The 144179-nt window shown below is 36.7% G+C and overlaps 1 long non-coding RNA gene across 1 annotated transcript; it reads left to right on the forward strand.

Moving 5' to 3' along the window:
• The first annotated feature begins 6075 nt into the window (after positions 1-6075).
• LOC143694162 (uncharacterized) lies at positions 6076-56675 on the forward strand. The gene is made up of 3 exons (XR_013182460.1): positions 6076-6578; positions 54963-55087; positions 55550-56675. It is a non-coding gene; the product is annotated as an uncharacterized LOC143694162 (long non-coding RNA).
• Positions 56676-144179: the final 87504 nt, after the last annotated feature.

Raw genomic sequence — 144179 nt, forward strand, 5'->3', positions numbered from 1 at the left:
GAGTGCAACTCTGCATACACCAAGGTCAGTGGAGAAGGAGGGGCAGGAGGTGCTCCAGGCACTGGAGTTGAGATTCCCCTGCAGCCCTTGGTGCAGACCGCGGTGGAGCAGCTGTGCCCCTGCAGCCCATGGGGGACGCAGAGATCAGCCTGCAGCTCCAAACCGTAGTGGGTGGAGACTGTGATCCAGCGGGAGATCCATGGAGAGAAGTGCCCTGCTCCCAGACTGGAGCAGCCTGTCTGTGCACCCATGGAAGAGTGACCCATGCCGCAGCAGTTGGAGGGGGTGCTGTTGCCTGTGGGATGGACTCACCTCGCAGCAGTTTGCAGAGAGGTATTGCACATGAGATGGACTCATGTTGGAGAAGTTCATGGAAAACTCTCTCCCATGGGAGGGACCCCATTGTGCAGCAGGAGAAACAGAGTGATGAACTGACTTCAACCCCCATGCCCATCTCCCTGTGCTGCTGGGGTAGGCAGTAGAGCTGGGAAGGAGGGAAGGGTGGGGGAAAGGTGTTTTTAAGTGCTTGTTTTACTTCTCATTAACCTGCTCTGATTTTTTTAGTAATAAATACCTTTTGTATCTCTAAGTTGAGCCTGGTTTGCCCTTGATGGTAATTGATGAGTGTTTTCACCCCAGTCTTTAGCTCAGGAACCCTTTGTTTAATGTTCTCTCCTCTGTCCAGCTGCAGCAGGGGAGTGAGTGAGGGGCTTTTGTGGGTACCTGGTGTCCAGTCAGTGTCAACTCATGACAAGAAGGTTTCATTTTAAATAAAAGAACCAGGCCTTACCCATTACAACCTGGGAATGAGATAGGCTGGCATAATTAGTCATCCTATGCAGTTTACCCCAGCAGAAGCCTAATCCTTGAGCACAAAAGCTAGTAAAATAACTCCAAATAAAAATATATATTGCAGCAATGGAAGCAGGAGGCAGGAACTCCACAGTGAATTCTGACCATAACTCCCTCTGTAATGTTGCATGAAAAATTATATTTGTCTGGACAGAATAGAAAAAAATGTCTGATACACAAAGATAAAGATTATTTTCACACAGGTAAAGATTATTAAGGAATGTTTTTCAGACCTGTAAAGATTTACAAAATTAGTAAAGGGAACTTTCATGGGCTTTCCATTATTCTAATTCTTCATTTTTTGATTAATATTCCTTATGAATGATAGAGTTAAGGATTTTGAGCTTGATTTTATGACTATTTAGCCACAGGTATGCCTGTTTAAAATGCAAATACAATTGCATGCATATTTTCTACATGTAGGCAATTATCTTAACAGATATAGAGACAGCATAATTGTATCTGCAAGTGTGCATAATTCACTGTGTCTATGTATATAGTTATCTGATTTGTTCATATAACTGCAATAATTGCATATGCATACACTGTAACGCCTGAATTACCTGAGAAATTTTGCCTGATGTGGTTTTTTTGACTTCCTTTGATTTTATTATCTAATGAAAACAAGTAGTGTATAAAACAATGAATATGTGATAAAAGTAACTTACAATGTTAAATACTAATTCTTTCCATATGATTGTATTTTCTATGTTCTAAACATAATACTAAACTTGAGATCATTGTTAAAATCTTAGGTATAAAAAATTGCAGACTTTGCTTTTTCTTTAAACCGGACAATCTATTGGGCAAAGCAATCTATTATCCTGGGCAATTGTTTGCTAAGGCTCTCCCGCACAATATGTAGGTTTATAAACTATGAAAACTGAATTTCCTAAACCTTGTTTCCCTACTAAAGAAACTGCAATTACAGTTTTTACCAATATCTTTTTGTTATTGATTTTAATTCAGAGGAAGAAGGCGTAAGCAATGATTTTCAATTGATTTTGGTGGTATCATGTCAGGTAGAAGCTTTTTGAGATTACTTTTTTTTTCTCCTGTGTGCATCCCATGATTATAAATAAGAATCTGGTGAATCTTTCATTCTGGTAGACAGAAAAATTGAAATCATATCTATCATATCTATGAGGCTCATTGTTTCTTTGCACATTTGCAGAGACATTAAATGCATTTCTAGTGCAATACATTTTGCTAAAATTGTACTTTTTTCTAGCAGTTCCTCTTCTTTTAGATAAATCTGATGTATACCTTAAACACTGTAAACTCATTCAAGTGTAAACTGGATCAAGTATATTACTCTGTAAAACTTTGCATGTTTCATATGGCTTAGAAAGTGTGGTTAAAGGATTGCTAGATACTTTGCTAAGTAGTTAACCCACTGGTTTGTGTTCAGGAAATATAATTATTCTTACCTTTATTCCTGTATGTATTACTCATAAATAATTTTTAAAGTAAAATTCCCAGTATTGGGTGTGAGAAAGCACTTGTCTACCAAGTCCTGATACATTAATTTTAAATTCTTACCACGTGTCCTCCTTATTTTGATATTACTGGTAATATAGGAGCACAAACAGAAAAAACTTTCTGGAAAATAGCTTTTTAATGAAACCTCAGAACATCCTTAATGTGGGAAAAACCTAAGTGAATGGAAAGTTAATAGTAAAGATAGAGAAAACACAGCTATATTTGACTCTGCTGGTATATTAACATATGGGAGAAATTATTTAATAGTTCTTTTCAGAGTCTAATTTCATCTGTCATGCAAAAGATAAAAATCTACTATTGGGCAGAGATTAGTTAAATATATTGGTGGGTTGTGACTATGCATTTTTCTTGGTAAGTATTTTTCCATTTTTTCATTCCATTGAACGCTAGAAGGGCAGCACAGAAATTCCTTGCATTACATATCCCGGATGAATTCCATGAAGTATTTAAGTCATATGAAAGCAGCTATTGTAAACCTTTCCTTTATTGTCACATTTAAAGCCATCCATTAAGACCAGTAAGGAAGTTATCCGAAACATTTCTGGAATTATTAGCATTCCTTTATTGCATTAAACCTAACCTACAGACAAAGATATATGAATTACATTATCACATCAATTAAGCATTTGAGTATGTCATGAGATGGATATTAGAGGAAAAAATAAAGATAATCTCAAAATTGTGCTTGAGTATTTTAACTGCTAAAAAATCTTTAGCTACATCTAGTCTAACTGCAGGTCTGTAGCAGTTTCATTATAGTTTTCTTCAAGATCCATATTCAGTTCACAAGTTTAGTTTAGTTGCTATTCAGTTGCATCTTTGTTTCATATGCATAAAGTTTTGTGCCTATTTGGCAAAAACAAGCATATGCTTGACTAATTTCCCTTGTAAAGATGAAAATTTGAAAGAAACAAACCAAGTGTCTGCATGTGCAGCTGTAAAACTCTTTATGCAGCTAAGGGATTGAGTTTGTAGTGTCACCTTAGACTAATTTAAGGCATCACCAAGGAAGGCATGTGTTAGATTTTGGTGTTTACCTACAACTGGGAATCTGAAGTGCTATGCAATTTTGTACACCCATAAGGTGAAGGTGGTCTGTCTGAAAACCTAGTTCATCAGTTATCTGTCTTCATTTTAAAATATCTATAACAAAGTGAATCCAACTCCCCAAGTTTGACTAGATGTGCAAATGGTTTTAATTCAAGTATAGTCTCCATATATATTTACTGAGTTTCTGCTTTGCAAAAATGTCATTGAAATGACATTTTTATCTGGCTAACATTTTCATAACCACTAACCCTTCAGATTTTAAAAATTAGTTACTTTTTCAGTAACTATTTAACCTGTACAGTTTGTTTTCAAGTATTTTAAATATTCCAAATATCCATAAAAAATACTGGTTTCAAGGTAAGAAGTTGGTCGCAAGTATTTCAAAGCAAATTGGAAAACAGAAAAGAAATGAAATAACATCCCTAGTTCTTCTGCTCAAGACTTGACACCTCTTTGAAAGATAAGAGTTAGGCAGAACAGAAATTGTTAAAAACAGTACAAGAATAAGGAGTTGTAATTCAAAGATGTGTGTCATCCAAGGCTTCTAATGGGGCCTTCTGGCCTTGAAAATATGAATCCATGAGTATAAATCTCTGAAACATAAAATGAAATGTTATCAAGATTTTTTCAGGCAAAATATTTTGTCACTTTTCACAATGTCAGCTGCAGCATTTTCCTAGAATATAATTCTCAAGAAGATGCCACTTTATTTGCAGAAAGAAGTTTTCATTTTAGCTGGTTAATGAAGCATTGTGTTTAGAAGTGCTTCTTTTTCAGTAAGCTGTCAATCTGCTTTGCTTAAAGGGTTATAAAAGCACTTATTCATTGTGTGAATTCACGCTTCCAGGTGTTTTCAAAATCTGTTTTCCTCATCACCATCTAGGAGAAAAAAGAGGAAGGGAAGGGAAGGCCTTAGGGACATTGCAGATGCTCTGTGATATGCTCATTCGAAGTGTGAATGGACCTTGGCATGCCCTGGACCTTCTCCTGTATCTTATTTGCCTTTTTGACAGTATGAGGGAGACAAGAATGCCAGAAATCTTGTCTGTCAGTGCAAATTACCCAGTCTGAATTCTTACTGGAACAATGTGGGTGTCACTAGATTTTGGAAAGAGCCCAGGCTTATACTACAGCTGAAACTAAGTAGTACACCTAAAAAAGAGAATGTGGTGAGTTGGGACACAACTGTAATAACAATTCATAAATGCAAGATGCATGAGGTCTCAAATTTAACACCATAAGGGCTTTGAAGTCTAAGAATCATCAAGTAAGAGTTTGCTGTACTGCCTGTCCAAAATATCTTATACTTCATGCCAAGATTTATATTTCTAGACATATGTTCCTCTAGTTCAGCCCTCTTGATCAAGGTCTTTTCCCATCTGGTGGAATCTGCATTAGGAGGTGTCAGTCATCTCCTTTTGTGCTCCTGAATCCTATCTGAAATCTTGCATTTTTTCCTGCAGTGTAATCAGTGGTGGGTGGCATTGAACCTTTTAATTCAAGAGGGAAGCAGAGACACTTCCCCCAGCTCCTCCTTGGACACCCGATGGAGAGAAGGGTGCTGGTCATCCCTGCCAGAGGAAGGGCTTGGAAACTCATGTTCAAAAAAGGCTATCAGACAGACAGCCCAGTCTAGTATGTGAGAAAAACTGCAGGAATTTCATTGTTCATACTCTTTAATAATTGTTCTGACCAATTTGACCCTCTGCTCTTTGTGTTAGCTGTGATGGTCCCATTCCCATGTCCCACCCCAGCCTTCATGGTCTGTGTTGTACAGTCTCTTCTGGGTGGATTCCAGGACCAGAGCCACAAACCCAAATCCAAACACGGCAAGACTTCATGCCTTGAGTCATTGTGCAGCCTAAAATCTTTCTGAGGCTAATTTAAGCACCATTTGACTGGTATTTTAGTGACAGGTGGTTTCTAGAGCACAAGTGTTAAAGGCCTTGGCTGTACAATATAGGTGTTTTAAAACACAAATTTGTCTATTTGTACTGTATAAAGTATACCATGCTTAAATTGTTAAATATAACACACATGTTGCTTTCTAGAACTACTGTCCTTTTAAGAAAATCTTAAACATTAGGAAAAAAATAGAATTGGGAATGGCATGACAGAGTAGAGATAGATATATATGTGTGCAAATTCCCCTCCCACTAAGGCAAGAGGAGTCTGTTCCAGAAAACTACATGGGAAATCCATGCTAATATTGGAATCTCTAGAGTTTTATTAATGAAAAAGGAGGTTATAATGTCATTCCTTTCAAGAATAATATGTCAAGGTCTTCTAAATCAGAGAATGTAGTGAAAATATAAGCCTGATAACAAACCTTTCTTTTGTCTACCGACAACCTCTGATCTCCAGTGTAAGAGGCTACAGATGTTTCTTTTTACTGAAAGTTATCTAAGACCTGTACCTTGTTAAGAATAATACTGAAAACAATGTTAAATATAGCAGTTCAGTTAACACAGGACAATAGGTTTTTTGTGGTTGGGTGATGGCACGTAAAAGCCCCCAGGCACTGAGAGCAGGCATTTTAACAGCTTAAAGCAAAAAGGAAACACTAGATCATGCATTTTACCTTGATATGTCAGATGGAGGGATTTCACCCAGTAGGGCGTGCTCTGGGCTTAATCAGGGATAAAGCTGATCTATAACTTGGTTTTTTTGAGTTGAACTTTCCATCCCGACATATCAACAGTTATGAAACAAACCTTTTCTCTCGATAGTTTTCTTTAACTTATTCCTGCCAATGTTAGAAGAGTGCTTATAATTTCTCATTTAAATTTTTCTGGTTTCAGTTTTTTGCCACTGGATTGGACACTCTTCAAAGAATTTCTCCACAAGAAGGTTTTATACAATGCATTCAAATTCCCTTTCTGTCTGCATTTTTATAAAGCAAACAGAAGGACGTCTTACAGTCTCTCACAGAAAGACATTTTCTCCACCTTTAAATATGTTTATAGCTTATTTTCTGAACAATTTGATAATGTCATTTTTAAAAAATAGCTAGCTAGAAAATGCTAGCCTTAACTGATTCTGCAGTGTTAAAGTATGCTTTTTTTTTGCCATTGCAGAAGACTGTTATGCAAACCACTGAAAATGAATGTCAAATTGCTCATCCAGCACTTCCCAGCTGAATCTCAGCTTTCCAGGATATAGTCCATCATTCTGTAAGTAGTCACATCTTTGTAGATTTTTTACTTTGTATTTAGTGGTGTTTTACTTTGTATTTAGTGGTAAATTAATTCTGTGAATTTATTAAGCAATGCAGAAATGCTTTCTGTGGTTGTCTTGGTCCACTAATTATCCATTCTTACTGAATGACTTTGCAAAATAGACTAGAATCAATACTGTGTTTAATTCTTGATCAATGACAGAGGTGCCAAATAACATAGAGTACTGATCACCATTAAACAGAATTCCCTCACTGAAATATACCTATAGCCAATTCATAATCTGTTCAATGTATTTCTTGCTTATTTTGTACAGAGCTTTAAAAAAAAAATGTGTCATGCAGTAGAAAGTTAAACTCCATTGCTCCTGACAGCTTATGTTATGCAATTCAGAGGCAGATGGAAATAAAAAGACTGAATGGGAAAAATCTTTGTCAGGCACTTTGCTTCACAATGAACAGCTGAGAAATCATGCTGGTTTGACAAGATATACTTTTGAAATAAGCATTCTGACTGGCCTTAAGTAAATCCTTATTTTTCCTGACTTTTTAGATGATTCCCAGGCCAGATTTTTCCATTAGCCTTTTGGAATATAATAAAATACCTTAAATTAGAATTAGGTACCCTAAATTAGGATTAGATTAATGTTTACTTTCTGGAATGCTTGGTACACTTTTTGATCTCCACCAGTATAAAGAAATGTAGAATAATTGACATATTTCAATTTTCAGTCATATGCCAATGATTTGAAATAGGAGTTTTTAAAAGAAATCCTGGAAAAACATTTATTAATTTAATTTTTTTAATATTAAACATTTTATTTTCCTTGTAAGAAAGGATTTTCAATGTATTTCACTTAACTTTTTTAAATTAGGGGTTTTTTGTTGTTTTGCAGATTATTACCATTAGCAGATGTTTGCTATGGGCAGTGAAAATCTGGTTCCCATTGACTACAGTGGTCAAAAATGTAGTTTTGTTGGAGATACAGAATATTTAATGTGGTATGATATCAGTTTCATATGGGAAAACACTATATAGTGCTCCCCTCAAATTGTAGTCACATGGTATGTCAGCTTCCATGATGACAGCAGTGACAACCTCTTGATCTCCTCTGCTGTGCTAACATAAGCTTTCATGAGGTTGGACTCTTGGCTGAAACAGTGAACCAATGCAGGCCAAAAACACCCCGAGGGAAAACCCTTTTACTTTCAGGCCAGGTGAGTTCAGTGATCTTGGTGGCAGTGCCGCCCCGCAGTGCCAGCTCAGCCGTGCCGGGGCGTGGGGACACACACAAAGGCACCTGGGACAGAGATGCACACGGGGAACTTCTTGCTCTTCCAATCAGTTACACAAAACTGGCAGTGTTAAAGCAGTGTGAGTTTTAGTTAAAGTTAGGTGTCAGCCAGCAGCATGCCCAATGCCAAGTGCAAACATTTCAGATCAAGATTTGCCTCAGTTTCTGGGAGGGGAATTTGTCTTTAAATTGCTGTCTTAGATGAGCTGGCATGCCTGAATGCAAAACATAGAGATTTTTGTTCAGTTGCCACAAAGAAAAGTAGCAGGACAAGTCTTCCATTCGTGTGTTTAAATCATTCAGGTCATATAAAGGATCCTGAGATCTGTTCTGCTAATGTAAAGGGAACTTCCCTGCCCCACCATCTACTCTGGTGGTTACCCTTGCACCACCTCCGGGCAGTGATTTCGGATTGAACTCCTTTTACACCGGCACACCTCACACTCGGTCAGACCTGGTCTCCTTACTGACTCCACCCCTGGTTTCCCAGAGCATAGTCTTAGATGTTCAGATACTTAATTTAGTCATGGTGCAATAACTAAATAACAAAATAAGAGCTTCAGCTGAGTGACTTTGACAAGGGGCCCTGAACAAAGGAATCCCCATGGATTTTTATACCCTTACAGGGCAAGGGTGACAAAGTCTGGGCTCAGGCTTAGGCTCCTGTCCCCAAAGCTCAGCCTGCAGCTCTCTCTGCAGCTGCACACAGAAGTTCCTGCTCTGAGTGTATTCCTCCACACTAAACAGCATCATGCAGTGTTAATTCTAAGTGAAGTAAATATGGCAGCATTGAATAAATGTGGCTTAAAATGCTTACATAAAAAACTCAAGATCTGATTTCATCTTTCTAAATTTCTGTATAGCTGTAAAAAGAAAAAATTCTTAGTTTAACTAAAGTTATTAGTGTTTGTCTAACTTGTATGGCCAGTGGATATATACATGTATTATTTCTGCTGTTTTCTGTCTATTATTGCTAGCTCAAAATGTAAAACCCCAGAACCAGATTTTTTTTTGTCATATCCAAGTTATCCATCCTGATTTCAAAGTGCCCAAATTTTATATAACACACTGTCCAATTAGACAGCTTATTGAATTTTTTTTTCAGATTTCAGTAATGTAATCTTGTCCAGAGGATGCCATCCTAATTACATGTAATCAGATTACACATGTATGTATGGCAAAATAGGTTCTTATTCCCTTCTGTTACCTAACCAAAGAGATAAGGAGTTCATCTAGCAGGTGGCTGAACTTAAAACCCCATTTTCTTGCCACCAGTTTATAATACTCTAATTACCCTGTTAATTGCTGGGAATTTTTTACTTTTCATTTGCTCAAAACACTTTTGTGTGAATGAACATAAATATATATTTTCCTTTATTTTGCCAGACTTAATCACATAATTCTTCAGAGTAATATTAACTAATGTCAGAATGATTTATTACAACTATTCGTCCACCTCTCTGTCTTGATTTTTATGTATTACTATTATGACACCCTTTTCCATAATGAAATAGCTTTATCTCACCTTACATGAATTTAGCCACCCATCCTTCTCTCAGTCTCTCTGTTAATATTGAAAATAAAACTGGATGTTTGAAACAATTTTAAACTATGCATATTGCATATATTTATGCAGAAAATAGAGTGACTTCAGTAATAACTGGCAGAGACACCTGTATCATGAGCAAATTTTAGTGGCATAATTTTCCACTTCATTATATGTTTGTTTTTTCTCTTCAGTTGAGGTAATTTAATGTCCTTTTTCTTCCTATTGTTTGTCAATCTGTTTGTTTATGTGAAGCACTATAAATACTGTCTCAGCATGTTGCCATAACAATTGTTTTATTTTCATGCATGTAGTAGAAGCCTGATGAGATTGTGAAACTACCATATAAACAGTTTGAAGGACAAGTGTCTGAGATGATCACAAATAAGTAAGGGTCCATGCTTTCTATATTTTCTATCCTGTTTTATTACCAGACTGAGCCTAATTTGAATGATCTTTAAGCTTACTAATAACTTCACTATAATGCTGTTCATTTGAAGAAACAGAAAGCAGACTAAATTTCATAGTGGGTCCTATGGAGACACAGGATTGTTTAATTTCTCTCCCCACCCCTCTTCAAACCTCTGATGATAGTATGACATCTGTGGGTTCAAAAGTGCCATATGTAAATGACCAAATTCTTCTGCAGAAGTAGCTAGATGTGGTGGTTGCTGTTTAAAGGTCTGGCTGACACTGTGATGACTTATGTATGTGACAGCTCCATTGATTTCAAGGCCATTTGAAGTCAATGGGAATACTCACAATGTGTAAAGACAAAATGCAAATTCTTCCTCCATCACAAAGTAGTTTCACATGAAGAAAGAGCTGCACTGTCAAATGGCAAACACAACCTCTAAAATGGTAGTGTTCTAGAAAGAGAGTATCTGAAATCAGAAATTATTCATTCAGCGCAACTGATCATTGTTTGAATATTTTTTCTAAGTGAAAAGAATTTCTGCCAATGGTCAGTATGGAAATCTCAAGCAGAAATGTTAAACAGTATGCATATTTATCATGTGAATTATGTGAATGAATTTATTTTTCTGCTTTTATGCATTTTCTACTTAGATATCTGTAAGGCAATATGATACTCTTCCTAGCCAAAGTGAGACATTGGGTCAGTTTTGGCTATTGACCTAGGAAAGGTCTGCAGTTACCTAGAGAAACAGTGCTGCAGGCTGTCCCTGTGCCTGAACTGAGCTCAATTAGGCATTAATATATTTTGAGACAATATTAAAAACAAAAGCACCTGCTGGAAAGTCACACTTGCTGAAAGAGAGTGATAACAGTAAACATTAATCCAGCAGTTTACCAGCCACTTGAGCATGAATTTTTGGTGCTGTGGATTGGAGAAGGGATTGGCAGATTTTGCCATTCACACAATGATAATCACTTTCTTGGACTTTAACATCAGAAGAGACCAATTCATGTAGTCAGTGTTGCCCACACATGACCATAGTATTTCCTCTGAATCTGCCTTCAAGAATAATAGCGATGCATTATCTAGCAAACACCTTTTGGAATCACAGGCAATACAGACTCTTAAAATTCTAGTAGAAAAAAATGCACACAACTACTGGTGAATTCTTAATTTCAAGTATTTTTATCTTCTTTCTTACATTTTACCTAAGCTTACCTTCACCAAGATCTTGTTCTGTTGCTATTGAGTCCTACAGTGGACTTCACTAAGACTAGAGGCTCCTGCACCTCCATACCAGGTTGCTGTATCTCATATTTTTGTGTCACTATTTTATTTCTTCCTCTTGATCAGCAATGCTTCAGGCAGCAAATCTGCTATATCTGTCTAACAATGAAATTCCTTAAAACAATGTGTATATGTGTTTTTTTTTTTTCATTTTACATGCACTTCATACAAGCATCTACAGATGTAGTAATCCTGATTTCTTGTGTAAATGAACAGACAAAATCAGCACTAAATCTGAGCGTATTTAAGATTGTATCTATTTGAACATAATCTGTAAGCACTGCTTATGAGTTGTTGGTGACAACTAATACCTCTTCATTTTCCTTCCTCCTTTTGTTATCTGATCCCTTCTAAATGGTTGAAGCCATGGTTTCTAAATATTTAATCATACAAAACTTCCCAGAAGGATTAAGTAGAATTTACAGCAATGAGTGAGCAATTCTGCTTTCTATCCTGTTTATTGTATTGGTGGATAGGAGCTAGAACTGCTGGGGGATTTTTTTGTTTGCTTTTGTGTTTTTGGGGTTCCTCTCAATGAAATCAACACTTGGGGAACATAATTAATGGTTTCTTAATCTAAGAAACTGACTGTGCAGCCAAGTGGAGACCTGACAGCCAACAGTGAGAGCACAGCAACTTAGATGCTATGTGTTGGTCACTAATCTTCCAGGGAGGCTGGACATATGCAGGGATGCTACTGGAGTGGTTACTGAAACTCAATAATGCATGCCATTAAACACCCAGTATCACCTGTTTCAGTTCTTTGCCTTGCAGACACATCTAAAGTCAGCCATGGGAGGGACAAGTTATTTCAATATACAGAATTTGGGTCAATCCATTGAAATGTAATAGCTGTGAAATTGGGAAATATGAAAACCAAGAGCAAATGGATGAACAGCAGCATAGGAGCATAGATGCCTAATTAACTGCAGGCATTTTGGTGATCATGTTCAGGACAAATTTCAGGAACTGTCCCTCAGCAGTAAAAGAAGTCTTGAAGAAATAGTTCTCAAATGGTAGTTTCATAATGGTAAGGTGTTTTACAGCAGGAGAACTTTCTGAATGTAGGAATCCTGCTGAAAAATACATCATTGTGAATTGGAAAAGGATGCTTAGGACTTTTTATTGTCTTTCATTCACTAATATGACATACCTGTGTAAGACATTTACAAAATAAAATATATTAAAAATCAGAAAATAAGAAATTATCCTCATTCTGCCATTACTTTAAACTGTTCTAAATCAAGAAAAAAACCTGGAAAGAAAAAAATTGTTCTGCTTAAAACTGTTCACCTTTTTAATCTCCAACCTCACTTAGAGGTCAACATTTATAAATGTTTAAGAAGTCAGGTTAAATACCTGTTTAATGAAAAAATAAAATTTATTTCAAGATCATGCAACAAGAGATGGTTTCAACTGTTACTCATCTCAGCTGTTTACACAGTTATTGAAAGGGTTAAGTAATATACTATCAGTCATGCATATGAAATTTGGAGTGAGAGGAGGAAAGTGGATTTGAGGTTGTTCTCCTTCAGTTCGTTCAAGGTTCACTGAATAGGAAAGTGAATTTTTATTATCACTTCCTGTGAATGAGCAGTTGACAGGACCCATCAGGGAACTGCCAGAAACCTCAAGAGTTTCAAGTATGAAGCCCAGAGTCCACTGCAAAGTTTCCATGACAACACACTCATTAAAATAAAAGGAAATTGTGCCTGATATTTACAGCTTTCAGCATACAGTTGAAAGCCTTGTATCTCAGATTTCCAAAGTATTTACACCTGGGACCCAAGAATGCAGGCTGTCAAGAAATAAAGGGGAGTTGTAACACTTAGCTGTGAAAGTGGAAAGGTTGTTTGCAGGTTAGATTTCAGCATTCTTCAATTTCTTGAATTGTAGTAAACATCTCTTCTGTCTCTTTCTGTGGTTTGCTAAAGGGTGAAATGGACTTAATATTAGCTTGAAAACAGACTTGAGGGAAGGTTTTAGTGAGAGCAGTTTTACTGAAGATAGGGATATTCTTCCAAGACAAGGGACTTAACTCTGAAAATAATCGAATTAAATTTATTTAGCTACAGATATATAAATTGTGAAAGATAAATCATCACTGATACTTCCTCAGGCTTGGTAGCAATCACTTACATTATAGTAAAGAACCACAGGGATGAAGGGCAACAATAATAACATAGGTTTTTTATTTGAGGTACTAAAGTCCTACTGAGTTCTTTTCTTTAGTATCCCCACTCCTTACACTGCCCTTTTCCACTCTCTCCCTTAACAATCATTTTGGGTCTCTTTTTGTGGCTTTATGCAAAGTTATTTTATTTTTGCACAGGTGAGAAAACTCACAATGGGGATAAAATAATTAAGTGAAAAGATCAGGGATGTCAAGACAGTAACAGAACTAGAAAGTATTGTCTGACTTGGGCCAAGCATAGGTCTTGCTGTCCCTGATTCTTCGATTTCTGCAATCATACAAGAAGTCAGGCTATAAAATTGTTGTTGCTTATTTTGACCTTTGGATGAATCTCACACTTATCAGTTAACAGTAATCCAGTACATTACTCTTAAAAGATATCATAACAGAGTTAAAGAAAAGTAAAAAAACCTTACAAATAGACACAGACACATGTAAATTTACATAAAATTGCATAATTGCCCAGCATACACCTTGATCATACATTACAGTGAGTCTTCTTCCCTGACTGTACAAGTACCTTTATGCTGGCTGCTTGCCCAAGCAGGTATCAAATTGTAGTGTGTGAATAATGTCTTAGGTGAACAAAAACATCACTGAGGGATGTGTGTCAGCTGCTTGGGAGGATATGTTTATGCATGTGATTATATCAGAATTAGCCTATTTATAGATTCTGATTTGGTAAATGGCCTGCAAGGTCAGACAGTTGGACTCCTCTCTTTCCCTTGGTCCCAGTGTTTGGGCTTTGATGTCCTTTGGGACTTATTCAGTGCAGTTGCTTTCTGTTCTGCATCTGGTCAGGTGGAGTAGAGACAGATTTTCAGCAAGAAATTTCTGTCCCTGACTGTGAAGTGTCAACAATTCTGTGCCTTCAAAGGAATGGAACACATTTTTCTGTCTCCCCAGTTCATCAAATTTAGCCATTTTCCCAAGCAAATTTTGAATGAGTCTTGCAGTTTCTCTCTTTTCTATCCTAAGTTTGTAGTCTCCTCTTGTTACTGATAGCTGCATTTGTTCATTTATAGCTGGCTGCTTTAGTTTCTATGGTTTTCATATTTAGCTGTCTTTCCCTTGCACACTAAGACAACACTCTCTCCCCTCTGGCTTCCTAGAAATCCTTACTCCAGTACTCTGGTCATTAGTTGGTTGCAGATAGAGTAGGAGCACTGGTTTGCCTACTGGAGGAAGGTAAAAGTCCTTCTAGTGTCAGGGTGGTCTTTTTCTCACCTGAAAGCTCTCTCTGAATGAGATCCCCCTGCCAGGACCCCATTAGAGGTACAGACCCTGCTAATAAGCCCATGAAATTTTCAACTCTCTTTGTCAAAGTGCACTCCAGCACCATCTACTAATTTTCCTAATTTTACCACCTTCATACTGTTAGACCACAAACCATAGCCAGTGCATCAGCCAGACATCTAGCATGAATGTGTAATTGTTTCTTCCAGACACATAACTGTGACCCTCTGGTTCCTCAGACAGGAAATATGAGACAAGAATACACTAAACTAGTTGGTTGTGTATTAGAAGAGTCAGCCAGTTCATAAAACCCAAGTGTAATCGCAAAGTGAGCACAAATCAATTCTCAAAAATAAGTGAATAACTTTTTCTCAGTGGCAATGTCCTTCCATTTCTAGGCCCTGCCCAGAATAGGTTGTATCTCAAGGCTTTCTGCTTCATTTCAAGGCTTGTCTGATCTCTAACAGAGCTTCTGACAATAAATCTTATAGGAGCTTAATGACCTGTGGCCCTTTTCATAGTGCTGGCTTTTTCCACCCTGTACATGAAAAGTGGTATCAATCTTTCCATCCTTCAATCATAAGGAATATATCCTTGAGATAGTCTAGAAAGGAACATGAATGAGCTTGGAAAGACAAAAGAAGTGATGAAAGTTATAGTGGGAAATGTGCTTGGAGGGTCATATGGAGAGCAAGGGGATCTCGATAATAAATACCCTTTTTATGATTCTGATTTTTTAGGACTCAGAGGGATACTTAGAATAAATTAGCTGAAATATTTGGAAGGTTGATTCAAGTGTTGTAATGGCTTTGAAAATATCAGAAATGCTGATAGTGTTTCTTTAAATGTTCTTTACATGCTTTTCAACACAGAAGCCACTGACTGTGTGGAGGTAGGTGTAAAACAAGAGGAATCTTAGTGAGAGAAAGAAAACTTTGGTATATGAGGTCTTTTAATACTATTCAGGATTTTTTAAAATTTCTGTTGTCAGATGAAGCCATTAGAAAATATTTTTACAAGTAACGTCCAGAAGAGCTAGTACTAAAAAAACAGTACTCTGTTTTCACAGTGGTTTCATTGTCTTGATGGTGTAAATCAGTGCAGATTGAGTTTCTGTTTTCCCAAGATCATACATCAGTTTTGTGGAAGCACTTCACAGACTGGAAAAAAAAATTAGAAAGCTTTAAAATATGACACCACAGTGAAGGGATTCACTAACAGTTCCACTATATTACAGATGTCAATAGCTCCTTGAGCTCTAATGTCATGCTGACTGCTTGCTGTGTACTGTAGACTAGCATCACCCACTCCATGGTGCTAGGGGAAAATTCAGGGATGTACACAGAGTGGCTCAATAAGTTTTCTTATGGACTTGAAAGACTAAGAGATTGTGAAGATCCTGGATAAATTCTATTCCAAGGACTCTCATGGCACTGGGGGAAGGTCAATATATGTTGGAAATATTAGCAAATTTGTGGTGATGGACTTGCTATATTTGCTGCAAGCAGACTTACAGGATGAATGTAGGTGCCTGCAAGGTTAGGTGCCCCTTAGCCAGCATCTTAGGAAAATTCCCCATTTTCTGAACTAAGAGTCATCTCACTTCTCTGGCATTTGAGCTTTCTTTTCATCACAAGCATCATCTGACAACACTCAGCAGTTAGCAGCTTGTAATTGGCCTCTTCCCATACTAAAGGCACCCAGATCTCAGAGAGCAACCACAGGCATCACAGATACTGTTTTTCTGTCTGTGTATAGCAGATTCTAATAAAAAACATCTGCTCTTATTCCTTTTCCCCTTCTCTGTCAGGAAGCTGTCCACAGAAGTTAGTGAAGTGATTTGTTCATGAACTTAACATCTAACTAGAACTTTATTCACAGATGGGGACTTGTGTATGTCATTTTCAACACATATCATTGTGCAGGTGCTGTAAAGAAAAGTAATCCCTCTCCTTACATTATTTATGGCTTTTTCATGCAGAGAGGTGAGACACATTAAATGGTTCAATAACTGTCTTCTATTTAATTGTGTCAGCAAGAAGAGTCTATTCTTTCCTGTACTTTCCATTCCCCAGTACTCTGTTTTGGTTGTTTTTTTTTTTTCTGGCTGTCTTTGATCTGTAAAGACACAGTCCTGTCTTCCTGAAATTGTATCTTCAGCAGGGATAGTAGGTGAATTGGATCAGATAAAATAAAACCTGATCTGAACACAACCCTAAAACTCAAGCTGAATCAGAATAGCTCCAACTGGCATCAGTGTCTCTTTGACCTTCAAAATCAATGCAGCAAAGAAGTTACTACATTTCTAAATTACGTGGGTGTCATTGTTAGTTAGGCACATTTCAAAATATAAACATACACAAAGCACTTTATTAAATTTCCTGCAGACCTGGAAGCTCAGAGTAAAACCAGCCATGAAAAAATACTGCAGATGTATCAGAATTCTCATGGCTTGGGGGAAGATGAACAGACACAGAAAAAGCATTAAAAATATTCTGTGGTGCTTTTGCTACTAGGGCCACAGTCCTTAGAATGCTTACACAAAAGAAATTTTTCTTTATTTTCTTACAAATGAAAGAATCTGTTGCCTGGTCAGTGTCATGCTACAGTAAGTAAACTACTCTTAACCCTTACCCTCACCTATAAAGATAGTGCTGCAATCACTAATTAGTGTCTTTCCTTTGGGATAAAATTATATTTTCCTAAGTCCAGTGCTCTATCAGATGAGAAAACCAGCAGTGAGAAGTGTGTAACTGCACCCATTCTTCCTTCATCATGAGAAAGCCTCTGGAGGTGAGTCTGACCCCAGCAATGGGATTTCTTCAGCATCACAGATATCCTCATAAGTCATCAGTGTGCAGGATCCTTTTATATGCCTTTTTTTTAAAATGAAATAAACTGATGAGAGTACATCTAATAAAACATAAGGATAGTTTGAATAGAAAATATGTGATTTTGTGTTGCCTCATTGGAAAAAAAAAATAAATTGTGTTTATAGAACCTGTTAACCAATTTGATGCTCACAACAATAATTGTAGGAGTGATAATAACTGTAATCATTGTACTATGAAATGAACATTGGGGAAAAAGGCTGTGCTAACAATAATCACTGGAATAGACAGCCACTGGAGCACGTAATCAAACAAATCACTGAAGAAATCACCGTAACATTTCTTGGATCAATAATACAAATTGTTTGGGACTTACATAAGTGAAAAGAATGAGAGCAATTAATTCCATTGTTGCAAATCATTGATCAGCTGCCTTAAAAAAAGTGTGACTTTTAAAACCTAAAATATTCCTTTGTGTCATGAGTCCTTGCAATGAGCCATTGAAATTGGAAGTATATCTTCAGCTGGTGCAAATAAATTTAACTTCATTGAAGTCAATGGTATCAAGGTATTTTAGATCAAGGACTAAATACCTTCATTTTTGATAGAGAAGCCTAGAAGAACACTACTAAGTGGGTACTTCACTTCATCTTTGATGGCAATGACTGTCTGGATACTGTTTGGCTCCTTAGGTAACTGGATGAGTTGGAAGATTCAGAAAGGCCTCAGAAATGAGGGAAATAAAATTGACAAATGGCCGCAACACAGGGGAAAAAAGTAGAAAAGAATTATATAATAACTGAGAGAACAAGAGGGAGAGGAGGGGGAGAGAGAGTGAACTCATAGGACAGGATTTTCAAAGGCACCTTTGTATCTTAGGATACTTAGGTACTTACCATAAAGAGCATTGTGATTTTCAAAAATTTACATATTTTGGGGTGGTCACATTAACCAGAACCCCTCAGTGTCTAAACTCCATGCTTGGGCATGATGTAACAGAGGTTAAGGCTGTGTGAACTCTTGTCAGTTTGGAAACTCAGTTTGGAAAGATGCTAGTTCTCTTTTCTCACTTTTCTGTTTGGACAGAAAAAAGTTTGGTAGAAATTGGCCTGTGTCTAGGCCCAGGCAGAATGGGAATGAGACAGCACCTGGCATTTAAACAGCTTTGAAAATTAAATGCCTTCCAAATTTAACAGCACCTGTGATTAACCACCAGTGATTTGTGGATTTTAAATCTTGGGTTAGGCTCTAAGTTCTAGCAGGATGTACAATGTTCCTTGGTGGATCATATCTCAAAGCAAAAGTGTCCAACTCATGTCAGCAACATTTTACTTAAGTTTAGTTTGGATCTTTGAAACCCACATAATAAAACAAGCAAACAAACAAACAAACAAGCAAAAACATTTATAGAAGATTATTTACTAACCTGTTCAATATACTTATCTACATTCTTTGCGCAACAGTGATATTAATCCAAAATTATGAACTGTTTTGTTTTAAAGGAACATTCATGTTTAAATGTCTTAGCTTCAATATATTCAGCTACTGAGCATAACTTTATGTTTAATAAAATTATTGATTGGGCCAAATTGGTAAAAAAGTTACAATTAAATGGCAAGGGGTTCAAGACCAGTGATTAGGACAAGTGAGTTTTAACAAATTTTTACAATGAATTGTTTTGAAATTCAAAACAAAATATAGTTAATAACTAAATACAATTAGTTATATCAGCTAAAAATCAAAACTTACATGTTTCTATAGTCTGTATGATTTTTAGAGTTACTTAGATCCTATATAATATAGGATATTCAATCTTGGATGGCTTTGTCAAGAAGAGCAAGTTTCCCCTGCTATAAAAAAATCTAGAATGAAAGGGTCTTTCATGTATATAAAAAACCACCAAACTTTGTCACTGTCTTTCTGTAATATGAAAGATGGTAGAGGTAGAAGTCAATGGTAATTTTTCATCAGAAGGGTTTTACCTGTGTACACGTTACCAAGGTAGCAAAATAGAGATGTGGGATATTCTTTTCAGTAATTGCATTAGTTGTGTAATAATAGCAACAAAGATACGATAAACAGCATTATAACACAAGCAAAAGCCTTTTTCTTTCAGTTATATTGGATCCAAATGTTTAGTGGAACATTTCTGTTTTTAGCAGCTTTCATAAGGAAATGAGATTGATGAGGACTAGAGTGGGAAACAAAGGTAAAACAAGTTGTTCATGATTGCAAAACAAATCAGTGTCATAAGCCAGGAATAAGATAGCCAGTCTTCTTTCTTACAGACTTGTCTTCATATTGTCCATCATAAGAATTGCATAAAATGATTAAAATTAACTAGAAGAACGAAAAGTAAATTAACATCTGTAGGATTACCGTTCGCAAGTCATGCATGAATTTTTGCTACTTATTCTAAATGTAAAAAAGAACTACTCATCTGCTTAATGTTCAAACCTTGATGCTTTATTATTTGAAGCACTGAAAATAAAAACTAAACCTATACTAAGGGCAGTTATCAGCTGGCTATATCAAAGATCACATTTGTAGAGATTTTAGGTATTTATTAGGTAGTTTTCTGGACCCTGATGTCCACCTCTCACTGCTTTATTAGTGGAATGCGCTGGGAATGAAAGAGAAAAGAAGCAGAAGCAACACATGATTTACTTGCTGATTTAGGGAAAAATAAATTTTTCTGTAAGAAGTCAACCTAAAGAACTGTGGTTTCCTACTGATCTGTGTGCTCTAAATTACTGTACTGGTACTGAACTACTCAAAATCCTATTATGTTCCTATATTGTCCTCTCTTAGCTCCTCTTCTGTCCAGGCTCATCTAAGCTGTGCATTAGCTGATTAAACAGTTGGTTGTTGACAAACAAAATGTGTGATAGCAAGCTTATTTTACCTTTCTTCACTAAGGGCTGAAATTGGCCTTTATTTCTCACACTTAGTTAATTTCCACAAAATTTGTTGAAGTATGACTTTGTTATCTTTATCCCTCTGTAGGTTGGACTAAAATTGTCCAGTGGGTTCAAAAGTCACTGCAGACAATTGGACAGATATCTGCACAAAGAACACAAATCACATCAAGTTTGTTTCTTTAGGAAAAAAAAATAGCAGAAAATAGATGTAGCAGATCTTGCTTTATTTCTGCATTCTCACAATTTACTTTTTAGTTTCATTTTGCAAACGTGAATCATAAATGGGTGGTGATTATTGTTCTCAAGGAAGACTTTAGTTTCATCTTGTTTATGAACTGGGAGATCAATGTGGCTTTGGTTTTTCAAACAAATATCCAGGGTAATTCAAATACAACTCCTAGATTATACAAAACACTGAAGTCTAATTAATTCATGATTATTGAAAAAAAAGAGAACTAAATAATATTATTTTTTAGAGCCAATGTCCTAACTGCATCATGAACATTAAGTAACCAAGACCTATCATCTCAGTTTTCTGATTATTAATTTAAAAATAAATGTGAAGTTTTGCCAAAATATGGATCAAATATTTTCTTCAGTTCTTTTATTTTCATTCTTTCTTGAGTGTCTGTAATTTATCTCAGGACCAAATGTGCTGAAATAATGAGGGATGATATTTGACATAATGAGGGGATGGTATTCAAACCTGAACCTTTACAAGAACATTGCATGACAATTGCAGCCCAAATTTGTGAAACAGACAGGTATTTGTCTCAAGTTCTAAAAACAAATTTGTGAAACAGACAGGTATTTGTCTCAAGTTCTAAAAAACATGCAAAATGCTGATGGTTTCCTGAGGAGGAAGGAACATTTAATGATGGTGGCATTGAGAAATATAAATGCTTTTGAACAAAAATGGGATTCCGCAGAACACAAGGAAATGTGGACTAAGTGCTGCATTTATTAGCAATAGTCCTATTTGATAATGAAATATTCTGTCCAGAAGAGTAGCAAAATTAGACTGGGTGAAACACTGAGGAAAATTTCAGAGCAAACAATAATGTATTAGCAAAAAGGACAAGATGATCTACCCAGTGGACACTTGTAATTGTTGCAATTCAAATCAGAATCTGCTGTAACTGAGAATGTCTGGAGTCATTGTGTTCCTTTAAAAGAGGCAGAGATGCTGCCAATTATGACAATTGTCATGAAATACTACATTCACTGAAAATCTTGGACTTTTAATGTTTCTGGAGGGTAATGCAGATGTTTCTCTATTCAAGGCTGCATTTATTTTCATGTAAAAGGAAGGAAAGAAGATTGGAAGAGAGACATTTCTGTTCATGTGCACCATATTCTCCAAAGGTGGAGACAGGGCAGGAAGACACAAAAGAATAAATTCAGGAATAAGTAGTGGAATCTGAAATGTATAATCAGCAGCTCATCCTGAACCAGAGGAGGAGAATTTCATTATTGACAAATTTGTCTTTATAATCTAAATGGTTTCACCATTGAAGACCTGAGCTGCCCAGGCTCTCTAATGGGAAGTGTTTTATGGTGATATAACAGCTCTATGCCATCTAAAGCCATGTTCAGCTGTTTGTTTATCCTCTGTAATGCAACAAACCTGCTAGAATGTTCCTGCCCCAGCTCCCTAAGGCTCCTGTCCTTATGTCCTCACCTGCAGAGCAGGTCCTGGCAGGGACTGCAAAGCCCACACAGGTGATGGGCTCACAAAAGCTGCTTTTCTGCACAACAGGAAATTAACTCCAGTATCTGTGCTCTGTAACAACTGTTCACATCCAGGATCTTGTGATACCTGTCACCCAACTTTCTCTGTCCCTATATTAGACAGCTAAAGCAAATAATTCTGTCTGACACTATGATCCCTGAAGATACAGATGCCAGCAGAGGATCATTCATCACATTTGAAAGGAGATGTTTGAATACAGTGAAATGTTCTCAGGATGTGAACAACTCTGCTCCACTGACTGTAGAAGATCCATATCTCTACAGGTATCTGTCTATATCTATCTCTATTCATCTACATCTCTCTCTCCCTCCCTCCATCCCAATCCTCCACCTTGTATCTTCATCATCTCTATAGATGAATTAGATGATGCAGAAAGTTTTCCAGAAGTTAAAGATGCCTGAGGTAAATTTGAGCTTCATTACCATTTTCTGCTTTCCACCTAGGATAATTTGAGATCACTCTAACAACAAATGGGCCAAAATGGTAATTCAGAAATTCTGGTACAGCAGTTTGGAAGCCTTGGTTTACCTTTTCTCTCTGACATCCTGGGAAATGGGTCACATATTCCTTCAGGCATACAATAGCACAGGGAGTGGCATACTGAATAAACTGGACCATTTCCACTGCTTTATGCAACACTTGGTTTCTAGGAACTGCATTGAAAGTACTTTCTAACAGGCAAAATGGTGGTGAAAAGCAGGTTTGCTTTCCTAAAATATTATATGCCCTAGCTTCTCTCCAAGAATATCTGTGCAGGAGGACATGGAGCAGTCAACTGGGAAATGAAAAATGGGAGTACAGAATTAGATTAGTAAGGTAAAGATATTCTGATCACAAAGGGATCTTTTACTTATAAAGTAAGGGCACTGCTGAGACCTGAATCAAGGCTAAAGTAAATTTGGCCAGTCTTTTGGCCACAGACATCCTAATAAAAACCTGAAAGTCTCATGTTAGCAATCAAGAGACTGTAATTTGCAGTACAAAATAAATTCATGAAATCATTATGAAACTTCAAAACAAGATCTCATTCAGAGTCTCCAAACTGCCTTCAGTAACTTTATTTCCTTTACAAGGGATAGAAAACTGTAAGGCATTGAAGCAGAATAAAAATGATGAAGGTTTTTCAATGGGCTCATTGTAGGAATAAAGAAAATAAACTATCAAACTGGCCTTTATTGTCAAGGTAAAGAGACATTTTTGTGCTGAACGTTTCTACACTGATTTGTGAGACACACTGTCTCCATGTAAAGTTTACATCTATATCCTATTCACATTTTGGTCCTGAATACAGCAAGAAAAAATAGGTTAAAATAACTGGGAATTATTCTCCAAAAAATTATGTCACCATTACCTCAGAGTAAATGTGTCTTTAGTTTTTTGTTGCTCCTTAAATAGCTTTTTTGTGCTGCTAGAGTTTAAGCACTGCTGGAACTCTGTCAATTCTTGACCTTATTTTTTTTCTTGCCTAAGTAAGGAAAACTCCCAGCTGATTGTAAGAGTGCTCTGTTGCCATCACAAAAGACCCTCTTCTTTGGGAAAAAAAAAAGCTGAATTTCCGGTGTGAGATCATCAGGTTCAAGAAAAGGAGAAAAAATGCTCTTAAAAAAATAACTGAAGCAGACAGCAGAGCAGGAATTGGTGATTATCTGGCAGACAGTCAGATCAACACTCATGGCAAGGAACGAGGAACACTGGCTCTGCAGCTGCAGGCTAAAAAAAATTGGTGAGTCTAAACAGTGAGCATTTATCAACAACTGGAAGCATTTAGACAAAGCAACTAATTTTTCATTGTTCTCCTTTATAATCATTTTTTGCTGCATTCTTCTCCAGTCAGAAAGGCAATTAGCATACAGAGTTCTCATCAGTCCTTCTGGGAGCTTTCTCTCCTTTCCAGGACTGACACAGTAGAGCTGGTTGCACACAAGCAGCTTTTGGCATGACTAAAAGATCTGGGGGCAAGGCAGATAGTCTGCATAATTTATTTATTTTTAAAGGGATGACAGAGGCACTGTTCCAAACAAGCTGAATTCTGGTGGGAAAGTGCTTTTTCTTCCCCAGTTCTTCTCTGTGTTCGAAGTATTCTTTAGAAGTTTAGGGCCTTGGCCAAATAACACTTGGTCCCTTTCAGATGCCTTGGGCTATACTGCTGAGACAGAGAGAAGCAGAATTCATAGACTGATCTCTTCTGACAGAATTTCAGTTTGGAGACCTCACAAAGTTGAGAGAGGCACCACAGGCTTGCTCACTTCTCTTACTGCTGCAGCTTCTCAGAAGGAGGTGTGCACTGGAATTGTTAAAAATGGGGGTAGAAAGAAACAACTGAGTATCAAAAGTAAGTTATGAATGGTGGGATGAGTTTTGCTTCTACTCTAATCAAGAGGATATAGTCACAGAGCAATGACACTCTTATAATGAGATATCCTTGTCTTACCCCTTGTGATTCCCTTTGGCATGTGGACCATGAAGGTACAATCTATCCTCAGCATTTAACAGAGGGCTTTTTCCTTCCTTCTCTTCATGAATTCAGAGACTGTACTCATAACATGGAGGCAAAATACTTTGGAAAGTGCCATATTACAGAGGGAAAGCTCAGCATACATGTGAGTATATCCCAGGCACTGGGGCCTGTAAAAGCAGATTAGATAAGCACAAAAAAAAATATATGTCAGAAAGCAATTTTTTCCTATGGGAAAAGTGACTGAATGTTTTTACCATTTTTTATTATTTCCTGTCAGATACATCAGCTGAGAGCTTGGTCCTTCATTTATACTAATTGTATGTAATTCATTGCATTGAGAATTAACTAGGTGGCAGTAATCACTCAATGATCTCAGATGCATATCATAAAACTTATGATGTTTCTTGTCAGATTAAAACTGGGGGAGGGGGAGGATGGACAAGTTTCAGGTCTTAAAAGAATATTTTGTCTTAATTGAGCTTTGCAGCAGCTTATGTAGCAGATTTATTACTAGCACAAAGAAAGCATTCATGGGTCCTAGTTCATCAGTGACATTGCAGATGCACAGAGCCTTTAACTCTATGTGTTAAAAAGAGTTGCTGCATTTAGAGAACTTTATGTTTACTTCTCAAACTGTTAACAAAAAATACATAAATACATACTTTGCAGAATATTATCCACTGTTGCTTCATCCTCACAGGTACATCACTGTTCCACAATTCTTTACACTAAATGTGTGCCTCATAGGAATGCATAGGGAGAGAAAAACAGGAAGAAAGGTGCAGTTCTAATGGAACTGACAAAATAGTTAAAAAAAGAAATATAAAATATGGTGTAAACTTTGATACAAGCCTTTGTCTCCTAAAAATCATTTATTATGAAATTGTTATAGACAAAAATTCTTTTCTTCAGTCTGTGTCAGTAGCAGCAACTGGAAGGACAAGAAAAAAAGTAAATTGTAAGCTATAAGAGCCTCATCATTGTACAGCTTTCAGGATAGAGGCTCCACTAGAAATACAACTCTCTGAAGACCTTACTTCAAAATCTTGGTGGGAAGGTAGTCAGCTTCTGCTTGTGAAAACTCTAGGGTTTGTTTGTCCTGCAGTCCATAGTTTCCCCCTGAATGTTAGGAGATTGGCTGATTTGTAGATGGATTTGAGAAGGTTGCTTGATTTTACTTGTAAGGGTTTTTTTAGGTTTTCTGAGTTTTGAACTAATGTGATTCAGTCAATATCTGTGTAGTCTGGGACTAGATGTTTTCAAATGGTGTCTGTGAGTTCATGTTACAAAGCTCTTATTAGTTCTGTGGTGACACTTTAGAATATGCTACTTGACAGGTATGAGAAAAGAAAATAGAAATACAGTACACCAGACAGAAATTCTTCTGAAGGAATGTGGAGAAACAACAATATTGCACTGATATAGGCAATGCCTGTTATTCATGACAACATGTATGAGTGGAAGGAAGCACAACACGTGCATCTCAGTAGGTCATTAAGCATAAAAGTTATGATCCTATTTTGGAACTGACTGTACTCCTCCTGTAATATAAATCCTTCAAATTCATTATTATTTTTGAAATAAGTGTACATTTGCTCCAAGTAAAATGGTAAAATTAATGATTGGTTGCATCTGTACTAATGAGTAGGAAGTTGTGCCCAGTCTTGTTGGAAGTGATTTGACAAACAACTGTGAATAACCTTACTCTGAATTTTGAATCAGAAATGGGAAAACAAGATGAGAGAATATGTGTTCACTCTTTGAGCAGGGGAATAAACCACTGGCATGCATTTTTGTGGATGAGGTATTATAACAACAAGCAGTAGCAAAATATTCATACAAGTTGCAGCATGGAAGTGTTTTGGACTGATGCTCTTAAAGAATCAAACATAATATTTTAGTAAATATTTTTTTAAATAATTTATTAATTTAAATTATTTAATATATTACAATAATGATTATTTCTGACTCAGGATTCCCTGTGAAATTTACAATAAAACTTCAGAGTAAAAAGAAAAATAATCAGAAGACATTTATGAAACTTCTGAAAACTGAAGAGAAATGATACTGTTAATGTAGCAGATTCTTAAAATAGTGTGTGACTGAGTAGAAATACTTCTATACAATGACTGCAATGTAGTAGACACCCACATCACTGTAGTGCAACTTTCCCCCTCTCACATTTTCCTTGGTTGAGTTCAATTATTTTTCTTTTTATCATAATAAGATCATCAATAATAAGCGAGTTTTTTTCTTCTTTATTCATACACATTAGTCACCTTTTTTTCACTGACTATAAGTGAAACATCATTTGTGTTTCACTGATTCTGCATGGTGATTGAAAGGAGGTTATTTATATAATTACCAGTAAACAAACAAACAAACAAACAAACAAATATAACTGTATGCCAAAGGCTGTTCCACATATTTATTCAAGACTCCAAATTATGAGAGAATTTACAAGGATCAGTAGAGCACCCAATGGCTGTGCAGAACTGACAGGGAAGAAGTGAGTCTCAATGTTAAAGGGAAAGGGAAGCAGGAAATGAGGGAAACACAAGCTCTGCACTGTTTTTTGGCATTGTTTTCCACTTAGTACACACTAGTTTATTTACTCCACTGAATATCTGAAAAGTGCTGGGTACATTTGTTTGTATCCACAGTGGATATCACTGTAATTTACTGCAAACTGTGTGAAGCATAGGAGAAGATTGCAATAGTCTTTTATCATATCCCAAATACATGTTGATGTGCTACAAGATGACATTTTAGTCATTAGTTTTACAACAATGAAGATAAAACATATATTTGGAGGAACATGCATAACCATATATGTATGTATATAGACATATTTGTGGGACTTCGATTTTTTCAGGCATGAGAAAGTGTTGAAGTTTAAAAATATGTTTTTCTCATTTTATCTTTGACATTTGTGGTTCTCTCTTTACAGCACTAGATTCAGTGTTTATATTTTGAGTTTTCTACTCTTCTTAAATTTTGCTGTTTAAATAATATATTCAACCACCAGATTAGTATATTTTCACCACACAAAACTTTTATTCAAAAGAGAAGCATTTTCTAAACTTGTTGCTGAATAAAAGCTGACATGTTGCCTCCAACATTAGGAAAAAAAAGCCCCCCCTTTTTGTTTTTACTTTTTGTCCTAAGTCTGCTATGAATATCATGTATGACTTTTAGTATTGATTTCATCTTCCTTTATTTCTCAAAGTATCTCTAACAACCTTTTCTCTTGTTTTAGAATTTACCAAGATAACAGAAACCAACTGGGTCATTTCTTGAAGGGTTTCTTAATCAATCCATCCTATCTTTCTCATTTATGAAAGAGAGAGATACATTTCTTTACTCATGGGATGCTGTATTGCTTAATTATATTTGAAGTATTTTTAAATTCAACATTTGTCCATGCTGGGGAATAATTAAGAATGTTAAACTTGATAAAAATATTAGAGAGCTTTCTTAATGATTATCTAGTGAAAGCAAAAGATCTGTGTTGCTTTGCTAAAACTTTGGGAACATATTTTGAGTACCCCAAAAAGAACCAATTCCTGTTTAGATGAGAGCAGGTATGTAATAGTTATAATATTATACATCATTTTATGTTAGCATTATTAGTCTGATAATGTCTCTTTGAGAAATCCAGTGATGAGGATTGTTAAAAGCTTATTGTAACTAGTCCCTTACTGGAGAGGGAATTCAAATAGTCCAACTGATCAGCATAAGAATAGAAATATATGAAGGTACCTTATGATTTGCTTTCTCTATTTTTCACCGTGGATCATGGATTAATTAACCTCTGATCATGTTTGGTTCCCTCACTCAGTTCTCTCCAACTAGTTGTCATCTTTGTAAGAGGAGCCAAGCAGATGCTAATATAGAAGAAATTTCTCCTCTAGATAAAATCACAATATATATTTCAACTGGCTAATTATATTCAGTTTCTCACTGGCCAGTGAGTCTGTGAGACTGTTTCTGAACACATCCTTCTGTTTCTATGAGCATCTCAAGGACTATTCAAATTATATGGTCCCTTTCATTATGAAAGAACAATTTTTATAACACAGACAAAAGAAATAAATTAAGCCACATGATAGTGCTTCTGCAAGATATATTATTGCAAACAAAAACTTTAATATAATGATAGGATTATCATATTAATGTGTTATGCTTTAATTATTCAAAAATGTGTCTCACGTTACTCTATTATAGTGATGACACAAAAGTATTGCAAAAAAAATCTTAATTATAGTCTCTTAAGCATAGTCCTTCTACTAATTGCTATAATATATTTTAAGAGCATTAGTCAGTTTAGGTTTTTTTCCTTTTTTTAATTCATGAGACTACCAGCAAAAAAGGGGAGAAAATTGAACTACATTCTAAAGTAATTTCTATTAGACCCTATTGTTTTTGGGATCTACTTCTTATTGTTTTGTTGCTACATCATTCAGAGATCACTAGAGGATCATCCATTTTATATAAAATCTTCAGAACATCTGCAGGATTTTGAAGTCAATTTTATTATCAGGAAATCCTTCCAGGAGAGAGAAACATAACTAATGGAAACATAACTTTTATTCTTGCTCTTTTCTTAATCTAAGTTAGATACTTTCTGACTGAATGCTGAATATCTCTTGCTCTAAAAAAATTTGTTAAGAGCTGAGGATTGTTCTCTAGACTCTATGGCTTGCTGCAAGGGTGCAGTACTATGTGAGAAGGGGAATTTGCTGAGTCTTGAAGTCATGCTTGCAACTGATTTTATGCCTGCATTTCTCTTCATAAAAGTCATTGCTTGTTCAACCCTTAAGCGAAGTTTCCAAGTTGAAAAAGGCAAACTGATGGAAACCAAGATATCACTCAAATATTCCAACCTTAAACATAAAGTCTTACATTCTATGTTTATATCAGGTTTTTTTTGGGTTGTTTTATATATTAATTCCTTAATTTTTGGGGACCTTATTATATGATCCTTCATCTTGGAAATAAAATCTCTTTGCTGTATCTTTGGACATCTTTAGACCTGCACAGAATAAAATGTACCAGGAAGACACTAGGATATACTGGATTGTTTTTTTGGTAATATTTCCAGATGAATTTTCCAGGTTCATGTACTGTTACTAAAAATTATTAAGATATATAATAGATTATTTGAAGTTACAGCTTATCATGAATATATCTGAAAATCCAGAACTGTTAAACTCAGCTGTCTAAGATCCAGATTCATACTCTGTTAAAATTTCACCTGACTGATTAACAACTACAGATATATTTACATAAAATTTTAAAGCATTTAATAACTGCATATTGCCATTTTCAAGGCAAAGAACAGTAGGGTCATAAAGCACTCATTCTATTAGAGATAGCCAAGTCATTCTCTGAGAGAAAAAGATGAATATGTTAGAATATGTAATTTTTATGTGAGAAGTGATGTTTGAGGAGGGATTTGGAAAAAAAAATGGATGAATGCCAGTGGCACTAGTTTGGAAATTATTTTGATTTTATTATTCTGATCTCTCTGCACCAAGATTATAAATTTATAAGTTACTGAGATTCATATAAATTATATACAAAATCTCCAAAGAAATCCTGCCACATTAAAAAAACATGAAAATTAAAAAATGTAATTCCTGAAACAGAAGAATGTCACTACTTGAATTCTATCTTGTTACATTTGTGTGTTACAAAGGAGCCTTAAATTTGCATGACCATTCACTAGTATAGTCACAATATTTTGTGATTCTTCCATCCACTGGGTTAGACTGCTAATTTCTACTCTTTATTTTCTCTCTATGCTGTCTGCTCCAGATTTTACTCCATCTACTTTACTTACCTGGCTCCCTACCATGCTCATCCTCTGATTAACTGATTGCTTTCACATCTCAAGTCACCATCAGTTTGGTTCGATTCCCTTTTGTGTTTACGATTCTGACTTTAGAACCATCTGCAGAAGTATTGACTATTTACTCTACAAGTGTGTATGAACAAATCAGCTCTTGAGGTGATGGTGGGTAAGGAGCTAATCTTATCTTATTGAGTGAACAAAAGCTAATTTTGTTCCTCCCTCTGTCTAAAATGTAGGCAGTAAATTTTTTTCTGTCTTATTATTAATAGATATTTCATCTCTGTGACCAGAGCCAGTCTGGGAAGCAGAAGAGACAACATGAATGCACTGGAATTGGAACATCATTATCTGGAACTCTTTGCACCAAAAAGTCCCAATCCTGTGCTGAACTGATCCTTTACTGAGGAAAAGTCAGGAGCCAGCATACTCCTTTCCCTAAGCAGCAGGGCACTGTGTTCAGAAGAGTGCTTGCAAGAGTGATCTTTTATTGCAGACATCCACACACCGTAGGTGCAGGTCTCTGCTGCCTGTCCTTGAGCAGTGTAGCTGCTCTCCAGCTGGTTAGCATTTATGCAGCAATCAGCAGGAAGAACTAAGTGGAGCTGCAGTGTTCCTGTGTAGCTCAGCAGAAAAATGTTGTGTGCTCTGCATTGCTCTGGACTGCTCAGATAAATTCTAATCGACAGGCTTCAGCAGCACAGCCATTACACGAGTGCTCACCATTGCATCGACAGGGAAGGACTGAGCTGCATGGAGTGCTAACAGTGAGCAGGCCAAAAGTATCCTGTGGAGGTGCAATAGGGAGATTTTAGGATTATACACTTTCATGGATTTCCACAAAGTATTTAAATGTTTGGTTTTTTTTCTTTTTTTTAATAACCAGGAATGATCATAAAGTGGGATTTTCTTTTTGTTGGTTGGCTTATTTGGAGGGGGGAAAAGCATAAATGGTATGGAAGCAGGTCTATTAACTATTAAATATAACATTACTGAATTCATAAAGGACAAGATAACTTTTTTTTTCCCTTGAAATAATTTAGGGCAACTACACTTCATCCTCTGCAATGGCAGATGGAAGTGGGAGGCAGTTCATGCTCTCTGACCCTGCTCTGAGAGATGGCTGCATGAACCTTACCTGCCTGCCCTTCAACAGAAAGGAACAAATTTGTAACAGTATGAGGGATCCACCCAAGAAGAATCCTTTGAGTCATTAGCTGCGCTGCATTGCCTTGTTACTTCAACTTGTTCATTATGAGACCTTTTGCCCAGTTCTTCCAGAATGCAAAAGCGTTTCTGTCTGGCCTACTTGTAACTCCTTAAAATAAATTCTTCAATGAGCATCAAATTATCCATGGTATTTTCTATCCAGTGCAATGAATGCATTTACTTAACCTGGATAACATGTGGTTTCATGTAATCCCCAGATGATAATGTGACTGAAATATTCTAGGGAGTCATTATGAGTGTCTTATGCAGAGAATCAGAGAGGGAAATAATTGTATGCACTTGACAGAATGAAATGCTTGTAAAAACCAGTGATTTTATCAGGTACCCTTGAATACAAGACAGATCCTATTTACTTCTTCTAAATGGAAAAGAAATCTCAATGAAAAATCTTGTCTTGGTGTTAATTTGGTTTAGTTGCTTAAAGGCTGGATACCTACCCTGCCCACTTAATATCTTCTCTGCCAAAATACTGTAAATTCTGCAGAAACAGCTAGTATCCTGGCACAATGCCCTAAAAAATGCTTGTCTCCCAGTTTCTCTTGGTTAATATATTTTTTTTGCCTAAGCACCTAGACAATAACAGTCTTACTCTCAACTTCACCTATATAATTCATGCTGACAATTCTCCTTTCTTTCACTTATATATTGGTTTCGTTTATTCTTTCTGTCAATCTTTATTAACTACAGGAAGAAGCACTTATTATTATTGGCATTTAAGCCATTAGAGTTTACTGGGTGAAATTTTATCACTTGCTCTTTTAGAATTTGCAAATATTGGATGCCCTGTTCTCTACAAACATTTCATATTTTCTGTCTCTCATAACATATAATTATGTATAAAGTGGGTTTTGTAGTGGCACAAAGAAGCTTTGTGGATATACTTACCATCACCATAAGACAGTTTCTTTGTAGATTAACAATGGTAAGAGTGCACAGGAGTTCAGAGTTCATAGATCTAATGCCTATAAGTGGCTTTCAGTTAGAAGTGCTAGCTACTGACATTTTTATAATGAGTCTGCAGCTCTGAAAAGGAAAGTAAATAATGATTAACCACACTGTATCAGAGAAGAAAGAGAATTCCCTCTGTGGGAAGAATGTTATTGTGGAAGTGAAAAAGAAAAAAAATTAAATGTTTAATAATATTCCTTGTTGAATGACTGTTTCTGGAGGCCTGCAATCTGGAGTGTAAAAAAAGGCTGCAATAAATATTACAGTCTATAATCTCAAAAAATGTGTAGAAGGGAAGCACTTTTATCCTGTTGTGTGGCAATTAGACACACCTCTCCAATGCAGTCAGAAATTGTTCTTCACTACTTTCTCTGCTTATTCTTATTTTTTGGTATCCTGGCAATGCTTTGGAGTTTTCCCCTTTAATCTTTCAAGAACACATAGAAACTTATGTTTGTAAACAATCCAAAACAAATAACTCTCACAGTCCTTTTTATGATATGAAAATATTGTATTGTATTGTATTGTATTGTATTGTATTGGTATTTTGTCTGAGAGGCAAAATTTTGCTAGATAGACAAAATTCCCCTAGATTTTTAGGAAAACAAAATCAGAAGGGATAGATTAGGGACTCTTTTCCTATCCCCTGATTTGTTTCTTTTTAGATTTAAAGCTACCTAAACTGAAATTGCTTTGCATTTGATTCCTAATAGTGTTGGTGGCTATAATTTTTATAATCATGACACTGTTCAGAACCCCAGGCACATTATGACCCTATGGTGTTTGTCAGTGCAGAAATAAAGAGCAGATAAGTGTTCTCTATAGCACTTTCAGAGTCCCTACCTTTACAGCCTATTACCTATAACAGAAAAATGGAAATATAGGTTGACAGAGAAGCAGAAAAAACAGTGATCTGGTCTTGTCCTTGGCACACTTGGAGTTTAGCAGCTATTGGTTTTTTTATATATATTGCAGTTACAGAGAGTATGAAAGATAGAAAACAAAACAGAATTGTTTTGGAGGCTTACAGGGATTATGGAAGAAAGCTCAAACAAAAAAAAATTATTGTGGATCCCACAAAATAAATGAGTAGTAGCAACAAGAGGTGACGTTACAAAAAGTGGAAATAAGTACCGTTTCTTCAATGCAGCAGAGAAGTTGTGAAGAATTTGCATCAGATGTGCAGTTTAAACAGATAGCTGTAAGAATGTTTTTGATAGCTGCTTCATGGATGGCTGTGCCCATGGTAAGATTGCATGCATCAGTGACAGAGAAATCAAGTCAAAAATATGGAACAGAGTTTGACATGTTTAGTTGCCCAAAATGATAGGAAAGAGCCTCCAGAGTTTAGCTGTAATGAGGACATGAGGACTACAAAAAAGTCTTAATGTAAATTTTTGTTTAGCTTATGATCTTCCATGACAGTCTCTAAAATGACATTATTGCCACTGATTAATAATATTATAATAATTAGGTCTGTAGAAATTTTTTTTTCCATATTTTGTAACATATTCTGATGTAAAAATATTGGAAATTTGTGCTGTTTCCTTCTGGTTGAATTACCAAGTTAATGAGCACAAGAGGTAGCTATGGCCTCCAAAACTACTTTTCTGAGTATGTTTCGCTGCATGCACAAATGTTGTCATTAAAAAAATGGTAACTCAAATAGGAATGCTGTGAGATATTAAAAAGGGTTGATATGAAGTTCATATGGCTCCCTCAAGACTTCATGTGGTATAATCTCTAATGGTAATAGACTCTCTTCCACTGTGCTTTTGGTGTCACAGCTGAAGCATTTTGTTCTCATAGTCAGAAAAATATGCATGTCCAAGTTGAGCCTTGCCAGTTCAGTAGGAAGAAATAACCCAGAAAGTACTGAAGATTAGATTTGTGTCATTTTTCTGTTATATATTGAGATTCTCCTTGAAGAAAAGTGGTTATTCTGGGGCAGCATTGATAAAGAGAGATAAACAGCTTTCTCATTGCAAGATGTGCCTCAGATATATTCCCCATGGCTACTACCAGTGCCTGGCAATTGCTTTGTGCTGGCAGGTTCTTCATTCTCGATTTCCACTCCGTTAGACAGATGTGCAACATACGTCTACTCAAATGTTTTATCAAAAGCTCTATGCAATATAACATATTCAATCTACAAAGTAGTATTCAAATAGATATTAGGTCTGGTATGCTAATGTTTTGTTATTGTGCCCCTGTACACTGAAAGAATTGGCCTACATGTACAGAAGTTATGTTTATGTATCTTTAGTTTTGTTCATGGAAAGGTAATAGACTTAATTCTGTAAGGTAACACTAGCTTTACTTCTGGCTGAAACCAAAATCAAACCAACATACAAATGAAACACTCTGAAAAAATTTGGAAATCCTAGGAGAAACCATCAAGAGAGGATAAGTTTTAAGCAAAGTTCAAGATGTAAACAAAAATCTCAGCAGTTTCCAACAGTTTCCACAGAAGGTTGTGAGTTCAGAAATCAATGTATAGATTACACTGATCTTTATATGACAGTAATATTGATACCATTCTCCCTGTTACATAAACATTGCAGAAGATTTTAATGAAGTCAGCAACTTTTTTCTACTGCGTTTCTTAGCTGGTAAATCCTTTTTAACAAAATAAGCAATTAATCTAAACAAGTGTCATCTAGGAGACCTCAAGAAGGACAAGAATTTATTTTGATCAAAGAATTGCTAACAAGGATATTTATAAAAATTAATAATGAAACAGAGTATCTTAATTACTCTGTGGAAACTTCAGATGAACATACCATATGCACTAGGGAAAAAGAGTGTGTTGGTAACTTGTCATTATAGCAGGCAGATAAATATAGAACAGTTATGAATATGGTTCACTTTATTTGTATCCCCACTTCTGCATCTTAACTGTTACAACCAATTTATAAAATTTCAAGCTTTAAATTTTGTTTATTCCAATTAACAACCATTTTATAAAATTTCAAAGTTTAAATTCTATTTATTGCAATTAAATTATTGCTCTCTACCATGGCTTGGGCCTTTTATACGCATAATGTGCACATCTAGATCATGAGCAAGGGATAGACTGTTGGGATCATCTATCAGGAATATCTGGGTTATAGAAGAAATGGGAAAGTAGATTAATCTGTCCTAATTCAGGCATTTAAAGAATTCACTTTCTGGTTCATGGAGAAAAATAAGGGTAGAGAGCCAATGATTAATTTCTTCCTAAGTCTGAAACAGATCAAACTTACCATTCTCTAGTGAAACGTATTTCATTCTATTGATTATCACAGGAGTCCGGGATGCCTGGCTGCTCCTTAAACACCCAGTATGAGGTGAGAGAAGCTCATACCTTGGGACTCTTTCTTACTCAAGCAAATTACCATAGCAGTAAAGTTATCTTTCCACTTCAGCTCTGAAATTGGAATTAGCTCTAATCCCTAGACTCATCATTATTTAAAGTATTTCTTAGAAATCTCAAGAAGCTACAAATTATCAGAGTGGAACAAGAGAATTGAAATGAGGACTAGGAAGGGAAAGCCATAAAACAAGTCAGGACATTATACTGAGTTCAGTTAAAGTGTTGATGTGCGGACAACCATATGTGTAAAAAACTCTTTTCATGATTAGGTTCATGGGACAGTGGTTAATGGTTAGTGGTAACAAGTGGGGGATCTCAAGAGTCCACTGTAGTCTTTATCAATGACCTGGAAGAAGCATCAATGTGCACTTTTATTAAGTCTGTAGATGACACCAAACTCTGGAGGATCAACCAAGATGCTCCAGTGCAGAGGCACTCTCCAAGGGACCTAGATAGGCTGGAGAAATGGACTAACAGGAATCTTATGAAATTCATAGAGGACACATTCAAATTCCTGCCCCCGGGGAGAAAGATGATACAGGCTAAGGACAGAGAGCTGGGGAGCAGCTCTGTGGAAAGGGAACTCAGGGTCTGCTGGACATCGAGGCTAGCATGAGCCAGCAGTGCCCTGGTGTGGTGGTTTGATAGGAAATATGTTTTCTGGGATGCTGTGGTCAAGCCAATGGATGCTCAGATTTTAATATTGGCACTGAATGTGGCCATTGGGACATTGGATCCGCCTCTGGGAGCACGGGGTTAAAGCAGGGCTCTGCCCTGGGAGGCTCTCTTGGGTTCCGGTCAGGGAAAGGTTCAGAGCTCCCCTGCCCGGCTGCGGGCTGGGCGGGCAGGGGCAGCCATGGGGCCGGGTGAGGTAGGCCCAGGGGCAGCCATGGGGCCGGGTGAGGTAGGCCCAGGGGCAGTCATGCGGCCGGGTGAGGTAGGCCCAGGGGCAGCCATGGGCCGGGTGAGGTAGGCCCAGGGGCAGCCATGGGGCCGGGTGAGGTAGGCCCAGGGGCAGCCATGCGGCCGGGTGAGGTAGGCCCAGGGGCAGCCATGCGGCCGGGTGAGGTAGGCCCAGGGGCAGCCATGCGGCCGGGTGAGGTAGGCCTGGCCCTGGACAGAAGGGAGGGGAAAGCCCCTGCAGGATGGAAGGGTGGAGGAGCACTGAGAGGCATCGGGCAGCCACCCCCCACCCCCCCAGGAGAGACAGAGAGAGAGCCTGTGCCTGTGCTTGTGCACCCTTGAAATTTAATAGTGGCCGGCCGAGAAGGAGAAGGGGGGGTGCGAGAAGGTGCCCGGCAGGGCAGCCATGGGAGTTCTGGACAGACAGAGCCTCAGATTTTTAACCCTTTTCTTGGATGATGGAAACCTTACAAAAGCTAATCCTCCTGGAGCTGAATGAGAAGAGAGATAGAGATGAGATAAGAGGAAATGGGCCACGAGAGAAATAGAGAAGAGCTCAAGGTGGAAGAGATGATGGAATAGCTTATGCTGGACTCTTTTTGTGTAACCATAGACAGAGCCATGTTTCCTTGTGATACAGGGACTGCATTCTAGGGGGAGGCAATGCCTCAGGACCAAGAAAGTTCAGTGTAGGTACCCTTTGGCCCCAGAGGGTGAAAAATATGGGGGGGACAGATGTCCCAAAGTTGAGACTGTGCCTTTTTGGAGTGGGATGAAGAATCCTTAAAAGTCGACCCTAGAAGCAGCTCTGGTCCATGTTCAGTGGTGAGAGCACTGGACATGAAAGGAAGAGGTCACCATTGGCACAAGAAGGACTCCTTCTCCTCTTGATGAACTGAGGATTGAGTATTCTGAAGGGTGGTGCTGGACCGAGAGCTGATGATTTAGAGGATGTAGTATTGGGAATTTGGTGGGGAGGAGGAGGAGATGTATTTGTGAAGTTTTTATTTTCCTTGTGTTTTTTTTTTTTTCCTTGTAGTTTAGTTAATAAATTCTTTATTTCTAAGTAAGAGCCTGCTTTGCTTATTCCTGGTCACATCTCACAGCAGAAACCAGAAAGAAGGTATTCTCATGGAAGCACTGGCATTGTGCCAGTGTCAAACCATGAGAGCTGGCACTACAGCCTCTTGAACTGCATTAAGGAGATCAAAAACAGTACATAAAAAGGAGGGTTTAGCTCCTCTGCTTAGCTCTCATCAGTTTTAGTCCCCCCAGCACAGGTTGTCAATATCTGGCGTCAATACAGCTCATGGCCACTCTGATGGCTCAGGGCTAGAGCACTTGACCTGTGAAGAGAGGCTAAGGGAGAGGTGTTGTCTACCCTGAAAAACAGATGACTTTGAGGGAATTGGACCACATCACTAGATACCATGGGGAGGCCATTAAAAAGGTGGAGCCAAGCTTTTCCAGAACTGTATAGAATCAGACTCTGAAAAATCATTAAAATTGGAAGAGACGCACATCAATTATATACTCCAACTTCTCTGCTGAAGCAGAGTCAGCTAATGAAGCATGCCCAAAATTATATAGTGAGAGGATGACACATAAATTGAAATAAGGGAGATCCAGGTGGATGTAAGGAGAAACGTTTTTCTCAAGAGTATGGTCAAACATTGGAAGTATGGTCAAACACTGGAAGAAGTTACTCAGAGAGATGATGCAGTCTCTTTTCCTCTTTAAGGGTCTTCAAGATGCAGCTAGGTGTTGGATCTCCTGAGGTTCTTTATAATCTGAATAATCCCATAATTATCCTTTTCTGAGGATGGTCAGAAAAAGAGCTATAGCTAGTCGTCAAATTTTTGGTTCATTAATCCCTACTTGGGTACATCATGAATTTGTTAGGGTATGTAAGTTTATCAGGTTCTACTTGAAAAGATGATAAAGCTCTTATTAAAAGACTGTTAATGCTGAGCATCTGTACTTTAATTGTTAGAAATCTCTAATTCGTAGCGTAAATTTATTAATGGTTTTTGTGTTCTGTTTTTGTGCCGATTTAGTTCTTAAACTTAAGTGATTTTTGTTCCTCCCAGGCATTTACCTGCTTGGTGCATTTATAGATAGTAGTGATGTTACTTTAGTTTTCGCTTTGTTAGACTGGATAAAGCAGACTCTTAGATGCCTGTCTCAGGGGAAATGTTCTCCATTCCCTTCTTCATGCCAGCTGCTTATTTCAGTACCTGCCCCATTCATTTTTCCTGAACAGGTGGCCAGGATTTGGTGCTGGTCTGTGCTCCCTGAAAGATTCTAGTAGTACAGCATGACACATGCTACCTTCTCAGACAATCTCTTCCTCCTTGAACAGTGCCTTACAGTTTCATACAGACATTGCATAATACTAGGTGAAACTAATCAGATTTTGGCTCCCCTGTCCTGCCTTCTTACTTAGCCTTGTGTGCTGCATTAACAAGGGAGTGCTTGAGTATGTGGAGCCTTAGGGCCTGTCCCAAACTGTGAATTTGGATGCACCAATATTTACATGTTCAGTATATGAGCTCACAAAAGAAATAAGACATTTTTTAAATGTGTCATCTCACAACAGAGCAGTCAATGTTTGGAGCATTTTCATCTGTATTGAAATGTTAGACTTTCTCCAAAGCCAGCAGTAGCTGGGAAAGAAAATTACTGGAGGCACTCACAAATCAACAGGCATCCAGGTTTTCTGGCCTCCTCAGTGAATTTTGACAATCTGGAATACTTTGAATAATGAAGCACCTATTGTGCAAGCATGACAAACCCAGTGACCAAAAGATTATGACACATGTCCCAGTTAGCAATGTTTTCTATTGCATTGGCAAAATGCTAACATATAGAGTCCCTTCTTCTCTTAAAATTGTGTAAGAACTAGATAAATTATTTATGTTGAACTTTTGTGAATTGCTTCTGATTCAGTTCTTTAAAGTCTGAAAAGCACATCTGGACATGCATCAGTAAATAAACAGGCTAGGCTTCCCTTGAAACAGCTTGTGCTTTGGAAATAACCACATAATTTGAGATCAGGATGACCCTGGTGTTTAGTTGAATAGCTTTAAAGCATTCCATCAACAGGAATTAAAAGACCCAAGCCAAGATCAATTTGCTGACCTGATGAAAACTGAGATTTGCAATGCTGATTTGCTGTGATGGCAACAGCCTTATCCAGTTAATTGCATAAATAAAATTATCGGTTTTCTCCTTCAATATTACAGTTGTCCTTAAAAATTCTCAAAATAGGGGCATTTGCAAGCTATTCTGGAGAAAATAATATCTTACTGTATGCAAGTGTGTCAGCACATCTAGACTCATATTAGTTTGTCCAAAAATGAAGGATAAAAATGGAAACTGTAATCATTACAATCCTACAGCAGTCACATTAGATATGCTTCCTATATGTAAAGTTTAAATTTTTTTGAACAATTTTATATTTTATTAAGATGAAATAGAACGTAGGTTTAAGAAGGAAAAAAATAACCTGAGATGACACTAAAAATAATAGGGACTTGCAACTGCTTATATATTTATTGAAATTTTCACCACTAACTCACCTATATTCGTTTTTATATGCAAAAGGAGGAAATTAAGAAGTCACTTAAGAATGATGTTGTAGGACATACAAAACACACGTGTATAATAATGTGCAGATGCTGCATTTTGTTCAGACCTTATGGGTGATTTGCAGCCTCTGAATCATTGGATGAAAGCCAGATGGGAGACCTCACACTAACATGGAGCTGGAACCTTATGTTTAAACAAATGAATACTATCTTGATTTCCTAAAAGACGGGCATCTAATGCTATTTACTCTGCCATGGGATGTTCTACCACATCTCTATCTACCACCTGAGTAGGGCATGGGTTTTTCCTGAGTCCCACATCACAGTGTCAGAGCAATGAGGCTGTCTTGGACAGCCTTTATCTCAAATGGCATTGGCTGCTTATCTTCAGGTAGCTAGGTCAAGCCCAAAATGAGAATACCCTGGTTAGTGTGCAGGCTAACACTGAACTGCATGCATCTGTAGGTTAGTGTCAGCCTGTGAGCTGGGTGTCTGGTTTTAGTCTGTAATTACTGTCAGAGGAAGTCTATGAGTCAATGAGGAAATCTAAAGCAAAGAGAATTATTTGGCTGACCACAACTAAAGACCATTGAGTTTGTCATGTAACTGGCTAGTGACTTTTGAAATATCCTAGGATATAAGAGGCATCTACATGGGGTTTGGAAATTAGACACAGGATGTACAGGAGGTCCATGCCTTTTTGGAACAAGACAAATGCTCCATGGGATGGCTTAATGTATTTGGTGTTTCAGTAAAGGACCAATTCCTGTGCTTGAGGACAATATCCAGGTGGGAGATTTTAAGCTTTTCTCACAGTCCATGGGGTAAAGGACATACTTGTAGGGCCTGACTTGACTGTTTTAGGTATCTCACAAGAAGTGATAAATTACATGGTTAAACTGACAGATGGCACGAAAGGACTTCAGACAGCTATCTTATTTGTACATGTGTTCATTATAGCCGTGTACCTTTTGTTGTGTTGAGGAATACCCCCAGTTCATTAGCTCGGTATCCAAGCTGCGCTTGTGCCCTGGGTGGTGAGAAATGGCTGAAGCCCCTGAAATCAGCTGTGGACGGGCACTGACTTTTGGCCTAACAAAGGGCAAGCAGAGCTGCATCACTGGCCAGACTGGGGGCTGGTCACCAGAGACCCTGCAGGATCCAAGTGGAAATGAGAAGAGCCCAGACCAAAATCAACACTTGGACCAAAAGGCTAATGCAGGGCACATGAAGAGTGTGTGCACAGACTGTAAGAGTATAAAATCGCTTTGCTTGGTTTCCTCCCTGGAGGCAGCAGCTCGAGTTATGCTGCAGCACCAAATGAGAACCAAATGAGTGACTCTGGGACTGTGCTGTGGGAAACCTGGGGTTGAACCTGTAGGGAATCCTGGTCTGACCGTGTGAGGATGGGTTGTGTAGGGGCTCAGGTGAGACCCATTTAGGCACTGGAGCCTCCCACCATAAAGGGGCTTTGGACACACAGGTGAAGTCTTGGATGAAGTGACTGTAAATCAGAGTGGCTCCTGAACTGACAGTAAAGAAAGTTCCTTAAAACATAGATGAATCTTGCAGATGTTTGAAAATCTTCAACAGCTTTGGAGCTCCTCTGTGAAATATTAAGATATCTCTATCACTCACAGAGCTCCCTTGTCTTCCTCCAAAAGCACTCCTGTCTGTCATAAAGCACAAAGTTCTTAGCCAAACTGGGCCTGAGACAATTTTCCACCATAGCTTCTACACCTGAGCAGATGCCTAACCTAGCTGGTGTGATATGAGCAATGTAGGCTGGCATGCAGGACTTCTAAACCCAGCAGAAAAACACATCAAAACCACAAATTGTATTTAGCTATGGTTCCAAGCACTGCAGCCTGAATGGTGCAGAGATTTTTCTATAGGATTTTTTGTTTGTTTGATTTGGTTTGCTTTGTTGGTTTTTTTTAATTGTTTTGGGTTTTATTTTTAAATAAAACCAGATAGAGTAGTCAATAAATTGTTAGAATGAGCTGATATATTCATAATGCTACTTTGATACATTTTGTTTCAAAGCAGTGAGACTAAAAGGCATTCTCAAACACATACATCATGAGCAAGGCAAATTAGTTCAACGCTGATTTAGAGTCATTGAGTTGTTTTTGTGCAAGCTAAAGTGCAATTTGCTTTCTTGTCTATATTCAGCAATTTATGAGACTGCTTCAGGACACTAATCAATAGTGCAATAGGCACTCTTCAGGACCAGGTGTTCAATGTAGCCCATGGAACGATGGTCCAGCATATATGTTATACACATATATATCTATAGATGTTTTTTTGAATGAAGGAAGACATTTTGAGAGCATTGTAAAATATACAAAATTATAGACATCTGTTGATAGATAAATGAATCAATGTTTGTAGCTGCTCTACATTTTTTATTTTCTTTCCATTAAATCTTTTATTCTCTGAAAAATTGGCACAGTATAGCTAAAGGCAATACAAGTTTTCACCACTCAAAAAATAATTCAAAGGTAAATTTTTATGCTACAATCCTGCCATACAACTCTCCCTCTTCCTAAATATTTTAGATTTAGGCTTTAGAAGACCAGGAGTAAACTAGCTTTCCTGTTGGAGATGGGAGGGTTTTTTTTGGTATCCACTCAGGTAACTTTCTTTCATTTCCATTAGACATAAATAGGAACTATAGTGCTGAAATTTATATTTTTGAAATGTTGAGAGTTTTCAACTATTTATAATCAGTGGCAATGGATTGAGGGATTTACTGACAGGTAGAGTAGCATGAGAATACCTGTTTTTGTAATATGACACTGCTAGCACAACATAATACTTAACACCCTGTTTACCTTTTAAATTTATTTACATTTCCCCTTTTTTCCAGAAAAAAAAAAAAAAGAATAAATCATAACCAATTGTAGATATCTAAGAATAGAACAGAGTTATGGAAAGTGTAACACAGAGACTTCCCCCTGAGGTTTTAAGATTTGCCTTCATCAGTCAGCATGAGGCAGACCATCCCTGAGAATAACCATTGCCAGTGTCTGTACTTTTGTTTTTGTTTGCTGGAATCCATCCCTAACAGGTTGCTATAACTAAACCATGTTTACCCTCTAATTAGCAAAGCTGAATTATGATAAAATTGTTGGGAAGACAGTTGCAAGGTCTAGGGCTTAACTTGAGTATTTGTGGTTCAATGTACATTGTGTGGGCTGACCTTGCCTGGCTGCCAGCTGCCCCCCTCAGCCATGCTCTTACCCTCCTCATTAAGAGGACAGGGGAGGTAATAGGATCAAAAAGCTCATGGGGTGGAAAAAGCACAGGGAGTTCACTTACCATGACCACAACAGGCTCAACTTGGGGAAAATAAATTTAATTTATTGCAATTAAACCAGATTTGCATAGTGATAAACAAAATAAAAAATGAAAACACCTCCTGCTTCCCAGGTCCATCTTGACTCCTCCACCTCCTTCTCTCACCTGCAAGTCTGCAGGTCTGTTGATCACACTTTTTTCCTTACTCCTCTTTCAAAACTTCCATGCAGTATTTTTTTACCCTTTCTTAAGTACACTTTCTCACCAATGCTGTCATCTTGGCTGGGGACCTCAGTCATGTCCTACTGTAGGTCTGCTCTGATACTGGATCCATGTGGAGCTGGTGTGTTTGGCTGGGTGAGCCCTGGCCCCTCTTCACAGAGCCCCATGGCAGCGCCTGGGCTCCAGCACCCAGTGCACACCCAGGGAAGCATGAGTGAGAAAAGTGAAAAAAAAAAGTGCTAAAAAAACAACAGCTGCAGCTTCATGTAGCTTGCAGCAGCCAAAGTTGATCTGGTTTATGCTAGTTTAATGCATCCTCAAGAGATTAATGGGACCTGTTTTGTTCTAGGAACTTTTAGTGATGTCTGTGCCAGGTCTCTGAAGGAAAGTTTCTCTGGGCCTTTCACTGTGTGGCTTTACAAATGGAACATGTTCTCAGCACAACTTTAGATGTGTGTGCAATATCTCAGCTACTTACACACTTCCCCAAGGTCACACTGAGGTTCTGAAACCTTCCCAAAACAAAGCAAGCAGAAGTGGGTGATAAACATTTAACAGATTCTGTTTCCTGCAGAGTGGAAATCAGGGGTGCTGTGCTCACACATTTTATAATGTTTCCTTAAAAACCCTCATAATTTCAGTTCTAGTCATAGGTGAAGATTGATACTTTGGTTTCACTTGCATATCTTAGCCTTTTATCTCCTCAGTTTTATTTCATCCTAAATGTCAAAAAGTTATAATATCTCTCAGAGGTGTTTGGACAGAAATTAGAAGTATCAGCATTTTGGGAGTCTAAATATTTTATTCCTTCAGTTTCTAAGGGTTGAGATATATAATAATTTATTCAAAATCAATGAATAGTGTACTTTGGAAAGGATCTGTGGAGAACAAAACAAGAGTGTCCAAACACGGAATTTGTATCAATATTGCAATATATTCATGCAATGTTTTGTAAAATTGTGTGCCAGACCTTTGAAAAATGTAATGAACTTTTGGATGAGGAAAAAAAGGAAGTTCCTGAGTTGCATGCAATTTCTCATTACTTTAATATGTCATTAAGACTTATACATACATTTAGAACAGTGACATCTGTGGTTTGAAATAATTTGTAATGTGGCATTCATAACACAATAATGATTTTTTTTATAAGCGAATTTAATTTGATGAGCAAATGCAGTGTCACACAAATGTAAGTTTTGGGACTGGATCAAACAGCAGCTGTAAACCTTTCCAAGTAGATGCAGCTCTATTCAGAGTTTAATCATTCACAGCCTGCCATTCGAGCCTCTCTCACAGCAGAGATGCAAAAGAACAGCATGGCACTGGAGTCTGGGATGAAAAAGACATTAGGAGAGTTGAAGAGAGCAATTACACATGTCAATGAAATTATCCTTTGTGCTTTGGATACGAGGGTTCAAAGGTTACAGACATAATCACCTCATTCTTCCAAACCACAGCTGAATCTGTGTAAAATTATCATATTTTTCTATATGCAATACCAGTGCCCTGCATAAAGGCAGTGGCAGGCTGTCATTGACACTAATACGGTTCAAGACTAACATGCACTGAAGGCATTTCTCAGAATACCCATGAACTACACTTATTTCTTTAGCTCTCAAAGCTTTTTTTTTTTTTTGCCTGTTACATTCATTGCTGTTTGTGGCTTTTTAGCAAAACTGATAAAAATTACACAGAAATCTATCAAATAGGGAAACGTCTTCACAATAAGCGTTTCTAAAAAAATATTGACAAGGTCTAGTAAAAAAATCTCATGGTAGTAATCTCCTAGGCCAGATCAAAAATTTATAATCTACAAAGTAGCACACAGTATCACATTCAAGTCAGTATAGTCAGAGTTGATTTCAGGTTTGCTTAAGTCTCTAAGACTTTCCAACAGTTTTTCTAAATGCCTAAATTTAGGTGCTTGAGGATGCACAGAAATATTATCCCTATCTCTACTATACCTTTAATGTTATACAGTTTGAAGTACAACATTGTCTGTAGTCTGCCTAATTACTTTGAGAAAAATGTTTTATCATGTACTTGCTGCCTATATTTTCAAGAATGCCCTTGATTAGGCCACATACTACAGAATATGGTCAAAATTAGATTATGCAATCATCACAGCTTATCTCTGTTAGTGTATTTGAGGTCAAATCAGATTTGTGCACAAAATGCTGTAAACAAATGTCCATGCCCTCAAATTTAGCAGCCTTCACATGATTTGGAGCTGACTGAAGTCAATTGAGATGTTTAGTTCAGTATTTTTGAAGGTTTCTTAATGCTTTAGTTAATTTCAAAGATCCCTCTGCATCTACTGATTGTTGGAGAATAGAAATGAGAAATGATGGCTGGACAGCAGTCAGATAACTCATACTCAGAAGCCTGGACAATTTGTAGAGCATGGGGACCTTGAGAGGAAATGGACACTCTCTAGGAGTGTTGTAGATGAACATATATACAGTCCAGTATATGAACTGTGGTAGCATCCGGATTCCCATGTTTGTTGTTTTATTTATTAAGAGCCTATTTATTAATTATTCTGCTCAGGGCTCTTTGGTACTGACTGCCAGCAGGATGGTTTCAGTAGCTGAGGTGGAGAGCCTCTCTTCTCCTGGAAGTGCTTGCATCTCTTTGACAGAAACAAACTGCTTCAGCTGGTACGAAGGAGTTATAGTGTTGCTACATAGTCACTGAAAACAGGTTATATATTGATTATATCTACTTTAGCAAACAGTATATTTCAAAAAAATTGTATCTGCACAGGGAAACAAGTAGTGGTCCCAACATCTGGTCATATGTGTTTCAGGATTTCTTGCTTAGGCTAAGCTCTACTCTGATTCCACAGACTGGATTCTCATTAGCAGCTGGGTTGCATTGGGCTGCACTCCATGACTGTATCATTTGTCTTAATTTCCTCCACACAGGATCCAGGTAGCACTCTCAAAATCTGCTCTGCCATGCAATCAGTGTACCGTCAGTGCAGATGACTGAGAAATTTTCTCTGAACACAGTAACTCCAGCTCAAAAATTCGAGCTAATGTAATACCTTAATCAGTTGTGAAGAATTGGGATAGGTGACTTACATTTTCTCCAAAGGTTTTCAGGTTATTAGCTGGTGTGATTCAGTTGCCTAGGGAGAGGCATCTAATGCCATTTAATTTGCCCTAAGATATCCTCTTTGTTCTCCCAATGCCTGTCCTTTATGGCACAGATAAGCCATAAACCCTGCATCTCAATGGTCAACTCCACCTGGGTGTTTCCAGGGCTGCAAGACTTTTCAGATGCCAACAGACACCTGCCTGTAGACAACTGAATGAAATCCTTAAACACTTTGAGGTGCTTTGACTGCCTTTCACTTCTTGTTTTACAGACGTGGGAGGCACTGTTAGGGCACAGCTCTGTGTGTCAGTCATGTTGTGCTTCAGACCTTAGAGAGATCACCCAAGTGCTGGAGGCATAGCTCAGCATCTTCCCCTTGCTGTTATGGATTGTGTTCAGGGATGTGGAGTTCCCATTATTCTGAAAGAGTTTTCCATTAAATAAGCTATGGAGTCTGCTGTACTCAGGTGCATATATATGATTAAAAAGATTGTACGGGCGGCTGAAAATTCTTCCATCTGCATATGGAAAAACTAAGTATTTTGAACAGAAATAGCAATTTCCCAGCCTGACAGGAAACTCCCAGCCTGAAAGGAGCTCTAATTAGTCTAATTAGTTACTGTGGATGAGCAGTAAATGTTTTGAAATTTTGCTTTCACCTTGTATAACATAAAAAAATTGAATAACCTAATCTTTATATTTGTCTTTTTGTGGTGATGATATCCACCTGCCTCATGGAAAGGAGTTTCCCACCACCAAATTAACATAGCCAATCTATGCTACAAAGCAAAAAAACCCCACAAAAACAAAAACAAAAACCAAAAAAGCAAAAAAAACAATAAAAAAGTGTGTCAATATCTGTGCCTGCATATAAAGGAAAGACATGCAATTTCAATATATAGTTTTCCCTCAGATATCTAGATCTTGAAGGTTTAAAATGATATAAAATCACTTCCATTCTTCAGGCCAGAAAAATGAAAGGTAAGAACTACTTAATGCAGAAATTAAGACCATAAAATGTGAACATTTTTCATTTTTCCTGACAGTAGTCACGAAAAATGACTACTTTGTGCTTGCAGCTGCATGATGGAATTTACAGTCTTTTCAGAGATAATTTGGCTAGTGCCAGACTACAGCTATGGAGGGACAGATGGATTTGCAGAGCATCCACATAAAATACAAAAGCAGCATTGGAGCACACCATGCATTACAAAATCATAAATGTATGACTTTTCCTTTATTGTTAGATTAGAGCAAAAGCTTGAACTCTTAGGTCAGGTTATTTCAAACCCACAAGGGTTAGCAACATAATCCTCTAGAGTTATTTGGAAAACACTATTTTTCTTGTGGCAGCAGGCTGTTGTGTTGTTTTGTTTTGGGGTGTTTTAACAGAATGTGCAATATTCTTTTCATAACACAGTGAAATAACTCCATGAGAATAAGAATTTTAAAAAATATTTTTTTTAGACTTGGCTGACATTTTGATTTGTTAGATGATTATTCCTACTCAGCAGTTTATCTTTGAGGAGACAGGTAGAATCAGCGTACACAGAGTATATATGGTAAACAACTGGTAGATTTTATGCATAAAGCCCAAGAGTCCTTGGTACTTTGTGAGTTTTACTTTACCCTAAACCGTCACATTCAGTTTGCCCTAACAAGCACAAAGGGTTTCTTTTTCTACTTTTGACCTGTGGTGGTCACAACACAGATAATTAATTCAGTGAGGATTGAGGCAAGATAACACAATTTCTTAGAGCTCTGCAACCCCATATGATTCCTATTGTTAATATCTAGTGATGGTTTTCTCTGTCAAAAGGTCAGTAAATACTAATTTTAATTAAATATTTTTTTCACAGATGCGTTTGAGATATTATGAAACATATTTACTGGTGTTAAATTTCAATGAAACATTTTATGATCCTCTAGGAACTAGGTACAGATATCTATTATGTTAAAGTTTCCTCTTTTGTGTAAAATGTCACCTTAAACATATAAAACATGGGGAAAGAAGGACCTGTTCTACATTTGCCATAACAAAATGAGAAGTAGTGAAGACTTAGAAAGTTATTCTTGTAAAAAAATCCAAACAAATCAAAAAACCCATTTCATACAGTGACACTGCACTATTTACGAACACATTTGCTGTGCTATTTGGAAATATCTTGCCCCTGTGCTCTAGATTGTTTGATTTTTAACTTTCAGGGAAATTACAGAGCTAAAAGAAATAGGCTGAAAACCTTCATGATCATTCCTCATGTTATGTTTCATTGTAGGGGTGTCTGATTTGATTTAATGAAGACCCAAAAATTAGGTGTACACCTAAAATTAATATGTCATTTTTATCTTGTGTCTTTGGTTTTGATTATTGCTACTTCATTTATTTATGTCATTTTTCTGTCCTCAGAGTTTAGTAAAAACCTTAAAAAAACCTTAAAGAGTTTTCCTTTTACAGCCTGAAAAAGCAAAATCTTTGTTAAAATGTTATTTTAAATTTAAGGAGTTCATTGTTTGTGGATTTTTACTGCCTGTTACTTGTAATGGATGGAAAATTGTTTCCAGTAGCATTATTTGAGACCAGAGAGCCTTTTGAAGATTCACATTTCTTTGGAATTCTTCTACAAAAAAATATATTGAAAACACAAAATTATGTTTACCAGATGCTTTGAAAGATGTTTGGGTTTTTTAATGATGTTGCAGAATAGAGCAGTAAGAGTGTTTTTATTTATTTAATTTCTGGGGAGAGTATCTGTCCAATTTTTCAACAAATGAATAGAATATTTAAAGAAAGACTTTTCTGTTCTTTAAAAGCAATATGACTTACAAACTTTTATATTAAATAGTGACATTAAATAGTGACTTTGGCTGAGCTAAAGATTTATGGACATTTTCACTTGAATTTACCACAATCCTTAGAATCGGGGTTCTAATCAGTCATTAGAATCACCAATGTGAACTAAAGCAACCAAAGAGGAAATCCTCCCAAATGAAAAGCTTGGCTTTAGATTGCCATGCATAATTACTCAAATCCTATGAATTCTTAGACCTGTATAGTTCCTTTGTGAGGAATCAAATGGATCTCTGTGACACTAATGGTGCTCAGGCACAGAACTTCTGCCAAGGAATGGAGCGTATACACTGGTAACCTGTTCTTCAGTCTCTAATGTACTAAGAGGAAAATGAAGATCACTTCGAGTAATTATGAATGTCTCCTTACTCTTGCAAAACATAGCACAGCTCTAAAACTGAGAAAGAAGGAAATTCAAAGACAAATGGCTGATTAACAAACCGAACAATGGCAAACCCTTAAATAGTGTGCACATTTAATTGAAAAGAGATCCCTTATTGCTGTCACTCACATGCAGTCTGGAAATGATCATCTAAGCATGTAAGCCAACCTCTACTGCCATTTAGTTCTCTGCTGTGACAAACAGAAACCTGTGTCCAGGAGAGAGTTCACAGATACACTTGGATTTAGAAAAAAAGGATAAATGAAAGACCTTCTACAAGGCTCCCACATACATTATGGAATAACTTCCCATTTAAAATATAGCCCACTTCTAAAACTGTTTAAAAAAAGGATAAGTTTAGTTTTGTTATTTTAATTTTCTTAAATTTTGCCTATCAAAACCATAGGCAAATCTTCTGCTGAGCTTTGCATAATGTATGAGGGCAGATATGTTGCACAGAAGCCTCAGTGACAGACACTCTGGAGAATTGCAGTCTCATTAGAAAACCTTGTTAAACATAGTAGGCTCAAAATGAAAGAATGCAGTATTACCAAAATCCTGGTTTATATCATACATCAAATGTGAAAAGATTCAGCATTTACAAATGCTATGCTATTTACCTTAAGCAGTAACACTGAAATAGCAGGTAAGATCTGTATTCTGAATAAATCCCATATTTTGAATGTGCTTAGTTTGCCAATTACTTTTCTCCCCTAATGCTAGTTCCCTGATAATGGACATTCTGCAGGATAGAGTGAACCTTTGCTCTTCTATCATGCTCAGATTATTCCTCAAGGAAAAAATCCATTAACTAGCAAGATGGATCCAGATGTTACTTTCAGATTCTCCTGTGCTGGTGACATCCTTGTGGAGGAAAAAACCACAGATGTTCTGTCAGCTTTTTAGCTGAATCTTCTGAATTTGTAGGTAAGGGAAGCTGAAGCACGGTAGAATTGCATTTTATGAAGCTGGTTAGTTCCCATTTCTACTATATTTTAAAGTTCTACAGATACACAAACACAAAGAAGGAAAGAAGCACAAATTTCTCTGTAAACTAGGGATTTTTTCAGTGTATTACAGATTTGAAGTAATGGCAAAACATCAACATAATTCACCATAAAATGTTTGCATTAATGTTTTTTTCTTAAAATGAAAGGGTTTTTTTCTCACTGCCTATGCCTTTTAATATAACCATTTCTGCAGTAACACATTAGTCTGAGTTTTCAGTGATGGTACTCGAAGAATATTTGCTTTAGAAATGTTTTTGTTTTCCTTTTTGGTAAAGGCAAGTAAAAACAACTATTCAAATTTCAAGTCTGCATTGACATTCTGGTTCATTAGATATTACATTGCAGTGGTTACTCATCAAAGTGAGTTCCACCATATTAATTTTAATGTGTTCTAAATTGGTTGTTAAAATCTTGATGTTGCAGTTATTTTGCCCTGAATGAGGAGGGTGTGATTTTACCTAATTGTTGTGAATTAGAAAACAAACTGGATATTATTCCAAGAAAAAATGGAGATTGAAAGACTCTTTATTATATTTCATATAATTAGCATTTATAATAGAGGAGAACTAATGATCTAGAGGAAGGAAATTTTTGTGATGAACAGCTGTAACTTTGTATAGAAATAACAACATTAGCTGTAATGTGAATGCCTGACAACTTTGTGTAATACAATAGGATTTTATTAGAATGAGGAATATATTAGGAATATTTGTGGCATATTCTTGACTTGAATCAATATGTATTAGTCAGAGATATAGGAGTATGAGTTTAAAAAATAAAAAACCTGCTTGAAATGCAAATACAATGCTTAAATACAATGCTTCATTGTATTTAAAAATCTCAGTAACCCACCAATTCAATAATATTTATAATTCTAATTTTTGTTTAGGACTGCCAGTATACAAAGGTTTGTTTTTTTAAATTAAAACCAGTCTATTAGGTAACTTTTTACACAGCTCAAATTTAAGGCCTTGAAAAAAAACCAGAGCTGGTCAGCAAAATCAAATTTAAAGGTGAGAATTGGTGCCGGAGACCTAACTCAACCTCAGAGTGAACAGACAGAATAACCCATTTTGCTTGCAAAACCATGATGTGCCATGTGAGAGCTTCTTGTGCCTTCAGAATATAACTGTCTTTCTGTGAAAAAAAAAAAAAAAAGGCACAATGGCATTTTTAAGCGAGCAAAAGCAAACAATTTGTGATAACTGAATGATTTTGTGAACTAAATCCTATTACAGAGTCAATTTAGGATAGCAGGACTAGAAGAAAAATCTATAAATGTACTGGATGAATCAATAAAAATCAAAATTATTGCAACTACAGTAGATTTCTTCATCAGAGCAACAGGCCTGCTAAAACAATAGCATCAAAAGGCCCCCATAAAAAATATTAGTGGTGCTTATAGGTTTACAAAAGCAAGGCCTAGATGCTACTGTTCTCCTTATGAGTGCATTTGACTTGCTTACATGGCAGGAACAAAGCTAAAACCTTCAGGCTCCATGAATGAATCACTCCTGGCAGCTCCAGAGCTCTCCAACCTCCTGGCTCTCTCCTGATGGACCATTGCTCCTCTCTGCTGACCTGCAGATGTGCCTGCAGCTGTTTCTCTTCTGCCACCTGTGGGTACCCCAGGCAGGCGTGCCTGACTCTGGCCTTGCCAGCAGTAATGCACACCAGCTGCTAACAGCCACGCTGTCACAGAAACAGCTCAATAAGCCTCTGATGGAGGAACTCCTTTACAAAGTACTTAAGAGCTTTAATGGTACGAATTCTATTTCCCACCAGTAATTTATGTCTTGTGACAATCTTGAAGTCAGAGCTTGCAATACTGTCATGAAACAGAGGAAAGACAAAATCACTGCGTCTGGGTGAAAGACTATTAAGAACATGCTTGCATTGCCTGCAGTAAAGAGTAAAATTTTGTTTGAACAGCAAAAATGTAATTGACATAAAGAATATATTTTTTCTAGAGACAAAGATCATTCTTTCACTGGAGTAGGTGTGCATATGTCCATATTGCATGAACCAGATTGTGAATCTGACCTCACTACCTAAAACAAATATCCTGTGGTCAAATGTCCCTTAGAATGATGGAGATTTTGTACCAAAAAAAAAAAAATCTATTTGTTACCTCAGTTCTTCAATCAAGCAGTATATTTACAGAAATATAATAGACACTCTAAGAAGATGACACGATGTCATCATGACCAATTACAAACAAGTCACTGACATGTTTTAATGTCCAGTTTAAAACTGAATTTTCTCTGTGCTCTTCTAGCTATAGCAATGCAAGAGATTCTGATTCTTCTGTGACTGCTGGCAAAGTAAAGCATAAATTATGTATGTTTGTTCAGTGCTTCACACCAAGTGAAGCAGTGTTCTGTGTTTATAGTTTGTTTTTTTATTGTTTGTGAACAAGCAAAGATAATGAAGGGGGAGTACCAGTCAGGAAATAGCAATTGAGAAAGACTTTGGGCTGTCTTCAATGGAAAGAACTATTTCACCAACAGGAAAGCACAAAATGAAACAAAACTCAGGAAAATAAATATGTTTCTATCATGTGCTTTGTCTGCTTACACTGTTGAATTCATGGTTCTTAGTGCTTGCACTTTGGGAAGCAGGCAAGTAGGAAGACATTTGTGTGAAAAAGAGTACTATTTAAAAGCCAGAACTATTAACAATTAAATATTTTGGAGAGATTTTAAAAAACAAGTAAACTATCTAAGCAGCAACTAAGCAGCAACTCTTAGTATTCCAGGGGAAATAATTTTTTTATTGTTAAGAAATCTTTTTCTTAAAAACCAAACGTTTTGTTTCTGATGAAGTAAAAATTTTAAGCCCCAAACACATCTTGTTATATCTTTTCTATATCTTCAAAATATAATATTTAAATGAAATGTAGTGAAAATATATTTTTTCCTATTGTAAACAGACCTAGTATGCCAAGTTTCGTCCTATAGCAGAGCTAAAAAACAATGAAAAGGTAGATCTACACAGGAACATTAACAAAACACTAACTCCAGAGAAGTGGCAAAATAGCACTCTAATAGAGGCTAGCAGAGCATTAAAAACCACAAAATTATTCAGCTTGTGCACCATAATATTTAAGATTAATATTTTTCAACTTTATTATGAATCCTATCTTATCATGAATATTCATCTTGTTGACTGAAAATTACTCGCCTTTTGCTAATTTTCAAGTTTCTATCTGGAACATATTATATTTATATTCATCTATTATATATTACACATCTTTTAATACATATAATTAATATGTATTTTATATGTTGTTAAGCATCCAGCCAACAAAGAAAATATTTGCCTACCATATCAGTCTGAAATTTTTAACACTAAATTAGAGTAATTTTTCTTTATTTTTGAATGAGTGAAAAAATGAAGATGAGGGAAGGGGATAATTTTGGTTGCTAAAATAAATTTATTCTTTATTGTTCAGTACCACATGTGAAATAGAAAAAAAACTTGCATTGCATTATGTTCACAGAAATATTAAGGACTTATATGCTTTCTCAAAAGCCTAATTTAGCTCTTCTTTTTCTTAATAACATGGAATGTATTAATGTTGAAAGGCCACCAAGTATTCAGAAATAATGAGCTCTGAAGCTTCCAAAGTCATCTAACCAATACTCAGCTGAGTTTTAATGATGAATAACTAGGCCAATCTTTTTTTGGTAACAGAGAGCTCGGGATAAAACTTGGCCAAGCCAGAAGGAAAATGAAAGAGAAGCTTTGTGAGCCCGTTTACACTCCCTCTGCACACCATCCACTAGATTGCTGTGCGGCTTCCAAGTCTGCTGAGCCAGGTACTCTGAGCCATCCCTCCCTCCCTCTTCTGTGCCCGTCCAATAAATTTCCTGGCCTCGGGTTGTCCGTTTATGATTTCTTCCCAGAAACAAGACGTCACAGTCCAGCTGCTCTAGACTTCATAATTAAGTCTGTCTGCTCCATTTTCCTGCCACCTTAAATGTACCTTTTCCCAAAACCTCACACTCAGATCTTCAGGGGCTTGAGTTTAATGCAAGATGTTTCCATCTGAGCATACCACTGCATATGAAACAAATAAACATAGCCTGATGAAATGCTAAACTGAGGTGCATGTGTTTGTCTTCTTCAGGTAGACTCTTCTGGAGCACTTTGTAGCTGGATAAAGATAATTTGCAGATGTTTACAAAGTCTCCTCACTTTTCTTTTTTTTGCAGGTTTCAGTAGTAATTTCCAGCTTTGTAAAACTCTTTAATTTTTTTTCTTTTTCTTTTGCATCACAGATATGAATTTACAGACGTGTTCTTCACAGATTTGTTTCAGTACCTAAGCTGCAGCCTACTGGAACTTGCCTATCATCTGCCTTTGCCAGAATACTTAACTCCATGCAGAAATTATTCTAGTACATTTAGGGTCTTCAAACCCCATCAAAAGCAGAGCTTGACAGATAATAAACCAAAGGACAGGAGAGTCACTGGCAAAATGGATAAATGAGATGTCATAAACCCCTTTGCCACCTCAAGTCAGTATGATGCGTGTTGATACATTTCTTTGTTTAGGCAAACATTTGTTGCATTTCAAATTACAACAAATAAACTCCTCCCCACTTTTCCTTGTGAAAAAGGAATTTGATTTTCTTACAGTGATCTCAGGCTTCTCTGCTCAAATATTAAAAAAAAAAAAAATCATATGAAGGGATTCATAAGTTCTTTGGGAAATTCTAGGAGGTTTTAATGCCACCATTGTGAATTCAGTGTATAGGTTTCCTTAAGCTAGAAAGGATACATATTTAAAACACAAAATATTAATCTATCTACATTAGCCCTACTTAAGTCAGCAAAATATTTAAATCTCACATCTATTTGAAAACGTAACTGGTTTTGTTAGAATACAGTGGTAGTTTGATTGTTTCAAAGCCTTGGAAGGGAGAATTATATGGACAGAAGATGTTTTGAGTTTTGAATAACTTGACGTTTGCAAAGGCTATGTGGAGAAAGAGATATCTGTTAAGCATAACATATGCAAAGTCAGGCAACAATAAAAGTACATTGGTCTAACTGTAGCTAATCTGTTTGAAATCAAAGAAAATGAATTTTAACTAGAAATTTTCAACTAATTGTCCCTCTAATATCGACTCCTGTGAAGATGTAAATCAGCCTCTAAGGTGTATGTTGTATGACTGTGAGCTGGAAAAGAAATTTGGCAACTTCCAACAGGTGTGATGTTACCAGTTTCAGTTAGTTTACTTTGTACTGAAATGGAAAAGAATCAAAGGTCACTGTGCTTTGGGTTAGGAAGTTAAACTATCCTGAAATTCCATTATAATATAAAACCAGATGCTATAATGTCTTGGACTCTACTGTTAGAGATGAAGATAGTTCAGAGCCTGTGGAAAATTTAAAAAAGTAAGTTTTTTTCTGGCCACTACTGCAACACAGATATGTTGGTCATGCATGGTCTAGATTTTAGGTAAATCATCAGTGATGTTAGGATCATGAAGAAGTTAGCCTAGATTTATTTTCTTTCAATATGTCACATAAAGGATATTATATCCAACTTTCCCAGACAGATTTTCTCCCAAGCAGGAGAGATTCAACTCATTCCTCTCCACAGTGAATACAAATTCAACACTTTCAGCATGGCATGCTGAGTTTGTCTTAGAATTCTGTACCACGAACCACAGCTTTTTAAAAGCAGTGATTAGTCTGTCTCACTTTATAAAAATACAAATAATATTGTGAGGGTGTATTTTCCATTATTTGGTCATTCTCCTAAATGAGTCCTAAAGCAAGATTTCATGGCATAAACACCGAGATTTGTTTAAGAATCAGTTCTAGACTAGTTTTATTGAGCAAGAAGCAATAATATATTCAGTATAAGGAGCACAGACCTCAGATTTGGAAAGTCAGCACATAATAACCTTGTCTAGACCTGTATCACCAGTCAGACATACAATTGATAGCCAAGTGTGACTTAAAGAGGACCTTAAGCTGCCAAGTAATTTCCAGGTCCTTCTACCAGTCCTGCCAGGCTGTCTTTGCTGAGGTGAATCAGCACAAGTCAATGCCAAAGCAAAAAAGAGTGTCCTGGGAATTCTATTTTTAGGACAACTGAGTCAGGAAGAACTGACTAGCAAAGACATGTTCTAGTTGGAAGATGGATTTGAGTTTAAACCAAAGAAAAAGAAAAACAGAAGCAATCAAACAAAACAAAAATCCAACAATTTCCCCCAGTGCTTAGAATACAGCAGAGGTCTGTTAATTTGCTTAGCTGTACTACATGATCTTACATCACAGTTGAAAGTTAATATTGATTTTCTAACCAAGTAGAAAATCTGGAAACAATTTCTTGATTTCAGGCAATCTTTAAAAATATGTTCTGGGGATGATGTTGGCTAATATTATCTTCTTTTACTTTTTAAACTTCCCAATATCTATTTTTACTTTTTCGTTCAAAGAAGATTAACATAGAACTAGTGTAGCAAAAATTTATTTTTCATGAATTATCTTTTGCTAAATTACTTCAGGAAAGCATTCTGGATGGGAGAATCTATTCCGGCCAACTAAATATCATGCTTTGAAAGATAAAGTACTGGAATGGTCTGCCCAGGGAGGTGGTTCAGTCACCATCCCTGGATGTGTTTAAAAAATAACTGGATGTGGCACTTGGTGCCATGGTTTAGTTGAGGTGTTAGGGCATGGATTGGACTCGATGGTATTGAAGGTTTCTTCCAATCTAGTTCCTGTGATTATGTGATTGTCCCTAGGAGTGACATTCTCAGGGACTGGCACATTTGGTTTTGGTGCTGTGCTAGCATGGGAGACTGATGGGCAGCTACTGGCCTTGACTGTGAAGGAGCAGGTGGACAAGGCAAGGCCAGCTCACCGTCCTTTCTGAGGATCACCTGCATACCCAGGTGGTTACTGCTCCCACTGGTCAAATCTCTGAACTACCAAGGCTCAAGAAGACCTACAAAATCACATTATAGCCTTTTACTTTCTACACAGATAATACTGCTTTAGTCATAGAATGGATCCTACTATGTCTATCATGAAGACATTGATTAGTATTGGTCCCACTTGAACCAGTATGATGAACCCTCGAGGGACACCACCCATTATTGGGTTCCACTTGAATCTGTCCGAGCCATTGACTCTAACTCTGTGGACATGCCATCCTGCCAATTCCTAACCCATCTAACAATTCCATCTAATGGAAAACCTATAGTTTTGAAATTTAGAGGTAAGAATGATGGGGAGGGCTGCATTAAAGGCCTTAAAGAAGTTTTGATAGATGACATCCATAAATCTTCCCTTGTCCACTGATGTAGTTGCTTCACCATAAAAGGCCACAAAGTTGAACAGGTGATGAAGCCATGTGTTCAGCTCCCTGTCTTACATGTATTTTTACACATCTTCCAGGAAATTCTTCTTCATGAACTTATCAAGCACAGAGGTGAGGCTGACTGGTTGGGAAAACTGCTGCTCATTGGTGAAACCTGCCACAACCCAGTTGGTCAGTCTGTTTGCCAGCTGGTTGTTAAATAAGGGAAGCCCATTGTGAATAAATAATTGACTAGGTTTAAACTGATGCTTCAAAACACAAATATAAAAACATACTATTTTCTCAGTTAAAGGATGAATTAAATTACCTCAACGTGTACTTAATACAAATGGACAAAACTAGTGCTATGTGAGATTTTACCAGACTAAGATTCCTGGAGTGGAGTAGCCTGGAACCTGATTGTTTCACAGAACCCAGTGCCTTGCAAGAGTGTGCTTTGACCAGGACCACAAGGTTTTTTCTGTTGGTTCCTCCCTACTCTCTGGTCTTACTCAATACAGACTACTATGTTCCACCTCTGCTATGCAAAATTAATTTCTTCCAATCAACAGTTGATCCCTACTTCTTTTTTTCTTCTAGCTGTTAAAGCTTCAACTGAGAATACCTCAGCTTTGTCTCTTGGCATCATTTGCAAGTAAAGCAGCCCTTGTTCCAAGTCAGCTTTTTTTGTCTCTTGGCTGGTAACTTCCTGGCAAGGTTGTTTTGGTCTCAGAACATTTTCAGCATAACAATGGCTCTCACTAATTATACGGAGTGTGTTGCAGCTTTCAATGTGCTACAGAAAACATTTATGGGTATCTAGTTATACTGCATTCCCTAGTGACAATCTTAAACTTTTATCAAAATCTAGCCTGAACAATCATATTTTCTCTCCTTTCTTTAAGCTTCTTTCATCTCTAGAAATTTGGAAACCTACACTGTGGATATCTTCTCTGTAGAAAGTTATATATACCATATATATATATGTTATATATATCTATATATATAAACATGCTCCACAACAACCCCCCAAAAAAACCACTCAGAGAAATCTTTGAACTAGGAAGCTGTGCTTTGGGGTTTTTTGTTTGTTTGGGGTCTTATAATACAAATTTGCTGGGAACTAATTAGGGAAAGGAGACTGTTTTATTATTTTTGTTTTTAAAATGGAGCCAATTTCGATTCACAAAACAAACTGCGGGGCAGAAGAAATAATTGAAACTCACAGGATGCCTGCCTGCCTGCCTTTCCTGGTCCCTCAGTGACTATCTTCCATTCTATTTCCCTAGATAATCTCTTTTGTCCATTTGAAGCTCTTAGCTTCTGGGAATCTGCCATGTCAGGTATTTGGAAAATATCTGGAAAAGTTGAGAACTTCTGTGTTATCAGAAATAATTAATGATGCATCTGCATGCTTCTGAACTGTATGCATGCTACAAAAGCAATAAAAAAATTAGAAATGGGCAATGTTTTAGCAAGGAATTGCACTCTGCATGTCTCATTTGTATAGTTTTGGTATGACGATGTAAAATGCTTCTGAAAAAGGGTTATTAACTATCCACTTAGATGCTGGGAATGAATATTTCTCCCCCCATTATCAATCTCCTTCTTTCTACTTCATTAAATATCTCTCTCACTGCTCTTTGTTTGTGATCCACTGAAGCAATTTATTGTGTGATAATGAGCAATATTCATGCTGAGGCTTTAAACAGATTGCTGTGGTAGCCCTCTGAAATACAAACAGATGATTCCAATCATAAAAAAATCTATAAGGTCATCAGCCACCTGTATAGTTGCAGCATGTGACTCAGCTCCTGATTGACTATATTTGCATTGTATTGATATATATGTGATGCTGATAATGTTAAAGCTGTGTTCTTAGGAGATATACAATAACTAACAGTCTGTTCTCCACCATGTCTTCTAATAGCTTCCTAAGTGACTGTTACCTATTTGACTCCCTTACTCTGCTTACTGGTTTATTAATTGAGGTACCTCTACATGAGCCCTGGGCTTTATTTTTTTACAAGAGAATGTAAAGAATAGTTAGTCACAGAAAGCTGTTCACACATATTAATTTACTGTCCATTTCCTACATTTGTTAAAACTGTTACTTTTATTTGTACAGGCTTTTTCTTATAAGCAGTCAGAACTCTCCTCGTTCAGTCAGTGTCTGTTCCTTCTTGTTCTCCCACCATACATATTTGTGAAGAGCTTGACTCTGCCTTGGTGTCTCCTTCCAGATGCCAGGGGCAGCTGCTTTTCCTGCCTGAGGCCATCTCTGCTTCAGGCTGGACCATCCTTTTTCCCTCAATGTCTCCTCACAGGGTGAGGAGTACCCCAGCCTCCAGTCACCACAGTGGTTCTGCACTGAACTTCGTCAAGTTTATCAATGTTTGTTTTAGGTTGGGGGAACCAAAACTGGGAACAGTGCTTTAGCTGTAGTCTAAGGAGTGCTGAGCAGAGGGGGATAATCTCTTTCCTCAGTATGCTGGCTCTTTTTCTGCTAATGCAACCCAGGAGGCTGTTGGCCATCTTTGCTGCCAGGGCGCTGCTGGCTCATCTCATTGTCCACTAAGCCCCCAGGTTCTTTTTGGCTGAGCCTTTTCCCAGCAGGTCAATCTCCACCTTGTATCATTGCAAGACATGTTCCTCTATTTGCAGAGATTTTCTTTGGCTTTTCTGAATTTCATAAGGTACCTCTTGACCCATTTCTCCACCAGGTCCAGGTCCATCTGGATGACAGTCCTGTCCTTGAGCATATTAACTGCTCCTGCCAGGTTTTCTTTATCTGCAAACTTGCAAGAGTGCACACCAGTGTCTTTTCCAGGTCATGGGTAAATGTGTAAACAGGACAGGTGTGGAGACAGACCCCTTGGATACTCCACCCTGGAGTATTCCAGCTGGCTTAAACTGGTCTTCAGCTGGATTAAACCATCCATTAACATATTTTTGATCCTGATTAGCCAACTGTTCTTTTTTACCAACTTGTTTTTTCACCTATCCCAGTGGTAGCACCCTAACTGGGATAAAGAATATTGCAGGATGCAGCATGAAAAGTCCTTCTAAAGAACAGCCTCCTCTCATCTACAAATCCTGTTGATTCATTGTACAAGGCAAACAATGGGAAGAGAAATTGTTCTGATTATTTAGTGATAAAGACAAAACTGGATATGGAAGGTTTTTTGGAAGTTTTTTCCTAGGCCTTTAAGTACATATGTGGTTGGAAAAAAAACTGGGGCTGTTTCAACACACAAGACTAACTGTTAAGTCCCTAATTCTGTGACATGTTTCTTTGGACAACTTTTGAGTATATAAAGCCCACACATTTGTGTGGAATTACCTTATTGAACAGGGCCTAAATCTCACACAATTCTGTGTTGCTTTATGGGCAATTACTGTAATCTCCTTTCTTTTTGCTGCAACATTGATTTATGTGTAGATTTGAGACACCTGCCCCTTGCCGTTAATGACAATTTGCTTGTGCTTGGAATAACTTATATAGCATGAGTAGTATGACAGGAAGAGTTGTACCCTTTTAAAATATAATCAGATAAACAAGCTGCAACTTGTTACTTTCAAAGCTGCTGGCAACACCAAATTTCTTAATTTGGAGATTGTACACCTTACTGCAACCAGTCACTGCTCAATGTGAACATATATTTTAATAAAGCCAGGAAAGCTACTACTTCTTTCTTTGTCATCAACTACTTTTATCCAGTCTAAGAGAGCTGTTTAAAGTACTTCCACTTTCTGTGGTTTGAGTTGGTAGGTGTTTTGCTGTTTTTTTTTTTTTCATTCTGCCACATTATGGAAAGACGAAGACTAGTAACTCCATTTCTCCAATTCACCTTTCAAGTTCAGCCTAGCTTTTCACTAAGGTATTGTTTTCTTTTTTCCCTCTTGACTGTCTTTCTTTAGCTCATGATTTCCAGCTCAAACTTTCCATTCATATGCTTTTTTCATACTGTCCTTTCTGCGTGTTTTTTCTTTTTTCCCCACTTCTGCCCATGCTCAACGTCATTGCATCTCTTATGCTTAACATAACATTGTTCTTCTGGCATAATGCACCCAAACTCAACTACTTATAAGCCTCAGGCTCAAGTACTGCAGTGTTACTGTATGTTTTGTAAATAAGCTATATTGAAAGGAGTCAACTAAGCCTGAGATTTTTTTAATTCAATGGCATTAATACCTGTGAAAAATATAACAAAGGAAAAATGAAAGAAATAATAAGAAAACTGTTTATTGTTTTCAATTGTCAAAGTAGCTATATTTTAAGAGATGAAAAGGAAACCCCATGTTGCCTATCTTAGATTAACCAATATTTCTGAAATCCACAAAGATTGGCAGAAAATAAGCCTCTTATATACAGGATTTCCTAAATCTCTTTTTTCTTAAGTTTGGTCTGCAAATTGAAACCATGATCCAGAGAAACCATGAAATTAAATAATAATTTATATGTACAGTAGAAACAAGTAAAAAGGGATGAAAAGCATGAAAAACCTTTGGATAATTTTGGCCTCTTGGAGACTATTACATGAACCCATATGTCATCACCTGAGCTAGGGTGACAGGATTTGTACACTGTTATACCACCCTGCTATGAGCAGGAGACAAAACTTCATGCTGTAAGAGCAAGTATGTTGTGTAACTAATACACTAATACTTAATGCACCCCTGCATACCTTCCAGTCCTATTTTTGAAATGTTGTAATGAAATCCTTCCCATTTTGATGAAAGCTGGGTGTTGGCATTGTCATTCTTCAATATATTGACAATTTGCATTGTCATCCTTCAGTATATTATTTTTCTGTCTATTTTGAATTTGGATGGAAAGTGGTACTTTCCGAAGCCTTATCTCTTTTCACCACTTCTGTTAACTTTACCTAAAACTTTTGCCTTTGTACCTGTATTCCTGAGTCTTAATTATGATTAATCAAATGTGTATGCACTCATATCAATTATGCAATTTGTCAGTGCAAGTGTGCATGCAAACACAGGACAAGCTTCAGGATTTCTCTGTCAGAGTATAATGTTTAAAACAGAGTTATGTTTGAAATAGCATTACCTTTGATTTTGCACAGCTTTACAGCTGCCCCTTTGCCCCTAACCCTAACCCTTTGACAGCACTTACAAGTTACATGACTCTTTTCCTCCCTTTTTGCTTCAGCTAAACTCAAGATGATTTTTTTGGTGTAGAATAAGTAACAAAGGCATACTGCTGTCACAGAGTCAGAAAACCCTGAGTCAAATATGTACCACATGCTGCCTTGGCCAAAAGTACATCTTACTGTAATGATAGCGCCAGTGATCTGACAGCTTGTCTCCTGGGCCCTTGCAAGGCCACCTTGCCTCTGAGTGCACATATAAAGATATCTTGTGCTTTCACTTTGAAAGTTCCCTGGAGAATTTTTGGTAGGATTTTTCTTGCCAGAGATTGCTTTTGAAATGTTCAAAGGGACATGCAAACAGAAAAAAGGAAAGCATTACTGCGGAAATATATGAAATATGTATTCTGTTCAAAGCTGTTGCATTTCCTGTGCTCACCAAACTCCTTTGCAGCAAGGAGTACAAACAAACAAAACTAAAATACCAGGGGATCAAAACAAGGGTATAAGCATTTAGGTTATATAAAAGAGGAGCTTCTTTGGTGATAACTTACCTCCTGAACTTGATGTCAAACATTTCAAACTTGGATACCTAATGAGATACACTAAAATATCATGTGCTACTAAAAAGTCATGTGTATTCACAAAAGAATTTCAAAATTTGAATTACAAAACTTCATTAAGTTGTAGCTCATACATTATTATTTTCTTGAGAATTTTTTTCTCCCTTGGTATTTGGAAAAATATTTAAGAAGAAAAATCTTTCAAAGTATTTAAAAGAAGGAATATCAAACCCTCATATTTCCATTATATACTTCAACATTCAGTGCTCAGAGTTCAGCATTCTTCAAATATCCTGGATACTAAACATTGCAGAGGCTTTTTTTGTTTCATTAACATGTTCCAATAGCTTTAGGCTCTGAAATCTGAAAAGACTAGTCTTAGCAAGTTATTTCTCATTTTTGTGGGATGCTTAATGGTATTGTCTAAACCTCTTGCATCTGCCTGCCTGAACCTGTGAGGAATTAGTAAAATGTGGGATACAATTAGGTATGGTCTGCATGCCATCATCCACTTCGTTTCATAGACTCTTAACAGCTGGAATTAAAGAAATATTTTCCTCATTGTTTTTTTTTTAATTTAATTTTAATTAGTGCTGCATCAACAAAAACAAAGGAAGAAATTGAGGGAATATTTGAAATTAAAAAAACCCCACTTAATTGCAAATTCATGTCAGTTGATTCAGTTTTCTTTAAAAAGTGAAGATATTAGTACTAGAGGAACAAATTTCTCATTCATACCAAGCATGTCACATTTTCCATGAAGCCCATGCATAAACAAATTAAATACATTTATTAATTCTATACTTTTTAGTTTAATAGTGGATTCCTCAACAAGTCTGAGGTCAAGACCTGATCACATGAATAAAATGAAAATTCCTGGAGTCCTTTATAGTTGTACTCCCACTAATAATACCAGATTTTTCTCTACATTTCAGCTAAATAAAAGGTAAAAGCCATTTCTGCCAAGAGTAGAAGTGTAAGGACGATGCAGTTCTTCAGCAAACTCCTAGGTTAAATCCAGTTGAGGTCATTTGATTTAATTGGAACATCTGTTCTATGAGGAAAGATCAAGAGAGTTGGAGTAGCTCAGTCTGGAGAAGAGAAGGTGGCTCTGGGGAAACCTTACTGCAGCCTTTCAATGTATAAGAAAGATGCAGAGACACTTTTTTACCTCAGGTCTGCAGTGCATTCCATGTGATGCAGTAGTTGCATTCCATTTACAAAAGCTTTAAAGGTCCTGATGTTACAACAAACATTTTTATATTTTACAGATTACAGGTCATAGTTACTTGCAAATTTTTCAACTTCCAAGTGTTTTTGTGAGTGTGTACACATATGTGGAAAAGATCTTTCTTTTCCACATATGTGTGCACACTCACAAAAAACATCCAAGTGTAAAGTAACTGAGTCATCACAAGAAATTGAGAATTATTTTATTACAAGCTGTGTATAATGCAGTGTTTATATAATTTCTCTGGATGTCTGTATTTAAATTTCCTTTCTATATTCTGGTGGAATAGCTCTTCTTAGCAAGTCTGATCTTTAATGTAGCAATTAAGTTTTTCTCTACATATAGAAAAATTATTTACAATGTTTGTAAAAAAAAAAAATAGAGCTTATGTTTACAGCACTTCCCAGAATGGCTTGGCTGTGGTTTTCAGTATTGTTCAAATGGCTCATAAGAGAGGGTTTTATTTCAAGAAATAGGCAAGCAAGAGAGACATCATAAATATAGAAGGCACTAAGTATGAATACTGAGACCATCTCAATGGGCCTTCTTTCAGTTCCTCATAATACTCAGGCATGTTGCTCTTTCTATAGAAGATATTCACATTTTGTTTCAGCCCAAAGACCTATTTTTTAGATTTCCCTTCCTTTTAAGAAGCATAGAGGAGCAAAGGAATAATTATGTCTCCATTCACCTCTGTCTCTCATTCTCTGTTTTTAAATAATGCCATACATACTTTTTCTAGTTCATTTGCAAACAACTATTTATGTGTTCAACTCAATTCATGTGAGTTAGTCCACTGAAGCTTCACAGACATGTAAAGTTTAGTATAAATCTTGCAAACAAAAAAAGGCCAAAGGAAACATATCACTCTGACCCTGCTCAAAGGCAGAATCCACTGTACTTGAGCACCTTTACATGGCTGTTTAACATATTCTGAAAAACCTCTAAAGAAATAAAACAGAAGTATTTCAGCAATTTCCGTAATTGCTTGCCAACATTCATGAAGCTGTTATACAATATTATTTGTCATTCTTGAGATTCAACCAACATAGCTCTCCCTTCATCAAAGTGTTCATATTTGCACATTTAAGAGGCCCCACTCAAATCAAGTGAAGTGTTTAATACACTTGAGTATCAATGGCCACTATGATTATTTTTTCATAAGGAATTACAATATTTCTATTCGTATCCTTGCTGTTTGCAGATCAGAAGCAAACTCTTGCTAAATATCTACATTTTGGCTGTTTTTTTAAATACGATGCTACTGGTACTGTCTCTTCAAATTACTGCTATGTTCTGTGAGAGGATTTTTCAGTAGATAGTAACCTATTTTAAAAAGAAATATAGTAGAACCATACTTTAATTAAATAGTGAATAATCTAAGTCCTGCTTTCTGTTCTGCATTCCTGAAAGTTTATCGACGAGTCTTGAAAATAGATCCATGAAATATAATTCAGGGGGAAGAAGAAAATGGAAAAAAAAGCAAAAATTTCAAACAAACAATTAACTAAGCAAACAAACAACCAAAACCTGTGGGGAAGTTCAAATTTGTCATATAAAATCTTCATCTCTGACAAATTTTGATATACGTTGGTTTACATAAGGGATGGAATCCAAATGTTTTTAAATTTGGGAACTATGTTAGAATATACTTCACTTATGGAACTTTCTTCCAAAATTATGCATAAAAATGAAGATTGTCCCATGCCAGTTTCTGAATGGACGCAGAAGACAAAATAATCTTTGTCCTTAGGGATGCACTACCTATGTGGGTATGAAAGAACTGTAGCAAAGAAACCTGAGCCTCAAAGTTAAATCCCTGCATTTAGCATCTGCTTATGCAAGGAAACAATAAATATCTGCCTAGAGAGTTATTTCCTCCATGTATTCTGGTAGAACACCTTACAGAACAAAGACTAAATATGTAGGAAAGTCTTGTGTTAGAAAACAACATGAACCCAAGCCTCCTTCTTTTATATGTATAAATGATATATACATTTTAAAAAACCCACTTTCTCCCATCTTGCATAATGTCCTGTTTATGCCCAACACAAAACATTATATGCTGACTAAGAGTTTTCCTGAGACTGGTCTTGAAAGATTTATTTGTTTCAATTAATTCAGCAGCTCTCTTTTTTCCTTCATATTGCTAAAATCCACATGCACATTAATTATGTTTGCCTTGAGTTAGATATCTAGACTGCTTTAGAAGGAGTTCAGGATGATTATTCATTCCAAGCAGAGTTTCTTAAGCTCTTATCGCTCTTTTTCTCAGAAATATTTACCAAAGAGAGAAAAATCTTCTACAATCCCATGCAGATGGTAAATCAATAGAAGAATGTTTCTAAAAATAGTGTGTGAAGATAGTTACAAATTGACTCTTGTTAATCAGTATACACAAAAGTGGATAAATATGTGTGTTGGCATTTTCTCTGGTTAATTCAATATTTTTGTGCTGGCAGATACCCTTGAATCCTTATGCAAATTTTAAGTATGAATGACCTCAATCCCCCCTGGTAGTAATAATAAACATAATTGTGAATGGATGTACGTATATCTTTTTTTTCAAATGAAGATGCAAGACAGCTAAGTTGTAGCATGATAAGAAATCAAGTATAAATCTACTTAAAGAATCTTTCATCATTGCCTCCTAAAAAAATATTGCTCTAAATTTTAACAATCTCTTTTTACTTGAAAAAACAATGCATTTATTTGTTTCCCTTGTCTTTCTCCTTTTCACCTTCTTGCTCACAGCTCTGGCCCATGATAACATAAAAAACCCCATATATGTCTCATGTCAGTAAAACAAATTGCAAATGTCATCATAAACACCCTACCTCAGACAGCTATGCAATAGTTTCAGGCCAACATTGCAAATGACCTTCTATAAATCTGCAGAAACTGATTTCTTAAACCATGTTGAATAATCTTAAAAAAAGAAAAAAAAAAGAATCTGAGATTTAATTAAATGCCATGCCTTTGTTATCTGTTGTTTTGATGACAATAGATAACTTGACATAAACTCTTTCCCATAGGAAAAAAATACCTGATAGATGAGTTACAGCCTAATTTTGCCACGATTGGAACCTGATGAGTGCTAGCCCAGGTGATCTACTCAGAAAGAGATTTGATCAACAGCTCAGATTTCTACCGTGGCTCCCTGTCAGACACCATCACATCCTGTCAGGGTGGAGTTATTACTTCAAAGGTATTCAGGGGTCATTGGCTTTCCAGACACATGTCAATTAATAAACTGTGTAATGTCATTAAAGAATTTCTTTAATTCATTGAGATCCTTGCACTAAATAGCTGAATTAATGTTTTTTCTTGCCTTCCAGTTATTTTTTCCATTATACACAATGGCAGAGAAGAAAAGTTGAATAGATGCTTTAGAAAGATTTCTAGATTAGAGATGTGCCAAACTACGTACAAAGCAGGGGCAAAGCCAACAAACTGACACACCTATTGTTCTATGAAATTGTTTCTGGTCTGTTATTTCTAAAGAACCAGGATATCTCTGCAAAGATCATGCAGTGTAACAGCTGAAAGAAAAGGACTTCAATCCTTGTGCAACTCATCTGTCTCCTTGTACATTTGCCAACCTAGTTTGCAACTGTGGCTAAATAAATCAGAAAAAAAGCATGTGAATATTTTTAAAACTTCTCAGAGTTTTGTACATGCTCATGGGTGTGTGTTCTGACTGGGGCCTTTGCACACAAATCAGTAATAATACCACTGGAGATCTGCAGGAGTCAGTTAAACTTACCTGGGTTTATACATCCAAAAATCAGGCATCTAAGTTGAAATAAATCATAAATTAACCTGCTATTGGAAAATTCATCTGTCTATCCTAAGCATCTACATTAGGACCAGACCACTCTCTCTTTAAACACTTTCTCTTCACTGATAAGAAGGAGTCAGGAATGGTTTGCACAGGGTTTAGATGGTTTCAGTACCCTAACTGAAGCAATGGCATTCTGAAACTCTTTCTGATTATTTCACAGGTATCTGAATCAGCTAGAGCTTTTAGGTTTCAAGAGAATATGGGCAGTAACCTATGTATGTAAAGCCATGTAAACATAGGTGTGCTAATAAATAGCTTCTGTTATTATAGATAACATATGTATAAGACCTCTGTCCTAAAATTAGTTATCTTCCTCAGTTTTAATCCTTCCCTTGTGCAGTATAAAACCAATGAACCTTAAAGAAATGTTTTTATATGTGTTGACTCCATTACCATAGACCTTGCAATTTTCAGTATGAGTGTTGCAACAACAAGGGCCAAGGAAGATCTGTGTTATGCTTATTTAAAGATCAGGAAATTAATATATTCATGAAATAGGCATAAGAACAGAATGATTGAAGAAAGACTAAATAGCTTGCTTAAGGTCATACAGGAAATCTGTGGTGGATCTGGAGCTAAACCCAGACCTTTCTCCTCAGATCTGTGTCCTGAATTTGGAACATAGGAAAAATTCCCACTGAGATGAGTCAATACATTGTCTGAATAATGAGAAGTGGAAGAAAAAAATATTTTTTATTAATGCTGTTTACTATGATAACAGCCAGATATTAGAGGTAAGAATATAGACTCCTGTTAATTTCTGCATATAAGAAAAATCTTTCTTAATGTAACAACCTCTTCAGACAGATTTGTGGTGGTCATTACACACCACACATCAGCAGAAACATCTGAACAAATGTGATTCAAATTTAGCTGGTTTTGTCTTTCCAGTGTGTGGCATTTGCTGTAGACTTAATTTTTAAAACGTATTATCCACAAGTGTTTTAGATCAAAACTAGAAACTTTTAAGGTAATTACCAGGTCACATTACAGACATGAAATGGGTGGTTCTGCTATCCAAAGGCAGAAGCATGAAATGTTTATTTCTTTCATTATGAAACTACTAAATGTTTCCATATTTCTGAGATTAGCACCATTCAAGGCAGGAGGGGTGTGGTTTGGCAATTACTTTTGTTTGTCACCAGTTATCTTTGCTATTGATTTCAAAACCAGCAAACTCATCTCTCACATTTGTATTTTCTGAGAATGTGTTTTGAGTATCTGTAGCATATAGGTAAAAGATTGTACTGCAGGGAGGAATTCCTACAAATGCATTCCACATAGAACTGTATAAAAGAAAGCTGCCAATCCCTTTAAAGATGAGGCCAACCAAGAGATGCAAGTGCAGTAATAGAGACCACCATTAAAACTTAGTCCTCACCTTTGATAAAGATTAAAACTGGAATGAAATGAGGTGTACCCTTGAACATTTTCTTAACAGTCTGCAAAATTACATTCTTCTCACATTGGTATTGTGTTTAGGAGTTTTCAGATGTAATAAAATACCTATTAAAATCTGAGTATGCAGCTCAAGGACCATCTGATAAAATTTCTTACGTCATATATTTATTTTATAATGAGAGGCTCTAAAACCTTTTTTTTCATTTACAAAATTCAGAATATACCTTGAAAGTTTTGACTGACAAAACTGTTTGAACCAGCTTAAAGCCAGTAACAAACAATCTGTGGATGCACAGAGAAGGTTGTCATGGAAAACTTGGCCCAACAGTCAAAACCAAAGTTTTGTGGTCCAAAACCAATGTTCTTTGCTGAAGAACATTCTTCCATTATTGCCTTCATGCCATGTTCAATCATGATATAAAGCTCGTTTTGATAAGCCCAAACATGTCCTGCTTTTGAAAGGCAAGTAGCTGAATTTCTGTGAAGTGCAACCACTGTGCAGCTTTAACATTAATAATAAAGGGAGTGCAAAAATTATATTTTTACTAACTTGTCTCTTGAATGTTTAGTGCAGGCATTTCTGCACTTCAGTACAAGGTAGAATTTGATCAAATTCAGGCTTCCTAGTCAAGGTGAACAAGGAGCTCAGTTTGGGTTTTTCAGTATGGCAGAGTGGTCCAAGCATTAACCAAGCATCCACCTGGAAATCTCGTACCCATGTGAGTTGCAGGTTGCTTAGATCATATCTGTGCTCCATATGCATTGTGGGTGTCCATGTGGTTATGGTTTGTTTTCCCCACAAGGTTCCTCTTTCATGACTGTGTATGTTTGCTCATGCGGGACAAGGAACATATCCTCTGGAGAAAAGATTATGGTAAAAACCAATAGCTGTTGTAGGAGACAAAATGGGTTATTTTTCTGGCCTTTTCCATGTTCATTTTGCCCTCTTAGTATTTCTTTAAAATACTGATTATACTATTTTTTTCTCAAAGAAATTAATTAAAACATATGCCTTGATATGATCCAGATGTTTTGCAGTAGAAGGCTGGTTTCATTGTTTTCATGCAGGAGCTAAATGGCATTTATCCAGCTACCAGGTAGCCAAGAAAAGTACAGCAACTAGAGGATGCCTATCTTGCTTTGTTCCACCTCCTATTCTGATTGTAAAATGCATGCACAGGTCAAAGAATCAGTAGTCCTTGTAATTAGGCCTATGCAGCTAAAAATTCACCCAAAGCTACTTTGGAAATTCTGCTTTGGAAAGCTACTTTGTAAATTCTGCTTTCATAAAGGTTTATTTTGAACTTTATTTTAATTTCAGTTTATCTTGATATATTATCTTAAGATACATTTTATTAAAAATATCTTAATTCTTATCCCTGATAGTGAAAAACAGGTCTATGATTTTCTGCAACACTCTCAATTTAGTATCTGTAAGCCTCACACAGGAGCCTTGGCTGCCCTGGGACACAGCTAAAATGCAGGTATGTGCTGGCTCTGAGTGGCAAGGTTCTGCTAGCAGGGAAACTATAGGGATGGCTTCTCTGAGAAGCTGCTGGAAGCTTCCTGCATGTCCCAGAGCCAATGCCAGCCAGCCAGATGGACCCACTGCTGGCCAAGGCTGAGCTAGTCAGAGGTGTGCTTCTCTCATAAGGTATTTAAGAAATTAAAATAAATTTCTGCTCAGAAGTGATTATGGCCAAAGAAGAGAGGAGTGAGAATAGGTGAGCAAAACAGCCCTGCAGACACCAAGGTCAGTGCAGGAAGATGGGGAGGGAGGAGGTGCTCCAGGCACCAGAGCTGGGATTCCCCTGCAGCCCCTGGTGCAGGCCATGGGGAGGCAGCTGGATGCCCAAAGGAGGCTGGTACCTCATGGGAAGTCCACACTGGATATATGGAGATAGAAACCTCTGAACCTGTGGAGAGAGGCAGGACTTCTGGACCCATGGGGAGGGGAGCCCAGGCTGCAGCAGGTTTGCTGGCAGGACTTGTGACCCTGCAGAGGACTCACAGTGGAGCAGTCTGCTCCTGAAGGCGTGCACCCCATGATTGGACACCCATTGGAGCCGTTCATGGAGCCCTTGGGAAGGACTCATACTGAAGAAGTTTGTGGAAAACTGTCTTCTGTGGCAGGGACCCCGTGCTGCATCAGGGGAAGGACTCCTCTCCCTGAGGAGGAGCAGTGTCAGAAACAAGGGATGAACTGACCATTACCTCCATTCCCATCTTCCTGTGCTCAGGGGCAGGAGGCAGAGCCCGAGGAGGGAAGAGTAGGGAGAAGGTGGTTTTAAGATTTACCTTACGTCTCATTATCCTGCTGTAATTTTGCTTGGAAATAAATTCAATTAGTTCACCAAGTTGAGTCTATTTTTCAAAGATGTGATGGTAGCTGGTGAGTAATGTCTCCCAGAATTTATCTCAGCTCATGAACCTTTTATAATTTCTCTCCCCTATCCAGCTAATGAGGAGAGTGAGATAACAGCTTTGGTGGGTACCTGGCATCCAGTCAGGGACAACTCACCACAAGACAATATCCCATGTATTACTAAACAAATTTCAGGCAGAAAGTGTCTGCATAAACAAAAAATGTTTTAGTAAAATTGAATTAAATCTTGAAATAATTTTGAGAAGCAGGAACTTTGGCATAATGCTACTCTCCTTCCCACTCCAGTAATGCAATTGTTCTGCAAGATTTAAGTAATGTTTTGGGGTTTTATGAAAAAAAAATTAAATATTAATTAAATCAATGCAGTATGATCTATTTAAGTATTCAGTCTGTCCAGAAAATGGATAGAGAAACCATTTAAAGAAGTTCTCTGAGGCCTTAAAGGTGAAATTATAGTCTCTCAGTGAAGCTTTTGACAAATAGTCTTGGTGATTGGCATGCTCAGGGAAATAGAACCTCTTTGAGTCTGGTAAGTGCCTCTTTTAACATGCAACATTTTTAGATTCTCTATGGCTTAGCAAGCAAGAAACAGAGGCATTCCTTATGTTCCACTCCTTAATGGAAAAAGCCTATGATATGTTTACATATCTTTGAGTAAACTGTAAAAATCCTTTTGGAAAAGATTTTAATTATAATACCACTAATCTTAATGAAGCACAATTTTTTCAAATCCTCCAGATTCCTCTCTGCATATGAATTAGTGGTCCTGCATATCCACAGCAATTAAAAGTTGACATTTATTATGTATTTTTTTAAAAGTTTAAATACATTTTTTGCAAGACTTTTGTGCATTGTTTTGGAAAGGTCTTCACTCAGACAGTGCCTAAGTCAATGCATATTTCATGGCTCTTCACATCATTTGCTTAGTACTACAAGTGTTGTTTTGTGTGTGACCAGCTGTCAAAGTGAATTTGTCCTGAATTAGTAAAAAGAATGAATAAACTGAGCACCAAACCCAAGGAAACCCCTTTTCTCATTCTTTTAACTTCAAGGCCACAAAGTTCTAATGAAAAAGCTGACCTTTTGGAGAAAAGGAATTATTATAACAATTATTCCTGCATACTCTTTCTAAATTCTAATTAAATATGCTAATCATTTTGTTCCACTTCAAATTCAATTACAGAATTGTTTTGGATGGAAAACCAATAATTTATTCCTCCATTTAATTATTCATTAAAAATTCACTGACACTGACTGCATGTGGAAACAGAGTCTTTAACATGCATTTTTAATCCTACAGCTGATGCCTTTTAGCTAGTAAGTCTTCATAGTACGTGCTGCTCTGATGAAGCAAGAAGTTTTTAAACACCTGAAATCCTGCTGTGGGCCTGTGGGTTGTGGTTACATATTCCATCTTTAATGGATGTCAGTTGAAACACTTTTGCAATCCTGCTTATCCTGCATGATGCATGATCCTGCTTATAGTCCCAACAGCTGCAGACTAAACATCTCAATTGACTTCAGTCAGCTCCAAATCATGTGAAGGCTGCTAAATTTGAGGGCATGGACATTTGTTTACAGCATTTTGTGCACAAAATCTTCATCTCTTCTCTTCAAAGAATTCATTTTCCCCCTCTGTGAGCACAATGCATGACATGCAGATATCACCCTGTGTACAGGAATAGCCCTGTTCAAGGAAATAAGGGCATTTATTCTTGCCACAGAGTCCAAGCTTCCTCCTCAGTAAAATAGATTAAAGTTATTTCTAGAGTTTTAGCTACCCTGAGGAGAAATTCCTCCTCCTTGACAATGCCTGACCCTTTTGTAAGGAGATTGTGTCAACTTGTGTGAGCTGATGGGCCTGGTCAGGATAAAGGATAGGTCTGGGAAAAGTAAATTTCCCTCTGGAGTGACTGAAGGGTCTCTGCCTCCTTCCTTGGGTTGCCAGAAATTAATGAAAAGAATTGTAAAAATTGCATTTACTTCGTAACATAAGTTTAGGATTTGCTTACCAGAACTTTGTTTTTGAAAGATACCACAAAAAATTCTTACTACAGAATTCTTTAAAAGATTTACAAAGTTTGGAATGGTTATACAACGCTATATTGAATGGGAAAAGGCAAAAATTATTTGACTGAGAATCAATATTTTTACAATAAGTAGCAAGAATTACTCCTTAAACAATATAGTGTAAGATATTGGTGTATTTAATTTATTTCCAAAATTAACTGTTCCATAAAAGAGAAAAGATAGACTACATATATTTTCAAATTATTTTAAAGGTGATTTAGAATAAAGTTTCCTTTCAGTTAAATATGTGTAAAAATGCCTCTTCTGTATTTTTAATGAGAATATTTCAAAAATCCAGAAAAGCAAAAAAAATATAGTTTTTTTTGCTGTGATCTGTAATTTTGAGTCTCAAAGATTTGCCTGAACTAATAATACTATGGTTGATCACTCTCTTTCTCCATCAGCTAAAGACTATTTTTAACTACCCTACTATATTTCTTTCAAAGAAGTGTATGACAGTTTAAAACTTACCAGTGTGTTCAGTAATGCTAGTATTTTCATATGTTCAGTGTTTTGAACTGGAGTAAGGGTTACAATGTTTGGCTCATAGTTCTCTTACCAACACAGGTAGATATTTATTGCTAATAACCTAACTACAGCATCCCAGGCTGGTACTGCAATAATGCACTTTGCACCATGTCTGAAGTGGATGTACCATAGCCAAGATTTTCCTATCTGCATTGCTGGAGTTGCTTCATAATCCAGATATTTTGGGAATAAGTGTTTGGAGAATGCAGTTCTGTAAGTAGTTGATTAAAGGAAAAAATTTGTCATTTAAGATGGGAATCCACCTTTGCTAGTGGCAAAACCCACAGATAGTCACAGCCTGTGATCAGCCCCAAAGATCCAAACAGAATATTGTTTGCACAGCACTTGACATATTAAAATTTATATTTGAGATAAAAATTTTATCCTTTATATCTAAAGACATGGTACACACAAGTTATAATTCTCATTCTAGTCTGTCAAGAACTGAATCAGCTGTCACTTCAAAGGCAGTGAACCACAAGCAATCAAAATGACTCTTGAAGTTTTTAAAGATATTTTGGATTTAATCTTTGAAAAGGAAAATTGCTGTGTATTGATATTTCTCAAACATTTTTTAATGTACTAATACATCAGTTATTCACCAGGCTTCTTCAGCAATAAACACTTTCCAGAAGATAAAACATCAGCTAGAATGGTTCTGATTTTCAAAGTCGCTTGAAGGACTCAGGAACAGTGTCCATTAGAATAAGTGGAAAATATGTTCTTTATTTGCTTCAGAAAGATCTCTAAAGGTGTTAGGAGTGTACTAAACGTGATGAAAACAGGGATATACACATTTAAACTTCTTGAGACATACCTGGAATTATATTTGGAAACATCACTGATTGTTGAGAAATGCTCTGTAGCATTAAAATAATATCACACAACAAACTTCAATAAACTCCAGTGAACATATGTTTGTTCAGGAAATTGGTGCAAATGAAAAATAAAATTATGGAGAAACTTTATTAATTTTTATCGTGCTTGATAAAAGGTTGGAAATTTTAGAAAGTTTTTCCTTCCTTTTTTAAACTTTTAGTTTTAAACTTTAAGTTTAAAAATGCTTCATTGTCCTTGGAACCATGGAATGGATGGGATTCTTTTTGCTTCTCCTTGATTTTATTCTCTTTTAATATAGTGCTCATAAACTAATGAAAGAACCACAGCTGATTTTTCAGATAGCAGAGTTATATTTATTGTTCTATGTCATCCTATAGAAACATAATAAAGAATTAGAGATGCCAATTATGCACACTGCAAGAATAAGTTTTTTATTGGAAGGACTTAAACAGTACCCTTGTGTGATGTTATCTAAACCTTTACTCCACATTCCTTCTGAATGAGAAAAACATGCAGTTTGACTTAATTTTTAGCCGTTCAGTACGTGCTAATTGCAAACATTGATATTCTGAATTACATTATCTCTAGAGTAGTTCAGTGATGCTATGCAAAACTTGGCCAAAATTGTTTAAATATGCAGTAATGAGGGAATATCAGTAGCTTTGTTAGTGAAACTGGAGGTTTTTCTTTGCTTTTTTTGTGCCTTTTTTATATGTTTTGGTTTTTATTATTACATTTTAGTCAAGCAGGGTGAAATTTATATCTACTTTTTGGTGTATTTAAAAGCTCTTGTGTAGCAAATATTTACATGTGGTCTAAAGTGAATAAAGCCATTATTTCAATGAATCACATTATTTCAATGAACCAATTATTTCTTTTTACACTGAATAAAGCCATTATTTCAATAAGCCACAAGAGCACATATGTAGATAACTGTAGATAAATGCGTATATAAAACTTTTATAGAATCAAAACCCATATGAATCCATGTACTGTAAAATTCATGGTGCCCTGTCTAAAGTAACATCTTCATTAGTAATGCATGGTTTACACCATTTCCTTCTTATAAAGCATGACTTTCATGACACTCATTAAACTCAGAGAAAAGTCATGTTATCAACCCGTTCACCTGTGTAAAGCATGTTTTCCTTATTATCTTGTAAGGTCAAATTAAATCTTTTCACAGACCATACACTCTCTTTTTCTCTCTGAAAAAGATATTATACATGCATTTTTGCTACTTTTTTTTCTTACTTCACTTTCCCCTTCACCGTCTGTTCTACTCCCCTAAACCCCTCTTTCCTGTAAAAAGTTAGTTGATACTAAACTTTTCACATCTCTATGAGAAGTCAAACAAGAGTGAATCAAACACACACTTGAAATATTCCTGAAATTTTTACTACATTGCTTTTGGCTTTGATAAGAAAAAGGTACGCAAAATGTGTGTGAGATTTAAGTGAATGGCTAAGGAAATGAAATGGATATATATATATAAACAAATAAAGAAACAAAAAAAACCCAACCAAAAATGAAAAACAAACAAACAAACAAACAACATTAAAAAAACAAACAAAAAAACCTTTGAAAATTTAACCCAACTTGTTGCAGCTACTTATTTAGCTACAATCTCTTAAAAAATCACCCAGAATTTCAGGCTGAATTCCATGTAGTTTTATCCTTGGCCTTCACAATTTCTGCACCATTGTTCTGTGTGATAAATACAAGCATTTTCTGCTTGGGGCTGTTCACAATGAAAATTTTCTACCCACAAACAATCTTGTTAGCTTCACGATTGCTTTTCCCCTCTAATGAATGCAGAACATAATGAATGCCAAGCCAATCTTTTGAGTCCAAATCCAGGGATCTTCATCAAGACAATGAATGTGCATTCATTAAATAGAACCATGTTGAAAGTGCTTCTGCCATAAATACAGTATAATACATTTTCTTTAATGGGAATGTAGTATTTTAGCACATTACTTAATTAGGGATGAGCAGAAAAATGGAGTTAATTCCTTCAGCTTCAGTGAGTGCAGCAGAAGCAGTACATTTTCATTCATTGCTTGGGGACCCATTAATTACATTACAGTCTGAATTTAAAAAAAGTATTTAAAATATTATATATGGTATAGAATAATTTAATAATTTTATTGCTTACTGAAAAGATGAGGCTAGATGGAGGTGGTGTTATCTTCCTCTTAAGTGTCATATTCGTGGAACTGATAAAATTTCAGATTATTTTTATGGTCTTGATTCTCTATTGGTGCAAAGCACTAGACAGTTACTTATTTTGGGAGAACAGAAAGAGCCATAATCATGCCATTCATTAATTAAATCCATTTACAAACCTTTGTGGGAAAGTCTGAGTTGGACAAACCAAGACTAAAGCTATTCTTAATTCCTGCTAGTTAATTTGAAGTGTACTGATAGTTAAAAAAGTTAGAAAGCTGTGCTTAAAGTCAACATTTCACCTGAGTGTAAAAGTTCCCATGACTATTAAACACTCCAGTGTTAAATCACTGGGGTTCCCTTATGCAAGAATCTTGGCCACTGAATATGAAAAACTGTAGTTGAAAGGAAAAAGTCTCTACTCTACTGTTTTCTTTGAAAACTGTGGTAATTTTAATAAATTGAACTTTACATGAACAGTAACTTGCAGAAGAAAAACTCTGTACTCCACAGCACAACAGGATAATTCTTCCTGTAGTAGTGTCTTTGGGTGTTATACTATTTGGTCTATTAGAAAAAAATATGTTAAAATGATCATTCAGGTAGATTTTACTAAGAATATTGCATGTGATATAACATTTAACAAAATTGAAATATTCTGAGAAACATTATTTAGATTGTTCCACACTATGTTTAAATCAACCCTGACTTGCTTAGTGTTTTCATTTTGGAATAAAGGGACTGCTGTGGTGAGAGTGTTCTCATTTTTATAACAGGTAAGAGTGCTTCTGTGTGCACTGAGAGCTTGCTGGTTCAATTCCTTCCCCAGGGATGTGAAGCCATGGTTTTCCCACCTCTACAAGGTTGTCCCATTTTCTCTGGGCTATTGTGAAGAAGAAATGTATTCTACAATTAATTCTCTGTTGACATCCTTCTACCATGCACAAAGGCCTGAACATTCACTGAGGTCCAGCTCATCAGTGGAAGAGACTGAAAGCAGCATTCTATCCTACCACAGTGTAAGATAGTTGTAGCCAAATTCTCTTTACAGATAAAAGCAAGGCACATTTTCCCAAGAATTTCTTCTGGGAAAGGCAGTGAGAAAACCTCAGAGAAGAAGGAAAACAATTCTTATCTCTGCTTGCTGTGCCTGTTGTTTTGCACATGTGGAATGTGTTGGAAGATTGTTACCTGAAGGAATTTGGTAATTGGATTCTGGTGTAGATTGTTTATGTTAATTAGCCCAACAGGTCCAAGCTGTGTGGACTGTCAGTCTGCAGACAGTCACAAGTTAGTAGCTAGTAGTAAGTATGATATTGTAAGTATTGTATAGATTAGCATCTCTCTTTAATATGTTATATAGTATAGTTTTAATAAAGTGAGTGTTCAGCATTCCGAAGCCTCTGGGTCAGATGCCAATCATTCCCATGATAGGGGCACCCTGTAATTTTGATAGCTGGTGTAGCTCCAAAGGACTGGGGCCACAAAAATATTCAGAGGACTGGAGAACCTTTCCTATGAATATAGGATGAGAGCTGGGGTAATTCAGCGTGAAGAAGTGAAGGCTCTGGGAGACTTCAGTGTGGTTTTCCACTACCTTAAGAGTGCTTATTAAAAAGAGGAAGAGTGACTTTTCATACAAACAGACAGTGACAGGACAAGGGGGAATTTTTCAAACTGAAAGAGGGCAAGTTTAGATTAGATGTTAGGAATAAATACTTTCTTCAGCGTTAAGGAAACTTCCCAGTGTGACCATTCTCGAGCCTCTCTGGCAGTCTCACTCCCAAGGCCAGAGACTTTCACTGCTGGAACTGGAGCCCCTTGGCAGCAGCAGCTCCAGGCCCCGAGGGGAGCCCCCTTGGCTCCCTGCACTCCCCACTCCCAGCCAGGCAGACCAGGCTCCCTCACCCCTTTGACCCCTGAGTTCCCATTGCAGAGCCTCAGATGTCTCATTCTGTAAAGCCATTTATTCACAGGGCAGTGACACAGAAACAGCTCCAGCTGCTTCTGCTGAGGAGGGACCCCCAACAAAGGAACTCCACGGCTTTTACACCCTCACAGTCCAAGCACAGTCCAAGCACAAGTCTCACTCTTCCTCCAAGCCCTTGACTTCTGCTGTGTCTCCTGGTGTCCATTCCCCTGGCTCAGCCACCAGTCTTTGTGCCCTTTGTCAGGCTGTCTTGGGCTCCCACCCAGAGCTCAATCTCCTCAATCTGCATCTTGCACTGCAGCTTGGAAACTGAGATACCTGCGCGTGGTGTATTCCTCAACACTCTTTTCACCACCCTTCACTCAGAGGGTGGTGAAACACTGAACAGGTTGCCTGCAAAGGTTGTGGATGTCACATTTCTGGAAGTGTTCAAGATCAGGTTGGCTGGAGCCCTGAGTAATCTGGTCTAGTGAGTAGCATCCCTGTCCATGGCAGTCATAGTGGAGCTAGATCACCTTTAAGGTCTCTTTCAACCCAAACCATTCTGATTCTATGACTAAAGCCAGACAAGAACTTCATCCTGTATTCTTCTGTTTATCCAAACATAATCTATCATTGTTTCTGCAAAACGGTTCTATGTCAGCAAATTATTTTTTATCCCTTTATTTCTCAGCCAGCTGGATCAAATCTATTCAGGTGATCACACCAAATAAATTGCTCTTGAGGTATAGGAAAGGGTGACACCAGTTCATGCCACATTTCACTGGATGCTCAGTTCTAATAAGGATATCAAATGGAATAGGAAATCTCTTTCTAAAGTAAGAGGACTATGACTGAATTTGTGGTGATATATATGGGCATAAGTTTAGCTGCAATGAGGATTGGCCAATATCCTACTATGAAAATGTATTATTTTTCTATAATTTAAATACTACTGATAGTAGTATTGTCATCTATCTTGTGTGGTGTCTTCATTCATAAAGAGGTCTCAATGACTCCATAAAAGATTTAGTATATACACACTCAGTTAATTGGCTTCATGTCTGTATTGGACATGTGATGTTCTTCTGTGAGCATGATAATAAATTACAAGCCTTCACTATTAATAAAAGATTCTTAACTGAAATGCCATTTCTTTGTATTATCTTATTTACAGGAGGAGACCATATAAAGTTGATTGTTAGCTTCCAACAGCAAAGTAAAATTCTCAAATGCATGAACAGCTCTAAGAAGGAGTTCTACTAGAGGCTGAAAAGGTGCCAGGGCCCTTGGTAGACAAACAACAATGCTATTTCTCAAAAGGCTGCAATTTGATTAAGTGAAATTTTATAAGTAAGGAAGGTGAGGATTTGCTTCTTTGCAATTTACATAACTTACTTGAATTTCCATTAAAATATGTAGAAACTCATTGTGGAGGAATTTTCAATAAAAACGCTGATAATGTAAATATTACATATGGTAAAATACATGACAAAACTTGTTTTCCTGCCTTGTGCCATGGTTCATCTTACCCTGAATGCTGCAGAAGAGATAATTTCACAGCTATAACTATAGTTCCAATATTAGATTATGAAGATGTCATTTATCAGTAAGAAATGAAATCACAGCTGCAAGGAAGTGAAAGTTCCCAGTGATAGATCACATTGGTTTACATTGTCATATCATTCTTGAATTCTTCACTGTGATATGTATGATAGTTCTGGATGATTAAACATTGAAAATAAGCATAAATTGCATCAGCATCAAGATCTATTTAAATGCATGAAAAGAAGTTCACTAAATTACTGCTCGGCAACGTAGCTGGTTGAGAAAATAAATAATTGTACACAGGATAACATAATACACATTCATTTGTCAAACAGAAGGTTGGAAACTGAGCTCAAAATTATTTTTGTTTCTCTTGAGCATCGACAGACTTCAATGTAGGAAATCAAATATAAGATGGAAGTGTTATGAAAACCAATATAAATTTATATTCATTCTACAAGTCAAAACTTATCATGGCCAGAAAGTTTATAATAAGGGTTTTGAACACATTTCCCAACAATTTAAATGAACATGGCCTCTTACAAAAGAATAGTGAATTAATTAATGGATTAATGGATAATTAATTAGTTAGTTAGGAGTAAGTACTCTTGACAGTGATATAGGCCAAGTGGGAGGTACAATACATCGGGGGGAAAAAATGCTGCTGGAGCATTTGCAAGAAAGAACATGAAGACAATCAGATGCAGTTCCAGTAGAGTAATTGAATTCACAACACCACCAAGTATGAGACAATGCAAGGTATGAGATAACCTGGACAAACTTGTCCTAGGGCACTTTCAGTTGGAGGGATGGCAGCATTTTTATCATACAGGTAGAGGTGCTGTTCTTGACAAGTGAAGCCGATGTTCCATGCTGCAAGGAGAATCAGTTGTCTGCTGTTTTTCAAAAGAAATCTCCACCCTCTAGCAGGCACACAGGTACCTTCCTCCTGTCTTACTTTCCCCCATCCTTTCAGCAGCTTCTTTGGTTGCACAAACTCCATCCAATATTTTCTGAACCTTTGGGAAAACATCTCTCTGTCACTTTTGGGGCTTGCTTTCTCATTTGCTTCCTGTTCCAGGTAAACTCTCAGATCCTCTTAGACATCCATGAGAATGAGCTTTTGCCACAGGCTCTGCCACTGTGCCTCCCTACCCTCCTGATATTTCTACATGCTTAATTTTCCTTCAAACAGACACAATTTCCTGCTTTCAAATGGACATACAGGCAGCCTTTTTGACAGCAGCAATTTTAACACAAGTTTGGGTAGTGTCCAGAGAGCACCTGCAATAAAAAAAAATAATAAAAAAAAAAAATTAAAAATATCAAACCATGCACCATATGCTACTGAAGAACCCTCCATGCTTGATAGGGTCAGTGTGTTTCTGACCTATAAAGAACCACAATGCTTTATTTGCTTCATGCAATGCTTTTAGTATTGAGCCTTAACTGTCTCAAAATGGCACACTCAAACCTCATTAAAACAATTTCTTGGGGATTTTTGGCTCATCATCCCTGATGCCTCTAAGGAGCACATACTTCTCTCCTGTTCTAGAGCAAGGAGCAGCTGAAAGGGGCAGTGTTCTGTAGACACTTGAAGACCTGGAGAAGATAAAGAGAAGAGGATTTTTTAGTTAAAGAGGTTTTAAAAATTATAAGTCTTGTAACAACATATAGAAATCTTGGCTGATTAACAGTATAAATAGTCCTAGGGTTCCTGTTTGCCCTTAACACAGTCAATTCCAATATCAGGGTGAAAAGGCTAGCACCTAGGAAAAGGAAAAAAAAAATAGGAGAGCAAGGGACTTTATGTAAATGCATTCCATGGTGTTAGAGATGCCATAAGATGCTGAAGCATTTCCTGTGAACTGACTCTTTTGCTTAGCAAGGTTGCACACAGTTTTTTCTAGGAGCTGAAACAGAAGTGTTAGCAAAGATGTGGGAATCAGATGGGAGAGGTAGGGAGTGAGGAGCAGCACCAGGCAGAGGTGGTGGGAGGAGATGCAAGTGAGGCAGAGCCAAGATGGCACAGAAGCATCAGCAGAGGCAACTCACTGCACAGAGAGCCAAGTGAGCTACAGGCAGCAGCTGCAGCAGTGAGACAGCCAGCAGGGAACAACATGAGCAACAGGTTGGATCAATCTTAATCAAACCTTGATCCCCAATGAGAGTTAAAAATGTTAATAACTCAGTGAAAGCTACTCCAGGGGAGGAAAATCATGTCTCACAGTAGTAGAAGGGAAAACTCTCAGGTTTTATATTTCACAAACTGTTTATATTGCATTCGTTGGAGTTTTCCTTTGGAGTTTCATTCCTTTAATAAAGTTAATGTTTGAAAACAATTTCATTATGTTTATAAGTGGAACATTTTAATCATCTGAGCACTGGAACACTCACTGTACTTTTCTCAGGTTTCTTGAAACAGGACTGACTTGGTGTTTTTTTTAATAACCATTTAGATTATTTTTTAGCTATTTCATATACTTTGTACTGGCTTCATAGCCTTTTCATCATCCACAATTTAAATTTAAAAGGATTGTCTTTTCTCTCTATGTGACAAGATCTTCTGTATGATGATCTCCTTCAAAATAAGATCAGCAACTCAGTCCTGGTCCTGTTTTACTCTTCTTTCTTCCTCTGGAATGAATTTGAACTCATTTGAAATCTGTCAGTAAAATTATTTAAGGTACATTTAGTTGCATTTCATATGACTGAGTTTTAACTGAGGTAATTTAAAATTCATTACTTAGCAGCCCTCTGAAGTTGTGTAAATAGTCCATTGTAATGTATGACTGATTGATTTATTGATATATATGCCTCCTTCAAGGAGGAATTTGGGTCAGTATACATCATGCAAAAGCTATTAGATTGAACCTCATTGCTTTCTTAGGGTGTAGTTTGACAAAACAAGTTCCAGAGAGTTGATAGGTTGAGTAGTGTATCTGTTTCAAGAGGCAGGGAACATTAGCATCAGTAGAGTCTTTGAAAGTAACATTGGAATGAGTATAATAAAACCTGAAAATAACAGTCAGCCATGCAGTGCTGGCAGATTACAAAATCTCCTACCATTTTAAATGTCTGTGTTGCAGTCCTCTGAAGAGAAAAAGTGCACCAAGACATGACTAGAATTTACTCTTTTGTGGCCTTGACAGTGACCTGCATGCTAATCCAGGAAAGAAAGTGTTAAACACTTACTGTGTGTGTGTAGCAGTGCTTAGCAGTGAACCTTTACATCCAGTACAATTAATACCCCCTTGTGTGTTTCTTTGATCCTAGCCCTTTTGATTTTAACTCCTCTGACACAGATGTCTAGACAAACCCAAATACATTTACCAAAAATGTTATCTACTTTGAAGGACATATGGTTCTGCTCTAAGAAGCACTGACAAGAACTGGTTTTTGTAATGTAGTCTATCCATCATTCCAGGTAGGAAAATGTAGAAAATAGCCAATCCCTGGAAAATGAAAGTCTATGGATATTTTTTCTCTGTATCTGTAAGTATGTAAAGCACATAGATGCAAAGCTCCTGAGGCTGATTTATATTTTTAATCTAGAGTTCACAGCGGCATATGGTCACATGACTTAAAGCTACACAAGCTTACAGAAGTGACAGTTCTCAGGACCTTTAAAAAACTTTGGAGAACCTTGCTTGATCCTCAGAAGCTCCTGGAAGCCTAGAGATCACCTTGTTCGCACAGCAGTAATCCTATTTAAAAGCAAACATAAACTGCATGACACATAGTAAAATCTTTGCAACACACAAAACCAATGTGGAAAATTTTAAGAAATGAAAAGGGGGGGAAGAGAGATACTATTTTAATGGAAAGTTTGAGATTACATTGAAGGGCTTATTTGTTCTGAGTTACTGTGAATCAAGCTAGGATAATCATCTCCCTCCCCAAAAAAGGTGTGAAGAGATGCTGTTAGCAAGTTGGAGTGGTTAATCAGCTGAGTTCACTTCATAGCAAGAAATCATCAAGTACATGTTTGGTCATCCTTATTTTTATGGTCAAATTTCTTTTTATGGGCAAAAAATAAATGCACATCTATGCAATGAGATCACTCTCACTGTGGATGAATTTCAGTAGCAAAAACATGTTCAGATCTATTTGTTGCAGAAAAAGAAAGAAGGAAGAAAAAGAAAGAAAAAGGAAAGAGAGTAAAGGAAGAAGGAAGGAAGAAGAAGGAAGGAGGAAGAAGGAAGAGGAAAGGTGGAAGATGAAAAATCAGACAAAATACCAGTTAAATTTATTGCATACAATCTTGCCAGCACATATTCCTTCCTGTCTGGTGTTCACAGGATCAAAAGATCATTAGCATAAGAAAAGATGGTACTAGTTTACTCACTAGTAAACCACATCTCCAAGTGCCATGTCCACACATTTTTGAACACTTCAAAGGATGGTGATTCCACCACTTCTCTGAGCAGCTTGTGAGGAGAAACGAGTAGCAGGAACATCATGTCATGTGATGTAGTAAACTGGCTACAACACCTATTCCCCATCCCCCTGGTCTGGGGGGAGGAGGTAGAGAACTGGCAGTAGAACTGAGGCAAGGAACAAGGGAGAGGTAGGGGTAAGAAGTTTTAAGATTTGGTTCTTTTTCTCATTGCCTTCCTCTGATTTTGATTGGTAAATAGTTAAATTAGTTTCCTCAAATTGAGTCTGCTTTGTCTGCAATGGTAATGGATGAGCAATCTCTCACTGTCCTGATCTTGTCCCATGAGTGTTTTATTCTGTCTTCTCTCCCCTGTCCAGGGGAGGACAAGGAGAGGAGCGATAGGGTGGTTTTGGTGGGCACCTGGCATCCAGCTGGGGGCAGTCCAATGAAACCTAAAACTGGCTTGGCCAGATTTGCTAGTCTCAATTTCCTTACCTAAAAACTGCTGAGTAGTTTATAGCCTGGAGTCTCCAGCATCATCATGAGGTTCCTGTTTGGTCATGCCATGGTTTGTTCTCCTATACACTGTGTCCTATAGCCCTGCTTGCAGGCCAAATTGATGTTCCTCTGCAGTGTATCCATCACATGTTGGAGGCATGCACAGAATAACTACTTGCAACTGCTCTTCTTAAAAAAGCTGTGTTAAAACATGGAGAAAGCAATGCACATAAAATTCAGTAGGTAGAGGTGACCCCTGAGGTTTGCAAAAATTATTGTTACAGCCAAAGAAAGTAAAAGAGAGTGGCCAAAAGGAGTTCAAACAGAGCAAGCTGAATAGTCTTCAGTGCTTGGTCCTTGGCCAGTTAATTTAAAGCTTCTGGACACTGACCAGCAAGAGGACTAGTGTAGACACTGACTTAGAGTGCTCCATTATCTTCTTTATACCTTGAAAACTCTTCTTTATTCTGCCCCTAAAAGGATGTTAAACCTAAAGGGACTAGAACCCTAATTCTTCCCATTTTCTTCACTTATAATTCATATCTTGTGCTGTCTCCACATTTGCCTGACCTGTCAGAAAAAAAGAACTCACTTATCTTCCTGTTGTCAGATAAAACAGGAATAGTATCTGGTAATATTAATCTCATCTCAGAGAGGTTTCTTTCAAAACTGTTGAGATTTAAAACTTGTGGTGAACCCCTTATTGTGGTCTGCCAGTGACTAGTCTCAGCAGTAGAAATCAAGGATTATTTTGAATGGGGATGAATTTTATTCTGCTGAAAAGATTATACTGGAAATTACAGAAAGACCATCTAAATGCCACTGTCCTCAGCTGGTGGGAGAAGCTGCATTAGAGTTATCTTTGGTACAGGTTTGGTACATTGCCCACAGTTTGCTTGTGTTTTAGAGGTGTTATCCCAAACCCTCATCTTGCCTTTGCTATCACAGCATCCCAGCACTGATGCCCACGTTATGACTGAGGAGAAGGTCCAGCACGAGCTGCCTGTGATGCTGCAGGGCCACCCTGGGCTGCCAGGCTTTTCTGAGCATCACTGCCAAGAACAGCCTGTGAACCTTGATTGACTGCAGCCTTGCTCTTCTGAAGTGTCGCTTGGCAACAAAATATGCACACAGTGATTAGTTTTTCCAACTTAAGCACGTTTTGTGGCTGAATTTACCCAAACTTCTCTGACTTGAACATTTTTCTGCTTGGTTAAAAGGACAGCAAAAGCTTAGTCACAGTGAGTTATTTTAAAAGGTAATGAGCTTTTAAATGACATTAATAAAGTACTACATTTGATGCATTTCTGCCATGCATTTGTATTTGCATAATTAAAAGGGAAGATTTATATATAGAGAGGGGTTTTTTTATTCCTTTCCTCTAAATTTTTTGCACATAGGCTGCCTGTGTTTTATGCTTTTGGCAGAAGGCAGAAAGCTGCAAGTTGCATATTTGAAAAGAGGCATAAGGCTGAATATTAAATTAATACAGTTATAGGTAAGGAAATAAAAAGAATGTAGAAAAATTAAATACTCCCTTTCTACCTGTAGATTTGGCATACTTGAATCTTAGATTCATTCTTAGCCTTACCCACTCCTGTTGATGTATGCTTTTGTGGGTGTATGACATACATATTCAGGATGTAAAGGAATGTTCAACAGGTTCCAGTGCTATTAAGCTTCATCTTCTAATCCTGTCTTTTACATTTTCAGTTTCTGTGGCAATAACTTTCATCCCACTGCTGGGTTTATAGCCCGTAAAAATATGTAAGTGCCAGTTTATCTAAATTCTTCTACTGTTTATATCGGTGTGACACTGAAGCTTGTCTTTTTACATATATACATCAAAGAAAAAAAAAGGAAAAAAAATCAAAGTAGTCGTGATTCAAAGGAAAAAAAACCCCAAACTGAGATCACTACTTAGAAAATGCTTGGTAAAAAATAATACTAGTAGGGAAAAGTGTGGGAATGAGGGCTGGAATAAGGCTGGATTTGCCCTAACAGGGAGGATGCAGTGGGAGCTGTATCAGGTCAAGTATGCCTTCCTCTGAAACATGAGCTGTAGCCATGCAGAGAAAGCTTATGTGGGTAGCACCATGGAATTTCTTTCTTCCCTTTTCTATATGGTTCTTTATTTTCCAGCACAGTTTTCAGGATCACTGCCTTGCCTGTTCCACCTGCTTACTGGGGAGCCTGGTATTCATCAAGCCACCCCAAACATCTAAGCCACTTTTCTGGGAAGCTGTACATGCAGATGGATAAACAAGGATCAAAGGATCAAATAATCATTTAGGTTGGAAAAGACCTCTAAAATCATCAAGTCTGATCATAAACCTAATGCTACAAAGTCCATCAGTAAACTGTGTTGCAAAGTCCCATGTCTACATATCTTTTAAATACCTCCAGGGCACAGCCACTTCCCTGGGCAGCCCGCTCCAGTGCTTGACAACCCTTACAGTGAAGCATTTTTTCCTTGTATCCAGCCTAATTTTCTTCTGGCACAACTTGGGGTAATTTTTTGTCATTTTAACTTGATAGGCTTTTGAGTAAAAGGACATAGCAATGCACCAGTATCTCACACTGAGGTGACAAAAACCATGATAAAGCAGGGAACTGATACTAGAGACAACACTTGTGAAAAAGCCGCAGATATTTAATGACAACAGCCTTTGAAGGACACAGCCTCAGCTTTCAGCAAGTGAGGAATAAATGTCACATTTGCCTGAATCTTTCCCATCTCATACAGGCTTTCCCTCTGCTTTTATCACGCGTGAGCAGAGTTTGGCACAGTAAAAATGGCATCCTCCTCCTGTCAAGTGTATTTGCTCCTACAGTGCCTGTGAATAGGCACTGTCCAGGATGATTCAGAGTGGAGCCTCCTCCAGATAAGCATTGATTGTGCTGCTTTGAATCAGGCATGGTGTGACTTTTACTTGCTGCTGTAAATTGACTTTGTTTGCATATCTATGTGTCAGTTTTGCCTACATACTAAAATGTTATCTGCCTCCAGTTCCTTCAGAAAGGGAAGGTGCATGTCTCAATACATAAGGACTATTCATCCAGGGAGCACTCAGGTCAGGGTCTGTTTTGAAGACATCTTGCTCTACTGGAACTATTGCAAATCCAATATCCTTCAAATAAGTATTTATTGTATACAGGTTGATAGCATCAGAGTGCCACAGCTTCTTAACCCACATTAGTGAAAGAAAGTTTGTAGAGACTGTTTAGATGTTTCAAGTTTGGGAAGGTGGTGGTAGGAGGGTGAGGACACAGGAAGAAATACCCTTTCTGATGTGGTGAATCCCAGGTGGAACACTTGTGGTTTCATATTATTATTCCTTTTACATCCATCTCACAACCCTCTGAACAGTTCAGTTGCAATCTGACCCATGATCTCCATGATGGAAGGGGCAGTCTCTGATATTAAATGTCTTTTTTTTCCCCTGACCATTTATTCAAATAATTTTTCCAAACATTTAGAAAAAAAAAGGAAAGTGTTTCTGTATGCTTTGTTTTTGTGCACATCTGCCAGTCAGTCTGTCTGGGTGTTCAGTGCTGCCTTTAAAGGCCCAGCAGTCAGTCTGAAGCTCTTGTGTTGTTACACATAAAAATCAGAGTGGGAATGCTTCTCAAGCTGGATGTATTACAGCTTCGTGAAGTGTGAAGAGGAGATGAAATGTCAAGGGTAATCTCTTGCCGCATTTCTGTAATTATTTTATCATCATTTATGATTTATAGCAGATGTCTGTGAAGCAATTATTGGAAATACCACTCTGTATGTATATTTGTGAGTGAAAGAAGGAAAAAGATTATTCTTTAGTAATACAGTGCTGTTTATAAGTACTGGTTATAAGTACTTGGCATGCTGCAGTGATTGACATGTCTGGAGACACCTTCCTTAACCTGTGTTTTCTTAGAAGCAGCTGTAGAAGTTATTATGAACAGGGTGTTAGGAGCATCATAAAACAAAATCAGATCAATCTTTAGAATACATAGGGTACCTTTAAAGGGAGCACTAGAGGAAAATCATTTATCAGAGAAGAGCACCAGGCATATAGCACCATTTGTTAAAGATATATATGTGAATATTATCTCCTTGCAGGCCTGAGAGGGCTAAAGGGGCTGATAATGAAAAAATTCAAGCTAGGAAAAATGATAAAGTTTTGAAGCGGGAAAAAAAACCAATCTTTTAGCAGGCTTCATGAAAAAAGTTGAAGAGAGGAACTTCCACAGTTTGAGGGTGAACTAGAGATCACAAAATTTATTTTTTGCCCTTTAGTCACTTTGGCTCCTGACAGGAGATACCATTTATCCTGATTTCATGGTATTTGTATTATATAAAACATCAGTATGATTTTCTGAAAAAAACTCTGCAATAGATCAGGACCCTGCTCCTATTTCCTACAGCTGTTTTTCCTCTCCCTTAAGCTCTGTTTTCTGTGTCTTTACTTCCTCAGCTCACCCAGTGCTCTCCTGCCACTCAATATTGTTCTCACCCACCCTTAAAGAGCAATTTTCACCAAGCCATGATTAAGTTGGTTTCTTGCTACGGTTTAAGACTCAATCAACCCACTGTAATTCAGTCTCCCTTGTCTCCATCCACTGTTCCTGCTTACCATTATTGTTGCCTTCGTGAATATATTCCTTGCCCTGTTTTTTCTTTTATCTCCTTTACAGATATTAGATGTTTTTCACAACATCAGTTCTGGGCTTCAGTCTGGTACATCCACTCTTAGTGGGGTAAGATGCTCCAAGCATGGAACTGGGGGCTCAAGAGCATCACAAGGCTACAGTTATTCACTCATTAGTGCTGAAAATAACATATTACCCGTGGTTTTCCAAGGCTTGCACTTTGGCTGGATAAAATGGCTCTTCATAGGCGCAGTAGCAGGTGTACCTTCTTCAAGTATGGATCATCCTAATACAACAAGGACTTGCTTTAAGGAACTAAGGAGCTAAAGGATTCTCTCAAGCAGGAAAAAAGAGAAAGGAACCAGAAAATTTTAGTCATATATTACATTTTATCTTTCTTTGTTTTTGGAATTCTAAGAAACATTTTGTGTGACATTTAGAAAGCAATGATTAGCATGATAGATCCCTTGGATAGGAAAATTATGGTCCAGACTTTAAATGTTTCATTGAGTTCTAAGCTCAGAGAAAGTCTTTTACTAGGAATTGTCAATGTTGGCAACCCAGTGTACAATCAAAATGTCTTTTATCGGTCCTTTAAAACTGAAAACAAACATTGAATATCCCTGCATAGGATTTAAGTGACTAGGGGTTTTAGCCAGGGGAGAGACTGGGGTCCTGTAGAGTTGAATTCTGTGAGACCAGGAGTTGACCCTATGTCAGACAGAACCAGTTCCAACTCCAAAATAGACCCACTGGTGCCCAACACTGAGCCCATCAGCAACACTGGCAACACCTATGTGACAAAGTATTTAAGAAAGGGTAAGAAATTATGTGCAGCAGCTGTGAGAGAGGAGTGAGATAATGGGAGAAACAACTTTTCAGATGCCAAGGTCAGTGAAGAAGGAGAGAGCGGAAGAGCCCTAAGTGATGGAGCAGAGATTCTCCTGCAGGTCATGGAGAAGATTATGGTGGAACAAATATCCACCTCTGGCCCAATGAGAAGACCGTGGTGAGGCAGACTGTCCCCCAAACCCATGGAGGAGCATGTTGGATCAGATAACCATCTGCAGAATATGGGATACCTCCATGTTGGGGCAGGTAGAGCTGCCCTGAAGGAAACTACAGCCTGAGGTCCTTGACCACTTCAAAGCTCATGGCATTGAGTTTGATCAGGTACATCTTTACAAGGATATATTTGATGCTAATGGAGATATTAATGAGAAAGAAGTGATCTACAAATGGATTGAAAAAGATCTGGAGCAGCATATGAAAGCAGGGGATGAAGTGCTAAACTGACTGGTGAACCACAAGAAGAAACTCTTCCTAATTACACAGGAAAAGCATACAGATTTGTAAAATGATATTAATAATGTGAAGCAGCTCAGTAAGCCATACTAGCAACATTTGTGTTTTGATGTAATAGAATATTATAGGAAGCTTGCTTTCTCAATCACTACTCTTCTTTTTCTACTGAGGGTTTGGTTAAACTTGTACTGATGTCATCAGAAGGACTTGGTTTAAAATAAGCAGGTAACTCATATTATCATTATGTTACAGTAATTACATGCATCATCAAAAGCAGAATGTGCCCCTAAGTGCATTCTACTGTAAACTTTGCAGTGTACTGTACACACATATTGTAGCTCATTTTAAAACCTGGAGATAATATTTTTTATGGGGAAATTTCAGATTTGGGAATGCATTATATATCAGGAATTATTATTACCTGATATAAGAGTGAATTTCATTGTACTACAAAAACCTGTGAATGTCCCTCTGTATCTTTATACTGCAGTGTAGAGTTGCCAGTAAAGGGCAAGAGTTAGCCCAGATATTCCAGCTGAATGTCAGGTTTGTGGACTCTGTAGATCTTAACTCAAAGGTTTAGATGGTAGTTCTGGATGACTTTTGTCTCCATGAAGCTGCTTATCTGTATTATACTGGCGCAGTCAAGTTTCTCTTAACAAGATACTCTAAATCTCCATTAAATATTGAGTTGATCGTTGACTATTATAGTTTTTTACATATATCACTGATGTTTAGGGCTTTTTCATAGTAATAAATGAAGTTACTGGTTTCTGATCTCTTGAATATTCTTCTGATGTAGTGCATTAAACACTTTACTCTCCTGTACTATTTTCAGAGATGGCATCACCTAAGTATTTTAGATAACTTCCTGGTTTATGTGATACTTTCTGTCCTGTTTCTTTTCCTTTTGTAATGGTCTTCCAACAGCAAAATGTTTTGCATTTGAATCTCTGGCTTACATGGCTTCCCACAAACACAGATACATTAGAGTGTAAAAATATGTAATACAAAATTACATATGTCAATTGTGTTCTTGCTCAAGTTTCCCTCCAGATAAGCAAAACCTGGTGGTTTAGCTGACTGACACCCTGCTCCCAAGCAATGTGCAACAAGGCTGAAAGGCAACTGTAAGTTAGTCCTATGTCAAAGTATTCAAAATAATAGGATGTCTCACATCTTTTCAGTAATTTTGCTGGTATTTCTGAGTGCCATTCATTCCAGGCCATGTCTCTCTCTATCTGATTGACAAGGATCAAGCAAAGAAACTTAAGGAAAAAGGAAAAAGATGTAGAAAAGCCATGTCTTAGCAAAAGTAGCTTTGTTTGAAGAAGAGAAGAACCTGTTTTTTATCTTCAGTTATTAGTATGAATCTCCACATCATTAGTAATTAGGCAGTATGGTTTTCCTCTAAATTACCTCTCAGTGGGCAGTCAACCCAATAACTGTCCATTTCACACCAGAGATGCTGAGACATCCAGTTCCTTAACCAGACAAAAGGTTTCTTGAACCTGTGCTCGTCTCTTTATCCCATGGACCTGGCTGGATCGTGTGAAGTGCAGCTAATTTGAATGCAGCATATGCCAAAAGCAGATAGCAAACATGAAGCAAATCCACTATTGAGTAGTACATGCTCAAGTGGGGGAAATTCCCAGTGGAAACTCCCATCTGAGCTGGCTAGGTGACTGATTTTAGTTGTTCAATTCTCTGCTAGCTCTCTATGAAACACTTCTGGCAGCTGTCTCGCTAAACACAGATAGGTAAATATATAGTGGGTCTTCCATCTGAACCCCAGCTTCCCACTTAGGCTGGGCCTAACTGACAGCTGTATTCAACACTGCTATATGTTGAATACATGTAGCCAATAAAGCTGAGTTTTATGTGCTGGAAGCAATGACTCTTACAGCAAATCTATCAAGTCTTAATAGATTCAAAAAGAAAAGAAGAAAAAAAACCAGAGAGCATTAAAAGTTCCATTTGTACTTGGAATAATTTTATAATTGTGCAACCCAGAATGAAACATTTATTCAAAATAACTGGCTAGATTGAACCATTATGTGGATAGTTCAAAGTTGCTGCAGCTAAAACCAGGATAAATTAAGCTGAATGTGCCCTGGTAAATGCTTTGGAACATAAATTTAAGTAAGTGTTTTCTGTGAATACAAATTTTGCCCTCCAAGTGAATACAAGCTTAACGTTCAATATATCATGTGTCTATTCAATGCCATATTATGTAAGTACTGCTAGTCATAATGTTATATTTTGTCTGCTTTGTAGGCAATTGCTTAGAGGGTGCTCAACAAAATTAATTTGGGAAAAATTCAGAAAGCAGAAAGACAGTGGGTTATGCTGTCCACTTCTTAAATGCCTAAGCAGACAATAGAGCACAGAAGTGGTTACACAAATTTTGTTAGTTACAGTGCATAATATTTCAGCTAATTATCTTAGTCTATTTTGTAAAATCAAACTCAATGTAGTAAAAGATTGAAAATAGTCATAAATGAATTTTTAAATATATAAATCAAAGCCAATAGAATTCATATGCTTGCTTTTCTTAGTTAATTCTAATTTCTACAAATGTTCTCACTGTTTTATAGGATTTAATCTGTGGGTCTGAGAATGCCACACAGGAACTTATGTTTTTAAGGCACTGTTTAAATGTAATAACTACCTGAAAATGTTTCTAAACTCAGGAACCTTCTTTTAAAAGACATATTGGTGTATTCTCCTTGCTAGAATTTTCTGCCTGCAAAATTTCCTTCATTAGTTACTGTTGGAAACTGAGAGAAAAAAGTGCTATATTTTGAGTGACTAATTGTATAATGACATATCTGCAAAAACTGAAGCTATGTAGAACCTATTGAACAACTAAGTAACTGAAATATCTTGAAATTAATTTAATTTAAATAAATGAAGTCACATTTTAATAAACTAATCTATGGGTGGGATATTTTAATTAAACCTGTAGCCACTGACATTAGGTATCTGGTCTAAATCAGTTGTCCAAGTCCTTTACTATTTCACAAAAAGCTAGGCATCTCCAGAGACAATGCGGATAAATCTGTCATTAGAAACACTTATCTCCCTTTGCTTACTGTGTAGGAGAAGCCTGAATTTAGCCTTAACATCCAACCTTTAGATTATAAATACTAGATTATCTGAGGCCCATTAAATGCTTTCAAAGGAGGCTACTCATAGACTGAGGTAAGAGTCAATCTTGGAAGGTAGTTACAGTTCCCCTTCCCATTAAACCCCTTACCTTTCATGTTTGATGGACAATTAGATGGATGATATTCTTGTGTTGCAAGATAAGAATTGTTGATTAGCACTAATACAATTCATGGAGACCATAATTCTTTCATGAGTGAATTCTGTAAGAACTTTACATAACAATTCATTAATGGTGCTAAAACTGCAGGCCCAAGAGCTCATTATGTAAAATCCAGTGTACATGAAAAAGAAATGAGGCAAATGGCCATTTGTTGTGAAATCTACCAAAACATCTTGCAGCAAAATAAACAGGGAAAAATTACAAGGCCTGTTATAAAAGTAATATAAACAAAGCACAGAAAATAAAAACCAGAACTTTGCTACCCATTTTCATTCTCTTGTGCTGAAAAAAGTTTGAGAGATACAATTAAAAAGTCTGGCACTAAATCAAAAATGTGAATAAAAATAATAATTAAAAAGTTCCTTAAAGAGATAAACTGATTCCAGTTTACACTGAATCAAGTGTATTGAGAATTATATTAACAGTTATAAGTTAATTTTTCATGGATGTCATACCAGTAGTTTATATGTCTAAAGAAACAGGGACTGCAGCTGAGTTTCTGAGATATTGCAGATTCTGTTAAATTTTTTTGCCATTGGAATTTTCATTAATTTAATGAAACTAGAGGATTAAAAAGACACTTTCCTGAAATGAACAACAGCTATAACGTGGCAGAAAGGAAAAATTCAAAACAGTAAAAAATTAGTTTGAATTTTTGTATCCTGCAGAAGTCTCTTGCTTGTGTCCTGTATAACTTTAGAAAATAATTGCTGAAGAGTTTGCTTTAGAGAGTTTGCAAAACAAATGCATTTCAGTTTGTACATTATTATGTTTTTGTAATAAGTGCTATATTAAAAGACAAGACTTTAAAGCTTACATATAGTTCAGCATACATACAGCATCATTAGGCTAGGGGTAAGGACAATTTTATTTGCCTTTGATTTTGAAATAGAATATGTGTGACTGATCAGATCTCCTCATACTAGTTCTCATAAATTACTGATTAATTACTGAAATATGCACTTCCACATTTGACTAATTATTTATGTGAGATTTCATCTCTGAAAGAACTTTCATGCTTCTTTACACGCAGCCTCACGTGGGGATATGCTCTCTATAAACATCTAAAACTCTATAAACATCAGCCAGCTAATATATTATGGAGATCCAAATGCTTCTTGTTTATTTTATGGCTAAAAATAAAAAAAATCTTTAGAGTAACTAAGCTGTTGTAGCAGTAAAACTGTTGTATATTGGGCTTTCTGTTGCCTTTTTTTTTTATATCTGCTATGTGTGTTTGGGCCCAAGTGTCTGTTTTCCGCCATGTAAGTTTTTTGGGAAGAGGGTGCACTTGATTTCTCTGCAGAGAATCTGAGACAATAGGTGTTAGCAGATCCTATCCATCTGATTGATTCTAGGCAGCATGGTAATAACAATGGATGGGGAAATAATTAGCTTCTTCAGAGTTTGGAGCTAGTTCCTTCTATTATTGCTATGGTAATATCAGAGTATTTCACATTAGGTGCAACACAAGATGTGTAGTTATACTAGGGCAAACCAAAGGTTCACACAGCTCAGTCATCTTCAGTCATGAGCAGAAGTAGATACTTAGGGGAAGCACAGAATAAAAGTTGTGTAAACTACAATTGTTCTGAGTATTCTTCCAGAGACTCCTGCCCATAAGTCCCTGAACGAACTGTTTCTCTGTATCTAAGAATCCTCCCAAGGTTTCTGTGCAATGAACATGACCATTGTCCAGCTAAAAGCATGTACACTTTTGGTGTTATAAACTCTTTGGCAGTGTGTTCCACAGTTTAGAAATGTGAAGTCATTAAAATTATGTGATATCTCTTCTACCTGAATTAACATTAGGTGTTTGTCATAGTAATACACAGTTGTCAATGTGTTGGACAAGGTGCTTATTCACACACTTGTAGCTTGGCACATATTTCTGTTCCCTTTGATATGCCATCATTTAAACAACGTATCACATCAAGATTCTGTCCTTGGCACTTGCATTGCTGCTTTCAAAGCAAAATAAAAAATACAACTGACAGCATTCTGCAGCTATAATGGCTTAGTTGTAAACTGCCTTCTGTTACCTAGAATATGAAAGAGGCAACAGAAAAAGTTTGTTCCATCCCCAAAACAGTTCCTAAGAGGATCTCACAAGATCTGTCATCTTGATGGAGATGATATGATGCATTATAAGGACAGCTAAAAACAATCTCTATGGACTTTCACTGAAATTTTTCCATCATTCTTTCATTTCCTAATGACATCATAAAGACAATATTAAAATGTTTACTCTCTTCTGAAATGGCTGTTTTGGCATCACAAAACAGATTTGGACACAGAAATGTCACAGAAAATCCACAAAAAATGTGTAACCAGCCACTGAACATGATGCCAACATTTCATACTCAAATTGTCTTCAAGATTCCATGTATTTCTTTTTAAGGAAAATTTCATGGGGATAATGAATGGGTTTTTCCCATATTCAATTTCCTCTTGTTTTCCTGAAAGGTACAATATGTTCCTCTCCTTTAAAACTGACCAAGTATTCGGATCACAGGTATCAAACAAACCATTTACAGAGGTTCACAGAAGGTGTTCAGCTTTGCCAGAGTTCTTGACTTTAGAATTGCTTGGCAGTCAATGTGGTCCTTGTTCATACAGGGACCTTCAGTGAGCATGTGTCAGCTTCTACCAAATTACTGGTACCAATGGGTGATCATAGCTGATCCCAAATGGCATCACTTCTAGTGGAGGCCTTTGTGTAGAAGATTATGAAGACAGAAATGGACTTTCTAAATTTGAGGAAATGGTGAAGTTGCTGCAGCAGAGATGGATGACTCCTGCTTTCTCTGTGTGGATGTGGAATGCATGAGTAGGCCTTCAGTCTGTAGGTGTCCAGATTATTATCTTCTCTTTGGTATTGCCAAGATTATTTAAATAGGCTGAAAAAATATGTGTTGGTGGGAGTTTTTCCTTCACTCCTCTCACTCATGGAGCAAGAATTCCTGATGTAACCAAGTGCTCTCCCACATGCACTGACAGCCACCTACTCAAGGCTGATATTGAACTGAAAAGAAGAGAACAAGCACAACAAAAAATAGAAAGCATTCCTCCAAAAAAAAAAGTGAAATATTGCATCTCTGAAAAGGGGGAGCACAAGCCCTTAACCTGAAACAAATTTTCATGTTCAGTAAGCCCTTGCGTGGCTTGCTTTCAGGGATGAATCTTATCCATGCACTAGGGTAGCCCTTTAAAACACAGAAATTAAACTTTAGGCATACACCTGTACCCAGGCTGACTACATGCTTTCTATCTCTATCCTACTTTCTTGTTGTCACCTCACACTCCATTTGCACTTACCACTGTGAGCAATTATTGACAAAGATGCGGCTCTTTGTTGCTGGAACAGAAACTGCTGCTCTTTCTACGATTTTGAGGCCAAAAGACAAGCTATGCTCGGCCATAAAATAAGCTTTCCTGCAACCATTTACTGTTCTTTGTGTAGGGCTGTGTAAGATTATCTGGTAGGCATAGGTACTAACACTTTGAACTAAAGGAATTAAAATGTGAGATGAAGACCAAGTAAATGAAAGAGGCAACAGATATACAGAAAGTTGTCTTCTACTTATTAAATATTTCTCATGAATACTTTAAAAAGAATACTTTTTCCCCCTTTTTTTTGTATCTCAGGGTATTATTTGGAGTATGCAAATGTGCTGTGTTCCACAAATCAAACCTGGCAACTCATAATGACACCCTGCTGTATATGATTTGATATTCATAGACAATCATTGCCACTGACAAAAGCGTGCGTGTGGGAGAAGTGTCTATCATTCTGCTATACAAATTAATCAATAAAATGGGTATATGAGAGTGCTATGAATAGAAGTAGATATCAGTAGATTTTTCTTTGAGAAGATAGATAATTCATTTTTCATTTTTTACTCCATGTATCCAACTTGAACATTTTCTTCAATGTGTAGCTTAAGCCTTGATTTTTTTGAGTTTTCTTGCCCCTCCCTTTTTTATAAATCAGAATATTTAAATATGGAAATATATACTATTTGCAGAGTATTTTATAATATCTTAATAATTTGCCAACTAAGTTTCCTAAAATGTGTTCTCAAATTAAGTAAAAGATCTATAGAGAGATTTATAATTGTTTTCTGATAAGGTTTCCATTTGAAGGTATCAGATTAGATAAATTTTACTTCTTGAAAGTTATCATGTTGTGATGTTATAGGATCCTTTTGTCTCCTCCAAAGAGCAGTCTAGATGGGCAGTGCTTCCTCTCACCATATTGAACTATGTGTTTCATGGGTCTTAGGAAAGCTTTTGTTTCTCAAACAGGAAAATTAACAGTGAACAATTTTTCAGATATACTCAGTGGTCCCAAGGTACAATGCATTAAAGAAATTTGTTTTCTTCTTTGTTATATATTTGGAAGTTCAACTTATCTCATGTTCCTCTAACTCTTCATATTTTGTAAAGCCTTTTGTGTGGTTTTTAACACTCTTTGGGTGATCTGTGGGTAAATATATCATGTATCCATAAGCTGACATACACTTTGGATGACATGCATAAGAATATTTTCCCAAATCTTTAAAAACTGTGTAGAAGGTAGACACTGGCCTGGAGGTGAGGGAAGAAGGGACAGGAAGCATGGGAGAACTTCCAAGACAGCAATAATTGTAAGGAAGTCAACCATTTACAATAAGCTGTGTGGAGAACCATGTCCTCCTTCATGCCAAAACCTACCACGTTCTTTCTATTCAGCACTCAGCTAAAAACTGTGTCCACTGTTCTGATTATAAGGCTAAGGAGGCATTCACTCACACACTCCAAGATCATTCTGTAAGTGGAAGCAATCAGCTTACTTACATAGATATTCTTTTTCCAGAACAGGAGATATGTATTCACATTTTCTTTGTTCAAAGGTATTCTGTGTGGTAAAAGTAAGCAGATTGTTTACTTTTATAAACTAGGCCATGGATCTTGTTATGAAGGCCCGTTCTATTAGCCAGCAGCTAATATCTTTTAACCCATTACATCCTTAAATATCAATATTAATCTTTCAATATTTTTTTTCTGAAATAAAGCTAGACTATAATCTGTTCTCTTTAGCCTCTGCCTTCTGTCAGTACTGGAGCTTTGCTTTCTTCAAAAAGTAATGGATAAAGACAGTTTCCCTGTGCATAATTAGTTTAGAAAAAAACCTAGTATAAAAATTAAAATACCTATACTAATTTGGCTTTCAACTTGTTCCAATCTGCTGCTGTACTATGTTCAGATTTTAGTCTCAACACAAAAAATATATTAAATTTCCATTCTCTGAGGATGATATTCTATATGGACAGTCATGTGTTTTTAATGAGGCTAAGGTAGTGGTTTGCAAAATATTAAAATTTCTTGCTTTTGAGCTTTTCTGGGGTGGCTTTTTATTATATGGCTGTAAACATCTGTTATCCATTCAGAAATATTTATCTGTTGTTCTTTTTCATGTCAAATTCACAAGGTCTATTGTTAACAAGGTATTACCAATTTTTTTTTTTCTTAATCTTTCTAACTAGAGGCCTGCTGGCTGCATTGCATAAACAAGAACATTATGAAAAGGGTACTTTAACATTACCACTGCACTGCATTACAACTCTGACTGAACTTCAAACCATTTTTCATAATCATGTTGTTTCTCAGTGTTTTAATTCTAGCATTGGAAGAGCTTTGCACTATTCCACCTTAGGATACACCACCTTTTGATTTTTGCAGTGTGGGGTTTGGGGGATGGTTTTTTTATGGTAGTTAGGTTTTTTGTGAAATGCTTGCCTTCATCTTTACAAGATACTCATAATTGTAAACTCAAAAAAGCATGTGAAAATTATAAGACTAAGAAAATGTACTTCCAGTTTAGATTATTTTTTTTAAAGAAACTGACGTGGACCAATTGAATTTATTTGCAGATATAAACTACTAGGAAATGCAATTCTCCTTGCTCTGATGAGCCACTTCAGGCAAATTATTCCTAGATCTCTGGCCTAGAAGTTTGCCCACATACTATTTTTTATTCCTCATATTACTTCCATTTACCAGTCCTTACTTTACCCTGAGTACTTCAGAGAGAAAAAATCATTACAGCTAGCCATTTCTAAAAAGTTAGATGAAATTCTTTTATTTTAGTATTATGACTATAATCACTACAGCTGTGATTATTTACATTTGGATTCAGGAAGGAGATCTCCCAATTGATAGTTCTTAAAAACATAGACAATCTATTCTAATTAAATTGCTACACTAACTGTTCATTGGGGCAATTTTTGTAAGCAAAGATTGGAATATGCTAGAAAGAGCATGCTAAAACTACCCTCCACTTTTTCCTGGTCTAAAAATGTGGAAAGCAGTGTAGGTTGTGCTGTTTTAACACTAGAAGAGAATTATAAATAGGTGTTACTGCAATAATCACTCTAGAGCTACCAGCTATAAATCTAGCCATTTAAAAAAAAACTATGAAATATAAGGCAACCCCTCATTAAAAAAGGGGGAATACATTTGGTGCAAAGAAGAGAACAAAGACACAAAGTCATAATGATTTCATGTCTAGCTGCCAGGTACATTGTTTAAAAGTAGAGGTTCACATACTATAAGAGTTAATTCTGTTGGCTCAGAGACATTTAACATATGCAGAAAATCCAGGCCATTCCTGTTGAATTCAACAAGTTCTGAATTTCACACATCACAGTGTAGCAGTACTCGTTAGCATATAATAGGAACTAAATTTGGAATATGCAAATGTGTAAAGACAAGAAGTGGCTTAATGAGGATGAAGATCCTTGCTGTCACTCTTTTTAGGTAAGTATTGAAACACTGAGAAAAGAATCACCAAATTCTTTTGGTTTTGTAAGGATGGCTTTTATAAGAGTCAAATCTATGTCCCAAAGTAGTCAATACTGCTCAGGCAAATGTAATGGGTCCTGTTAGTTTCTGTTTGTAAAGCTATGACTCTTTCAGAAACAAATGTGGTAGATAATACAATGTGGATGCTACACAGAAAACTAAAGGAAAGTAAAATGATTTTGCTGTATAAGTAATAACATTGAAATGAGAATTTTTTAAAATTCTCTTTTAATGAAGCACAAATTTGATTCTGAGAAACAACAATTAGATGGAGCACTGCTAAATATGGAGTAATTCCAGTAGCATTCCAATGTTGATGTAGGCTGCAAAGTAGAGCACAGTTAGTGAACTGTAACAAAGAAAAATTTGACTGCTGAATATGGTTTTAGTGCGCTTTCAAAATAACTTTTCTATTATGTTCTGGTTCTTACACCATATCCTTAATTCTCATTAATCATTCAATCTGTCAACATATTAGTCCTCTAGATACTTCTTTTCAATCTAAATAACTAAAATTCACAAAAAGGACTCATTTATTCAGGGACTTCTATACAGATATTACACGCTTTGTTGTGGATATGAATAAATGACATGGAAAGAAATAAATACCAGGCAAAATGGAAAGCACTGGAGTGAGTTTTTGCAAGGGAGAAAGACGGTAGGATTTAAAAACAACAGCACATAGGGATTGTTTTCTGCCTAGACAAAACATGCGTTGGGTGAGATAACATTTTCTCACAGTTTCCTCCTAGTTGTGCCACTGAGAGTGATTGGAATAAGAAGTGCTTCTTTTGAAATCCATAACATGAGATTTTCTTCCTACTAAGGGCTTCTTCTGTCCTATATATAAACAAGTAATGTTTAAAACTGTGGATATCAGCAATCCTGTAAAATTGCATTTATTTTCAGTAAATTCAATGCTCAATTCTTCTGTGAGTTTACTATTGTGAACAAAACAGCTCAAGGTGTTTCAGTGTGTGACTTCTATGTATTTCCTTGATGAAATTACACCTTTCAAACTTGTATCTACATCACAGAACTAATTTCTAGTAATTTCTTAGAAGAAACAACTATGTTTCTAGGCACCTGGAAAGAAAAAATAGTCAAAGCTATTATTGTTTTAGCCAAGGCCTTGCAAAATGACTCATTCCTCAGTAAATTTTAAATTTATTTTTATAATTTTAATTTCTGCAAACCCAAACTGACATTCTCAGATCACACCTAATAGTCCAAGCATGGCATGGAAAGAAAGAGGAAAGATCAGAGGTTTCATGGCTGGATGCAGACAGTGGCACACACAGTTTTTGTGCAGTGGTCTAGATCTGCTGAATGGCATTATCATGGTGTTCACTGTAAGCTGGAATATCTGTCCTCCTAGTGAGGCTGATTAGCTCAGGCTCAGCACTGCTCTGCTGCAGCAGGCTGCTCACAGCTCAGCCACAGTGGACACATGCACGTAGTTTTACCAGACACATACTTTTTGCCCAAGGCAACATGACCTAAACATTGCATTCCTAGAACTAGGATTTAATATTTCTGTTCTCTGGAAGGAAATCAGACATTTCTCTTCAGATAAGATTCCTGTAACTGTTATGTTTGGCTAAGAGAAAGAAAATGTCTTCTCCATCACTGGAATTCAAACGATGTCACATATCAGCTACTTAAAAACTGCATAACTAAATGATAGGCAGTGCAATTTGTGTTCAGCTGTAACAGGTTTTTTGAATCTTCAGCTGCACACACTGTCATTAAATTTCAGCATTCACATTTTAATCTTAATATTCCAGTATCTGAGCAAGTTTGTTGGAAAGAAGAGAACAATTTTGATTCAGGACTTAGACAGCCTCTGATCTGAGGAGTAGAAAATTATGCTGGAGCTTCTCATGGAAAGGAAAGAGATTGTTTCTCCTGTGCTAAGAAAACATGATTATTGAGAGACATGGGAAAATGTACAATATAGGGAATTACTGTACTTGGCTAATTAAAAATTATATATACATTTGGCTAACTAAAGAGTGGTCTGAACTTTGAACTTCTAACTCATAGTTTTAGCTGAATCTCAATATAAAATGCAGTTCCCCCAGAAAAAAGTGCTCTTTTTTTAAGGAGCATATGCCAGGTTCTAGGCACAATGAAACCAGCACTTGGTGAAATTCAGTGGGAACATCTGTTCAAAGAACCTACTTGGAAATTAGCCCAGACATTTGGACAAACCTCAGTTCAGTGTCCAGCTGCTAAGGTGCCAAATACTGTAGGAGAAAAAAGGCAGGAGAGAGAAGCAAAGCAAATCTGGATAACACATTTCACATAGCACTGGACTCCCAGGTCTACAAAGAAGTGGCATTACTTACCAGGGAAGGTAAACACTTATAAATGCAGGGAACAGAATCAAGGATCTAAGCTTAAAAGAATTGGTTTTCCATGTAGCTAGAATCTTTCTGACTTAGAAATAATCAAGACAACAAAACCATAAAATGATATTATATAATATGAACTGTATGAGCGTTGATATACAAAATTGAAAATACCACATTTTGTAGCAATTGCCAAATTGTGTCAAAAGTTATGTCAGACCTTATTTCAGATTATAGGTAACAAGTAAAGCAGAATTTCTGGCGTCATACACACAGATAGGATGCATATGCAAATGTTATGATGAAAATAGATTTGAATACTGTATGAAAATAATTTGCAATGCAACTAAGAACTTTTGCTTTCAATATGAAATTTCTCAAGCATTCTTCATGAGTAAGGCAGAGAAGGTGGTGATGGAGGAGGATGTAAAATAAAACTGTCGATAAGGATTGTTTAGTCACCAGGCTACTGTGCTACACTATAACTAAGGAGAAGAGAGTTATACACGCAGGATGCTTTAATTAAAATCTGTATGTTCATAGCAGGGTGGGTTACTAATTTAGGTCAGGCTGGTATAAAGTGAATCACGATTAGGTTTTTACCAAGCTCCAGGTTCATCTGCTGACTTTTTAAGGCATTATCTGCCTGAAAAATCATGAGCTGGCCTTTTTGTTGACTTTGGTTAAAGTTGATTTGATATGGTGTTTTGCTGTTTCCTGCACATGAAAACTGTGGTGTATGATATTTTAAATAGTTCTCTTCTGCTTCCCAACAATACTTAATATAAAAAGATTCAGTGAGGAAAAGGTAAATGATTCCTCAACAAATCTGCCTTATCCAAAAACCACTTCTCCATTTCCATTTACTACACAGGAGTCCTTATCCACATTACCCCATTCACTCACGGCCATTACTTGGAAGCTCCAGCCAAAAGACCCCATGGAAAAGCTAAACCACTTTGACCACCATCCTTTAACTCAAGGAGGCATGACTGCCCTGCTTTCAAGCCTGCAGACTTAGGAAATGGGTTCTCTCTGCTCAGCTGTCTCGACATTTTGTGATCTCACAATCAGGAGGAATCCTGGAAGGGTGGGAGTCTGGATTTTGATTATTTGACTTTTTTTTTTTTTTTAAGGTTTTGCACTATCCTCTCTCCTCACCTGAATCTCTCGATCTGTCTCTGGGAGGTTGACCACCCCTTGCATATTATGCTGCTTCTTAAGGCCCCTTTGGACTTTTCAGACCAGCTAATTGTTTCTTGGACATCATGTATGGGAAAAGGCCTAACAATAAAAAAGCATAGTTAAAACCACTCAGTAGATTTTAATTTATACATGCTGCTATTTTGGGATCCAGATTTGATAAAAGCCAAAATACAAGTATTGTTTATTTTCTTTTCCTTTTCACGGGGCCAAAGAACAACAAAATTATAATCCCTTAGGTGTACAAATAATATGCTCTGGTATTATAACACTGACAGCTCCCATCTGTGATTAAGCCTCCCTTCTAGCAAACCATACCAACACATACTCTGAATCACCCTGAAGAATATAAAGTTAAAATAAGCTCGTACCAATTAAACAGATGGCTAAAACTGGTTTTAGTTAAATCAAGCAGTTGAAGAGGAAAGAGCAGCAGTTCAAAGGTCTATGTTAGATAAAACTGCATCCATTTCTACATAATAAATATTTTGGATCTTCTTAATCAGGATGATCATAAGAAGTAAATATTGTATTGTAGCCAGATGCTGACAGACCTTGCCCTACTGTATTTCAAGCCATGCAGATGTGATCCAGCTCAAATCCTGAATTTGAATAGACACAGCATCATATCACTGGGCCTGAGCCAGACAAAGTGCCCTTCTTCAGCACACTTGAATCTGATGATGTCTTTTGAAGTAAACATGTCTAGACTAATTCTTTGGTGCTATGTACAGAGATTACAGTAAACTGAGCCTAGTGCTGGTTCAAATGACCCTTGGAAACACAATGACTAACAGCACAAAGTTATCTTATTTTGCCTGCTGTTGCCCAGATCTTATGAAACACATTGAAATTTTTCATGGTTTCCATCTGAAAACATTAAAATACCCTCTTGAGTACGCAAAACTCAGCCAAGAATGTCCCCAAAACTGAACAGACCTCAAGAAACACGTTTGCAAACCCGCACAAACATCTGGATCGTAACAAAAGACAAATCTAGCAAATGTAGCCAAATGCCAACTTTTGTTAAAGACATTTCTTGTAATTGTAAACAGAGTTGCTCATTTGATAGACAGCATCTGTTGCATTTTCATGGACTTTGAAAATAAGTTCCCCACTTCCTGGTTGGTTTCACAACTTGATGGCAACCTTCCTTTGCTCTTTATTCTCATTGTCTTGCCCTATTTGTATACACAAGATCAGTCTGTTAAAAATTCAGAAAAACAATCTCCTGGGGCATCCAGCAGCAGTCCATTTTGACTTGTATTTGTTTCCCAATTAAGCCTGTAATCCTATGAAAGAATGATTCTAATATAATTAATCAGAACGGCATGCATTCAATTCACGGCTGTGGACAAATGGCAGCACAATTGTGTTAAAGATCTTTCACTGAGCAGCTTGGTCTGGCTACAGTTGCAGAACTTGGACAATGTTAAAGATGGTGGAGAAGGAGATGGGGTTTTTGGGAGAAAGCTTTATAAAATATAAAACTGCAGATTGTCTGCTCACTATTAGCAGTACTCTGGGCTGGCACCCAAAACCTGAGAAATGTTTTCAATCACTGTCAGAACCATTATTGAGAATTGTAAGCAGCTGATAAAGGCCTTTTGATCTATTTCTTCCAAGCCTCCTATTAACTGTCTTTTGTCCTTCAGCATTTATAATTGGAATGTGTAAATCCAATGCATTTTAAAGATTAACCATCCTAGAGAGAAAGAAAAAATAGTTTTAAAACATTTCTCATACTCTTCCAAAACACAGCGGAAAAGCATCATAGAATGGAGTCAGAATTATTTAGGTTGGAAAAGAAAATCATTGAGTCTAACAGTTAACCCGGTGCTGCCAAGTCCAACCTTATCTCTAAGAACCACATCTTCAGGTCTTATTCCTCTGGGAACAGTGGCTCAACCACTTCCCTAGACAGCCTGGTCTGAAGCTTGACAACCCTTTCAGCAAAGAAAATTTATAAATCCAATCTAAATCTAATATCCAATCTAAAATTCTTCTGGCACAACTTGAGGCCATTTCTTCTTGTCCTATCACTTGCCATTCTCTCGATTTGTTCCAGGGGACCAGAACTGAATAAAGGATTCAAGGTGTGACCTCACCAGTGCTACATGCAGGGGGACAATCACTGCTGTGATCCTGCTGGCCACACTAGTGTTGATCCAAACTAGGATGCTGGTGGCCTTCTTGGCCACCTGGGCACACTGCCAGCTTGTGCTAGCTAAGCCAGCTGTCACCAAAAGATGTTCTAGAGATCTTGACTGCTCTGTTCTGCTTCCTTGTTCTGTAGCAGCACATTTTGCAATCTTTCAAATTGCCAGGTGCATGAATGCAAGACAAAAATATTATTTTTGTGCTGTGCATGTTAAATGGAGAAAGATACTTCTCTTTAATAATCCAAAGCCTAGTTAAATTGGCTTTGGATTATTAAAGCCTAGTTAAGTCTATACAACAAGACTTCTAATAGTGCACATTATCTATCTCACCAATGCAAGCCCCAGCTAGAACACATTCTGTATGATGGAAGGAAGCAGACCCATTCCATGGACATGTAATTTGTTCACCAACATCTTTGCATCTTATTCTTCAAATTCAAGTTCTGTTTTCACAAACAATTTGTTTTGAAGAAAGAACAAGTCCAGTTTCTGAAAGTAATGCATCACTGAGGTGATGGCAACACCACCACTTGCAATTGCAAGTGAAGTGAAGAAACGTCACTGCAACCCTAACTTGAAAGCTGCTTTCACTGCTCTAGTTTATGAAGGACATATTCTAGACCACAGACTGACACTGTTTTCTTCTTATTTGGGTCATTGTGCATAACCCAGGATTATATATTACATGTATTATATATTATGTGTAGTATTTGGAAATCCTAATTATATTATATTGCATGAATCAACATCAGAAGGCTCTTCTAAGGAGAGAAGAAACTCTCTCAGCAACTCTTCTAAGGAGAGTAGAAAATACATTAGCAGATTGTGCAGGTTGGAAATAGATTTGCTGTTTTTCTTTTGCCCCCAGTGTTTACCCCAGGATGATTCACGACCTGCTTTCATTTTTTTGAATACTACTTTTGCAGTGACATTACATTATCTGTTCCAGGTATCCTGTTTGTGTGACCTGAATTTGCACTTAATGCAAGAGAATTTCAAACTACTCTGGAAGAATATGTAGAACTGGCTAAAATGAGCAAAACTGATCAAAATCAAAATAGTGATTCTGAATACTTTATAGAATCATAGAACACCATGTTGGAAGGGCACTTTGAGGGTTGTCTGGTGCCATATTTCTTGGAAAAGGCACTGTCTAGAAAAGTTTGTACAGATAGGCTTTAAAGAAGTTTGACTTTCAAAGAGCAGATCCTTCTTAATGTGAGATTAGTACTTTAGGAGTCTATAGTTAATTCAAATGACAAAGCAAGATGGAAAAATTTGAAATCTGTTCCAAAAATCATGAAAAGAGCAACATTTTCCTTACTTTCTTCTATTAAAGATAATTAGATTGTTAAAAATAGGTGTAAGTAGGTAGCTATTGAAGAGATACATCACTGGTATCAGTAACATTTCTCAATTTTAAGCTTAAAGTGATGATCTCAAGGATGTGTCTCCAAGGCTCAGACTGAACAGCTACTCAGGGCTTGGTACTTGCCTGAGAATCAAGGCAAGCTGCTTGTTTAACATTTCTAAGCATTACTAGGGATTTCTGCTCATTTGAATTATTGACAGCTATCTGTTAGAAACTGATAGCAGGTATCTTTGGCAAGAAATGATTTTCAGCAACTGCCAAAATAGATAAAGGAAGCAAGAAGTTGTGCCAGAATTTTCAAAATGGACCTTTTGAAAATAGAGGCAAATTCCTTATTTGCCAAATATATTTAACATCCAGCAGTTTCCATTAAAAAAACAATTTTTCTACGCCTGTGTCTGAACATTCACTGATAACTGATATATCCAAATACCATGATTAAGGTGCCTGAGCTGCTTTCAGTCTAGTAGCATATTTGATGTGACTAGCACATTTATATATGGATATTTACTTCCATCCTGGAAAAGTCAGCCCATGAACATAGTCTAAAGAGGTCATTTAAATGGTTCCTGATGGATGAGCTCTCCTGTATAACACTCAGATCCTGAATGCAGAATGAGAACATGCATAGGAATTTTACAGCCAATATATGGATAGGGTATATCATTTGTTTATCTACATTTCTAAGTGACTTAGTCCTATCAGAATGAAATTATTGAAATTGATAGAAACATTTACATAAGACCTGTCTGTCATAAAAGATTTTGAGACTTGCTAAATTAACCCATAAAATCTTGAAAGATTGTACAAAAAAGGAATGCATTTTGTATAAAAGAACTTTGAAAACTGCATGCATTACATGTACCACTTTTTTCTTGTGGAAAATGGTCTAATAACAAAAATAATAATTTGAACTCTCTCTGCTTAGAAACAGAAGACAGTAAAAAGTCTTCACATATTTTATCAGTACTAGCTAAAGAAGTTTATTTGCAGAGCTAAAGCTGAATCCACATGACAAGCTTGCAGAGGACATTTGTGCTTCATACAGTGTGCTAAACCACTGTCTCAGTTTAACTGGACACACATTAATTCCTGCTTTCTTTTCAAGTGGCACTGCCAAGAGAAAACACCATTTATATCTGTCACACCACTTGTCTCTTCATCAGCTTAGTTCTGCCTTCTTGCCGTGCGTTGCTTTGCCGATTTAGTGATGGAGGGAGAGAAGGAAGGAATCTCTGCTCATGTTGAAACTGCTCATAGAAGCTTCTTCTGCTGGTGGACAGTATGTCCACCTGCAATGCCTTTTCATTTCAAACCCAAATCAAAACACAGAATTAAAAGGAAACATATTTCTCTCACTGTCATTAAATTTAGAGCAGCAAAGGGACTACTTAATAAGCTGATGTATAAACAATACACAGATTTTAAATATCTAAAGAGGCATTTAGAGTTGTTTTTTTCCTTCTAATTAAATTTAAAGGTTTTAATTTCCTATAAAACATATCTGTAGAAGGCCTGTTAACATGTGTTCAGATTTTAAAGTGTTTCAAAGAAATCATTTGGAGTTAGCAGTACTCTGAAAATATTATGAAGAAATAAAATTTTCCAGAAAGAAAGAGAATTTCCTAAATAAATATCAAATTAATCTGCTGATTAGTTGGATATTCATGTTCTGTCTGACCTTTCTCAGTTTCTCTCTTTCAACTGTGATTTGAGAGCAATGAAGAATATTATCAACAGATTATTTCTTTTCCTTATTGGGAAATATTGGGTCAGAAGCAGTAGAATAAATCAGAACAGAAGCCATAGAAGTCCTGCAATATGTGCTGGATTTTCAGTTGGGTTAAAGCATGTTGAGCTTCCAGATTGTAAACTGTTTGGGAAGGAATGTGTCTAGTATCTCCTACTCCTTTTTGGTTGTTAATATAACTTACAGAAGCCAAACTCATACAGGAGAAGTGACTTTACTCCATTACTCCATGGAGAAATAGTAAATGAATAATGTTTACAGGACTAAATTTATTTTTTTAAGTATTGTATATCTCTGAAAAATGAAATTGAAAGTTGAGAGAGTTAGGAGTGAAATCATGGTTCACCTTGACACATGGTAAAACCCATTAATTCCATTGCATCATCAGTTTAGTTATAATGATTGCAATTAGTAGATGTTACTTAGTGTCAGACACAGATGCTGTTGATGGTAATTTCTTGAATGGGAGAATACACAATTCATTGTAAAACTGCCTTCTGCACTATTCAGCACAGAGGCTTCAGCTGAGTGAGATAAAAAGTCCTTGTAGGGAGGTCTTGAACAATTTGTGTTTTATTGTGACAGTTACACACAGAGGAAAGGCTTAGATGCTGTGAGGGGCCTTGTTGAAACAAATGACTCACATAATGCATCCTTTCCTCATGAGCATTTATGTCTATAGGAAACGCAGCCTCACATCACAGATTTTCTGCAACATACACACAGTTGTGTATCAACAGGAGTAGATGGAAATGAGAAAAGAAGTATTATGTATTTCTTTCTGATAGCAGGTAATTTGATTAAGCTGGCTTTTGAAGGCAAACTGCTTATCTGGTATATGGGAGTTTTATTTTAATATTTTTGAGATTTAGTTTTTAGCAAAGCCTACCTAATACAGCGTATCTGGAATCAATCACTTGCTTTCTTTTCTACATACATACTGGGCAAGTCAAATGAAATACCACCTGAACAAAGAACTGCAGGATTTAACTTAGCTAAAACTAAACCCACAGAAAGTTAATCAGAGTAAAAGTAACATTTCCTTACTATTTTCCAGTTTATCATGAAACTCTCAAAACAATCCCTTTCTTTTCTCTGTCCTTTTGTTCATGTTTGTGTTTAATCATCTTCATTTTCCCTTAAATATGCTGTTTTCTTCCCCCAAATGTTTGGCTTCTAGTCTGTATTCTCTCATTTTCTACATTCCCATCTTCTTCCCAGCTTTCATGTGATGAATTCTGCTTTTCTTTCTGCATTACCATGATGTCTGAAACTCTTTCTTTCCTCACTTATTTCTCTTTTATTACCTTAAATCTAATATGAATTTTTTTTGACATGTCTCTCACCAAACTGGTAAAAGTCTCATCTCTGAGACTTGTACTCATGTCTTGATGCTACAGATAAATACAGTGTTTAATGTTGTTTCCCTAAAAGGAAAATGTAGAAAACCACGTGATTTTCCACAGAAAAACTTATTCAAATAACTATTAAACTATCAAGAAATAAATTGTATACAGACTGGCTTGGTGCTTCTTAAGCTAGACATGATTCTTGATTTTCAATTGAATTCTTGATTTTTTATTGATTAGTTTTCCAAGAAAAATATATTTAACTCCCACTACATTTGTGTATATCATATCATAGCTATTTAAATGTTACTACTCTGTATGATTTTGCAAGCTTATACCAACAGTAAAGCTGGCATTACATCAGTAATGATTTGGTAAAGACTCTGGAGGCAGCTCAGTTATCCAAAGGCATGTAATGACAATTGTGGATGTGCCATGGTATCCTGCCAACTCCCCACTTGTTGATTCAGAAAGCTGCAGGTCTCAGACCACCTAGGACACTCCAGGTAACATTAAGAAACACTAATGTCTAGTTTAGGGAGCTGAATTTTACTCTGTGGCTTGGATATTAACTTGTATTAATGTTGTTTTAATTTGGAGCCGAATCTCCTCCTTAGTGTAACTTTCCACATTGTTTCAGTATTACAGTTTTCTCTGGTTCTGTTTCATATGGTACATAAAATAGGGATACTGGTGCTATCTGACTACTAGTGACTACCTGGAGTTCAAAATTAGTTACTTTAACTTGTGCTATGTAGAAATTCCAGATTTCCTATTTAACATTTGCATTTATTATGGTTGAACTGGTAAAATAATTCAAAGTCTCTGGAAGGTAAAAGTAATGACTACATATTATACTCCAGATACATGTACATATGTGTGCATGCATCTAGCTTTTTAATCAAAGGGAATTAATGATTCAATGTGGATAGCTGAGTTGCTCTTTATAATTGAATGTTTTATTCAAAGTTGAGGGAATAATAATGTTGAAGTTTTAAACTGCTACATATACATGAAAAATCTCAAGAATAATACTTGTCAAAGTAGTATATGGATTTATTCACCTCAATTCTTTACTCCCAGAAGAAGGCAGAGCTCAGGTAGAGTAAATCAGGACAGTGGCAGTGAGGAGGACCAAAGCAAGATTACACTATTTAAATGTGTAAGGGCATATAATATAAAAATACAGAGGTGACATCTGCAGTTACCTGTTGATGTTCACTAGGGCATGTCTAGTTTCTGTTCCTCCACATAGCTGGTTCTCTGATGTCCTTGGTGAGAACACCATAGTTCTTACATTATCAGTTTATGTAGTTTCCTTAAATTTGTAAATCCATGTCCTTCTGTCCATAAACGAAACAGAAATGCACTAGAGTGTGCTGTCAGACTAAATGCAAAAATGCTTCTGTATTCTCTGGTCTAGGTGTGGCCAAAACAGCCTAAAGCCAACGGTCCCAAAGTGTCTCCTCTGCAGAATAATACATTTGGCACCTAACTTTATCTTATCTGATTATGGCATGTTTCATGCAGTTCCTGCCCAACACAGAGAGTGAATTTTTGCCTGGCTCATGACATGATTTATTTATTTTTCCGGTGCTATTTCTAGGTTAAGCCTTATTCGTGAATCTTTTCAATGCATGGCAGTTCATATGAAGGGTCAAACAGGCTCTTCATAGAAGTCCACTGCCTGGAAAATGTGGTTTCAAAAAATCACAAATCAAATGCTGAAGACTTAATTAATGCCTGAATCCACAGGTAAAAACAAAACAAAACAAAACAAAAAACCCTAACCAAAGCAAAAAAAAAAAAACCAAAAAAACAAAACAAAACAGAACAATTAATGAGAATTATTCTAAAAAATAGAAAGCTCTCATTGATTTCTTTTGGTTCAGAAGAGAGGATAAGCTCAGCTTCTCTTTGCTAGTGGGACACCCGATGTTCTTTGATCATGCTGCTAAAAAGACATGTGTGCTCTGTTTGCTGAAACTGGCTATTATTCAGCAGAACTGAGCCAAAAACCCTTAAATTCCCTACAAGTACTCCTCAGTCAAAGCTTTACCTCAGATCACTGGCAATGGATTTAAGGGGGAAAAAAATTAAAAATGAAAAGATAGCATAAAATCACCACCAAATCTGCTGTCAGATTATTTTAAGAAGTCAGTTCCAGTCAGTTAAACTGACTCAAAAATATGCTGGTAAAAAAACAGTATAGTGGAAATGAACTTAGTGAACTCAAAAGAAAAACAATAGCATCAGACAATGTAGACTGCTTCCCTGAGCTTCCTGTCATACAGTTAGTCCCTAAATCCCAACAGAGCCAGTAAAGGCAAACAACATTTTATACAGCAAACACAGAAGTCTGGGTCTTTCCTGTTTTTCATAATGAGGTCACCTGAAAAATGAGCTAGATATATCTCAGGTATTTGTTTTCTGTTGTCTCCAGCAGCTGTTATGCAGAGAAAGGAAGAGTTTTCTTTCCTGTTATTTGGTTTTTTAACAGATCCTGTGCATGTCAACACTGAAGAAAGAAAGCAGGCATGAAAAAACAAGCATGTGCTATGCAAACAATTTCTCCTCATACAGGTCATTGATGCCATGAGTCAGAAGAGGAAAATGGAACTCAGGATGCCAGGCAAACATTAAAATTACTCACAAATGACTTGTAAATTACCCTGTTAAAGAGGTAACAACAAGTTTGTATGAGATGTTTGAATAGCAGAATATTATTCAGGAACTGCTTGCTATTGAGTGCTGAAACTACAATAACATAACCTCATGTATTGTTCAAAAGCAAAAGGAAGTCCAACAAAGTTCTATATAATTCTTATAATGAAATAGTAAATTAAATAACAAATTCTCAAAGTATCATTTAGAAAAAGTTCTAATTCAGGCAAAATGTACACTGGGTAAATTTATACTTGACAGGCACTAGAATTTGTCAATCTTTCACTGAGAAAATATTCTCATTTCTATCCATGTGAGAGATATGTTGCTCAATTTGGATTGATCAGCATTGATCCAGGCAGCACATAGTCACTTGAAATGGGATACATTATCCAGAACTATAAAGTGGATGTTAAAATAGCCCAGTCACGATGGTGGTCCATAAAAAATAGGAGAAAACAGCTACAGACCTAACATAAAACTTTAGAAGGCAAAAGGGAAATCTAGTTATTAACACTTATCTTAACAGCAGCTTTGCACCAGTATAATCATTAAATTCAGTGTGGCTGCTTCTTTTGTTCATCCATGCAAGCTGGGGAAGAGCAGAGCCTACGGCATCTCCCTGAACAAGTTAGCACTCTGTGCAATAAAGATGAGTTCTTTTAATAGTTCCTAAAACTGGTCTTTGAGTATGTGAATTATCTGTGACTGTGTCCACCAATGTGTAGGTATGTAGCAAATGAATCTTTATCTTTAAATGATGTGCATGACTTCACCTAGAACATAGTAAAGATTTTCAGAATATAAACTTCAATGCTGAAAAGTAAGTGTTGTGGTTTTCTATATTGGGAGCTTTTGGGGTGGGATTTGTGAATCAATAAACTTCTTCATGTAGCTGTTTATGAAAATGCCACTTGATATCAATAAAATATACACAGAGAGATTATTTTTATAAAGATCCAAGAAAGACACTTGCTTTTGCTTCTACAGACTAAAAGGAGAAAATATTGAAACAATTTCTATTTAATTTCATAGAGTCATTGTGTTTTTTGCCTTGCTGAAAAATGAGAAAACAAAACCCCAAAATGCATCAAAGGTGATCATATTCATTAAATTTTAAACTGCAGATATATGCAGACATTTACTGCCTGGTTGGATTCTGAAAGATTAACTTAGCATAGGAGCCACAAGTTCAGTTAAATGGCTACAGTGGCTAACATGTTGTTGATTTATTGCTCTCAGGGGACAAAAGGAATTGAAATTTGACAGACAGGATACACTGTATCCACTTACTGGAAGAACATTAATTCCCAGAAGTCAGAATGTATGCATTACAAGCAATGCATCTTTTCATTTTGTTTTGTTTTTCAAGCAGTATTCAGCTCAAAATAGCACAGACGATGCCTGAATGCCTAAGTAACTCTTATGTAGTGAACTGGTGCACAGGAAAGGGAAGTGTGTCTGTCCAAGAAGCACTTCAAGGAAGACTTGCAAGCATGCTTGATTTAATGCAACATACTTGCCAAATCTCTTGAGCTGTTAAGGAACACAAGTCACTTTGTGCAGCATGCTTTTCTGGGAAAAAAGCATGCAAGATAAAGAATGTGTGAGTTATGGATATAAACTAGGTTACAAGTTGAGAGCATCTGTAAAATGTGATCCAAAAAATGCTTAACATACCAACCTACCTTCTTGCCTACTGCATTTGACTCATCTAAATCTTGCAGTGTACTTGCCTATGAGGAAAAAACCACAGTGAAAATTCTGTTTAAACTTCTGATACTTACTTGTGTAACCAAGTTTTTCTTCCAGATGCATAAACTCACATCCTTTAAAAGTAAATGTCTTTTAAAATATGCTCTAAACGTTTTAGTCGAAAGTTTTCTTGGCATAATGTACTGTAATGCCAAAAGGGAAGATATTTTTGGGACCAGATGCTTTTTTGACAGTATGATACTAGCTATTCTAAGCAAATTAGATTGGCTTTATTGTGATAGAATAGAATCTAATCAGAGTAGCATCTAATTAGATCCATGTCACCATTGGAAAACAGAGTGTGCTTACACAGCTAAGCATATTCAGTATGCACACTCACAGGAAGTTTGTAGTAAAGACCAAAAGAGGTAACAATGCAAAATTCAAAGTCCTTTGAAGGCATTTCTGGTCACTTTTGCAGCACTTTCTCAAAGACAGGTGATGAAATGTTTTAGAGAGCAGCTATCATCGACAGAAACCCAGAGCCCTTGGTTTTGTCCTCTCCAGTCTTGAGCAGGTTATTTAGGAGTTCAGTATCCCACCCCAGCACTCAGTGAGCCACCAACACAACCAATCAAACAATTGGATGTTTTCACTGAGAAGTCTTCAATCAATTTCCTTCAGCTACTTCATTTTTTCTTCTTTCACAGTTTATTAATGTCTGCAAAATACTTCATCTCTGTTTTGCCCTGAAGTTGGAGTATTTGCCCTAGATACACTTATTACTGGATTTTTTCCAGCTGTGGGATGCTGGGTTTAGAGATCCTATTTCAGTTAAAAACAACTTACAGTCAGTGAGAGGGCAAAATATTCTGACTAGATAGTTACTGGTTTATTGGTGCCAACAGTGGTTTTCTAATTCCATTACTATAATTTCCAGTGAAAATTCTATTTACAGCACTCTATGTTTGGACTCCAGGTAAATGAAAGTTAGTAATTTAGTGCTGTGAATGTGCTTCACTATTCTAATCAACAACTTACTGTTATAGGCCTTCTTTCTTTCATTCTTTCTAGGAAAAAAAAAATCCAAAGAAACAATTGCTACACATTTTTAAGAAAACAAATGAGAGGACTTTAAGTGTTACACTACATATATCACATAAATTATCCTCTATTCTTAAAACAAACTGTGCCCTGCAATTTAAAGCCAACATGCAGTCACCTATTTTCCACTGCTGCTGAACTGGATTACCACCTGCCTTGACTCCATCCTTTGGAAGGCTGCCAGCATTGTTACAATTTAATGCTATATCCCACTGTGTCAGGAAAGACATGCCTCCCCAATCTCGCTGTCAAACAAGTGCTTGTCAACATCCCTTAATTATTGCTATTATTAGGAATGAAGGTTGAATACATGTGCTTGGTGAATGGTAATTTCTATTGTCTGGTTTAGTTTTATTGGTTCAGTTGTGCTACTATGAAATAAAGATTTAATTGAAAGATGATTTTAGAGTCAGGTCTCACAGTTTATATATCATTATTTGTAATGATTTTTGTGCAAGCTGTGTTAACATTTACATTTCAAAATACTGGTACAAGAGGGGAGAATACAGGTTCAGAAAAAACCTCCTTCTCTCAGTAAACAGAAAATAAATGTCAAATCTTCAGGACACTACACGGGCAAAGAAGGATAGAACGACATTTTCCTCCCAGACAGGATGAAGACTATGAGAAAATTAGAAAGTGGACACATTTTGTACCCAGGTGAATGGTTACTTCTAGAAACTGTGGCCATGCGACTGAACATCAGAGGGTGATAGGTCAGAGAGGGCTTTTTTTGTCAGTGGAAATAAGTAAATTCTTGTATAGTTTTCTCAGATATGGTGAAGCTGCCCTCCAAAATACTGCTCATTTTCTATTTGTTTCCAGAATGTGGCTGGTATTTGAGCAACACAAAATTATCATTCTCGTTGTCACGACATATCACTAAGAATGTGCTGTGATCACCTCAGCATAAGGCAAGACACTGGCTCTAGAAGCAGGTACGATACCTGTGCTGACGTATTAGCTCAGCACAGAGCTGTTCAACTGCTTATTTCTTCCAGCCTCTCCTCTACCAGTGTAGCTCCTCTCTTTATGTAGTTCCACCTTCTATCTTTCTGGCTCTGATGCACATTAGATGCCTTTTGTTTTCCTCTGCATTAACTTTCTCCTCCATTCATGAATTCAGCTGGCCTGTGGAGGGAACTGCAAGCCATGGCCAGTGCAGGAGAGAAGAAAAAGAGCTTAGCCAAGAAGGAGAAGGAGGAGGAGGAAAAACCTCCTAATAAATTCACCTAACCTGTATTTCTAACAAATTGTTTAACTTCAGACACATTCTAAAGAAGCATAGTTTAGGTCAAAATGAACTTCCCTGTTCATCTCCTGCTCTTCCCTTTCCTTAGTTCATTTCCTCATCACTACACCTTCCCTCGCATTATATTTTTGAGGCGGTACTGCTTGTGAACTCAAGGAAGTACCAATCTCAGTTCAAAAGAATCTGCTTTCAGTCAAGTTCACTGTGTGATCACACAACTTCCTGATATAGAAAGATGGGAGTAGAGGGCGTGTGGCAGTAGCTTAATCAGACATTCTTATGGAACTTGTCCCTTCAAGTTGTCCCTGCAGCTGGTTGGCCAGGTGGCAACACCTGACAAGTAGGTGGCACTTCCAACAGGGTGATCCACATCCCTCTGCACTCCTGTGACACAGCCAGTGATCCCAGCAGCAACTTGACTTGCTGCACACATAAATTAGGAGACACTCAAGCACAGCATCTTAACAAGGGAGGCAGCTGAGGAAGCAATACACAATGCTTTAATCCATATCCCAGTGGACTAGAAGAGCTGCTTTGCTCAGTCTAGACTAGAATATGAAAAGAGTAGAAATTTTTCATGGGCTCGTGGGATGATTGGTGTTGAAAGGGGCCTTAAATATCACCTAGTTCCAAACCCTTCTCCCATGGGCAGAGGCGCTTTTTTTTGGACCAGGTTGCTCAGAATCCTATCCAACCTGGCCTTGAACATTTCCATGGATGGTGCATCCACAACTCTTGGCAACCTGTTCCAGAATACTCCAAATCTAGCTGGTTAGGTGGAAGTTATTTCTAAAAGGCAATCCAGTATAGTGAGTGGGCATCTACTCATGCATACACAATAACTGAATCAGAGCTGTACACTGATCATTTCCATCCAGCCTGGGTCAGTTGCAACAGTCCTTTTGCAAAGTTAGTTTTTGACTTGAAAAAAAAAATGTTCAAACTTTAAATGCAGCCTGAGAAAGAATTGGAAATTGTGCCAAACTTTTCAATAGTAGTCATGTATCCTATATACTCATCCAGAAACAAGGAGATCTAAGTTTCTCAATTCAAGGATTCAAACTTCTATTTCCCCCTTCCTATGAAAGCAATGCACATGCTGCCTATCAAACTTCCTTTTCAATATTAAATGAAAGTGCTAGTTGAATAGAGACACCTCACCAGCCAGGCAGCATGTGAGAGGAGGTTTACTGGACTTAAAAGTCTAAATTCCTTCCAAGGGCTATCTTAGGTCCTGAAGAAGATGATCTTAATACTTGAGCCAAAATGTTTGCCTTCATTTACAAGGAAGACCAGATGAAGGAAGGGAAATATTTTAGTTTCTGATATGGTTGTTTTAGTGACTACTACCTCCAGTTTCTGGGCTGTTTCTCTACAGAAATGCAAAAGGAAAATGGAAATTAAAGTCCATCTAAAACATTTCAGGAATTTGAAAATAAAGTAAGAAGTCTCCTATGGTAATTATCATCCAGGCTTATCACCAAAATAGCCATAACATTTTTTTTTTTTTTTTAACCAGGAATGTGCATATGACTAGGCAGTTTGAAGGATATAGGAAATAGACAGGAGGTGATTTCATAATCTGTGAATACACAGCATTTAGAATAGATGAATTAGAGAAAACAAATTGAAAGTAGTATTTTGTTAGTTGGTGTCCCCAAAGAATGTTTATCATGATTCTATATTTTGAAATGAGTATCTGCTTATTCTGCAAAACTTCTCCTTATAAATCTGAACAGTAAAACATCTCTAGAATTTTGGCAGTTTCAAAATATTTACATTTCAATACTGATAAAGTCAAGAATTATTGCTAATATTTGGAATCCTTTGTATTCTATCTGGACAACATATTTTTCTCTTGCAGAAAACAAATAATGATTTTGATGCATTAAATCCACCAGCCTATTAGCATATACTATAAGATGGAGTTTAAAATATTAGTATCAATTAAAAATATATTCTGGAAAATAGATATTCTGGATCAAAAATATTTATTCTGGAAGCACTAATTTTCTTCATTTCACTGAGATTTAATCCAACAGTTAATACCATTAATAACTCTTTTTTACTTATTCAGTACCAATGATGGTTCCCTCATTCCTTGTACCACTGAGCCTACAGCTGGTTATTTGAAATACAATATCCTACACTGAAGTCCATCTAAAACCAAATTTTTGCGAAGAGAGCAGAGTTAACACATGGCTTGTGTTACTCAGGGCACTCCTTGTTTTCAGCTCACAGTACATTTTCATTGATAGCACTGTATCCCTCAGTCATGGTCAGTCCATCACAGACTGTAACCCACCATTCATCTCTTTCCAGCTGAGTCAGTGCTTTCCTCTATGTTCATTTATGGGCTGATCCTGGGAGGCACAAAGAACCTGCATCTGCAATGAAGTTCATTACACTTCCTGACAGGATCTGACACTTGATTATTTCTTCCTCTTTTACACACAGTGCATCTGTCTATGTTGGCTCTCATTTTATTCCAGTGGTTTTCTGTAATAATTATTGCCCCTTTTCCTGAATCCTTCTATGTTTAGCATACTGTCTTATTTGTCATTTCCAATTTTAAATGAAAATCTTGAATGACACTGAATGTAAAATAGCCTCCAGTATGAAGACTTCCTGCTAATTTGATGATAACGTCCCAGTTATACTTTGTGATTAACCTTATAGCCAAGAAGCTTTTTAAATATGCAGTGTTCCACATTTACATCCACAGTGTAAATGGAAAATACAGGATATATGATCTCTTTCCACTTACTGGCCTTACAGGATATTTCAATCTGCATTTTTCCCAAAACTTATTTTCCACACCTTATACTCAGTTAAATTTCTCATCATTCAAATAAGTGATTAATATAAGCTTAAGGCATATGAGCCAGTTGAAAATATCTCCTCTTATAATTTAATATTACTGCTCATCCAAACATTTATTTTCTCCTGTATCACCAAACATTTAGAACCACCCTGTGTGATCCATGCTGCTTATTGAATATCTGTCCAAATGGTGAAAAAGCAGAAAGAACCCTATGCCCAGGAAGTGGTGTGAGCAGGGCTGCTCCCTGAGGGATGTGCAGCTGGAGACAAGGGTGATCCAGTCCCATGGAGGCTGGCCACAGCCTGCAGCACCAGTCACTGGCCTCAGAGCTCCCTGACAGCCCCAGACCAGGCAAGTCACAAGCCATGGCAATGTCCAGTTGAGGGAGCTGAGTTGGGAGCAAAGCAGATGCAGTCAGAGACAAGGCTGGAGCCTGGAATCCTAGAGCAACACCAGGGCAGGCACCAAGAGCATTGGGATGGGCTGAAGTGTGGTCCTGAGCAATCATCAGGGAAGGAAAAGCTTAGTGATGCCCTCAGGGCTCTGACAGCAGCTTGGTACTTAATGCTGACTGCATTTTTGTGTTGCAGGAGTCCCAGTATGCAATAAAAATATAATACATGTCATGTATAATATAAAAATGTGTGTTTGCAGGTGTACTCTGATTTTATTTTTGATGTGATAGATACATGATATATTGAGCACAAATTTCATATGATTTTTTTGCTGTCCTGTTTTTTTCAATATTTGTTTTCGATATCTTTCTCTGTTATACTAGTTATAGAATAGGACAGCATCTGAAAAAAGTATTTCTTGCTGAGATTGTTTCAAGTTCATAGGCCTTTACATTAAATGAGTTGTTTATAGAAACCATTGTGATCCACGAGTTAAGCATACAAATAAGTCAACATAATGTCAATTGCAAACACAGCAGACATCTCTAACAACTCAGTTGAGTCTGAAGTCCGCATGATTATTGTGCTAATATAGTGCACATTTTGTTACCAGGAATGACCAAATTTCTCAAGAATCTCATTTAAAATAGCTGAAATGCCTGTGCTTAGGTGTAAAATCTCAATTAATTTGCTAGCTTAAAACTTTAATGTTTAAACATGAAAGGTACTTTTTGGTACTGTGTCATACAAATACATTTCCACAATTTCTGCTCTTTGATGAAAAAAACAAGTCACATTGGGAATAGTAGAATTAACAATTTTGAGTGCTACATCCCCTTTGCAACAATCATTCAGCAACACCAACCCAGCTGAGATACTGACTGGATGCTCTCTGAATCCCTTGTGGCAGTGCTGGGAGCAGTTCACACTCTGCTGCTTAGTCTCCACCTAACCTTGATGTCCTCCCTTTAATTGAAATACTGTTTTAGCAGAGCTCTTCTGAAGACAGAAGAGCTTATTCATGGACAGGTGCAAGGTGAGTGACTGCACTGCTGAGAACAAAGACCATAAAGTGACAGTAGATAATCTGTTGGGTGCACCACAGTGACAATTCAGTCATCTCATTTCAGCAGAAATGGAAAGAAAATAGTTTTTTTTTTAAACATTGCAGTTCATTTTTAATGAAACATGGAATAGTCTTCTCATTTCTGGTTATCTTTCACTCTTTTCATTTTTCCTTTTGACCCCTTTTTAGAAATCCTTCATATTGAAACATTTCCTATAAAGAACAGCAAGTAAATTTTTAAGTAGAAATTGATCTAAACTTGGTCTTTGAGGCAAATTTTGAGTATTGTGGGACCAGTCCCTTCTATTTTTATTTTCTTTCTTCAGAATTAGATACAAATATCTTTGGTGTGTTTGCTGTTCATGTACAAGTCAGTTCACTGTTAACAATAAGTGAAAAAACAAAGGTTAAAAATATTTTCACTGTTTTATTCCTTTGCTTTACTGCACAAACCATTGTTTGAGAACTAAGCTACCTCTTGCCTCTTTTCCTCTTACATAAGGAAAGGCTGAAGAAGACTTAGACAACTTAAGAATTTTTACAACGACTCAGCAGGCATATTGGTTTTTAAGTGTAAATTTATTATGAAACCAATACATTCAAGTTCACCATATTTAGCTCATATGCCATTGCATTCTGATCATAGTGAAATGGAATATAGGAGAAATAGCAAATATTGACAGATTCAGAAGTTGTGATTTTATGCATTATAATTTAGCATGCACCTATTTTTTTCTCCCAAGATGTTTCAAAATAAGAAGGTCTTAATTATCCAGCTTTGAATGTAATTTTTTTTCTGTGAATATATCCCTCCTCTCTAGTAGCATGTATAAGTATCCATTGGTGAAACTATACATTCCTACATTAGAAAATGCTTCATCTGAGAAGGCTTAATAAATTAGTGTCTTGGATTACTTTGTGCATTCAGGACTTTCTCAGCACTTAAAATTACCCATTTATCCAATGTGTTAATCCACAAATCCACAGCTCATTTTTAAATTCAAGAAGTTCTAAGCTTAATATTTTTTTTCATGACAGTTTCTCTTTCATCATGCAAGTTCTGTGACTTTGGATCCAGTATTTTACAGTTAAACTGAAAATCCTTATTATTAATGATGTTATTGTTATAATTACAAACAGTCTAAGATAAGAGGAATTCTCAGTGTTCTGCAGAGACAGAACCAGAGACTATGAAGCACTAAAGGACATAAAATTTCAGCCTCAGTTCCATTAACATCCTTTATATCTGCAAGCTCTAGATGAATTTGAGAACTGAGTTGGAGTTGACAAAGAAAAAGCTGGAGAAAGGTGGTCTGATAGTCTACTGGTCCATTACTTCCATTTAGTCAGTTGTCTCTGGAGAATTGGAAAACTGGCTGTTGTGATAATCATCTTATACTTCAGTGGAATTCTGAGCAACTGCCTGTGAGACTCACGAATTATCTCTTAACAGATGTTTTGTATTTGTGCAAATGCACTTGCTTTTCATTTAAAAGTAGCAATGTCACTCTCATTTGTAAGGCCTTTGTTTTTATCAGTGTTAAAAACAGAAGAAAAAAATATGAATGCTATTTAGCCTATAATTGAGCTTATAAGACCTAAAGTAACCTGACTTCTTTAGGCATCAAAAAGACTGAAATTGCTTTTCTTTGCAAGAGAGTAATTGCATTTCTCTGCATGAGTCTTACACAACTGACACTGGAGGAAATGGCCATATGGCTGCCATCACCACAGTAGGGAATTGCCATATCAGTCGTCAAGATAACTGATTGAGCTAGAAGTCAACTCAGGTATGAGGCGGCATTGTAGTAATTCCTATAGAGTGTGGTGATGGATTTTTTAGTGAAGGGGCTTTATTTATTTATATAACCACCTACCTAAATAATTATGACTAGACTTTTTTTCCTTGGAAGACCTTTTCCACCTTCAGAGGAAAGATTTGTGTAGATAAACACCATTAACAGGCAAGCTCTAAGCACTCAGAAGGGTCTGTATCTCCAGTTGGATTTCTCACTGTGTAGCATTTTCTTCACTGCTGTGAATATTCAGTGATGTCATTAGTTACTGGAAGAAATTCTTCAGTCAATTACACCAAGCAGGTTGACAGCTGCTAAAGATGTGCTTGATTCAGCAAGATGAGAACTTTGGAAATTTGGTTCTAAAGTGAAGATTATTTTATAGTCAAGGTGTGTTTTTTATTCTGTCCATAATGCACCTTGTCCAAAGGGTCACTATACCTTTCTATAATAAAAACTTTTATTGTGAGGTAGATTTTCTGTTGAAGATATGACAGAAGATTCACACATACACTCTACCTGGAGGCTTGACATTTCTTCTCCTACTGAGGCTAGAGGAAGGTATGCAGGCTGCAAACACATGAAAATTCTCCTAACATGGAGAATATAACTGGTCCTTCTCACTCTCACTAGATGGTGCTGCAGAGTAGTTTTCTGAAAAATATATAAATAAACATAAAAACAAAGCTAATTGTTCCCAGAAATTGCTGGTTTATATTTCACTTTCATAGTTGTTAGAATAGTGGAACAATTATTAGAGGGGGAAAAAATCATAGGCAATGTAGGTGTAATGGAATTTGAATCACAAACAGTCCAGATGTCTAAACTCTACTCCTTTACAAAATTTATATGTCAACTAGATTGTAACTTTGGAAATTAGAATACTAGGATTGCAATAAGAATGTTTCAGGACAATTTTTTCATTGAGTCTTACAGTGCTCTGCTGTGGCATATTATTTGTTCCATCTTTAATTACCCAAGCTAGTGTCCTTGTAGAAGACCTCAACAGTATGGTGGGTGTGTTCCAGTTAGGTATGTGGGATTCATTATTAGGTTTTCCTGTAGGCACTTTTTCAGATTCCTCTGTGGAATCTCTGACAGGCCCAATCTATAGTTCAGTAACGCAAACAAGAACACAAAATGTTCAGTAACAAGAACACAAAATGTTTCCATTCAGAAACAGAGGAGGAGAATGTGCCTTCTGTAAGGTAATTGCTGAAAGGCTTGAACAGGTTGCCACCAACTGGGATATCCTGATTTCAACCTGAGCAGATGCAAGGGGACACAAACTCTCTCCATACAGAATGTGATAGGCCAGGGAAGGCTAAAGGGTAAAAGAAGAGAAAACTTGCCCCATTGCTGGGGTCACATTAGTGTACAAAGAGAAGAAAGGACTTGTGAGGGGTGGAAGACTAAGCACAAAACAGCTTTAGGTAGTTTTCTATTGGTGAGAGTATTCCCAGGCAAGACTTTTGAGGGATAGAAGAATAATTTTGGGCTCTGATTCAAACATTTTTTATGCTATTTCCATTTAACAGTCTTAGATAAGTATGGAAGCTGCTGAGGATGAGGACTAGAGTTCAGGCTTTCTGGAGGAGTTCCTCACATGCTCAGGTTCCTTCTTGTGCTCTCACTTGTGTTCTCTTCCCTGTCTTGCAGATGCATCCCAGGAGCAAAAAGTTGATTTCTGCCTTTTCCACTAGGGTTGTGAAAGGAAAGGAGAGCCTTGAGAGTTGCATAATAATTTCCATAGACCTGTCCAATGCACGGCTGCAGGTGAACAGACGGGGGAATTCTGAGACAGATAACTTTTTCTTTAGCATTTCTAATGATTGTTTTCCCTGTTTAGCATGCTATATGCATGTGCATCACATTCTGTGGTCATTAACTAATATACTATATAGGGAATACCAGTATTTCACTGACATCCCATTTCAGTAACTGGAACCTAATAAGAAAAATAACTGAACTCATATGAAATTCTGGTGAGAAGATTTTAGCTGAAACACTAGAAAAGAAATCCTGGCTGTAAAAATTGTATTTATCTTTGAATAAGATTCCCAAAATAAAGAAATCTATCTATTCCCTTCCCAGCAAATGTTTAAAATTAAATACATCAAATCCATTAGAGAAGCACTGTTTCTGTTCTTTTCTTTTCTTTTCTTTTTTTTTTTTTTTTTGATGCCTGTTAAGTCCTAAGTGTTCTGAGTACAGCTTATTCTACATCTCAATTGTGACTCTTTTTTCATGCTTGTGTTGTTTGGGGTTTTTTCACTTTGACAAACATAGAAATAAATATTAATAAGTTATCTAACGTAACTATTTAGTAGCAATCTGTCTGTCTATATTGAAATTAGGGTTAAAATCAGTTTAAGAAAAATTGACAATATGTCCTAATATTTGTGGGAGGCTTGGTATTAGGAAATATACAGCATATCTTTGAACTGGCACACAGGGGAAAAATGATACATCCTTGTAGATACCATAACAATACAAATGCAAACACAATAAAGACATATGTAAAGCAGATGCACATATGTCTGGTGTAAGAATGACACATAGAAGCTGATTTCTCCCCAATGCCTGTTTTAAATCTGATTCCATTAACTGCCAGCTGGCTGTGAGCTGGAAGAAGGCTGTCAATGGAAATGGCAAAAACAGATTCATCTCTTGATTTAATAAGGATGGTTTAGTCTGTGCTATGCATTTATTCATGCACTTTTCTAATTGGTCTGTTCAAATTGTAGAAGATTATATAATTTTAGTTAAATCATATGGGAGGGAGACACCAAATAGAGAGAAGGAGATAAATTATTAATTTATATTTTATTTTAATTCATCTAAATGTAGTTAGTTAGTTTGAAATATTTAATGTTAAAATGAAAGACAAATGAGAAATGCTTTGATTTTCTCTTAACTCCAAACAGCTATCACACACTGGAGTCTGGAACATAAAGCAAACTACATCATGTGTAAACTAAGAAAGACAGAGTACATGTTGACATATGGTGACTAACAGAAAAAAGAGTTTAAAAATAGAAGGTTTTTAAAAAATAATAAATTAGGATTTTAATTGGTTCAATGAAAACGTTACCCATTCTCCTCAAACTCTAACACCAGTTTGATTTTATGTGAAAGAAAAGATCATAAATATTCTGTCTCCCAGAGCTGCATCCAAAAAGACATTCAGGTATTTCCTGAAGTCTAAAGAAATCAGGTCATGCATCAGTGATCATATATTTAATCCTACTGCAAAACTGTTTGGTAAGAATACAAGTCCTGAGTCCTGAGCAGGATATTTGGCTGTTGCTTTGTGTACAAGGTCCCTGATTTAAGCTGCAGACCACAGATCATTATTCATCTGATGAGAACTAAGTCAGGTCTACCTTGGTCAGCCCTCCAATGAAGTTAAATGCATAACATACTTAACCTGCAAATATGGAGGAAAGGAAGAAAGGCACTCAACAATGTCAGTTGTGCACATATGAGGAAAAGTCAAGGTATCACAATCATGCCTGACCATAAAGGCAACCCCTTTCACTTTTGTCTGTTCCTCCATTTATGCAGTATTTTTTATCTTCCTTGTATATGTAGAAGTGGAGCTTTTTTTGGAATACCTATATCCCCTCATTTGTAAAATATTCCCCTGTGAGAAAAAGCTTTCTATTCTATGGACTGCTGCCACTTTATGCAAAACATTCTTCCAGGTTCGTAGGGAGCAGTACTGTACTATAGTTGGTCTTGGAAAGTGACAAAGTTAAAAATTTCCAAGATACTTTCCAGCTAAAGTAAAAAAATAAAATAAGTTATGCAACTGTGAAGTGTTATCCTATTCTATGTGCCCAACTTTCTCAGTGAAGTACTGGGATTTTAAAGGGAAGTTTCAGGAACAGTAAAGTCTACCGTATGATATTTAAGAATATTTGATAAACTGATGAGAGTTTAATATCCAGAAGACACCTAATGTTTTGTGTATTTTTTGGGGTTGAATGACATTTTTCTTCACTTTGATTAGATGAAAAGGAAAAGCAATTTGAAATATCAGGATTTAAATGCCTTGTCCCCCATGTTCTTGACATGTCTATGAAATTTTCCCCCTCACTACTATTTGCCTGTTTCTATGCTCAGTGATGATTAACAAATGTAGTAGAGTAACATTTGTCTAAAATGAAATTATGAAGAATCTGACAATTTCATTGTTACTGACATATTTCAAAAGCAGTTGTCTTTTTAAACGTGCAGCAACATCTTTGAACCATAAAGGTTTTCTGCAGATCTGAACCCTGTCTTACATTTATATACAAAAATATGGGAGTAAGACATATTTTTTTTTATTTTAAATGAGGTTTCACTATTACATGGCTACTTGAAAATTCCCATTTGTACAGCTATAAAATTGCAGTATATAAAATGCTCCAGTAATAAATTAATTAACTGGGTATAATTTCAACATTAATATGCTTTTTATTTTATCTGAAAACCTTAAAGAAGAGTGCAGATTTCTGCACAAGAAACTGTTTAGGTCTTGCAGAATGAAATGTGAAAATAAGAATTTTGTTTTGCTATGCAGCATGCAGGTTTTGGTATAAACAGGGTACTCCTTTTGTGTATCCTTCTTGCACACAGCAGGGTTTGACACCATTGATGTGCATGACTGGTTTCAGCAGTCCTTGATGTCAATAGGACCTTTTCCATGTACTTAAATGGATATAGGAAGAAGAGGACTGGTTACATATTTACAGGATATATCCTGTTAAATGACCAAAGAATGGTTTACCATCTGTTTTGCAGGATACTGGCCTTTTCTTCTAAATTATTTATTTTCCTGCCATGTCACAGCTTTAGGACAATTACCTCAGGGTCTACTGCAGTGCCTGCAGGCCATGGCATACGCCACAGGATTCCCCCATAGACATTCTGAGGGCTGGACACAGCATAATTGGGCTACACTGAGTGCCTGGCCACAGCAAATTACTCAGGGAAAATGCTGAATTTCTGTACCCACCTTTAAGAGTAAAGTGTCTCTAAACAAAGACCAAAGGACTGTGTAAAAGCAGCGAGAACTTTTAATTTGAATATCCTATCCGATTGTTAGAGATCAAAAATTACAAATCATGAGTTCATTACGCATCTTTTGCCAGAAACAGTGTATTGACTTTAGAGAAGGTATTAAGAGACTGAACTGCAACTAACTCCTGTGGCAGCAGTCCTGCCAGGTCAGACCCAGTATATCTGAGTTTGGAACTGTCTGCTTGTACTAATTTGCATATTCATTTTTAAAAGGCCATGTTCTATATTTGGGAGAGTTCATTAAGTCACCAAAACATCAGCATTTATTTGAGAAGAGAGGGGAAACTGCAAGAAAACTTTTGATAGCAAAACACAAATGTGAGAAAAAAAAATATTGAAACCCTACGAAATTACTGATGAGTGGGAATGAAATTTCTAATATCCTTAGTGTGACCAGGGTTTGTTGTTGAAGTCTCCCTGTGACTCTTACCCAATAGCAATGCCTCATTTCTCATTGAAGTGCATCCTGTAGGTTTGTGTGTCTCAAAACACCAATTTAATGATTCAGAAGGAGCCATGGGCATTGACTAGAGCTTTTGGACTAGCTGTAGCAATCACGGTAGCCTGAGGAAAAATGCATTAATTGTACTCCAGCATTGTCTGATAATAGTCAATTTACTCCAAAATGTAGTTTGGTCTTTGATTGGTGGAAGGAAGAGATAAGGAGAAGAAACAGAGAAAAGATGCATCCTTGTTATGAGGCTGCATTTTTCTTTCTTATCTTTACTGCTTTTATCCAACAAGTAGCTCACGAGCCTGAAAACAATGCTTCTCAAATGAGCAGATCATTGCTGAACGATTGTGAATTAGCAGAAATTGTTAGCCCATCAGGAACTAGAGACTTTTTCCTGTTTTGCAGAGTTTGTAAAGCATAAAATCCTGAAGCCTAATGTTTCCTTGAGAGAGAAACATCATCCTTCCGGAAGCAGACATGCTTGTTTTCTGTCATTAAAATGGTCTGGAGAGAAAGAATTTAATTGTTCCTGTCTCTTCAGGTTTAAAATAGATCTCTGAAGTTGTTGGCATAACCTGATTCCCCTCTGTATCATTTACTGTCAAAAGAATATTACTTTCTGGAACAAGGTTCAAATTAGAGAACATTAAAACAAGAAAGGAAAAAGATTAATATAGAAGCTTTGTCTACCTTTTTATTCTATCTTGAACTGACTGGAGCTTTACTGTGTTTTCAAAGATACCCAGATACCCAGAAAAATGAGACACTAATGTCAAAAGAGCATGGAAATCTTTTCTCCGCTTGTCTTGTCTCTAATTTTGTCGACTTTTGGTGCTTTATCTGTTCTACTATTCTCTTTAAAATAAATAGAGGGATTGTTGTTTGTTTTCTTTTTTATTTAATCAAGTGAAGCAAAACTGAGTTTGCTTTCATTTTATAACTGTTTAAATTACTGGAACTGTAAAAGGAGGATATGGTGTAAACAAAAACTAGGTCCAAAAGGAGAGATACATGAAAATATATGGGTTTGAGAACATTTCCTTTTACTATATGTGGCTCCCATATGATGAGGATTCATAACCTAGGTTTTGTCATCCATGTTCCCAGTCCTCTATAAGCAGAGAGTGAAGCTGAGTGGGATCTGCTGAGATGAATATACCAAGCAGTGCAGCTGCCTAAGTCATGCCTCACATCTCTAGTGGGGCATGCCTGTAGCATTGAGCAGGGTATCTGTGCAATATGGGGCTCACTTTCCCCTGTCATCTTAGGTGCTTATACCACATGTTTAAATTCAGATGGTCAACCCACCTAAATATTTATCTCACCCATCTTGTTCTCGAGAAACCTTAAGTAATAGTCTGACAGCTGAAGGACTTGATCAGGAAATTAAGGATCTTGGTTCCTTCCTCCTGCTATGTGAGCACCTTCACACACCTTTATGAGGTAAAATGCATGTGAGATGATTAAAAGGAAACAGGATTTCTGCTTGCTACATGAGTGGTCCTGTCACTAACCAGAAAGACAGGCACCATCTCACCTGCATTCACCTTCTCTGGATACCATTAATTTTAATTTCCTTTCAGCATTGTAATATCAGCTAAAGAGAAGACAGTAATGTTAAATAAGTCACTTCAAGCCTGATCTTTAGAATAGTGGAAAGGCTGAGGATAGTCAGGACAGATCAAACTGAAGACTTACATTATATAAAACTTCACGTTGTTAGGTGAATTATCAACTACTAATTTCATTTTCTGAAACATGGATTGCTATTCTCTGGATGTGCTTATCAATGGATTTATCTACATGTGTTTTTTAAAACTAATTTCTAAATTCTAGAAGTCCAGTCAAGCCAGGATTTTCATAGAATACAAATATAGCAACCTTTGGTCTAAGTAGCTTTATATAGATCCATATTGTACTACCATATTGTACTTTATATAGATCCATATTGTACCACTTAAGTTGCATATCATGGTGGTACAATATGGATCTGTATAAAGCTACTTGTCTAGCATTGAGGAAGATGAAGTCACTAGAGTCAGTAGAGAACAGAGACAAAATCATCTAGTCATGAAATTTGGGATAGACATTTAAGGAATTGTGCTGGTGGAATCTTACCTTTTTCCATGGCTGAGCAAAGCTTTTGTGGAATCCTAATCTTTCACTTAGGAAGCTGAATATCACATTATTCCTAGTAAATTTTAGAAGACTATGAGATTTCTAACCTGCTGACATCTAGCAAACTGACATGTTTAAAAATGTCAATGTCTACTTTTTGCTCGTGGTTTTTTACTCCTATCATCAGTGGAAAATAGAAGCAGTTTATCAGTTGCCTATCAACATTTTAATCACACACCTGTTACAGGTTGGGTTCACAGGCATTTGGGAGTTTCTCCATGTCTTTCCATTAATTGTAGACATCATAAATATATATTTTGCATGGCAAAAAATGATTGTAGTGAATCTGAGTTCTGTGTTCTGCCTTCAGTAGTCTGCGAGCTAGATCTGACCTCAATGTCATGTTGCAGTGGCTGCCATGCCAAAGGGCTCACAATTTTAAGCTCTGCTGAGTGCCAAAGTTTATTATCTTGGTCTTGATGCCACACTGACACAAACATGCAGCATCTGGCCAACTGAGAGGGCAGGCAGGGAATGTCTGGATCTGCCTTCAGAAGGCCTTGCTGACATAGTCCTTAAAGTGTTAGTGCATGGGCGGCAGCTACATCGCTGGAGTTAGGGCTGAGGAAAGAGTATATCCAAGTGCTTTAAAGAACTTGGGCTGGGAGAAGTGGGAAATAGCTGAGCTTCAGTCCATGACAGAAGCAAGGTACACTAAAGAAATGTATGACTAGGATTGTTGTTATTGCATATTTCCTAACCCAAGACATGTCACTACTGAGTGTGGTGCTTTGGAATTTGGGATGGTCATGAATGCCCTTATCAGTGCAGGAGTACTTTTCCTATTACTGTGGTCCGGGTACTGCAACTTTCATACACAGGCCTTGTTGTCAGGCACCCATATCTGTATTGTTTTGTGATGACTTTAATGTGTATAACTCTGTGTAGAACTGCCCACTTAGAAAATTAAATGAGGCAGAAGATTAATGCTATTTATTATATAAGGAATGATTCAAAATCTTTACTCTGTAGGTTTAAAATACAACATATGCTATACTATACCATAATATACATAATATTGTATAGTGTCTCATAAAGTCATTTGTAATGATTTGGGATTTTGGGAACTTTTAGACCTTAATAAATGCTATGTTAATGAAGATAAATGAAAGTCCTTGTTTATGAGTTACTATATTTTTTGTCATATGCTAATTGTTAGGTATGTACAGATTGTTATCTTTTATGTCATATATTTTAAAGTCCCCCAGAATAGATGATTAATAAATCAAATACAGCAGCAAATGCTGTATATAAGTGAATACATGAGTGTAGTGCTTGCATAACCCTCTGCCATAATAAAGTAATTTATAATATACCAAACTCCTTTTCAGGTACTCTAGTAACTTATCAAAAATGAAATAAATTGCTTTATTAAAGTAAATAAGTCCAACTGAATTGTGAAAAGGAGTTTCTTATAAGTCAAGAAAATAAAATAATTTCCAGGACAAGATTATTGAAATCTGTTTCATTGATTCCTAGTCTTGAGCTTGTATCCCCAGCTACAGATTTGAACTTCGCTGACAACACACTTAACATCGTAATTTGAAGGCTTATTCTTTCAACTAGATACACATAAATGTTTATAAAAACCTCTTCACTGTGATTTCTTTACATGTTTATAAATCTCAATTACATCATCCCTTCAGTCACTTAATCTTCTTCTAAGTTTTCATTTATTTAAATTTCTTCCAATTTTATAATTTTAAATGCAAATACTTGTGAAAATCACTGTTTCTCCTACATTAGCAGAAAGTACTTTTATTTTAAGAAATACAGTTATTTTTTCTTAGGTTTTATATCTGTCTGATATACTCCTGAGCTTATTTAGAGCCTCATCATTTATAATTTAGAATCAATGAGAGAATATGCATTTAATTTTCATTTTATTAGACTTTCACTGAATCTCTTTGGTAACTTTTTTGGATGTGAATAATCTAAACTTGTTCCAGCATTTAATTTTTCAGTCTTTAGAGGAGTATTATTCCATATGATACAATATGAAAACGTCTTGTCTAAAAGCACTTTCATGTCAGTATTGAAATGAAGTCAGTTTAACCATATGGATAGAGAAAAAAGAAATCCCTTTACTGTCTTGCTGGAATCATAAGTAAACTGTGGCACTTTAAGATCCTAAATACAGAGGGCACAAGCTTTATTCAAAGGTTAACAAAAGGTGGCAGGTTAAATTGCTCAGACACATATTAGGAAAGAGGAAGAGCCAGAAAAGTCTTTCAGGCTCCCTGCTTGAACCACAAGACACAGGCCCACCCATAGTTCAATCTTCTGTCAAACCTTGAGTCTGTAATTAATCTTTCCTTTAACACAGAAGAAACTCTCTATAGATGACTACAATCTATTTCTTGGAATCCCACCTTCTGACCCTTTCCTGGAGGTCCTTTGTAACTTGAAATAATTTCACCAAAGACATCATTGCATTTCTTACTGATGGGATGTCATATACTTACAGGCACTAGTAATTTCTTACATGGCACAGCTCAATAAGACCTAGCAAAGTGAAAAAAAGGAAATATATTTTCTAGTCTTCAGTAACCTTATAAGCAAAGGCATCTCTGTATATAAAATCAACCCTATAAATATGTATAGATCTTTACATGTTGATGACTAAAATTAAAAAGAAACCTATAAAATTAGCAGTGTATCATTTGAAATCATAGTATAAACATTTTGCAATGTAAAACATGACTTTGAGAATATTAACACTCTGTGCCTATAGTATATTTGTTGCTGTTCACCTGCTTATGATCCTGAGTGAGAGGTGATAGCTGAAATGAAAAAAGTTTGGGGAGTTTCTGAGGTATGTGTAAGGAAATTGAAAGCTCCAGACAGCTCACTGAAATCCTCATCAATGTCAGGCTGACCTTAGCAAACAACCAGATTTTGCTAATGCAATGTCTAAAATGTGCATGCAGAGGTTAAGTTTGCAAAGTCAAACTTCAAGTTGTTGGCAGGGCAACTATGGGGAACTCCCTTGCAGCTGTTTGTACCAGACTTGGCCTGTAGTATATGCTGAATAAAGGACTACAGTTTCCACTCCAGCTTTCAGACAGCAAATGTTGAATAAGCCAGAATTATTTATAATGTACTAAAGACTACTTAATTTATGTGGTGCTGGTCTTGATTCCAAAATCTCCATCACATAAAACGAATGCAACCATTCATAATAAAGTAGATTGCAGGAGTAATTTTTTACCAGCCATGGCATCTTTAGAATATCTCTCATGTATAAGCGAACATCTAACATCTAACAAAAAAAGAACAAAACTAAATTTGCTTTAAAGTACTGTATATTTTCCTTAAGTGCAACATAGCAACAAATTTACTTTACTGTTCTGGAGTGTCTGATCAAAATAGAAGGTTGTAATGATCTTATATGTTCCATCAATTAAAAAATAGTTAATTTAAATAAAAATGAACACTTTTGTCAAGAGTAATTCAAAGCAAATTAGAGTGGAGAAGGTTTTAACAGGGATTATTCCAGAGGATGCTGGCAACATGATACATGATTCCAGAACCAAATTTATAAAGTGGTCAAGTAAGGAACTAGCACAGTGAGGTGTGGTTTTATTTTGTACATGATTCCTAAAATGTATTTGTTGAAGGCCTTATGCTGTCATTTTACTTCTTATGGTTGAAGATAGAAACTGAATGATGAATTAGAGAGGATGCACATTTCTCATTCTTTTTAAGAGTCAAAAACATTCACTACTCATGCATTCTTAATTTATTAATCTATCTGGATACTAATTTACATGCTTTGTTCAAGGGAAAAAAATTAGTTGGTAGTATGTAATTATTTTTCTAAAGGTGCATGAATAATTTGGGGTGATTGAATTCCTGCAACAAATTAATTTTTTTTTGTCTGTTACTAAATGTCAAGACAAAGTCACAATTTTAGATGCAATACTTGGTAAAAATATTAGCCTCATTATTTTTCTATCAGTAGTTCCTTTTAATATTCAATAGCCAAATATTTTTGGAGGTACCTGATCAAAGAAAAGGTCAAAGAAAAGTTTTGTTTTCTCTCCATAAATGAAGAAACTGTATTCTGCCTGTCATGTCACTTCTTCTTATGTGATAGATTTGTGGAGATGTAAGGTATGTGCTGTCACATTTTTAAAGATAATGCTTTTGTTCTGGTCTTATTGACTAAAGATAGAAGAGCTGGAGCAGAAAAAAATACAACTGTTTCAAGTTTCCAAGGATTTAAATGGATTTTTTCCATGTAAATAAAGACTTATTCCATAATCCCGAATTTTCAAATCAGGATGAAGAATCTCCACCACCACCCTGAACAGTAGGCAATGTATTTCAAGATTGTTATAGACAGCATTCAGATGAATTAATATTTTTTCAGTGGTAATGAACTTATTATACAAGTGATATTTCTGAGAGTAGTAAAAAAGTCCCATCCCCAGAAAAAACACAACTGCTTTCAAAACTGAATTTTGCAATGAAAATTGCTTATCAGGAAATACATTGGTTTGAATTCCTGACAGATCTTTTCAGTGAAACTTTCAAACCCTAAAATTGTGGTTGTAGTTTAATCTCTAAAAAAATTGCAAAACATGGAAAATTGTTGAAGAAAAAAACCTAAGAAGACATTTTATGTTACAGGCACCTCTTTCCTCTTTTGGGATCTTTTGGAAGTAAAAACAAAAAAAAAACCCAAAAAATCACTGTAGGAGTAACAAGTTTTTGGGTAGAGTGTTGAGCTGTTGAGTAGCTAGTCAATTCAAGACTCATGTAAATGAATTTCTCAAGGATTTATAGCTGGTCATTCCCTAGAGACAAAGCTGGTCTTCTTAACCAAAAGCATGGATGTGATTTTACAACTTTATTATGGAAATGGCTGTAGTTTCCACTGTAATTACTGCTTGTTCTTTCATAGACATAGCTTCCAGAATGCTTTATAGCAAGCTGCTTCATCATAGGGAAATTACACTTTTCTCTACATGTTCCCATGTTCTCAGTCGGGTAATTACTTTCACATCATGGAGATTATAAGGTGTCAAACATATTTTTTTTTGCAAAAAACTGAAAAAGCAAACAGGAAGAAAAGAAATAAATCTATTGATACACCCACGTTATAAATGCTCATGTTACCTTTAATGGCTTTTAGAGCATTGAGCTAAACACACTTTTTTTTGCTACTCTCCATGAAACTCTCTTGGGTTTTATAAATACCTGCTCCCTTAGCTAGACATCCCTATGATCCTGGGCTTCAAAGTCTGGTTTTATGAGGAAACCATACTGTCTCCCTGTCTCAGCATGCAATCCTTCCTGTCACCCGCTCTGGGGCCTGCTAAGCGTGGCTCGCTGCACACAGATTGTTTGTGAAGCTGCCAAACGGAAGCCAGCAGCTCAGCTCAGCTGAAAGAGATAAAAACAACATTATTTCATAGCTATAAAAAATCACAATGGACTTGTAAATGGTGCCTTGTACAAACAGGGCTTTTCTTCAGGAAAAGAATAGGTCCTTCAAGGAAGACTGAGACATCTGTATTGTTCATTCAACTCTTGTGCAATGAGCTGCTATTAATAGCTCTGCATTAGAAAATCTTGTTATAAATAACATCTGAAATCTACTCCCATAACACCCTTTGTCTTTCATATGTCTTCTTTGGGACATTTGTGTATCTGCCATGAAAAGGAGACCAAAACAGCTTTGGATAAAAAAGGGTATGACTATATTGAATTATTTTGTTCCTCGGATGGCTTTCATTTTGTGGGAGGAAGAGAAGGCAGAAGAAAGATACAAACAATAAACATCTCTCTGACTTTTCTCCAATATTCTAGCTAGACTAACAGGCAAACAGACACAGCTTGACAGACAGATGATTGTCTTATCAACTGAAACCAACTTGGAAAGAGTATATCCAATCCTCCTAAAATAGCTAATTAATTGGGAACTAGTCCCTCTGTTATCTTGATATGGGAACTATTCACAGCAGATGGTCTGTTCCATGGTACAAACTGTATATTAGTTTTCACTTCTTCCTGCAATGGAAGTCACTTAACAAGCCCTTCCAAATGAATGGTACTAGTAGAAAAAGGTTGATGGTTTATTTGAGGAGGTAAAGATTTGACAAGGTGTTTTAAAAGTTTCATTTGTCATTTTGAGTCTTTTAGTTTGCATAATGGTTTTGTGTTGTCTTTTGTTACTTTTTTTTTTCATTTCTGAATCTGAGGAATACAGTTTGCTCTTCTCTCCTTTTAGTGACAGTAATATTTTTGCTAGGGTGAAGCTAAAGGAACTGTACAGTGTCCATTAGTGGTTATTAATCTGAAAGCAAAAATTTTAACTTCATTGTACCTTCTCCACTGTGTGTGTCAAAACAGGCTATATTTTTTCTGGTTGAGAATATAAGAATGTGAGTACTATTCTTCACAGTCTTTAGAATAAAGTATCCGAAGAAAACAGTTTCATTTGGAAGAAGGAGGATTTCTTTGCTGAAGTCTTTTTTTTCTTCATTCATACACAATGCTTATTCCACCTTTCATTGTTGAATTGAACCTGGCTTTACAAGTTTTGCTTGATATCTCACTGAAGAAACTCACCATAAAATGAACACCACCTTGTGCTGAAGCTGTTTGCCACATCTGGTTGTTTGTTGTGTTGGTGAGGCTTGGGAAGAAGATACTCTTCTCTTATGCTTCATTCCTTTCAGATGGTCCTACACCCAGGATTGTAAAAAGTTTTACCATTTTTAATCCCTCAGTGGTTTTGTACCTCACCACAGTTCCTCCAGGTGTCTCTGCTGTGCACCTAGAGGAAGGGGGCTGGAATGAGGATAATAAATTTGAGAAATGTGATATACTTCCTGAGCCTCCTTTTTTGATTATATATGGAAAATAAAGATCATCTGGGTGTGAAATCCCACAATGGTACAGCAATGCAGTACTGCAGCTAAATCCCAGGCTTTCAGCTCTGTTTGGCAAGATGTCGCACTTGTGGAAGTGTAAAAAATAATGTTAAAGCAAACTGGTAAGAGGGACAATATATGTAATTTTATCTCTTATGCCTTCCAGTGATTCAGCTTGCAAGCATCACATTTCTGTACAGCAGTATTTCCTTTCCAGACATTCCACACTACATGTGCGTACGTGTGCCACGTAAGTGCAAACAAGGTTCTGAAATTCTCCAGTCTGCACTGCAACTCTGTGGTTCCAAGGTCATCTCCAACTCAAGCAGGTTATGAAATCCCAACTCCTTCTTTTCCCACCTTCATCAGTTAGCTGTTGTGCGTAGCCAGTAACGCACTGGCAGTCTATAATTACGCAGTTTGAGTCTGTGCCCATCATTAGGCAAGGCCTATATCTGATTGATGGAGCATGAGTCAGAAGTAGCTGGTGAGAAGTGACCACACCAGCAACATTTTGCCCAGCGGAAACAATCAGGTGTTCAGTTCAGGTGAAGGCATTCAGATAAATCATGTGAGACTGAACTTCAGATGTGAAGAAATGCTAAATGCAGTACCTTTGGGAGCTTTGGCCCTTTCATAATTAACTATTAGTGATGTGTAGTCTGGGCCTTGAAGTTATATTTTCTCTTTCTTAATTTCAAGTAGGTAATTGACAATGTTGAACACACTTTGGCCGGACCTACGGTTAACAGAAATAACTCATAATAATTATTGTAATACATATGAGTTTTCTAGCAATTTAATAGAATTTGCCATGCCGTGTGTGATGACAGAGGGGCATATTCAAGTCTGTGTATTTGGAAAATATTTTAATGTCTCAGTTCTTGAAATTAATGCTATATTATGAGTAATTGTAAACAGACAGATAATAGGAAATTCCTTTTTTTCCCCATTATCCTGAAGGAAGCATATTTATTCATAGCAGGTAAGTTATTTTCATCACAAGAATTCTTATTCTAAACAAATTGTTAACTTGTAACAGCTACTGTTGTAAAGGAAATGTTGTATGGCAAAAAGGAATCTTTGCAAATTTTGTGAATCTACACCCAAATAATGCTGATTTTATGTTATAAATTTGAATTGTGAATTGTTGTTTTCTTTAAACACTTGGATTCATGGGAACAAAGGTGTTCAATTCAAAACTTATGGTATAGTAAATAATACCAACTCTCTGTGATAAGAACCTTTATCTGCTGACCCTGGGATAGACATATATAAACATATAGACATATTATTTACGTGTTTGGTAAAACAAAAACCCAGGATTTTGGTTTGTGGAATACTCAAAGTATTATATTACTGTTTGTACTGTAAGTAGCTGGGTCAATAGAAAGATTTCCAAAGCAGACAGCTTGTCTCTGTTTGTTTAAACATAAGAGAAAAAATATTTCCAAAAGAAATCAAGCAGTGTTGTTAAGCTGATATTGAAAATTTTACTTATTATCAGCAGCCAAAATTTTTTACAGATTTTTTTTTTTCATGGGAAACATATTTTAATAAAGAAGACCTCTTTAGTGATGCATTCTGCTTTTTCTGAGATTATGAATGATACTAAAAATTTTAAATCAACATACAAACTAAAAATGTATGAAATATGAATAAAAGACTTTGTTTTTCTCTCATAAGATCAATAGATATTGGAGTGGGTTCAGGAGGTTGTATTATTTGTGAACTGTATTCCACAAGTTACCTAATTTTCTCAAGTAAATATTGGAAAACTTAATTATGTTGCATATTGTAGCTAAATGAAATGAAAAAGGTACCTAAGAAGAATTTAAATTACAAATTTTGATGACTATTTTTGCACCTCATATTGAGAGAATGGATACCTTGGCTATCATGAATACATACTTCTAGGGCTTTTAAGAAGCCATAAATTCTTAAATTGATCTAAGATATATATACTCACCAGATTTTAAGTGTCACATTTTAGCATACTTTAATGTTACATAACATAGACTATTTTGTAGTGTGCCTCTACATTGTCCAAATCCTGAGACGTGTTAGAAGATGCTTGAGTTCTTCTCTAGTTTATTATTTCTAAATTTATATAATCATTCTAAATTTATTTCTTAAGGAAACTAGAGGAATTAAGGAGGATGAACAGTTTGCATCCAGTCCTTGCCCCTGCATCATGTCTGTGACTGTGTAGCCTGTACATGCTTCTCAAGCTTCGTATCTTCTGGGAAAAGATCCTTTCCTCAAGTTTCAAATCTCTTGTTTTTCTTCCACAGCATAATATGTAAAAATTTATTTAATTATTTTGAGCTTTGTCATTGGTGATTATGGTAGATATAAAACTGTTTGCTAAATGAGATACTCTAGCAGGTAGTCCCCTACCAGAAATTTGCCAAATTTTTAGGAATGTCAAATTTAAAAAGCCAGATAATAGTGCATGAAAGAACAGAAGGAAGGATCTGAGTTACTAAGAAAAGGGAAAGTTCTTGCATGAAGACAAAAGTCTTATGGAAATCTAAAGAGATCTCCATTTACAATATAGACAGGAATATATTTTCCTTATCTGGTTCATCCAGAAGTTTCTGTTCATACTTTAAAAAATGGCATCCTGGGGTGCACTAGAGAGCATTGCCAGCAGACTGAGGGAGGTGATCTTGCTGCTCTAGTCAGCCTTGGAGAGGCCACATCTGGAGTCTGTGCGCAGTTCTGGGCTCCTCAGGACAGCACAATCAGGAGTTCCTGGAGTGGGTCCAGTGGAGGGCCACAAAGATGATTAAGGGACAGGAGCATCTCTCTTACGAGGAATAGCTGAGGGAGCTGGGCCTGTTCACCCTCAAGAAGAGACCACGGAGAGGGGACTTCATCAACATCCATCAGTATCTGCAGGGAGGGGGCCAAGGGGATGCAGCCAGGCTCTGCCCAGTGGTGCCAAGCAATGGGACAAGAGGCAACAGGCAGGACCTGATGCACAAGAAGTTCCACCTGAATATGAGGAAAAATTTCTGTACTCTGCAGCTGACCAAGCACCAGGACAGGCTGTCCAGAGAGTCCGTGGGGTCTCTCTCACTGGAGATATTCAAGAACTCTCTGGACACAATCCTGTGCAATGTGTTCTCACATAACCCTTCTTGAGCAGGAGGTTGGACCAGATGAACCACCAGTGGTCCCTTCCAACCTTATGCATTCTGTGATTCTGTGGTTGTCTTATCTCATAAATAAAATACATGGAATTTGTTCTCATTTTCTTCTTGCAGGAATTTTCTTTTAAAATTTTCTTTTAAAGCGCATCTTTAAATTTCCTTACAACTACCTGTATTTCTACAATTATTTGTTTGCTCCTGTAAGCATTGTCTTCAGATAACTCTGAGAATAATTTTTCTTAGGAATGTCTAATGGTTTTCATTTCA

Source organism: Agelaius phoeniceus, chromosome 5 (assembly GCF_051311805.1).
Source record: "Agelaius phoeniceus isolate bAgePho1 chromosome 5, bAgePho1.hap1, whole genome shotgun sequence".
In the NCBI taxonomy this organism is placed as follows: Eukaryota; Metazoa; Chordata; class Aves; order Passeriformes; family Icteridae; genus Agelaius; species Agelaius phoeniceus.